At 39.6% G+C, this 144179-nt stretch overlaps 1 protein-coding gene across 22 annotated transcripts; it reads left to right on the top strand.

The window, feature by feature from the left end:
- The first annotated feature begins 35618 nt into the window (after positions 1-35618).
- Positions 35619-118901, top strand: EYA1 (EYA transcriptional coactivator and phosphatase 1). 22 transcript variants are annotated; one of them, XM_083623305.1, is made up of 20 exons: positions 37115-37919; positions 38026-38064; positions 43201-43250; positions 44738-44865; positions 46168-46230; positions 61409-61486; positions 63153-63222; positions 63523-63665; positions 67389-67526; positions 73714-73796; positions 74185-74371; positions 75699-75838; positions 76428-76511; positions 82840-82929; positions 104064-104122; positions 104315-104475; positions 104653-104767; positions 106107-106228; positions 108250-108350; positions 115692-118901. In XM_083623305.1, exons 4-20 carry the CDS (start codon positions 44742-44744, stop codon positions 115770-115772), a joined length of 1839 nt encoding a protein of 612 aa, XP_083479431.1. In that variant the 5' UTR covers positions 37115-37919; positions 38026-38064; positions 43201-43250; positions 44738-44741; the 3' UTR covers positions 115773-118901. The 22 variants fall into 22 exon arrangements, with proteins under 22 accessions (XP_083479437.1, XP_083479435.1, XP_083479438.1 ...); XM_083623322.1 differs by having other exon boundaries at positions 75696-75838; XM_083623303.1 differs by lacking the exons at positions 37115-37919; positions 38026-38064 and adding an exon at positions 35793-35811 and having other exon boundaries at positions 75696-75838.
- The last annotated feature ends 25278 nt before the right edge of the window (positions 118902-144179 follow it).

The raw sequence follows: 144179 nt of genomic DNA, 5'->3' as shown, positions 1-144179 counted from the left end.
TTATGAGGATAAAACTGATTTACTTATTTATGTCCTGTTCTGTGGAAGCTTGAGTCATGGGCCAGGAGTCAGCTTCACCTGCTGAACAGCAGCCTGAAGGGGGAGAAGGTGGAGTGACCCGACCTGCAGCTGATCAGTCTTCAAGGACACAGAGGAAAAGGCGCTGATGACAACCAGCTGGCTTCAGCCTTCTTAAGCAGAGCTTCCAGCAGCAATCAGATGCTGGTAACAACATTTGTGGTTGCTGGTTCTACCTTGCTGCTTCCTGCTTGTCTTGATCCGCTGATCATCGGATTCCCTGGCCCCTGGATCATCTGCCCCCACGAATGCCTCCTGGTGAGTCAGCTGAACAGCATAACAAATGAATTAAAGCAAAACCAATTAGTTAAAAAAATAAAATGCAATTAAAATACAAATTCAAACTCAGTTCAAGGTTACAATGATGTCACTCTCAAAATTCAACACAAATCTTTTTCTTAGGTGTTCTTTCCATGGTCAACCCTGCCATATGAGGCTGCCATATGAGCACAATATTAGCCTCCTGCTCATGTTCCCAGCAACTGGTATTCAGAGGCATACAACATCTGATACTGGGAAAAAAATATAGTATCTCTGTGTTGATGGAACAGCATTCCTATTGAGATTCTACAGGTGACTGCTATCTGTACTTCAAAAAAAGGACTTCCGGAGGCGGCGCGAAACAGCAATGGCGGTCCTCTTCAGTTGTTGAAGAGGGGCTCCGCGGAAAAGGGTCGTGCGCTGCGGCACAGCGACGACCCGTTCAGGAAAACCACGGGTAGAGTGAGCCCGTGGCCGTGGGATTCGGCGGGCACCAGGAGCGACCTCGGAAACGCAGAAGGGACCCCGTAAGGGGCTCCGGAACGTGGAGGGGGTAGCGGTGCTGTGAATCCATCGCTCTTTCCGCGGAAGTGAAGCCGCGCGGCTGCTGCTGATGAGCGCTGACCTTTCTTCTTTGAACATTTGATCGGAAACAACAAACTCGTGAGTAAGAAATTTGAGGCTTTATTTGGACTTTAAATTGATGAATTTCGGCTGAAAACGGGAGACGCTAAAAAGGAAGTCAGTCTTCCGTCCCTGTTTAAAGTACTGAGCAAAGTTTTCTTTTAAAGCGGAAGCGTTGAAAAGAGTTTAAAAGAAGTTGGAATTTACCCTGCAAGTTTGAATTTGACTGATTAAAAATAAAGGGAAAGTCAAAACTGTATTATAAATGGACTGAGACTGTGCTATACCTCTCCTTATTTTGTGGATTACAAAGTTATGAGCCCCAGCACACGGGCTGCCTGGATACAAAGTAACATCAGACTGTGGCAATTGTGTATAGAGACATAAAGTTACTTGGGCTACTTTACAGCTACTAAAAAGGAACTGTTGTTTACACCTTCGCAAAGAACTTTCATTATCTGCAGTGTATTGGAATTTACTATATATGGGATTTAAATGGCGGAAAATCTTCTATCCTTCTTCCTAACTTTTGGGGAGCTCCCCCTGCTGGATTGTGGAATATAAATCTCTGAGAACTGCTGGTTGTTTTGGAAATTCTTTTGCCTGGATGATTACTTTTCCCATGGGATTTACAATTTGACCTTGAAACCTAGACAGCTGTGGAATGAGTGTGGCAGGAAAAACAAGGGCTGCCAAGAAAGCAAAACAAACTGAGCTATTGCAATCAACTTTGCCTGTGCAGCCACGTAGATCATCTGTTCCAACAGTGATTCTGCCAGAAGGACAATTTAAACAGCCAGCTTTGGAGGATATGGCTGCAGGAGGGTTAGACCCTATTTCTAAAGAAATTTTGGAACAACTGGCAGCATTAAATAAGAAAGCCGACGAACAAGCGGCTAAATTTGACCAGGTTACAGCAACAATTAATAAGTTGACAGACCAAGTTGCTCAAAATACACAGGCGATAGGAAATTTCGAAAAGACTATATCAGAGAATCGAAAATTAGCTGAAGACGCAAATACGAAAGCAGACCAAAATAAAAAAAGGATTGAGGAATTAAGAGGGGAAGTAAGACCACTGAGCAGACAGGTTACTGAACAACAGGCCTATCTGTCTATGGCGGAGCTGAAAAACCGGGAGAGTAATCTTAGGATCAGAAACATCCCAGAACTAGAAAAGGAAGATTTGGCCGGCTTTTTGACAGCAGAAATATCCAAGTTCTGGGGTCTGGCAGAAGAGAAAGACTTCAAAATCGTCACCGCTTTTAGATTGGGAAGAGTGGCCAAGAAAGACAAACCAAGGGATTGCTTGATCATATTGAGATACAAGCAAGAAAAAGATAACATACTTGGCCTACATTTTAAAAACCCATTGGTGATACAGGGGAAGACAGCAGAAATCTTCAGAGACATACCAAAACAACTGTTGGATTTAAGAACTATATATAAGGACCTGGCAAGATTATTAAGAAACAACACAATCCCCTACAGGTGGGAATTTCCCCAAGGACTATCTTTTAATTTGAAAGGGAAGAAGGTGAGAATCAGAACAGCAGAAGAGCAAGAAAAATTCCTAAACGACTACGGGGAGGACCTTCGAAAAGGGACAGCAGGTACCTGGCCACCCCCCACGCCAGACACAAAAGATCCACCTCCAGACATAGACGATAAGGGAGACAATCCCACTGGTTAACAAGTGGATCCAGGATGTCTCTGCAGCTTTTTAGTTGGAATATTCATGGTGCAAATTCCCCTGAAAAAAGGAAAAGGATTTTCCATATTTTGAGGAAAGAACAACTAGACGTCATTTGTCTCCAGGAAACCCACGTGACTAGGCTCCACAGAAGAGTGCTAATAAACAAGCGACTAGGCCAAGAATTTATTTCATCAGCTAAAGAAAAGAAAAGGGGAGTCGTGATATATGCAAAGGAGAGCCTAGCACCAAAATTTGTGTTTAAAGATGAACAAGGAAGAATTTTGGCGATTGAGATACAATCACAAGGACAAAAATTTTTGATAATTGGAATTTATGCACCAAATGAGGGGAAATCTGAATTTTATGGGAAGCTGCATGAGACAATGCTGGACCACATGGACTATAACAACATCATTCTGATGGGAGATATGAATGGGGTTGTCTCCACACACATGGATAAGTCACAAAACCAAAATGTGACTAAAGATGGCAGACTACCAAAGACCTTTTTTGAACTCACAGACAATATGGATTTGATTGACATTTGGAGGACAAAGAACCCCTTAGGTAGAGAGGGAACATTCTTTTCTGAAGCCCACCTATCCTGGACAAGAATCGACCAAATCTGGATATCTGGAGGACTGGCACCTAAGACCAAAAAAGTAGAGATCTGCCCTAAAACTTGCTCCGACCATAACCCCTTGAAAATGGACTTGAGACTTACACCAGCTGGATCCTTCAGATGGAGAATGAATGACGCATTGTTTAGAGACCAGGAGATAGTGAAGAAGGCCCAAAAGACGATGAAAGACTACTTCGAATTGAATTTGAACACGTCGGTGGAAAAAAAAACAATCTGGGACGCAAGTAAAGCTGTCATGAGAGGGTTTCTGATACAGCAGAATTCTATTAAGAAAAAACTCTGGAATGGTAAAAAGGACAAGATTTTGGAAAGGATAAAAGACGGAGAGAAAAAGTTGAGACTAAATCCAAAATCAAAAGAAGTTTTGAGAGAAATAAAATTCCATCAAGCACAATATGCTAAATTGATAAACCAAGAAGTTGAATGGAAAATTAAACAGATGAAACAAAGATCATTTGAATCCGCAAATAAATGTGGGAAGCTGCTTTCATGGCAGCTGAAAAAGAGACAAAAACTGAACTTTGTTACCAATCTAGAGGTTGAAGGAGAATGTATTCAGAAACCAGAGGAAATTAGAAAGTGTTTCCAGAGATATTTTAAAAAATTGTTTTCCCAAGGACCCCAAGTGGAGACTGAAATAAATAATTTTTTAAAAAGCTATGGCCTACAAAAATTAACACAAGATAAACAAACTGACCTGAACTATAAAATAACCCAACAGGAAATCGAAAATGCCATTCAGCACATGCAACTAGGCAAATCTCCGGGCCCAGATGGACTTACCTCCAAATACTATAAGACATTAAAGGAATACCTGACCCAGCCATTGATGGAGGTATGCAACCAAATCATGGAAGGGAAGGGGGCACCAGAATCGTGGAAAGAGGCATTCATCACTTTGATACCAAAACTGGAATCTGAAAAGACTCAACTTAAGAATTACCGTCCCATCTCACTCCTAAATGTGGATTACAAGATTTTTGCTGACATTTTGGCAAATAGATTGAAAAAAGTGTTAAATGGAGTTATTCATAAAGACCAAGCAGGCTTTCTCCCTGGTAGGCATCTGTCAGACAATACTAGGAACATCGTCGATGTTCTGGAACTTCTACAGACAAATTTGAATACGAAAGCAGTATTGATATTTGTGGACGCGGAGAAGGCCTTTGACAATATATCTTGGAAATTTATGAAGAAGAATTTGGAAGGGATGGGAGTGGGAAGGGCGTTCCAAAATGGTATAGATACAATATATTCAGAACAAAAGGCTAAATTGATAGTAAACAATGTGGTGACAGAAGAGTTTAAAATTGAAAAGGGAACACGACAGGGGTGCCCCCTATCACCCTTGCTATTTATTTCTGTCCTGGAGGTTTTGCTAAATTTGATTAGGAAGGATCAGCGGGTGGAAGGAATACAGGTCGGAGGAAAACAATATAAACTGAAGGCCTTTGCAGATGACTTGGTTTTGACATTACAGGAGCCGGTGTCCAGTACAAAAAGAGTATTGGAACTAATTTCTGAGTTTGGTCGGGTGGCGGGATTTAAGTTAAACAAACAAAAAACTAAGGTCTTGGCAAAAAACTTGACATCTTTAGAAATAGATGGGTTTCAGAGGGAAACAGAACTAAATGTTGTTAACAAAGTGAAATACCTGGGGGTTAACTTGACTGGGAAAAATTTGAATCTGTTTAAAGACAACTATGAAAAATGTTGGTCTGAAATCAAAAAGGATCTAGAAATCTGGTCAAGATTGAAACTTTCCTTGTTGGGAAGAATTGCAGCAGTAAAGATGAATGTATTGCCAAAAATGCTGTTTCTGTTTCAGACCCTACAGATCGTGGACAGAGTGGAATGCTTTGGAAAGTGGCAGAGGGACATTATGAAGTTTGTCTGGCAGGGCAAAAAGCCCCGAATAAAATTTAAAATATTAACAGATGCAAAGGAAAGAGGGGGTTTTGCCCTGCCGGACTTAAGGTTGTACTATGAAGCTGCATCCCTCTGCTGGCTGAAAGATTGGTTTTTGCTAGAAAATACTGATGTCCTAGATCTGGAAGGGTTCAATAATACTTTTGGGTGGCATGCATATTTGTGGTACGACAAGGTAAAGTCTCATAAGTTGTTTAAAAACCATATTGTAAGGAAATCTCTGTTTTCTGTCTGGACTAAATACAAAGACTTATTCGAAAATAAGACTCCGAGGTGGTTATCACCGATGGAGGCTAAAGCCATAAAAATACTTAATATGGGGGGTGGCTGGGCAAAATACTGTGAAATAATAGAAAGAGTGGGTGACACTTGGAAGTTGCAGAGCTTCGAAAAATTGAAAGGGAAGGTGCGAGACTGGTTTCATTATGCCCAAATTTTAGAGATTTTTAAAAAAGATAAAAAAATTGGTTTCCAGGTGGAAAAATCAAAATTAGAACTAGAATTGCTTGAACCTAAGACGAAAGTGCTTTCAAGAATGTACAACTTGTTGCTTAAATGGAATACTCAAGATGAGACAGTCAAATCAGCCATGATAAAATGGGCTCAAGATATTGGATACAACATTATGTTTGAGGACTGGGAAAGGTTATGGACCACCGGTTTGAAATTTACGGCATGTAGTGCCTTAAAGGAAAATATTATGAAAATGATGTACAGGTGGTACATGACCCCAGTCAAACTTGCAAAGATATATCATTTGTCTGATAATAAATGTTGGAAATGTAAGGAGGCTGAAGGAACCTTTTACCACCTCTGGTGGACATGCCCGAGGGTGAAGGCCTTCTGGGAATTGATTTATAACGAGTTGAAAAAGGTATTTAAGTATACCTTTCATAAGAAACCAGAGGCCTTCCTCTTGGGCATTGTGGGCCAGAGGATACCCAAGAAAGATAGAACCTTCTTTTTATATGCAACGACCGCAGCAAGAATTCTCATAGCTAAATACTGGAAGGCACAGGAGCTACCCACACTGGAAGAATGGCACACACAACTGATGGACTATATGCAACTAGCCGAAATGACTGGCAGAATCCGAGACCTGGGAGAAGAGGCTGTGGAAGAGGACTGGAAAAAATTTAAGGACTATTTACAAAAACATTATAAGATATATGAATGTTAAAAATTTGCTAAGGTTTGAGGTAAATAGGCTTCAGTATTGAAATTCGGAGACGATAGAAACAAAGTTAATGATTGAGAAAGTTTTAATTTCAGAGTGAATAACTAGACGAAAATACAAAAACACAGGAAACAAGGTACTAATTTGCTGTTTACATTTATTATAAAGAATGCAGGGATGGAGGGGATGGGGAAGTCCAGTGGATGATGGAAAAAGATGTTGAAAGATGAATTTTTTCTTGTTTAATCTCATTTTTTCCTGTAAAACTGCTTTTGTTGTGTTATTGATGATGGATTCAGATTCTGGAAAAAAAGCAATAAAAAATATTTTAAAAAAAAAAAAAAAACAAAAAAAGAAGAAGACATTTTGGTGTCAACATGTTTTCCCACATGGATTAAAAGGTCTCTGCCTTAGGTGTTCATTTTGTATTGTTTTGAAAACTATCTTTAGTTGTTTTTTTGTGCTGTTTGTAAATTGCATTGAGGCACATGTAGAAGGCAATTCATAAATTAAATCAGTATAATTTCTAATAGCCATTGATATCATTATCTTCCATAGAATTCTTCAACATACTTTTAAAAGTATCCAAGTTGACAGCTATCATTACATCTTGTGGTGGCAAAATCCATAATTTAACTGTATGCCGTGGGAATAGGTACTTCCTTTTGTATGTTTTGAACTTCTTGCCATTTAATTTCACTGGTTTCATTTAGTTCACACTGAAGAAGAAGAGTTTGGATTTGATATCCCGTTTTATCACTATCCGAAGGAGTCTCAAAGCGGCTAACATTCTCCTTTCCCTTCCTCCCCCACAACAAACACTCTGTGAGGTGAGTGGGGCTGAAAGACTTCAGAGAAGTGTGACTAGTCCAAGATCACCCAGCAGCTGCATGTGGAGGAGCGGGGAAGCGAAACTGGTTCACCAGATTACAAGTCCACCACTCTTAACCACTACACCACAGTGTAGAATAGGGCTGGTTTTGCAATACTTTTTTTGGCATTTGGGAGGAACGGGTGGCATTTGGGAGGTTTTTAAAAGCTTTTTTAAACAACAACAACAACAAGCATTTCTGCATTTCTTATACCAACAATTGTCCTTGGTTGTCCCTAATAATAATAATAAGCCATACGCAGGTAAGAAATATAGGAGTAGCAGGCATTGACTTTTACAATGCTTGCTTGATAATTACATATTACTATTTCTCCCCCATTATCTGTAAATTTGCATGCTATAGGTAGCACAGTTTAGCTTCTGGAAACTTGGAATTACAAGCGAGCTCCTCAGTGATAACCAGGGTTTCGATTATAGCCTAATATAGGTATGAAGGGGCAATGCAGCTGCTACAAATGTTTGTGGACAAAAACCTTTGCAGACTTATTTGCAAGGCTGCCTGAAGGTAGTAATTTAACTTGGAATAGTCACAATCTATTGACCCCCACAATTCAATGGCAAGTCATGACACTGTTCTGTGAAGAAAGAACTTGTGGGGCACATTGCAGGGCTTTCTCTGTGGTGACTCTAGTCGAGCTTTGGAATCCACTTCTCTAATCCATGGAAGCTCTCTGTAATGTAGTTCTGCTGCAAAGTGATACTGAGGCACCTAGAATCTGGTGTGGAGAAACTATTTTGTTGTTGTTGTTATTGTATCTTATTGTTTGTTTCCGAACCCTAGAACCCATTCTGCATGACTCTGTATGTTTTTGTGGCAGAAAGACAGAAAGTATTTTTCGCTCTATAACACGCACCTGACCATAACACACACATAGTTTTTAGAGGAGGAAAACAAGAAAAAAAATATTCTAAACGAAACAGTGGATGTATGATTTTTGTGGTTCATGCTGTGGCCACAGACATGTGATCTGACGGTGAGTTTGGGGTAGCCCAATGCAAAAATCCTGAGGATCCATGTGGATCCGTGCTTTGTAACCACGTTTTTGCACCACTGCGGCCCCAGGCAACAGTGGGTGTGTGATTTTTTTGGTGCAAGATGTAGCCATGGACATGCTATGTGATCTGATGGTGAGTTTGGGATGACCCAGTGCAAAAATCCTGAGGATCCATGTGGATCCGTGCTTTGTAACCACGTTTTAAGTGGGGAGGGAAGGAAAAGCACTCAAGGGACAAGGAGCACACATGGGGTGTGTGGAGAAGGATGCTGCTAATAATGCAGAAGAGGGGTATAAGAGGAGAAGGCTCCTCTCCTCTCCCACTTTGCTCCTTTAAAGAAAGCAGGCTCTGCTTCTCTCCCTCCTCCCCGGCTCGCTGAAAAACTTTGCTGCTATTTAGCCAGCTGAGTGGGGAGGAGAGAGGGACAGAGAGCCTGCTTGCTTTAAAGGAGCCAACCGGACAGGAGCCGCTTACAATCGTGTAAGCGGCTCCTCTCCTCTCCTGCTTTGCTCCTTTAAAGCAAGCAGGCTTTCTGTCCCTCTCTCCTTCCCCACTCAGCGGCTCTTCTCCCGCTTTGCTGTTTCAAAGTGAGCCACGGAGGAGGGAAGGAAGGGGAACCATGGATCCTCTGCTCAGGACTGCAGCAGATCCCCCCGCCATCCATAGGCATTCGCTCCATAACACGCACAGACATTTCCCCTTACTTTCTAGGAGGAAAAAAGTGAGTGTTATGGAGCAAAAAATATGGTATTCATATAAATAAAAGAATGTGCTTTTAACCTAGGGACAAAGAGAAAACAGGCATTCATATAGTTATTCCATTAAACCACAAAGGGAAAAGCTGAGTAGACTTTACTAATTGTTGAATAACTTGCCAATTATATTTTTTACTGAAGTTGGATGGCCTTTTTCTTCATTAGTATGAATTACCTTGAAGGCAACATTTTTCAATCAATGCTGATTTGCATGTAATTTGTCAGGAGGGAAGGAAAGCAAAATAACTTTATTTAAAGATTTCCCTTTGTTTTAAGTGTCATTAGCAGTTCTGACTAATCAGATTTTTACAATCTCATCAGGCGCTTTTAGAATATATCTATGAACTCATCTGGAAGGATGCATTTATTCCTGAGTGTCCTGTATTGCATTACAGCACAGTAACGAGTCAGACTGCTACAGATGTTTATGTGAAATGCAATTAACACTCTGCCAATTTACTTTTTATAGGGACACAATCAATTTTTATTCATTTTAGAACCAGAATGCTTTCTTTTATTGTGTGTGGCCTCTGCTCTGATTATACAGCTAAACAAATTATTTCTCCGTTTGTTGTAAATGGCAATGTTTAGTCAGTAGGGTGCCATATTATAAATGGATCACATAAATCAAGTGCTGAATATAACTTTTCTGACAGGGGCCCATGAAATTATTCTGATTTTTGTTTTCACTTTTTCTATTCATAAAGTACATACTGTACTAGTAAATGCAGCTTCCTTTGATAAGTGGATTAATCTACGTGATATTTATGTGGATTGATTAGTATTTAAAGGGTTGGGGAGAAAATGATAGCTTTTATATGTGCTTGTTTATATATGAAGCCCTCAATGGACCCAGCAGCAGCTATTTCTATGGACTACAGTTCGTACTGGCCTTGGCCGATTAGCAATTCTCTTTTTCAATTGCTTCTTAAACCATATTTAAAGCCAACACATTCACAGTGCAATCCTACTCAAAAGAAGAAGAAGAAGAAGAAGAAGAAGAAGAAGAAGAAGAAGAAGAAGAAGAAGAAGAAATTTTTATTTATATCCCGTCCTCCCCAGCTGAAGCCGGGCTCGGGGCGGCTAACATCAATAGAACAGTACAACAGTACAACACAACACAACACTCTAAAATCATTCATTATAAATTAATTAAAATCAAACCAATGGCAACCATTGGGCCAGAGCTCCGCGAAGGTTGCCAAAGGAGGGAGTCAGGCTGTGCCCTGGCCAAAGGCCTGGTGGAACAGCTCTGTCTTGCAGGCCCTGCGGAAAGATGTCAAGTCCCGCAGGGCCCTAGTCTCTTGTGACAGAGCGTTCCACCAGATCGGAGCCACAGCCGAAAAAGCCCTGGCTCTAGTTGAGGCCAGCCTAACCTCTCTGTGGCCTTAAGAGAGGTTGCTCCCTGGCAGTGGGTACAGGAACGTAGCCTGAAGATATTCACTGAAGTCAGATATATATCTCTAGCTGGCCAAACAACTACACATGCAAACAGGTGTGGGGAAAGCAGACAGAGATTTTCTCCATCTCCCATAATATTAGAACTTGGAGCCATCCAGTGACGCTGAAAGGTGTGATTATTGCTAATTGACAGAAATTGGAAAGATTTCTTCACAAAGGGCATAGTTAAATTTTGGAGTTCTCTACAAGTAGATACAGTGATGGCCACCAGTTTGGCAGGAAGGAATACCTGGGGTTTTGCTGGCTGTGCCACTAGGGCTGCTGGAGCAGGAACGACCAAGCATTGTCGTTCGTGTCAGATGTGGGGTTGTATGCTTGGGTGAGGGGCTCTCTGAGTGTGGGGCAGCAGCACAGCCCTGATTGGTTGCCCTAGATGACATTTCCAAGGTTGTTGTGGTCGCCTCTCATGGTCTCAGTCCATGTTTGTATTTTCTACTTGTGTGTTTTCCCCTTCCGTTCCTGGGCTGCACTCACATTGGAATTGGCAGTCATTCCACCAGCATAGCAGCAGTGCATGTTGGGTTCCTGTGTAATGTGAGTATGGTATTGCTCTGTAATACTAATAACTCTGGAGCAAGCTTAGAGTTTTGTTCGCCCTCCTGCAGGCAGCCGTGAAGGCCTCTGGTTTCACCTCTTAAATTTATTAGTATTCAGCTTCACTGAAACCTACATGAATAATTGAGGAAAATAAACACCCCTAGGAAGTACAAAAAGATGTACAGAGGAAACGGCTCTAAAATTTGTTAGGAAATCTGATGAGAATTTTCTTTATAGTTTCTGCTAGGGAAATGCATCATAGTGTCTGAGATGTTTTAAATTCATGTGCTCATGTTGCTAAAATGTTAGAAGGGCAGAGACTCTCGTGAAAAAGAGCCATACCTGCAACTCATTGGAAGCTTTCATGACCAAGTTGAATGCATCTAAAATGGAAAGCATATGGTGTTTGTTAAGTTTAATGGCTAGTCTTTCCCTCAGATTAAGGTAATTTTTATTAGGATACAGAATAAGAGCAATATAGGTGGTTGTGCAAGAGGAACTTGTGCACAAGAAAGCTTCTATTTTGGATTACCTTTAAATGGGATCTTTCCAGTTTGCAGCCATGTAAACAAATAACTTCATCACACCATGTTTTCATCCTCTGTATAGGCCAAGGTTTTGGCATGTAAGAAAGCTGTGTTTGTATTTGATGTGGATGGATGATTGATTATTTAATTTATATACTGCTTAATAGGGACGCGGGTGGCTCTGTGGGTTAAACCACAGAGCCTAGGACTTGCCGATCAGAAGGTTGGCGGTTCGAATCCCTGCAACGGAGTGAGCTCCCGTTGCTCGGTCCCTGCTCCTGCCAACCTACCAGTTCGAAAGCACGTCAAAGTGCAAGTAGATAAATAGGTACCGCTCTGGTGGGAAGGTAAACGGCGTTTCCGTTCGCTGCTCTGGTTTGCCAGAAGCAGCTTAGTCATGCTGGCCACATGACCCGGAAGCTGTACGCTGGCTCCCTCGGCCAATAAAGCGAGATGAGCGCTGCAACCCCAGAGTCGTCCATGACTGGACCTAATGGTCAGGGGTCCCTTTACCTTTATACTGCTTAATACAGTTAAAATATCTCTAAGCAGTGTACAGAAAACTGAAGCAACAACAGACAACTTAAACATATTACAAAAATATGAAGAAACCAGAGGCCTTTCTCCTGGGTGTAGTCGGCCAATTGGTGACAAAGAAGGATAGAACTTTCTTTATGTATGCAACAACAACAGCAAGAATACTTATTGCAAAGTATTGGAAGACACAAGAGCTACCCACCCTGGAAGAGTGGCAGATGAAGGTGATGGATTATATGGAATTGGCGGAAATGACTGGCAGAATCCGTGACCTGGGAGAAGAGTTGGTGGAAGAAGACTGGAAGAAATTTAAAGACTATCTTCAGAAACACTGTAAAATTAATGAATGCTAAAATGATGTTGGATTGAAAATAAGTGGCATTAGCAACAAAGTTAATAAGAATATGCAAAAATGAATTGATAAATGGATGAAAATATAGAGTTATAATATGTTAAGATATAGAGTTAAGATAAACGAAAGAGGGTAAGGATTTGCTGACTTGATTATTTAAATGGGAATACAAAAAGGGGAGGTGTGAGGAGGCCAAGGAAATAAGATAACGAGTTAGGGTTACAAAAACGGATTTGTTTTTATTTTCCTTTTCTTATTTTATGTATTTTTCTATGTTTCCTTTATTGTATTTCTTTCTTTTTATATGATCTTTTAAATTCATGTCTTTGTAAAACTCCAATAAATATCTTTTAAAAAAATAAATAAATAAACATATTACAAAAATACATATAGAAATGTTACATTAATACAAATTTAGTAATATATATGAATAAATACCAGTTCATTTTCCTTCTGACACACCCTGTGTTTGCTCAGAACCAGAAATGTCAGGTATTGGTTGCCCATGATCCATGTAGTGTAGTGGTTAGAGTGGGGAACATGTCCTGGGAGACCAGGGTTCAAATCTCTCTTCAGCCATGAAACACACTGGGTGACCTTGGGGCAGTCACTGCCTCTCAGCCTAACCTACTCACGGGGCTGTTGTGGGGATTAAATGAGGGGAGGAAGAACCATGTCTGCCACCTTGAGCTCATTGGAGAAAAAGGTTGACTGATTGCACTTCTATTCCATTGGATCTGAAAATGCCATTAAACGAAACACTGCAGCTTTACTTATTTTTTGTAGCGTTCGCATTTTTAAGTAAAATACAATTGGCACTAATTTTGCTACTAATAATTTATATATTGTCATCTTTGCACGTGGTACTACTATGCAGACTGGTTAGGCTCCTATCCCCAAGGAGCATACGATCCAAAAGCAGACCCAAAAGAAACAACAGAGGAAGGAGAAAGTGGGGAAAGAACCATAGTATGGGGTCATTTTAATTATGTGTACAGTGGTACCTCGGGTTAAAAATTTAATTCGTTCTGGAGGTCTGTTCTTAACCTGAAACTGTTCTTAACCTGAAGCACTACTTTAGCTAATGGGGCCTCCCGCTGCCGCTGCACCGCCATCCTGAAGCAAAGTTCTTAACCCGAGGTACTATTTTTGGGTTAGCGGAGTCTGTAACCTGAAGCGTCTGTAACCTGAGGTACCACTGTACTTATCTTACAATAAAGTTTGGTGACAAGGAGAATGTCAACACTGGATGGGCTGGAAGAAAATAGGGGATTTGGTCACACAGAAGCATGATGGAAGTCTGTTCTGGGCATTAGGGGCAGCAAGAGAGAGAGCAGTGGAGTCATTTCTGAGAGCAGGAGGCTTGAGGATGATGGAGCTGGATGGGAGAAAGTCACAGATATGGGTGTGTTGGTAAGAGCAATGAGATAGGGTAAGGCAATGAGAGGTTTTGGGGATATCTGATATTTGTGCATGATCCAGAAATGGAAAAGAAGCCAGTCTTGGGATTTCAGGACAGTTGATACATGGAGTGGCAAGAGAGATGGATAGCTATTATTATTATTATTATTATTATTATTATTATTATTATTATTATTAGCGCAGTCTCCAACTAAATTGTTATACTAAAGCAACAACTTTTTGTGGTGCAGTGTAACTTCCATACCTTCCCCTCTCCCCACATGCCCCATAAATCTGCTCTGGAGGCTCCCCCCAACTGTTCTGAGCAAATTTAGAAGGAACATGGGGAATCCTGTGGTGAGAAGATAGAGTACAAGTTACATTGTGCATGTATAATCCATGTATAGACCACTTTATATTTTTAAAAAACAAACATTAAGCAATTTACAAGGTAAAAAGCTAAAACGCAAATAAATCATATATATATATATAATCAGATATATAATCAGATAAATAAAGCAGAGATATAATCAGATAAAATAATGAGAATACAACCAAAATGTTAAAATCTATAAAAATGGCAGCTTAAAAAATAAAATAAAAACCATACATTCAGGATTAAAATCATTTATATTTTCCTCAGCATGATATATGATAAGGTTTAAAATTTAAAAAAATTAAACTTATCTTAATATTTTCATCTCAATAGTGATTTTAAAAGCTGGCTCTTGTCAGGCAAATGAAACAAAAACAGCACCAATTGCCCCCCAATTCACTGACTTTATATGTGGTTCCTAAAAACTGTTGCAGTAAAAACAACAACAACAAACTCTTCCAGGTTTACTCTGCCTTCATTCATATATTAATTCTAGTTACATGACACTTATAAAATAGTCAGTTACCAAAATAATAAAATAAAAGGGGGGGGGGAGAGAAGAACCTATAATTTTGAAATAAAATATAAACCAATCAAAGTTAGATGTAGGAGTTGCCATGTGTATTTGATGTGGTAAAAGGGGTAATTTTTATATAGATATGTGCAAACCACCATTCAGCCATCTGGCAGCATAAATATCAAGGTGATCATATGCCTAATTGGCTGCCAAACCTGAATGTTTAAAGGACCTGGCAGGAATTAATGCAAAGGAAAGTGAATACAAACATGAGGAGAGGTAATTTTGCCAGGAAAGGTTCTTTGTTCTGTGCTTACCTCCCACACCACAATTCTTTTTATCTCATACATCTTTTATTCTCCTTCTTTTAGCTCTTCATGTGTGGAACTGTGGGTTATAAAACAAAAGTTCCCAGTTGTAATTATGATCCATTTTATTGGCCATACCTTGTTCCAGATATGCTTGTCCACAATGCCGTTTGTTCTATCACATGCTAGTTTAGGAGAGGGATTCCCCACAATCAAGAAACCTCTGGAGATGAAAGTAGTGGAGTGAAATGAAAGGTGCTCATTTAAATACAAATGCCAAATTATGTGACTACATACTTTTCCTTTAGCACTGATTTAGGCCAGAATCCTAAATCACCACTTACCTGGGAACAAGCACCATTTATTTCTATGGGACCTACTTCTGATTAGATGTGGTTAGGATTGTACTGTTAGTCCTGGAATTTAGATTAATATCCTATGCCTGTTTACATGGGAATAGGCCCCACTGATCTCATGTGATTTACTTCTTCTCATCCTGTATATACCACTGTATATACCACTGTATATACATACAGTTGTACCTCGGGTTAAGTACTTAATTCATTCTGGAGGTCCGTTCTTAACCTGAAACTGTTCTTAACCTGAAGTACCACTTTAGCTAATGGGGCCTCCTGCTGCCACCGTGCCGCCAGAGCATGATTTCTGTTCTTATCCTGAAGCAAAGTTCTTAACCCGAGGTACTATTTCTGGGTTAGCGGAGTCTGTAACCTGAAGCGTATGTAACCCGAGGTACCACTGTATATACAATGGCTTGCAAAACTGTAAGTTATCATAGAGAATACTTTCTCAGAGGTAGTTTGATATTACATCAGGTCCAGCAATGTTCCTAAAGAGCCGGGGGCATTAAAGTTGAATGGAGAATGTAAAAGCCAAAGATTATATTGGCCATTTCAAACAATTTTATATAGAAGTTTTGGGATCTTGTTTCATCTGCTTTAAATAGTTAGATCCCTAATTATAATGCATGGATCTCTACCAGCGCCTGGCCCACACATGCTGCATGCTTGCTTAGTTACCATTACTAAGATTAGGGATTTCATTACATCTTTATCAGCTCTCAAATCACCTGCAGAGGATATGGTGCACCTAGAAATATTTAAACACTTTTCTGATTGGCAGACCCCAATGTTGAGTTAACCGGAAGTCCCCAGTATGGCACCCATGGACACCACAGTGCCCCAGTCAGGCTTCCTGAGCTACCTTAAAAATAGAATTTTGGGGGGTTGTTTGTTTCTGCTGGGTGGCTTCTTTTATGGTCTGCATTTAATTTGTCTGTGGGAGTGTAAGTGTTTTGCCTCTTTTTGGAAGGGTTCTGAGCATTGCCAGTTTTTCATTAAAATCTCTCCCCCCCCCCCACTCATGTGTACACACACACACACACACCCCTTAGATTTCCACATTTCTTCCTGAGCATATGAGGAAGAGTAATAGAACAGAAGGGGTCTAGGGTTATCATCTATAGTGGTGAGCCAGAAATAGGGAGCAGGAAAGGAAGCTGGAAAAGCTAGCAGGAGAGGTCATTGTACAAGTAGAGTCAGAAGAACTATGTAAGAGAAAACAGGAGAGACCACAGTTTATATAAAACAAAATGAGTGGAGTCCCGTAATGAGGGGGGGCAATGGAACCCTTCAAGTAAATTCTCCACCAGGGGATGCTCTGAGTACAGGGGATCACGTGGGGTTCTGAGGACCCCTGACACCAGGAGCCAGAATGGAGTATGGTATACCTTGTTGAAGAGTCGTGTGAATGAAATAAAGCTTCATCCCAAATTTTATCATGCAGAAGAAGGCTTTCTAAATGATCCTGCTTTAAAATACTTTGGAGCAAGGCAGTGGTCCAGATTTTACATGGGGCAAAAGGAAGAGGCTGGGATGATTCCCAGATTAGGAAATTGGAATTTTTATAGAGAGTTCTGCATGTGTATATTTTGTTATGTGTGAAGCCACCCCATCTATGCATTAAAGTGGACAGAATACACCTGAGTATGAATGAGATCTTTGTCCATCTTGAAGCTGCAATTGGATCAGAGAAAATGTGTCCTTTGGCAAATTAGATGCATGAAAATGGACAAATATGAAGCCAGTCGGAGATTTGGATCACATTGCTAAAACAGTTTCATAGTAAACTGGCATAATTTGTCTAAATAGAGTGCAAAAAGAATGACATACCAGCCTGGTTCAATAGGCTAAGCCAAACCTTGGCCTAGAGAACATGAGGTTTCTCAGACAAGTGCACAGCCCCCTTGCTCTTCACTGGTCGTTTTTGCTACTGTACCACACTAAGGTAAGCCAAGCTTTGTCTTGGCATGTCATCTGAACTAGGGCTCCTAGTGAGCTCACTCCTCATTGACCAAGTCCCAAACCAGCTGTAAGATCCTCTCCAGGAGCCTGCATCATGCTCACATGGTCACACTGGCCAGGCCAATGTGTGATAGCTCCTTCTGTATTATAAAGGAGAATGTATAGAGATGCATAAATTCGAAACATCTTCCAGGAAAGCTAAGGAGCAGCAGTTATAGTTCATTGTTGGGTATTAAAGAGATACATTTCCAAAAACTCTATTTATAAGTGCTGTTTTCGTGCAAAAGCCATTAACTTATTTTTGTTTGTTCCTTTAGCCTGTGGTCTCTTCTCTTGAACCTTTATTTGAAACACACCCTAACTGTAGCATAATATTTTTGTTATATATTCTTCAGATATAAACCACTGTTTTCATTAGCAAAGAAACTTTATGGTTGCATCTGCTGTCATGCTACTTAGAAATTAATTTATCCCAGATAACTTCCTTTTCCTTTTATTAACGTCTTGTATCTTGATCACTGTTGTTCGTAGAATAACATTTAGCCCCAACTTCAGACGCACAATTTGCCATTCATATTAATTCATAACTGATCACCTATAAATAAGATAACTACTTAGTCTGCATGGATTGAGCATCCTAGGGTAGCTAAGTGCTCCTGGAGACGAAGCCCCAAACTCTGCTCGCCGAAAAAGCTTGTTAATGGGTCCCACATGACAGAGCTATCAATTTTTTAGTATCGTATATACATGTTGTATCCATTATAACTTTCAGTTAGACCTAACTGTCCAGTAGCTTGCAAGGTTTTGCTTTTATTTTCACTCTGACATGCAGACAAAATTTAATAATGTGATAATGTAGCAAAAGTATGCCTCTGAAAAAAGGAAGGACGAACATGTGACAGTAAGAATATGGCTATCTTACAAGAGAGCTGAAAAGTCTCTCCCCCCCCCCCCCATTGAACATTACTCAGTTTGTTTAAATGTGCTTTGTAAGCAATGATAACTTGTCATTTTATCATTGATCTGTCCTTTCTTCTATCTCGGAGGGATTCATTAAATAATGCATGCACCCCTGTGAATTACCCTTCTTCACTCTAGCATCCCTAGACCATTAGCCAAATATAGCAACACCAGCATCTTTCAACCCCTAGAAACCCTTTGGCTTTCATTTAATTAAATTATCCCATTATGAAAACTCTTATAATGAGATTAAATTTAATTATTTATTAGACACTTATTTGCACTAGGGAGCCTATCAATTATGCATGGTTGTGCTAAACATTTTTCAATCCATCACCTTTTCTTTTCATAGAAGGTGCAATTTATTAAGTGCATTTGAAGTACCATGACAATAGATATACAGCAAAAGGATGCAGGTCGTTGTCGTACAATTTAGAGCAAATTACATAGGAGAAAGGAGGGGGGAATTAATTTTCTCCCATATTTACAATGTTTTCTGATCCATGTATGAATGATATCATAGAGCAGCAGGGTTCTTTTTCCCCCCTTTTTTGTAAAGGTTGTATAATAAACTTTAGCCTTTCATATACTGCAACATCAGTGGGCCAATGAGCAAATTAAAACTCCAGTTGGGCCACACTTTTCTACACTGCAGCCATGTTGATTACAATCGAAGCTCCTTTGTAACAGGCTGCAGTCTAAGTTTAGATGTCTATGGTAGGGGAAAGGGAAATCTAGACATTGCAAAAGAAACTGCAGTGGAGAAGCATTTATTCAGTGTGTTGGGAAAGCCTTATGATTTGAGAATATGTCTTACATGACTATGGAATCAGCTGCATATGACGTCACACTCAATGAATGTGCAGGACAAAGCAGATGTAGCTGGTTCTCACACTGGGCAGCGGCTAGAACTGTAGCACTAAGAGCCCAACATGCTGTGAAGAGAGAAGTATGTAAATCTTCCAAAAAGGGAAGGAAGCAGAAATGCATCTTCCTTGTGGACATGGAAAAGAAGTCATTGGTCCCAGTGCAATCCAGACCTTCCCTTTTATCGGACCTTGTCAATACCCAATTAATTATTTAGCTGCCGTTCTGTGTTGCTGGAGGCAGGATTTCAAGAGAGCTTGTAATCTTAAAATACATTGTCACCATTAGGTGACCTGCTTTTTCACTTCTACCAGTGGTTTCTGCATAGGAGAACAGTAGCGCGTGACAGGGGAAAGTTGCAGTATAAATGAAAGTTGCAATATGCGTGTTGCTACGAAACATAAGTAAAAAAAGCTTGTTGCTTAACTACTTGGCTGAGAGGGTTAGTTGCATCATTAAGTCCACACTATGTTTAACCTGCTCTAAATCAACATATGCAAACAAAATTAATGAACAAAATACATGCTGAAAATAAACTCAAAGGCATAGCAAACAGAAGTCTTAGAGAAAAGAATTTGAATATGCTAATCAATGCACATTTTTTCCAACTCTGAAAATGTCTTGGTTTGTCAGTAAGAATATCTTGTTTTCTTCAGAGAACATGTGGAAGCAGACTTATGTATGCAGAGTTCATGTTGTTGTGTATGGTGTCTGAATGTGCCTTTGCACCTGCATTCCAGGGCTCATCCTGAGTCCCACTGAAGTGGCTGGATGCCTCTTTTATATAAAGGTAAAATGTGCAGCCCCATCCAGTGTTGCTACTAGAGCTAATTTGTCCATGTCTATGCTGTAGCACCCAGAGAGAGATGGGGCAAGCAATTGGACAGAGGCTCCTGTGCCCATTTTCTCTGAAGGTGGCACTGTGTGATACCCAGAGTGGGTGAAGTAGGAGCTGTTGCTACCTTCTCTTGCTTCCTCGCATCTCTCATCAACTACCAGAAATGGCAAGACTTGCAGCAGGAACTACAGGGGAACTTCCAGGAGAATTTCTGTTTGTCGGTGCCCTTGTCCACTGCGCCCGCTAGGATCCTTTACAGCTGTGTTTTTCAGGCTGTGTACACACCACAGACATTTAAGGAACATCCTCCTGAGAACTGTACTTTACTCTTCACAGAGCTATAATTCCCAGCACCCTCAACAAACTACAGTTCCCAGTGTTCTTTTTTGGGAGGGAGGGCATGCATGCAACCTCGAACTATCAGCTGGGACCCGCCAATGGGCCACTTTCAGGTGAGTCTCAAGTGCCACAGCCTGCACAGTGTCTCCTCCTTTGGCTGCCTTACCCACTAGCTGTGCCATAGTCGTTTGGTTGGGACAATGCCAGCGCCAGCAACTCTTTGCATGCTGAGTAAAAGTGTCTGAGAAACATAGGAGTTGGGCGGGGTGGGGGGGGGAAGGAAGGCTGCCCCTTTCTGAAGTAAAAAGAGGCAATGTTGGGAAGAAATCAAATAAAAAGATTAGCATTTACTTTTTATTTATTAATAACAGAAATAGAAAGGGAAGATTATGAGATAGGATATTGCTTGTCACAAGGAAAACGCAGTGGCAAATAATGTAGCATTTTCAAAACAAATAGATTAGTGTTGGTGCCTGCAAGCTGATTATACCAAACTCTGCCTCCACCTGCCACCATTTTGTGACTGGTGGGCCTATGTAATTTTCAGCTAAGTGGGCCTTGTGGTTAGAAAGTTTGAGAGCCCCTTTTTACTATCTCCGTTGTAAGGCAAGGGAATGGAGGAAGGATGGCTATTTACTGTTTTCTGTCTGATTGCCTCTTCTCACTAGCAACAGCTGCTGATCAGCTGCTTTTCCTCCAAGTGAAAAGTGGTAATGTTAAGCATCCTTTTAAAAAAGAAAGAAGTGTGCTTAATGTGCAGCTTGACCCTGACATTGGCCAAAGGGTATCTTCCTGTAGCTTTTCAAATGTGCATATTAAGAAGCAATATGCACAGATGTATGGACACATCTATAATGGGCACAGACTCATATGGCAGGATAGAGTGGTGTGGAGCCAAAGGTTCAAACTTACTCTTGAGAATTTTGACCGAATTTTCATTCCAAGGTCAAAAAAAGCAAGACAGTGTCAGAATTAGCTAAAACAGCATCAATCATTTAGAAACCTATTCAGAGAGCTACTTACCAGTAAGGTGATATGTCTCTGCAAAATGCAATTCTTTGCCTTACATTTTGCATTCATTCATCTGGATGCTGCGTGTATCTAATCCCTTTGCTTTTTAAAATTAAATTGTTTACTTTAAAAAGAAAACAGCTTTTCTGTGCATAATTTCCATTGAGGGAACTTTATTACCCTCCATTGGCTTTTCTCCACTCACTGCTTCCTGGTCTCAGAAAAAGGTAGCTATCAGGTGCTATGATCCCAAATAGGTGTTCTAAAAATTATTGGGAAATTTGAGGGTGCCTCAGTTTTATATAACATGTAAAATATCAATTTATCAATGACATGCACTAGTATATTTAAGCATAGTTAGGTGTTGAGGGTTATATCCATGTGGATATTATTCCATTTGTTCCAAATGGATTTATTACTAGGAGATCATATTGGTTGGGATTCAACACACAAAAATAAATAACATGGATCCAATTCCTCTCCCCCACCCCACCCTGTGCTAGTATGAAGGGTCTAGCTGCACATACCCAGTTACAATGCCCTTGTCGAAGCCATTTTACAAAATGCAAGATTGCATCAGCCATATCTTCTCTGGGATTTGACTCAATGCCAGCACACTGTATGTGTTCTTCAGCATCAGGAAGACCGGCCTGAAAGAGCAAGATTCATAGCCTGCTTCTCTGTCCCCTCTCTCTTTTTGAAAATAATACTGATCCTATGAGGTCTGGGCATTTGAGATGTGCAAACATTTCAGGACTCATGGAAAACTGAACTGAATAGGACCCATTTCTAGTCATTCTTAAATGAATGACAAGTAGAACAAATGGGTAAATATGGCAAATGTTAGATCCCAGACGCAAGGAGCCCTGGGATGTGTTGTTCTCCAGATTTCTGATGTTAAGGACTCTGATGCTCAGGACATTTCCCAGAGTCCCTGAAAAATGTTGATTTTGCAGCATTTGGAGCACCAGAGGGAAGGGAATGAGCAAAAGTCTTGCAAAGAACAATGAAGGTGCATCTGGAGGCTATCTGGAGATGCTGAAGTATGATGCTCCGAGTCAGGATGGAATCCCCTTTATAAAGTCTTGCTAAGTCACAGTTAAGGTGAGGGGTCTGAGCTGTCTGCAGGACTTCTCTAGTGTTGAGTCATACAACCCCCAGTGGCAGCAGCATCCCTTTTAGCCTGGGAGCTCTCCTAGGTCCTAGAGAGTTCAGTCTATGCTACTATATTATGCACACCATACATTTAAAATGCATTTAAAGCACACATACACCCAAGAATCCTGGCAACTGTAGTTCATCCGTCACAGAGCCACAACACCCAGCATCCTTAACAAATTGGTTTCCAAGATTTGGGGTGGAGGATGTATGGAAGCCTTAATCTAACTTCTGTTTCTTGATGCCTGGTGCTGAATCACACCAGTGTCTCACAGGCTCTCTACCTGGTCAGTTTAAAAAATAGACAAGTTAAGAGGACAGGGAGGAAATATTGTCTCATTGCTGTGAAAAAGAAACATTTCAAATCAGTTAGGGTTGCTGTGTCTGCTGAAAATGGGATCTCCCATCCCTAGCTGTAGGGGAATTAGCAGAAATAGGCTCCATCCTGTGTTCATTGAGCTGGAGTCTGTGCTTGATTGCATTCCCTGCTGTGGATGGAAGGGCAATTCAGGATCCAACCCTTAGCTTATCTGCTTGACTCAAAATGGACGATGATGGCCAAGCCATTATGGCGAGCAGCTACACATGAACACTTCACCGATTAATTTTTACAGGCATCTGCGTAGCATTCTGTGCATGCATGATGGGTCTATTGTAACACACCCACACCTTCACTCTGTTTTGAGCAGATGAGTTAAAAAAAGCACCACGTTAACAGGATGCAAGTTTATTCCTTACATTATTTATGCAAAACAAGTGGCAAGATGCCCAAGGCTTTATAACAATACCTCATTAGTTACAATCAATGTAAGCACCTCTGTATTGCTTGCAATTATGAATCCTGTTACTTTATGATCTGCTCAAAATATCTCTAAATAATACAGTAGAAGCATAAGTATCTGTTGTTTATTCTTGGTTTCTTTCAGTAGCATATTATAGTAATTACTCAATTCCCCAACTAAAGTGAAAATATAATCTTAATTTTGCTTGTTTTACGGACTGAAGATCTAATTCAGGATAATTTAAGCATTTGTGCTTTTGACCGAGTACCAGTGTACAGTTTGTATATAGGGTATACCTTTTGCAACTTTTTTGTCAGAGTAGCATTGGACACTTTCTAAGTTTAGACTATATGCTAGTTGAAAAGGAAAATGTTTGTGTTAGCTACAATTATTAAAAGATAATTTGTTGGATAATTAACCAGTTCCCACTTTTAATCACTTTTAACTGTTTTTCCGAGAGAATCTCTGTTAAAGTAAAATGCTGATATCAAACCAGCTGAGTTTTGTTTGTCTTCAGTGTGACTAAATTAGAACTGTGCTCCAAAAATGAAACAATTGATGACTCAGCTGATCTAAAACCATTGGATTTCATCTACTGATTGCCACTTGCTCTGCATCAGATCCCATCGGCCCATGGGGAGAAATAATTTTCAGAAAATGCTGACTGATAATGCACAGAGGCGTGTAGCAGATGACTCAATGATCCCAAACATTCAGGATTATTTACTTAATTTCTTTATTTTCAAGCTGTCTAGACCACCATTCTGACCGAAATTATGCAAGGCAGTTTACAATAACGTGAAATCAATAACAATAAAAATCAAGACATATGACCACAATATATAAAGCATCACTCTCAAATGACCAAAACGATAACGCAGCACCTGCCAATAAACCCATACCTGTCACAGTCAAAATATGAAAAAGGGTGGTGGAATAAAAATGTTCATTGCATGCCAAAAGCTATAAGTGAGCTGGCCTAGCAGGCCTCCTGGGAGGGACAGTTTCAAAGCAACAATAGCATCATGGAAGAAATCTTGCTTTTTGCTTGATCCTAAAAAGGTCTTGCCCAGCAGATTGTCAGTACCTCAGGTGCTCACAAAGCAGAAGATATTCAAGGTTTGCTTGTTCAGGTCATTTAATGGCAAAGTGAAAAACCAGTGCGGCCGAACAGGAATGTAAGTATGTTGGAAGCTGCCAAATAGTGGTCCATCTTGCTCAGTATTGTTTACCCTGACTGACACACAATCTCGAGGGTTTCAGACAGCAGTCTTACCCATCCCTTCCTGCAGATGCCGATTATTCAGCATGTGACCTTCTGCATGCTCTATTACTGAGGACCAAACTAGGTTGGTGTTAAATATGTCTTTGCACAGGGAGTTGGACTAGATGACCCAACTCTACAATTCTATGATTTAATGTGCACATTTGTATTTTAAAAATTAAATATAAATTGCTGTGGGGTGATAATTATCAGCATTATAGCAGGTACTGCAGTCCTGACAACAAGTGCTTCTTCACTGCTGCTGCTATTTGCATTGGGTGGAAGCCCTGCACTGGCACTAATATTTAAGTAAGTGGGATGTAACTGCTGCTGTTGAATTATGGGAAGGGGGGTGAAGGAAGGAAGGCCCCAATTTTATTTTGTGATACCTGTCCTAGCAGCTGCTTTTAACAGGGACAAAGTGGGAGGTGATTTGGCTAAAGTTGGGGATATCAGATGGTCCGACTCGTGGATTTCATTAAGAGCCCAGTGACATTTCCCCAATAATTCAAAAACCTTTTTTTTACACACACCCCCCATACATACATAAAATCAAATACAAAAGTTAACCATGTTGAATTAATAGCTTGCATATATATATATTTACCCATCTCCAAAGATACTATATTTGAAAATAGCAAAGAGGTGAGGTTTTCATTCTGCAGCCTTCCCAGTAGCCTATGCTTCCTGAAAGCCTCATGACGTCCACTGCTGGGCTTTCCTGTAAGCATGGGAAGCCAGGGGGCCTCTCTACCTGTGTTTCAGATGGCCCTCTGTTAGTGCTGTTGTTGAGAGTGCTTTTCACTGTTAAGGAAATCATTGCAGAAAGTGTTTTTGCCTTTCTTTAAAGGTAAGAGGGAAGTGTTGGCAGGCTGCTAGCTGCAAGAGCCTGGGAGGCACTTAGCTCCAGTATTGACTATGGTTTATTTTGCAATAAAAGCAAGGAAGCTGCTGGATGCCTGCCTGGTGGAAATTGGTCACCTCGACTGAGATGATGTTGCAATTGACATGCACAGGACCTCAGGCAATGAAACCCTGTCAAGCCAGTATTACAATAGGGCATCGCTCCAGAGAGGAGGCCGGTCTAAATTTAATTTAATCATGCTAACTAAAGAGTGCATAACACTACTGGCCTCCACAAAAGAAAACTCTGCAGGGTGGGGACCCCATCCTGCCAATAAGTGCATAGTTACACCGTGCTGCAAGAAAGGCTGCCCAGGAATTACACCTCCCTATAGCAAATCAATTTTGGAATTCGCTTCAGAGATTTTGTTTAGGGCAGTATATAAACACCAGGCTTCGCAGCCAAATTCTTCAGTTTGCTGCTTGAAACCACTCATACTGAAATCACTTTATTTCAGCATGGAACTAGGGGACTGATTCCATTCTCTTCTGCAGCTTTTCCTCTACTACCTCCAGTTTTCTGCCTGCCTGGATCCCTAGTTGTTGGTGGTCCTTGTTGGTGGTAAAGAGTCCTTTTAAGGGCTCCCTTTCAGTTGCTGCATCTCTGGATCCTAGCTTGCTGAAGCAGAAATCTTTGCTCCTTGTTATCAGGCATCACTGTACTTCCCTTTCGCACCTACTAAAAACAATTTTGTTTTGCCAAGTCTATCCAGATATGTAGAATGTTGACGTCCTACACGTTCCTTATGAAGAGTGGCGTCAACTCTCTTTGTCTTATTCTTCTCCCTTCTCCCTGTTGCTGTCCTATGCCTTCAGCTTGACTGAATATGGTGTATGCTTCCATTCAAAGAGCAACAGGGGTCTGTTCAACCTGGCACATCCCCACTCCAAGACAAAACTGTGGTGGGTTCTTATCTGAGAGATGATGTTTGCAGATGACGCAGCCTTGACAGCGCACTCCAAGGAAGCTCTACAGAGACTCGTGGCCAAGCCGGCATGGAGTTCGGGCTCACCATCAGCCTGACAAAGAGCAATGTCCTAGGTCAAGACATCACCAGCACTCCACACATCAGCATTGGTGACTGCTCTCTGAGTAGCTCATTCTTTAAAAAAACACACCATTGCCTTACACAGACCACTTGTTACTCACCCATCTTTCTCCTATGCCTTGTGTACGCCCTGTGTATTTGTTTGCTTCTTGTGTGTGCATGTTAATGTAGTCCTAGTTAAATTTACCTAATCCTCTCAGTCCAAGGAAGTGTGTGTGTACACACACATATAGTTGCCTCATTAAACATGTGGGTGGAATTCAATGCAGTGCTAAGTGGGGTAGACGTGAGTAGAACAATTATTACTGCAGCGTACACAAGAACAGGGACGTGGGTGGTGCTGTGGGTTAAACCACAGAGCCTAGGACTTGCCGATCAGAAGGTTGGCGGTTCGAATCCCTGCAACAAGGTGAGCTCCTGCCAACCTAGCAGTTTGAAAGCACGTCAAAGTGCAAGTAGATAAATAGGTACCGCTCCGGTGGGAAGGTAAACGGCATTTCCGTGCGCTGCTTTGGTTCGCCAGAAGCAACTTATTCATGCTGGCCACATGACCCGGAAGCTGTACACCCTTGGCCAATAAAGTGAGATGAGCGCCGCAACCCCAGAGTCGGCCATGACTGGACCTAATGGTCAGGGGTCCCTTTACCTTTACACAAGAACACTGGATAGCAAATCAGATCATTGGTCCCTCTAATTCAGTATTGCCTAAACCAGGCACCCCCAAACTTGGCCCTCCTGCTGTTTTGGGACTACAACTCCCATCATCCCTAGCTAACAGGACCAGTGGTCAGGGATGATGGGAGCTGTAGTCCAAAAACAGCTGGAGGGCCAAGTTTGGGTGTGCCTGGCCTAAACTGACTTGCTGTGGGTCTCCAGGATTTCAGGTGGAGACATGCCCAATCCTACCTGGAGATGACAGGGATTGAACCTGCAACATTTTGCATACAGAGCATGTGCTCTGCCACTGACACACAGCTCCTCTCCCTTGTAGTCCACACTGAGACATGCTGGCTGGTCTAAAGTCAGCCATTGTGTTGCATAATCAAATGGAGATTTGAAAGCAGGTCTCCCTGGATTTAGCACACTACACGAAACTGTGGTTCTTCAACATTTTCACTAGTACTAGCATGCATTTTGGCATAGGGCCCCATGCTACTGTAAACTAGAAAAACATGGGCTTTAAACAAAGTGAGTAAATACTGTATTAGAAACTGGGCTAAATTATCCCCTTAATATTGCTGAATGAGTATTGTGCTGTATGAAGCAAAGTTATCGAAAGTTTCACTTTTTAATCCATAACTTTAAGTTCTGTTTAGTTTGCCCCCGCCTAGGAGTTTCTGTTTGGAAATGAATTCATATCTCACTGGCCAAGAAAAGAAAGTGAACAGCCTTCCGATTAGGCCTCAGCTAATTGGAGCTCTATAGATCAGCCAGCAGGGGATGACATGATAGCAGCACTGCTATTATCCTTCTCCTTGCTTCTGTGATTTGTTTTCCTGAGGTAACTTGAATCCTAGACAGTCTCTATCAGCACAGTTAACAGCTTTTATTTTACAAATACTGGAGGAAATGTCATTTCCAGTTGTAGTTTGTCGTTTTATTTAGTCTTGTTCATCTAAACTAATAACCTGCAAGAGAATAAAACTCCATTCTTCAAGGCAGAATCCCTGATTTTTATATGATACTTCCTGAAACTGGTTTTATAGAAACATAAAAACAATTCACATTGATTATAAGAAAGGACATGCCATTTAGAATTCTTAAATGGACCCATTTGCAAACAAAATTAAGACACTCATATTTGGCAAAATAATAATCATTTCCATATAATTTATTTCATATTCTGTCATATAAACTTATTGTGTTGGCAAAATGGCTGGGGATATGACTGAAGCAAAAGAAGTGGGAATATAATTGAAGGTCAGTATAAATATACAAATAACCCCCCCCCTGAAATTCATGTCACCTCGTTCTCAACTGCAAAACAAATTTCCAGGTAAATTTTGTTCTGTTTGTTGTGCCTGAAAAAAACAGTTTCTCATAACAGGGTTAAATCTTTATTTATTTCTATATAATCCAAAATGGCTGGGGTTATTAGAAGGATATATTAATAGAACTGTCTCTTGAGTGCTTATTTATTATTTTGTCTAATTTTTAGTACCATGAAAGTATGGTACTAAATAAGATCTTAACCTTTGTTTACATTTGAGCTGGAAAAGGTACCTCTTTTAAGTATTTGATAAAACAAACCAAAGCTGTTGCTTTTATTACCAAATAACACACAGTCCAGTTTCCTCACCTCCTAGAGCACTAAAGTAAAATTCAGTGGCATTAGGCTACTTGATCTCTTGCAACCGTAAGTTAAGGAAAGGTTTTTTCCCTTCTCTATTTTTTTAATATAAATGTTTGTGTGTGTGTAATATGTATGTATATGTATAAATGTACTGTGTACAGGTTGTATACTTACTGACATTGCTTAATATAAGCCTCAAGAATGCAAATACTCCTCAGTGTGTTTCCAATAGCAATGTGATTGTAGTGTTCTGTGGATTAAGTTACCAGCCCTTTGAATTCTGACCTTCAGTCTAAAACAGCTTTAGAGGTTACTCTTTTTCCGATTTGTGAGACTGAAGAAAAAGAGCTAATGCTGCTGGAACGAAGGAGGAGGGGTAAAACTTTGAAGCTGCTGGATTCCTCCACCCCTACCATTGTTCTCCAATTATAACTCGTTAGATTTTTTTTCATTATTATTAAAAAATTTAAAGGAGAAATTTCATCCACTGTGCAATCATTACACTTTAACTCTGAGATCAAATCCTGCTTGCATTGACTTTGGTTGGAATTTTGACATTGTATTCAATGGCAAACTAATGGATCTCTGGTAAATACAATTAAAATAATATTACGTATATGATATGAAGTATTGAAGTGAGTGACTACGGTTAATTGGAGTTAACCAATTAATAGGTGGGGGGAAGTATACAGCAAGTGATCCATCTAACTATACTTTTAATACATACAGATATCCTTCTTTGTCATTTACAGTTGACACTTCTACAAGATGGTGTTGTTCATCCACCCCAAAACAAACAATAACCAGGCATGAACCATCCAAACTGAAATGATTGGTTGCAATAGCAGCAAATTAAGCATGTGCTTTTCTCCACCATGTGCTGCAATACAGACTACATTGAAAGATCAATGACATTGCTGCATTGGATCTGGGTTGTGTGGTTGTGCATCTCCCACCCCCACCCCCCAAGCCCCACAATTTGATTCAGAGCCTGATTCAGCTATTTATACCAGCCCTAACTCGGGCAATCAGGATCCAGCCTGACCTGACACACAGATCCAAACCACAGTGGAGGAAAAAACAAATCAGCTGAAATGCCATTGACTTGGAATGGGAAACCAAAACAGCCATAACTTTCTTTGTTTTTAACATTGGTGCATGGACTTGGGATATACGGTTGCCCCTCAAGAAGGGGTTAATCCTGACAAATTTCAAAATGGGTAGTTCCAGGTGTGTGTGTGTGTGTGTGTGTGTGTGTGTGTATTCAAAAATAAAAATAAAAAATACACTCAATGTATGTATTATTGCATTGCATGTGTGCTGCTTGTGCACTGACTGTGTACAACATAGGTAGGCAAACTAAGGCCCGGGGGGCTGGATCAGGCCCAATCGCCTTCTAAATCTGGCCCATGGACGGTCTGGGAATCAGGGTGTTTTTACATGAGTAGAATGTGTCCTTTCATTTAACATGCATCTCTGGGTTATTTGTGGGGCATAGGAATTCGTTCATTTTTTTCCTTCCAAAATATAGTCCGGCCCCCCACAAGGTCTGAGGGACAGTGGACCGGCCCCCTGCTGAAAAAGTTTGCTGGCCCCTGGTGTACAATGTACTCACAAGACTTACACACACAAAAGTACTAACAAACGGGAGGACGGAAACAAGAGAATGGGCCTTTTCTGCAGTGGCTCCCCATTTGTGGAATGCTTTCCCCAGGAAGGTTTGGCTGGTGCCTTCATTATAGACCTTTTAGGCTCCAGGAGAAAATGTCCCTCTTTAACCAGGCCTTTGGCTGATTGACACCTAAAAGACAGAACTTATTGAAAGAGAGATGCTGCATTCTGACACCACCATCCTTCTGTCCAAGCACTGTGATTGGAGAGTATTTGGTGAGATTCTAGGCCTGGTTTGTAAGCTAGAGCTGTCCAGCTTTCCTTCCTCTCCCCACCCAGCATTCTTCTTATATGGCGTGCTTAATAATTACAGCAGTGGAGACTGTCTAGCTTTAGAGATACTAATATTTAGTTTCAGACTGGCACAAATTGTTACAAATTTATTCGGGCACATGCAACCCACTCTGTGGTGTTTTGTAGCTGTGTCAATCTGATCCAAATTTGGCACAAATCTGTACAAATTGGCTGGTTCAGTTTGTATTTGGACAAATTGGTTGCACAGCCTTAAATTGCCTCCAGGGAAGAGTATTGTAAGCAACACTCTTGGAAATAATAATTAATGAAATGTATGCCATGGGCGACAATGTACTTTTCTGAAATAGCTGCCTAACCCTTTCCTTGGTGAAAAAAGAAAATACTTTAGGCCACCAAGTACAATTCAGTCCAAGTTAGACACTTAAAAATACAATTGACTTTAATGACAGTTATGCATTTGCTTAACACTCTCTTAAATTAATGACTGAATTCTAGAAAAGCCTGTATTACAGTATAATTTTGTGCGGGTTTACTCAGAAGTAAGCCTCATTAAGTTAAATGGGACTTACTTCCAGGTAAGTGTATATAGGATTGCAGCCTTAAAAGTACTTAGCCTTGGCTGCACTACACACATTGCTAATTTTTATTCAATTTTACAAAGAAAAATAATCTGTTTTATTGTTGATTTCAAAGTAATTTTTAAAAGGCTAGCTAACATTTCATAACCACATGCATGCAAAACTTCTGTTTTTATAGTTTTGGTGAAGGCCAAGGAGCCAATAAAGTATTGGAATAGATCTGATTATTCTAGGAAGTATAATTCAATCTGTTGTTTTTCACACAATTAAATGTATTTGGAAGCATATACCCATAATAATTATGATCTAGTCACAAAGCGTGCTTATTATCTGTGTTGAGTGCTTTATTAAAATGAATAACCAAATTACCGTCAACTCATGTAGCAAATGATTATTATATTATGTTTTCCCCCTCTCATATTGAGAATGCATTAAAATGTTAATATAAATCATTATCAACAGTGTTTTGTATGGAGCCTATAATGTTCCTGATCTGTTTTCATCTTGGTCTTACAGTTATTTAAGTAGTATACAATGCTTGGTTCAGGAGCTTTAGACCCTAGTGGAACTATGCAAACGAATAAAGTTACTTAACTGAATCTGTGTGTTCTGAACTGGATTTTATTGTTCATTATTAAGTGACTTCCACGGTGACACAAACATTGTGTTTGAGAGAACTAGTGCTTTTAAAGCTAATAAAAGATGTTTTACTTGATGGAATTACAATGGCGTGACACAGACAATACCTACAGACTCCAAGAGCATTGTTTTGGTATCGGGTCACATTATAGTGAACATACAATGACATTGCCATGCCTTCTCAAACTCAAAACTCTACTGCAGACAGTGGCTTGCACATTTTATCACTAAATCCCAGTGAGCCTTTTCCAATAACTAGAGTTCCTTGTCCCCCTTTTCCTCAAGTGTAAGTAAAGAGCTGTCAGTTGCCAGAGATCTTGCTATTATTACAAGCATAGAGCCAGGTAGAAGGGTCTAAAAAGAAGGAAACAATAGATCTACTACATGGACTGTTGGTGTATTTTTAGATTCCTGGGGAAAGACCCAAGGAAAGCCACAAACTGCTGCCCAAAATTCATGAAAGGCCATCTTTCCCCATATGAACTTTCCTATTATAATTTTCCTTGGAGGCCCTTCTTCAGGTCTCACTGTCTATTAGAGGAAATATGGGTGGTGAAACTTGTCTTTTGTGATGCCCAGGTTATAGAATTGTTTCCCAAGAAGATTCATCTGACGCAAAGCCTCATTTTTAGAGGTTTTAATGGATGCAACCCACTCTGAAAGTCTTTTGACTAAAAAGTAGGTTGTCAAGAATTCTAAATTAATTAATTAATATAAAGCCAGGGCTGGGCATCTGTGGCTCTCTAGGTGTTGCTGGATTAAAGCTGCCACCATCCTTGACCATTTGCCATGCTGGCTGCAGCTGATAGGAGTTACAGTCCACAGGTTCCCTAGCCATGACTTCTAACACCAAAAACCAATGTTTTTTTGGTGAAGCACACAGTCTCCTGTATTACATTGATTAGGAGAGGGTGAGAAGTTGCAAATGAAGATGAGAGCCACTTTCTCGACCAATCAAGGTGCATCCAAAATCTGATGCAGAGCTACTGCTTTTGCTTCCTTTTGTTAACTGCATTGGCATATGTGCAATTATGGTTCCATACCCATGATCTGCCTTGGTGGATCAAGATTAGTAATTTAGGAACAGAGAGTAAAGATTCAAACATCAAAACTATGGGTTCATAGAATCATAGTTGTAGCCAACATTATTCATATTCCGAATGAGATTACTCATGACTACTAATTTCAGTGGGTCTACTCTGAGTATGATTCAAACACACACATTCTGACATGTATTTCTGACTAGGAGAGTCAAGATCCATTATGCACAGTGGAGTTTCAAAAGCAGTTTTTTGATACAGCTTTGAGGGCTTCTGTTCAAAGATTTAAAAAATTGGAATATCACACTGGGAATGTGCAATCTTTTGAAGGTGTTTAAATCAGCTCCTTAAGATGAGTGGGAGGGAAGTAATTTGTAACATTTGCATACTGCAAGATTTGCATTCCAGTATATAGTTACCAGATTCTGTTAAACAAGGACTATTTATGAAGTAAATTGCTCTTTAAGGATTTCAGAGATGGCAGGATATAATTTGAAGATGCCTTAAGCAAATGTATTGCCTTCGTTTCACCTTTTGCAAGTGATGCAAAATGCTGCTAAATATCAAACTCTTCGGCTTTCGAAATTCATTTGCTGAGATTTGCAGGAGAGGACCAACTTCTGTGTCTGTTGGGTGGGAAGGACATACAACAGGGCCTTCTTGGTTGTGGGGCCTGCTCTATGCTTTCCTTTCCTAGAGGAGCCTGCTAGAGTTCTTCCCTGTAGATTTTTAAGAGTCAGGTGAAAACTTCTAGTTCAAACCAGCAGTTGGCATGTGATTTGAATTTTAAAAAACTTTTTCTCTGCTATATTTATTGATTAATGTTATTTTACTATGTCTTATGAGTTATTGTGAACTGCTTTGGAAATTTCTGAATTGGAGGGTGGTTTAAAAAAAATTGACACCATTTGACTTTTTTATTGCTTTATTGTATTTTGTATTTTTTTAACAAAACAAAACAAAACCCCAGCTATGTCTCCTCAGGAGGAGTCTTCTCCAGTAACATGTCTGAAAATTTATTAGACAAATAAATAGTAAGCATATCAGTGGGATTTTAGAATGCTTTTTTCAGACTTCTCAAGCTTAAAAGGCATAGAAAGAAATAATTTCCATTGATATTAGTAGAAGAGCATGTCCTTGCTTGGGATCACAGGCTATAAAGTTTCAGGATCATTGTCCAACACCTTGATCTCAAATGCATGTGTTGGATTAAGTCCTACTGATATTAATATAATTTAGTGCCAGATAAGTTGCATGCAAGAACTGTGAATTGGAGAGGGTTGATTGGACCTTGGTGACATTAAGAGCAGAAACAATGTATGAAAATCAACACACTTCCCTATGCAGAACCCAGGAATCTGCTCATATAAAGTCAAGAAGGGCGCTTCAGATAATATAAATAAGGCTCATAGTGAAATCAAACAGAGCTTATTTTACCCTTGCTGAAAAATTGGCCTCCAATAGCAAATCTGTGGTTTGTAAATTACATTTAAAAAGGAATGCTTATGCTGAAACAGGTATTTTTTCAGATTCTACTGGCATTTTGTCAAATAATTATATACAAATAGTCAGATCAGGAGTTTAACACAGACCTACAAAGCTATGATCCTTTATATCTCTACTCACTGTATGAAGTATGAATGAATGCTTTACTAAAGGATTATTAAAATGTTCACCAATGAATCTCTTGCAAATCCAAGGTAGATTAGTCTTTCCAGACTTGAATATATCTATCTGGTACATAAAATTAGCTACTTGTCTGTCAACCACTGTAAATACATATTTGAGTATAAATGATTTTGACATTGGATACATTCAGACTGAATTCATCGTGTAACCTTCAAATGATTTCAACACAAAATTTAAGCATGGAAAGCAATTGCTTTAGTATCTATTGTAAAACTTATGAAAGAGCAATTTGATACATGACTACTCAGAAGTAAGCCCCACTGAGTTCAATAAAACTTACTCCCATGTAAGTGTATGTAGGCTTGTAGCCTTAATGTAGTTAATAAAACTGTATCTTTGGCGGGGGCGGGGGGGGGGAGAGACTGGGTTAGTATTGTATTTGTATAGTAGAAATATATCAGGGTTGGTACATTGCCTCACTTTTTTATTCTTTGCATATTTGCAAAATTATTTCCAGCAGTTGTGTGTTTCTGGGGAAGAAAGCAAGGTTTAATAGGTATCTACATACAATGTGTACCAACTTTTCTAATGTTTTCATTTTAACAGTGTGCTGGAGAAACAAATTTATGCTGATAAACATCAATAACATATTCTTTTAACAGATTGCTTAGAATGAAAATAAAGCCCAAAGCAATGGCTATTCCTTGTGTCACAGTAAGTATAAGGATTTCATTTTAGTAAAATCTTGCCTAATAAAATTAAAATATTGCAAATAAATCTATTTCTAGTGCAGTTTAATGAACCATTATAAAGAACACTTTGAGTATGACGTTTAAGCGATATAAAGAAGGCAAGCATCTCTGTTTATACTGGCTCCATTAACAGATCCAGTAGAAATATGTGGATTTTGACCTTAACCTTCCATATATGGTAGGTGTCTATCCCATGATTTTTTATTTTTTTGCCAGCGCTAAGCAAATGGAGACCCTTGGTGTATCAGCTTAAGACTGTTAGGCACAACTTTTTTGCTTGGTGGAAAGTTTTATTGATAGATTTTCTTCAGAATGTGTATCAGCTGGACATTGCAGCCAGAAGGTATTTTCTATTTATGAGAGTTGTTTTCAATCACAAAGTTTGTTAATGGAAGGTAAGGCTATACTCAATATATGATAACAGAGTCTGAAACAAAATTATGAATGTGAGTCGGAAACCAGCTAGGGCATTTGAACTTGAATAAGTAAGTTATGTGTACAATTCACAGTGTTTATCTCCTTGTGAGAAAATTATTTGTATTGTGGAGGAGGCTGTGCTTATTTATAAATGTATATCTTATGGTGAGATTGGTTTAAATAGCTCAGGATAACTCTGTTATTGTGGGTGGGGGGCACTGCTTCTCTGGTGATGTGTAGTTCGATTTTTTGAAGAACGGTAATTGTATTAAAATATCATTCTTTTTAAAAAGACATCAGTTACCAAAAATATTCCCACTAGATTCTTTCCTAGCTTGAGTTTTTATGTACACAAAGGACAGATAAAAACACAATTAATGTAAAAAGACACTGTGCACCACCAAGTATGAATAAGGATGAGGTGCAATTGCTCTAAAAATGAAATCCAAGTCGAAGTGTGTTTAAATGATTCATTTTGCCCACCATCATTTGTATCTGCACATTATGAACTGTTGAAAGGTTTGTGGTTATCGTGTCAGATTGCTTGATGTTGGCACAGGGCAGGGTTTAGTGTAGGTTAAATATTTCTGAACTGACTTTTTATGTGGATATTTTTGCCCCTTTCCTTACGCAGCAGAGGACGAATCTGCTACGCGCGCCCAAGTCAAGTTCAGACGTGAATGTTGCGTGATATTATTATTATTATTTTTGTAAAGAGTGGACTCGATCGTCCCCTTCCTTATGGAGCTTCTCCCGGCTGGATCCCGCGTTTTGTCGTCCGCTTCGGGCTTCTCGTAAGAAACCTCACTTAAAAGAAACTGCCCCGTTCAGAGGGGCTTAAATCCGCCCCCCCGCCAATATCCCCCAAGGCTCTCGGCTGAGAAAAGCTAATTATGCTCTCTCTTGCTCGGAAGGTGGAGAACTGGCTTTCCCGTGCCTCTTCTCCGAAGCTATAAATGGTTTGGTGGTGATGGTGCCTCAGAAGCAGCAGCAAAGAGAGAGAGAGGGAGAGAGAGAGAGAGCGAGAAATCCCGCGCGCTTCTTGACAGGGCGCGCTCGGGCCGCATTCTTCCCCCACAGCTGTTTATTCACATACCGCGGGATCCTTCATTTGCATACCCAAACTGCTCGCCAGCAAAGGTTTGCCTCTGAGGCAAGCCAGCCCAGGGCTCTCTCGGTTCGATTGTGTTAGCATTTATTTATTTTTTAAGGACAAGAGAATAGCTGTGGTTTGCATTACAAATAAACAAAAGGGGGAGAAGGAGGGGGAGAAGGAGAGAGAGAGACAGACAGAGAGAGAGAGAGAGAGAGAGAGAGAAGCCTCGAGGCAGACCTACAAGACTGGGCAAAAAAATAAAATATAAAACCACCTATATGGAGAGGGGGAAGAGATGAAGATTGGGCTGCCGCTCCTTTGTCTGCTCAGCCTCCCCACAGATAATATCTCCGGCCGCCTTCGCTGAGGAGCCGAGCGGGAGAGAGAGAGAGCGCGCGCGCCGCGGCTCCTTCCCGAAGCGGCGTTTGAGCGGGAATTTCGGAGCGGCGGCGGCGTCCTCCTCAGAGCTGGGTGCTGCCGCTGCCGGAGACGGGCCCCTCGGTGCCACTTCCGACTTTAAGCCTTCCTGGGAAAGCCCTCGGTGGCTGTTTTCAATTTCTTCGCCGAAGACACAGCGCCCTCCCTCAGCTCCGCTCCCCACAGCCACCCCACCTCTCTCTCCCTCACACACACACTCGCTTGGCAGGCACAGCCCGCGGCGGCAGCAGCAACAGCAACAGAAGTCAGTCAGTCCAGTCAGCCTCTCGCTCGCTCCTCAGCCACCCTCTGCTCTCAACTCGGATTTTTCCCTCCAAGACTGAGCTGCGCTTCTGGTCGAGGGGGAACTTAAAAAATAAAATAAAAAGTAAAAACTTTTTTTTTTTTTAAAGCCCAAACCAGGCTGTAGAGAGAGCGAGCTTTTCACCTAGGAATTTTAAAAAAACAACAACCAAAACAAAACTATGTGAGCAACGGTTGGTTGGGCTTTAAGTTAAGCGCCAGCGTGAAGGCAGCCCATAATACTTGGTGGATGCAGCAAAGCCGTTCACTGTAAGTACGAACCCGGCTGTTTCAAAAACTGCATGGATTTGACAACAGCTGCCCCATCTTGCAAAACAGGGAGAGGACACTTTTTTGTTTTTGTTTTTGCTTTCAGACGAAAAGCACCTTCGTCCGTGGCCTGTTTGCAAAACAAGTTTGTACTTTTCCAAGAATCTCAGTAATCTTCCACGCCTGGATCTCCTGCACGTTTCTCTCTCTCTCTCTCTCTCTCTCTCTCTCTCTCTCTCTCTCTCTCTCTCCCCCCCCCCCAATTCCCACCTCTAATTAATATCTAATATACGTCACTTTTTGCAGTTAATTGTGTTTCCCGGTTCGCTTCGTAGCCTCCCCACAAATCAGATGCTACGTGTCTCTCAGCTCTTTATTTGTGTTCAATTTGCGTTTTGTGCCTTGTGTTTGGGTTTTCTAAAGTGTTCGAGCGTCACTGAAAATAAAGAACACAATGCTGAGTGATCATATATATATTCCATGAATTTTATAGACCTGGCTAAAAGGCACAAGAATTCAGAAGAACAGAGAAAGGGGGACATATGGCAGAGACTGACAGCTCTTGCCGAAGCAGGAAATCCTGCTTAATATGTTTAAATGCTGGCAAAGCTCTGCTGAACCTTAAAGGAGGGCTTTATCAAAATGGCAAAATAAACAGCTCCCTGACAATATTATATATGACGTTAGGTACTGCTGGAAACTCAACACTTCAAATTAGGAAACGACCTCTTTAAAGCCCAAGCATACTTTACATCATGTTTATGAATCTCCTTACTCACGAAATTTATAAGAATGTTTTTCTTGAAGCTGTTTTATGAACGTCAAAATATTCTTTAAAAAAACCCAAGAACAACAACCAGCCATCAAATTATATAAAATTACCCTCGAGCCCAAATTTTAGGTGCACTTTAATGGGGAGGGTGAGTGCAGAAGTCACTTTTAAAGCCGATAATAAATGTAAGTTTATCTTTTAATGAAAGGAAAGTCCAGATGGTCAGCTTTAGGGATAATTTTTTTAGATCATCAGAATGGTGTGTGTGTGTGTGACTGTTTTGTTTTATTTTTTGTCTCTCTTCCCCCTCCCCTTCATGCATACTTTCTGGAGTCTGCATTTTAAGGTTTTTTGGAGGTTTCTTTCTACAGTACTAGCCTCAAGAGAATTATGGATTTCATAAATGCATGACGCTGCGTGTGTATAAAATACATATTAATGGAATTTTGGCATTACCTGAGGTTCAGCTTTATTGCTTAATGACCAATCTTTAGCTTTAGGAAGCTGAAAACCCAGCACAGTGACAGATTTTTTTTAAAAAAACAAGCCATTGTTTCAGTTGTGGTGGTCGCAGCAGGGGTTAACACAGATCCAAATGAGAGGGAACAAATGAGTGGGGTTTTGTTGAATGTTTAATAGTAACTAAAAAGTTGTTACACAAAGTGCAACATACAATGCAATGCTGGGCATGTTTACTTGGAAGTAAGTACCATTGTGTACAAAATAATAGACTTTAAGATTGCAGCTTCAAAGTTACATTTTTGTTGTTTCAGAAGCATTGTCACAGCGACATATGTCTTCTGTTTTTAAATTTCAGTGATATGTCAAAATTTCAGATGTATTTAGGGAGATTATCATTATAATATTCTGTTTGGGGGATTGATGCACTAATTTAATCTAGTTTTAATAATATGGTTACATTTTTTAAAGCACATGGTTTAAAAAAGTGCATTTAAATACTTTAGCATTTGGAGGTAGCCCTTATTGAAGATTGGCAGGGTTTTGTAAAATACTGAAGTTAAGAATTGTGGTTTTCTTCATTTTTTTTATTTCCATTTTTGTCAATGTTTTATGTTGAAGACGTTAACTTTGCGGGGAAAAATGCAGTTTCAGATATAAAAAAATATGATTAGAAAGTTCCCATTGTCTTTACAATTTCTGGTTTAGATCACAACTGTGGTTGAAAGTAAGTTACTAACTCACATGTGAGCTATATTTGTTTGAATAAGCATAGCATTTTTTACTTTGATTTTTTTCTTTCAGCTGGAAGAAATGTTCTAAATTATAGTCATTTTATAAGAATTGCTTCTAGCAAGTGAAAAAAGTCTGGAAAACCAATAATTTAGACAAGTACCTACATTTTATTTGTTCTGTGGTGCTGAGATTTAGAATCCCTTCCCATTTACAGTTTACTTTTCACAGAACATTATTAACTTTTTGGCTTCATACATGATTTTCTGTCAGATGCTTTTGATTTGTAATTTACCAAAGTATAATAAACAGTGCAAAAGTCATGAATTTTCTCCTGCATCTTGAGCTCTGTGGTAGGGAAAATGTGATAAAATGTGTACCTTAAGTCTTGTTTGATGATCTCTCAAAGCAAGTTTGCCTTCTGGAAATAATTTCTGGGGTTGAAGAGCATGGTATTAACAGATTTAATGTGGCTATTCAGTGGATTGGTGGAGTACTATGTGAGGTTTAACAAAATGAGAGCGACAAATTGAACATCAACAAAACCTACATCTGTGAAGAATTATAAATTTAATTAGAAAAAACCCAAAATTAAAAGATCTCATTAACTAATCAGAATTAGACGTTACTGCTTTAAGATACTTAAGTGTCATTTTGGTGTTATTTAAGATGCTAGTAGCTTTGCCATCACAATCCTTTCTTTTTCATTTTAGAAATACTAAGAGGCAATGTTAGTCAAACATTTTTTAGCCTTTTAAAGCCACTTCCTAAGTAGTAATCATGTGATTTTTCATAAGGAACAATAAGTTTTATTTAAAATATTGTTGGCCTGATGTCCCTGCGCATGGCATTTGCTCATTGTAGCAATTCTCCCTCCCATTTTTAAAGTATTCTTTCTTGAGTAGATTTTAATTATTGCTGTAATCTTCCTACTTGTGTAATAATTAATGAGCCATAGAAGACCATATACTTTGTTGGTAAGGCTGTATTAGATGACAGTAGATGCAGACATATTAAAGTAGCAGTAACGGTGAAACGCTATTCATACATATGTTGCTTTCCAAAAACTGGGCATCCTAAGTGCAGTTACTTACTGCACTGTAATTTCACATCCTGCAAAAAAACCTGAAAGCATGTAAAGTGTAGCATTTTGTAAATTGTAACTAATTTCACCAACATCTGTGTCTAATTGTTGTCTGCATTTGCATTCTTGAGAGTAGATTTATTTTTCCTGTACCACTATGTGGATTCACTTGACCAATCTAAGTAAGGATTAGTAGTTTTAAAGTTATTTTGATTAAAGAATCATTTTTAAATACCATAACACACAACACATGGTTTAAATAATCCTTAATAGGAAAAGGACTGTAACTGAAGTATGACGAATGAAAATGAAGGTCTTGGATATGAACTCTCACAGCTTACAGAATCTTAAAAAGATATGCTAATATCTGCAGCATATGAGATATATATATATACACACTAGTAGTTATTTAAAGACAGAGGTAATAGAATATTTTCAGAACAATTTTTGTTCATTGTCTGTAATTGACAAATTATATTCTACAACATCAGCAAAATAATATACAAAACATTAATACATATTACTAGAAGTTCAATTAAAATTATTATATTTAAATGGCCCTCCATACTGTTAATAAGAGATAACTGTAAAGTATGCATCATTCCCTCCTATAATTTATTAAAGGTGTACAGAAGTACAAGGAGAGAACATATCCTGAAGCCATTCCACCGCAGTGTCTAGGGTTAAGAGTAAAAAGTTTCCATCTTACACTTGGGTCCTTTGTATTTTCCTTTTTAAAAAAATGTCTTAGCTGTTGCAAATACACATTTCATACTCCAGTTTGATTTGGTTTGCTATGGTCTATTAAAAAGCACACTATGCAGCATTTTAAATACCTTTGGTGGGGGGAGAGTTACAGTTTTCCTATCTGTGTTAGTACATGCTTTTTGCTATTGTGTGTAACATTATATGTTGTCTGGCTGCTTATACGAGTGGTGTACTCCTGCTAAAGTAGTAATTTTGTCTGTGATTAAAAATAACAAAAACTAGAGGCACACAAGTGAGATTTTCCTGGATGACTTTTATGGCACTTAAAATGCCTCATCTTGCTTGTCTTTGTTCTGTGATCATGTAAGAGATGTCAGTTCAGGTTGGGTGGAATTCTGAATTCAGACATTTAGACAATGTATGTCCTTGCTGGGGAAGTTTTGTTTGTGCTTTCAAGCCAGCAGCCAGTCTTCACCTGGGCTTTATCACCTGCTGGCAGTTGTTAGTGGCTTTTTTGGCGGGTGTGTGTGTGTGTGAGTGTGGAAACTGGTATCAAAGGCTATTCATTTAAACACAACCTTACACATTTTTTAATAAGATGCAGCAGCACTGCACTAAACCAGTGAGGGTCTAGATTTCAAACATTATTGAATCTCTCGCCCACCCTAGTCCAAAGAGTGTACATTCACAGAGAATGCAAAAGAGCAATTCATGACCACGGAGTTCATTTTAGAAATATATTTTTGCGTACTGCTCATATTCATTCATTCTGAAGTGTATGCTCTTCTTTTTTAGTTTAACTTGATTGTGGGGAGAGGTGCAGATAAGAGGAAGGGGAATTTCTGGCCTAGATAAACATAAACATTCTGGAACTTTCAGTCAAATTATAGGAGCATAGCATTGCATTTGACTTTAAATCCTTCAGCGTCAGTTTGCAGTCTTCAAAGTTGGCTGGAAACTGGACTTGCAAACTTAAATGACGGAGTGGAAGGAGGAGGGAGGGATGAAAACTAACATGATAAGGATAAGAGACTGTCAAGAGTTAAAGGAGTGGGAGGGTGCTGTGTTTCAGCCAGTGATAACAAAAACTGAAAGATCTTCAGAGGATGCTGGGGGAAAGCATTAGGGAGCTTCTTCCCTTTGCTAGATATATTTTCTCTGTTAATAGCTACCTTACCCAGGCACCTCTTCCTAAACTACCTTAGCAAGACTGCTTTGCATGTTGATTGGGGGAGGGGAAATCCAGTGTGCAGCTGTCATAGGCCAGTGATGAATCACTATCCCGTCATTTGGCTGCCTTCCCCATGACATGGGCAAGGGGGGGGGGGATAGACCTGCTGGAGGAAACAACAGTTGAGGCTTCAATTTAAAGACAATATGTCTTTCACTGCAGCAGTAACCCCCTCCTTCTCTTTTGGTTAAAAGACAGCATTACCATCCCCAGGAAGATTTCTTTGTTTAGTTAGATTAAGACCTGACATGAACGTAGAATAACAGAGGCTTCTATTTGTGTCCCTGGTTTGCAGGTGCAAAAATCCCAAACCAGTTCAGATGTTGCTGTTTCATCCATTTGCAGGTAAGGATAAGATCAAAGTGGCCTTTCTGTAGGGGAAAAAACTACTTAGAATGAAGTTATTTTACTCCATGTGAAAGACATATGAATGATATTTGATTGTTGTTCATTTTAAACTGGAGAATATTGTTTCACTGCTTTGAGAAGTAATTTAAATATGCACTTTTAAATGAAGGTTCTACTCAGCACTAAAATGTTTTATAATTCATGTATACACTTCTGTGTATTTTAAAATTGTTTGGATTTGGTCATGAAAGTAACACCAGTAGTCTAGCATTTAAAAGGACTCCAACTGGTAATTTTTAAATGGAGCATTATTAGTGAGAAAATTTGTAGTGTGAAAGCAATATAACTGTGGAAAGTAAAATACATAATTATGTTAGAAAATGTGCAATGGAATTCTGTGCACACTTGCTTGGTAGTAAATTCCACTGAGTTGAGTGGGGTTTACTCTTAAGGAGGTGCACAGCTTTGCAACCAAAGTTAAACTGACTTGGTGGACTTCAAGTATACTGTGCAAACTTTTCCTGATAATATTTAATCCAAAAATATTACGAAAGCAAAATTTGCTAGCATATTGTAAACTTTGGGCTTAATGCAAACTGATACTTCATTACATAGAAATGAATCAAGTGTTCCAAAACTTTCTTCATGCCGAAGGGCCCTTATTCTAGAGTACATTATTTGAACATTGCCCCTTAACTATATTAGGCAGATCTTCTATTCAGTATAAATCTAATGGAAGTTGAGTATTATAAAAGCTATTATGATCAGGAATCGTAAGCACAGTTAAGATACAAGAGAGGCAATATATTCTATAAAATATTGACAATTTGCACTGATTCTGTTCTTGTTTCACTTTAAGTGACACTTCAAGTACTGCAAAGTGCTAAGGCATACTAATGCCTGTATGGATTCACTGTATATTGGCCTTATCCCTTTTCAATTGGGCACGCTTTATGTAATCCACAAAGCAAACAAGAGAGCAGACATAATAATGTTTTAATGCTGCATTTGTTTCAACGGAAACAGAAGAACAATTAAGTAGTTTGCCAGAGTAAACACATACATCAGGAATATCTCATTCCTTGTCAGTTGAGCGTAGGTTCAACTATTGCTTCAAGTGTTTTATTTGGTTTGGAGGCCCATTAAATCGTAATTGGGTGGTAAATTATATGCAAGCGAACAGTGTGACTGTATTGCACTTGGGATGTACTTTTCAATGCATTTTAATTTTTGTCTCTAATTTTGTGCTTTATAAAAATGTGTAGACAAGCAGGTATAAATGTATTTTAAATCTGTTAAGGATTGTGTATTATACAGAGCCATTATGAAATGAGTGTATGAAACAACTCAAAAATGTAAGGCAAACTAAGAAAGTAATAATGTATATGAAATAGTAAAATCAATGGTGGGGCATGGGTTGTACTTCCACAGTCAGATCTGAAAGCAGTAGTCAATTTTTCTACTCACTTTTTTTTTTTTTTAAGGTCTATGGAAATGCAGGATCTAGCCAGCCCTCATAGTCGACTAAGTGGTAGTAGTGAATCTCCCAATGGTCCAAAACTTGATAATTCTCACATAAATAATAATTCCATGACACCCAATGGCACAGAAGGTGAGTTGTTGGTGGGGGTTTTTGTGATATGATGGGATTACTTTAGACCTCAGTTTTCACTGAGATGGTAAATGTGTGTCTGGACTATGCCACTTCGGACTAAAGGTGGGGGCTTTCATGACAGAATACTCCTTCATACAAAACAGTCTTCTGCACATAGACAAAGCAGCATGTCAGGGAAAGTATCCTTCAGCTTCCTGTCAGCTAGCTTTCTATCTGGTGGATTTTACTATTATTTTGGATGGAGGAGCTCCCATCTGGAAACTGAAATGGTAGAGCCTTTACACACTAGTTTACCACCTCAGATTACCAGGCCTTACTTTTCTATTAGATATGAAATACTGTATAACTAGATAACATTCCAATGGTTATTCATGGGCACTTACTGAAGTTTGACTATAGCAATGACAGTGATGTGAAACATCTATCAAATGAGTTATCCATTTACCCACCATTCCCATGCCCTTTACCCAAAACATTTTTTTGGTCTGAGTTCTAACTGAAGACTATTTGGGTTATCAGATTATACTTTTAGCCTCCATTCCCTCTAAATCTAATGGAGCTGCAATGTATTTTGTCAGATAGACCATTTTTGTCCCCTTTCTCTAAATTAAAATAATGCAAATTTGTATCTTTAGGATTGCAACCTTAGTCAATATTAATGACTGACCACTGCCTTTTGGATAAAGACATCTGATTGAGGATGTAGTCATAGCATACTTACCTGTGAATAAAGATCTTTAAACACAGAGACTTGATTCCAGACATGCAGAGGACTGTGCTGTTTATCTTTTTGTGTGTGCGCATACACCACTGACTTCTGATTTTAAAATTGGAATGTAAGCATACTGTTTTATCTTAACAAAATCCAGAAAACTTTTCCTGTTGATAAACACACTTACATCGAAGTTAAGTTTTAATGTGATGGTTCCAAGTAAAGAGAAAAATGGTGCACTGGTAAGGAGAAAAAGAACTCCTTTAATAGGACCAACCAATTTGTGAAATTGTGATTTCCACAGAAGTCTTTATCAGGCAAGGTATCCCCCAGAGCAAGGGATAGTGGGTGCATGAGGAAATGAGGAAAAATAAAAAGGAGTACAAAAATTAGTCTGGATGTTGAATCAAGGTTATATTTTAGAGATTGTAGACTGCAGGAACACAGCCTGAAGCACTGCCCTTTAATTAATTAGTTAACAATTTTAAAAAGAAATGGAAAACTTCTGTACATTTTTGTACGTATTCTTTTGGGACATGTGTGGAAAAGGTACTAGCTTTTTCATTTTCTTTGCAATTTTCCTTTAGGTGACATGACTCTGCTCAGCACTGCAGACTGGTTGTTAAATACTAATACACAGACCACTGCAGGTTTGTGTAGTAACGGTGAATGTACAGTTATTAGCATGCGTTTTAAGGTTTGCAAAATATTAAAAGGTTCTGACTGATTGTATCTAATCAAAACTGGAAATGCTGTGGTTTGCCCTCATTGATAAATAAGCAAAGTCATAACCCTTTATATGATTTTCATAGGTAAACTCCCTTGAACACTACAGCTTCCAATTTGGCATGCATAGGGTTAGGGTATAAATATAGTTTTCAAGCAAAATGTTAGCACAAAACCCAATTTCTAAATCAGTTGCTGTGAGGCGGGATAGGACTTTGCTTCACAATTACTTATATAGTAACTAAGGAATACACGAGAGCTGTTTTATTTCCTTAAAATGAATTTGATGTTTTTTGTGTTGGGATGTATTACTTACCCTTGTCCCTATTTGTTTTCCTTTTGTTTATCTGTTGGGGGTAGAGGACAGACAGTTGGATAGTAATAGTAACTTGGAGGTGGGCAAGAGAGTATAAACTATTAAAAGGAAATATTACTTTAAATAAAAGTATTTTGAAAAATCATAGGATTGATGGAGATGCTGTTAGTGTTTGGTTTCCACGTGCTTCTCTTGAAATTAATGTACATAATGTGTAATCTGCTTGTTTGCTGCATGTGAGATAGAAAGATGTCACTGAATAGTCAGGTGGTCAACGTCTGATGGTAGAATGGATCAGATTCTAATGTGAACTCTGATGTCACTCCTATGGCAATCTTAATCCTCTTACAGTATGTGTTTTAAATTAATTCTGAAGTAAAGTTAAGTTTTATGTCATTATAGACAGGTCAAGCTGCTTTCACTGATTTTTTTTAAAAATGTACTAAATAAAACAGCTCTGTCCAAACCCCATATTCTTTAATTCCTTTCAAATGTGCTGCAGGAGGATGTGGTTGATAGATATCTATCTGTTAGTAGCTAATATTTTTCACTTCACACTTAGTGGTTAACCTTTTACGGCAAGAAATTGGGATGTAGATGGGTGCCAGTGGTCTGGTATAATCAAAGTTTAGTGCTGATTCCTGCAGCATTAGTTCAAGAATGAACTAAATTATAGAAACTCCTTGTTGCAGTATGTGGAAAATGTTACTTTCTTAACATGATCCTCAACATATTTCTGCAGAAGGGCATCAGGATGTGAAAGTATTTACTTCAGCATTAAGTATAGTTGCGACTGAAGTTTATTCATTTAGTTGTTTAACAGAGACTTAGCCATTCTTGCAATAAATCAGTTATAGAAATAGTTGTATGCCACATCTAATGGGCCATAAATTCATGTTAGGAATATACGAAATTTTAGTTTTCATCTCTCTCAAGCCTTGCTCTGAGCCAAGTTGGAAAACAGTAGCTTATACCTGATACAGGGGGAAATAATAATTGGTAGTTGGTGGAACTGCATAAGTGCTTCCCAAGAAATAACTTTTGTGGATAATGAATGCGAACAGAATTTACCAATACAAGATGGGATGTCATGATTGGCACAAAAAGCCTTGATTGTTCAACCAGATAGTGGGCATTCCGGCAACAGTCTATCAATATAGAACTACCTAGTGCAAGATGTGAATACTGAAGGGAATAAGCAAATTTGAGTTTAAATCAAACTGCTAATGGCATGAAGTGCTATTTTAGGATGTAAGTAGCCATGATTCTCAGAATAAGAAAGGAGAACCATTTTCTCAATTGCTTTCTAGACCACAGCTAGCAAACATAGTACACTCAATACATGTTGGACTACAATGCCCATCAGCCCTTACCAGCTTGTATCTGATAAAAAAAATGTATGCTACATTCACTTCGCAGTTAAGCTTAGGTGTGTACATTTGAGACAGGAGTTGCATATGCATAGACGAGAGTTTCATGAATTGGAGTTAGGAGGGTGGAGATGCATGGAAACAAAACAGGTAATGCACATTGGTTGAAAATATCCTTGCCTCCTCTCTGGTGTGTACAGCAATGTGCAAGTGTGACTTGAAATTTGAAATGTGACTTAAGCAAATATGATGTTTAAGCAGAGGTTGGATGGCCATCTGTTATGGATGCTTTAGCTGAGATTCCATCATTGCAGGGGGTTGCGCTAGACGACCTTTGTGGTCCCTTCCAACTCTGCGATTCTATAATTCTATGAAACACAATTAGGAAGAACAACCTCACTGAATGATGGGTGTTGTAGTCCATAATGTCTGCAGTGCACCTGGTCTGCTATACCTGCTACAGAATATGTATATTCTTTTGCATATATATACTGTGCTAATGTTGTCAGTTGGTTTTAATACTGTGGTAGACTAGCTGATATTAAAAGTTCTGTTTGGCTTGTTTTAATAGAAAATGGATAACTGTATGTGGCTGTTGTATGTGCTGTTATGGAATGTGTTGAGTATGTGATTTAGATTTACTTGTGTACTGCTTCATTGTAATTACTTCTTTTTTTGTATGCCTGCTTATGTAGTGTTATTGTGAGAAATATTGTGCAATGTTGTATTGGACATAGATACCTTTTACAGGAAAGGTACACTGCACTCGTTAGCCCAATATCCCCTTGAGCAATAGGTACAGCTCACAAGATGAATCCATTTTGTGAAAGGGATCCTGCTGTAGGGCAGGCAGCTTGGACTTGATAACCCACTGAACTTTAGAACCTAACACACACAATATATTATTCTGATGCCAGCAGATCTTTTGGGGAGTGGCTGTGTGTAGGTGGGTGCTTTATGAGAATTAATGTATTTTAGGTGGTAGAATACTAACACCCTGGCAATAAATGCAGTGGGTGAAATCCAAGAGCTATGGGGGCAGTTTCTATGCATTCTAAGTTGCAGCTTCTGAGTTTACCTGCCTATTGAATCAGTTTATGATACTCAAAACACTTTTTATGGAAGTCAGGGACTTTTTGGGGTGGCCTCTGATGCAATATGTGCTTGGAAGAGGAGACAACAAGTATTTGATCTTTATATCTTTTCACATCCCACATTGGGACAGCTGACCTAAAAGCCATTTTTGCAACAAACTCTGGCAATACATGTGGGAAAGTTGTTCTTTAGATCTGAAAGGAATATGGTTTGCATTTTCTGAATGAGTCATTTTATAGGCAAGACATATCTCAAGTTTTATGTTTCATTTATTGGACTGAAGGTGCAAGGTGTTAGATTCTACTGTGTATCTTAAGGAAAGAGGAAGGATAGCATTTGTTTTTATTGCAGGAATTAGGCTTTTTGTAATATTGTTTTAAAAACAATAAAACAGCTTATTAAACATGTGTATGATACATCTTTCTTTCCCCCTTTTTCTAATTGAAAGAGCAATCCACTGCAGTGTTTGCACAAACTGTCCACAGTTAAATCATATAGCAATATCTTGTTCTTTGAAAGCATTACTTGTGAAGGTGCATCTATTTTATTGTATTTTTACACTGTCATGACATTTTATACAGGAATTCATAAAAAAGAATACCTGTTGCTATATAATATCTGGAAAAGATACAGAGATATAAATGGGGGGATCAGAATTGTTACCTCCTTTAAAACCTAAGGCATTTTAGGAAGATATACATTTTTTTCTCAGAATGGATCAAGGAAAAGTTATATATGTCGCCACTGTTCATTGATACCAAAGTTCTTGATACCACACCCCTTGAAAATTGGTTAGACAAATAGTTTAAGAACCCTTAAATTCTTAATTTGTGGAATTAATTTCTGCATTCTCAGAGTGTGTGCAGATATAAACAATGAGCATACAAACCTTTATGGCAAAGTTACTCAAGAATTTTCAGCTTGGGCTCTGATTTCAAAACTTACTCTTCTTTTGGAGCCCACACTCTACATAAATAATATTTTACGCAGATGAGCATACAGACACCTTTGCATGCAATCACAGCACTGTCATTATGGAAAAGCTAGAATGAGATTTTGTATCTCTTGTTCCACTCCTAGTAACATGTGCAGCAATTTAACAGGAGATGCTGTATGTTCAAATATCAGAACCCTCATTTTCAAATCACAATGGGATGGTGAGGAAGGTGCTGTCACCTCACAAATCCAGTGTTGATCAATAAGGGTCCTTGCCAGGTCCTAGAAAGGAAGAAAGGCAGAGCCTACTAAAGGTCCTATCCTTCCCTATAACTTGGTCCATTCTCACACTGAATGGGCTTTGACCTATAAATATTGAAAATAGAATAATAATAAAATATAAGGCTGGATTCAGCTACCCTGTTCCACTAGTAGAAGCCAGTTCGAGGACCCCTGCTAGTGTAAAGGGGCTTCCTGTTCTTCCCCCCTACGACTCTCACCCCCCCCAAAAAAAATCCACTCGACCAAGGTACAAGGGACAGAGGGGAAGTCATTTCATCAAGCAAGCAGAAATGACAGAACAATTTCTTCATTGCTCTGTTGAATTCCACCCACATACTTTAATATATGCTTATTGCAATGGTTTTATGTGGACTTTTAAAGTGTTATCTAACATGGGGCATTTGAATGAGGTAATTGAAAATTCTAATAAATAAATTAAGAGTGCTATGAATGTCCAAGAAAAATAATATGTTCACTGAATATCACATACACACACATTCTGGCTCAGTATTATTATTATTTTAATACATGCTAGTGCGAAGTTGTCCATTATCAAACCTTACAGTATAAGAAGGAATGGAAAATTATGGAGTATTCATGGACAGGAAGAAATTTCAGATGAAATTTAGGGATACTTTGTGCTGTTTGGAGGCTGAGCCTGCTCTGACGTACTGTCACTGCATGCAACAGGGAGAATGCAACAGGGCATGCAAAAGGAAGATGCTTAATTGTGATGGGTGACAAAAACGTCTTCCAGTTTTTCAGTATATTTTTGTTTAAACTTCAATGAGTCAAACAAATTTAACAATTAATGTTAAATTTTAGTAAAACAACAGCAAAAGACTAAGGGTGGTGTCCAGTGTTAGTCATACTCAGAGTAGACTCAGTAAATCAATAACTGGCCCACTGAGTATGACTAATGTTGGATACCAGCCCAACAATTTTATTGTGGCTAAATGTTTGCGGGTCAGAATCCTTTTCATTGTATCTGAATTCATTAGGCTTAATAGTACCACAAAATTTCTTGCTATTTTTGATACAGCCAACTAACATAGCTGTTCCTGAAGTTTATTTTCAGTGAATATCATCAATAGTAAATCTATTCGGAAAATTGAATAAAGACAATAAATATGAGATTTAGGTCTGCAATTGTATTTCTTTTAGTAGTAATCTCCATAAATGCAAAGATCTATCTGCATAAACTGTTCATTGTGCATACGACTACAATGCATTTGTGCTGTCAGATATCGTAGTACTTCAGTGGTCTGTGGGTCTCCTCAGATTTATGTGGTCATACATGCAGCCAATTTACTGCTGCGTCAGCCACTGTTAGTTCAGCATTACTGTAATGAAAATAATAAGGGAGTAATGCAGCAATGTATTCTGAAGTAGCAAAAAAACCCACTTGTGCCTGTATAAAGCTGTAGGAAGAATGGGATCATCATAGGCTATGTTTGTAATCCACAAGCCTTTCATGCTGAGTGGTCCTGTTGTGGTTAGACATAGTACTACATAATAAGTATTTGGGTTGATATGCATTTAGAAACCTTAACTCATTTATTTTGAGTAACCTTGTCATGTCATACTAATGGATGATGCATGCAGCCTCCATCAGACACCTAAGCATTTTCACCAGCATTCCATGTGGAGCTGTTATGTATAGTGAAGGCAGGGGTCTTGCTTTATCTTAAATTATTTCCAACTGAGAGCTGGCATTAGGAACATCTCATCAGTACTCACTGGCCTTCAAGTTGCACTGATTTAAAACAAGAGGGATTACTATGAAATCCTATACATGCCACTCAGAAGTAAGTCCTATTGAATCCAATATGGATTACTCCCGGGTAAGCAGGTATAGAATGACATCTTTAAATAAACAAAATGAACTATTTAATAATTTACTTAAATCAAGTTGTTCAGTAAGTTACTCATGTATTTTCTGAACAAGAGCTTATAGTAAATGGCTGATGAAACAAAACATATTTAGTTGGATCACTGGGATCACTGGGGAGTGGAGGCTTTAAGGCCTTCTAATGATCCTGATGCAGCCAAGATCACTGTCTGCAATGGCAAAAGCAAAATGAAAACAGTGGCATGGATAGTTCTGGGATTTCTGGAGGGAGGTACACTACCCTGTAATTTTGCATTAGTAGCATGGGGACAGTAATCTTTTGATCACTGGGATCTCCTTTATATATTCCCACTCACCCACTCCAGTCTGTGGGACTAGCACTGTTACAGGTGCCATATAATGCTTGTTCTTCAGTTGTAAGAAATCAATCTTTTAGTGTGGTTCCCTGCTGTATAGAGGAACTCCCCGCCTGTAGACATATGGCAGGTGCCTGCTTAAAACCTTTTTGTTTAGGCAAGCTAATCTAGAAGGTACTTAGGTTTTAATCTGTTTTTAGTTGATTGTTGATTATAATCAGTGTTTGAATTTTTTAATACCTGTTTTTAACTGTCTTTTTGTTGATATTTTAAATGTTTTGTTTTGTAAACTGCTTCGAGGTTTTATTACAATCAAGCAGCTTAAATCACCATCCTAATGCTTATTATCAGTATGGAAAGTGATTATTTTTCTTTGCCATCCAATTGCTGCCCAATGAGCTGGAGGGAGTTAATAGGGCTCCCCGGGAACTTGGCAGGCTGTACAAAGAACAGCCAAGAGCTGCTTGCAGCCTATGGGTTACTGTGTGTTTTATCTTACTACTGTTGTTGTTGTTTAGTCGTTTAGTCATGTCCGACTCTTCGTGACCCCGTGGACCAGAGCACGCCAGGCACACCTGTCTTCCACTGCCTCCCGCAGCCTGGTCAAACTCATGTTGGTAGCTTCGAGAACACTGTCCAACCATCTCGTCCTCTGTAGTCCCCTTCTCCTTGTGCCCTCCATCTTTCCCAACATCAGGGACTTTTCCAGGGAGTCTTCTCTTCTCATGAGGTGGCCAAAGAATTGGAGCCTAAGCTTCAGAATCTGTCCTTCCAGTGAGCACTCAGAGCTGATATCCTTCAGAATGAATAATAATAATAATAATAATAATGATGATGATGATGATGATGATAATAATAATACTTTATTATTTATACCCCACCCATCTGGCTGGGTTTCCCCAGCCACTCTGGCGGCTTCCAACCGAATATTAAAAACAATGTAGCATCAAACAAATAATAATAATTTGATTTTCTTGCAGTCCATGGGACTCTCAAGAGCCTCCTCCAAGACCATAATTCAAATGCATCAATTCTTCGGCAATCAGCCTTCTTTATAGTCCAGCTCTCACTTCCATACATCACTACTGGGAAAACCATAGCTTTAACTTTACAGACCTTTGTTGGCAAGGTGATGTCTCTGCTTTTTAAGATGGTGTCTAGGTTTGTCATTGCTTTTCTTCCAAGAAGCAGGCGTCTTTTAATTTCGTGACTGCTGTTACCATCTGCAGTGATAATGGAGCCGAAGAAAGTAAAATCTCTCACTGCCTCCATTTCTTCCCCTTCTATTTGCCAGGAGGTGATGGGACCAGTGGCCAAGATCTTAGTTTTTTTGATGTTGAGCTTCAGGCCATATTTTGTGCTCTCTTCTTTTACCCTCATTAAAAGGTTTTTTAATTCCTCCTCACTTTCTGCCATCAAAGTTGTGCCATCTGCATGTCTGAGGTTGTTATTTTTCTTCCTGCAGTTTTAATTCCGGCTTGGGATTCATCCATTCCAGCCTTTCGGATGATGAATTCTGCATATAAGTTAAATAAGCACGGAAACAATATACAGCCTTGTCATACTCCTTTCCCAATTTTGAACCAAACAGTTGTTCTTTATCCAGTTCTATCTGTAGCTTCTTGTCCCACATAGAGATTTCTCAGGAGACAGATGAGGTGATCAGGCACTCCCATTTCTCCCATTTTACTAGGAACATCTAAAACTGCTAGTCATGACACTTCCATTTGCAGTAAAATACAAGGATACTGAGCAAGAACACTTATTATTTTTGTTGTTTGTTGCTTGTTACCTGGATGTCTGCAAGCGACTTACAGCATTTACTTGGGGAAAGGCTGTGCCTGAATAGAGATGAATGACTTCTTCCACCACCACCAGATCATGTCAGGTTGGCTCAAAAATAGGTGAAAAATCAGGAAAAAGCTTATGTCTGATCTAATCTGATTTCAGAAATAAGCCGGCCTCCCTCCCTGAAACTCTCCTCTCTCTCATGGATTCTTTCTCCCTCCCATCCTCTGATCCCACAAATTCATTCTCTCCCTCTCTTCAACCCCACTTATCAGTCATGGTGATTGTCTGGTGAAAAGAAATTGCATATAATTTAATTTATCACTGAACAGCAAAAAAAAGTGTAGGCTATTAAGGGCAAAAGTGTAGGCAATTAAGGGGACCTATCTGCTGAGCTGGTGGGGAAGGTTTATTTTTTAGAGGTTTGGGGGGATGGAAATATAATTATGTGATACAGCACAGACTTTGTATGCAGAACCGTGGTAGGACTGGCATCTCCAGATAGGGCTGGAAAAGATTCTTGTCAAAGCCCCCAGAGAGGTTATGCCAGTCATTGTAGACCATACAAAGTCAATGGCCTGACTTTGTAAAAAGCAGCAACTTACTATATACTGTATAAGTCAACTGAAGGTATTGGTCTCAATATCATTTGAAATGGCTATCTCATGGGTGTTCCTGTTTTATTGTGGATGTACAGCATTCTTCAATGTGTTCTTGGCACAATAATAGTGGTGAATTTATTCCACTTTAGTTTCTTTTGAGGTGCTTTCACAATGCTATCATATTATTGCTGTTTGGAGTGGCTATAGCACAAAAAAGTGGGACTGAAATAACGAAAAACATTTGTGGTACATAAAGTTAAAGGATTCCAGTAGGAAGTTAGTAATGAAATCAGGCTTGCGTGTAACTGCCCCAATAGCATCATGAGCATGGCTTATCATGATGCGTGATAAAAAGGACATCTGGAGGGGCCCTGGGTGGTTGTTTTTCTCATGGAAGGTGGATAGGAAGAGATATCTAGAATTTGACACACTTGCAACCCTTTCTCATGGCATAGCCTTGGTCTCCTTTTCTGCTCACTTTCCTCAAATGCAATGGCACACAGCAGGAAGAAGGATGTGTGTATTTCTCCTCCTATATTCCCATATTTCCAGTTCTCTCTTCCCCACTGCCCCAGCTCCACTCACTAGCCTCCACCCTTCTTTCAAAAGGAAGTATAATCAGGCTTCTTTGTCAACATGAACCATGAGAATCTGTTTTAATTGGTAGTGCTTTTGGATAACCGAGGGCAAATGAGACATGGTACTAGATGTGTCATTAGCAATTATGTGTGTGCTTGTGTGTTTAAGTTAATAGGTACATGTGGGCCCAGTTTTCATTGGGACCACAGTGTGTGGAGTGCAATTTGGCCAAAAATGCTATCTAAGCTGCTCTTAGGAAGGAAAGTTCCCATTGTCAAAGGGAAACTTTCATTGATTTCACAGCAGGAAGAAAAAGTTAACCCTTATCTCCCCATGCACAGCTGCTGTGATGAAAATAATATACACACCTGCTGTTTAAGGTTGTTGTTTTTTCCTTAAGGGGGTGTGCTAATGATGTGTATAGCCATTAGTCATCTAATTTGGTCCTAATATCTGCTAAGAACCAAGTTCAGATGTTATTTCTGAAAACCTAATTATGGATGTATGCACATGGGGCATATTCATGAATGGAGAGAAAGCATGTGCACAGCTTGAGCTGCTTTGAAGGTTTTTACTGCAGCTAGATCACTAAAAAGAATTGGCAAGCTATTTTCCATTTAAAACAAGTCTGCTTGCTCAGATGGGTACACTGCAACAATCAGTGCTGATGTGCTCCATGTCATGCCTTTCAGCTAAATCTACTATTTTCTGTTCACCTACATGGGCAAATGATTTGGGGTGGTCCAATGTGTTTTCCTTGAAGTGTCATTGTATGTAGCAGAACTTGCATGTCATTCTTTTGAAACTGAAGCACCTTGTTGTCTTCAGTGTTCCTAAATGCTTAACTTCAGAGCATACGGTGGCTGGAGAACTCCTTTTTCATGCTGATGGGCATGAACACTAGGACACTGAATACATGTGCAATATTGTATCAACCCCTGAGAACTATAGTTTGGTTAAACCTGGCATGACTCAACCCCACAGCACCATCCATGGCAGAGAGATCCTCCTGTAAGCGAACACATTTGAGAACAGGGACTTCTTGATTAGTGAAAGTAAAATAGATGATCTCCACCTGCTAGGCTTCTTTTCATGCTCCATAAATTTAGAGGAGGAACCTCCTCATCCCGCCCAATTTCTCTTCTACCTGCATTTTCCATGGATCAGGGTAGGGAATTTTCAACCTTTGTGACAACTGTGATTAAGCAGTATAGCTAAATAAAAATAAATAAATAAATAATGAGATGCTCAGTATAGTAATTTACCTGAGCATTGGAACTCTAAAAACATCTGCACATCTCAGTCTCATCATGGCCATGCTTTTCCTGCGGTTCTGCAAATTGTATTCCAGTGGAAAATAGAGGGCACACTTTGTTATCAGAAGCTGTAATAGTTCTGCATTTTATGACTGAATCTAATGGGTGATTAAGATTATAGGAATATAATAGGAGAAATAATTCTTCTGTATGTTACCTAGAAAAGAAACATATGTTAAATGTTATTTACCTATCATTTAAAATTAGGTCAATTTTGCCGTAGTAGTCTTTCAGTAATCAATTTTGGGGTTTATTGTAAAGATTGGCTAAATGGCTAATGCATTTTGAAGTTTGAATTTGTACTTTTCTTCCAAAAGCCCATGACCTATTTCTTCCCAAAGCTTTGACCTATAGTGGTGCGTCAACAGCACACAAAATATGAGTGATATACTAACTGCTGTAGGAAGGACGGGATGGAACTCATAGGGCCAAGAGCAGGGGGAAATTCTTCAGAGAAGTATGAGAATATAAATATGGTTTTGGAAGAAGAAACAATTGGCAGTACAGGAAAAATGTATTCAAGGCTGGACCGAATTCCAGCATTGCTTGAGTAGAGTTTCAGCTTACTTGGATAGTGTGGTTTCTAAAATGTGGTAGAAGTGGTTTTAAGCACATTCACTGCATTCTGAGGCATTTGTTTGAGAAAAGAGGGTGTATGTCAAAACTCTTCTTTTCCACACTTAAAATATCTATTTGTTTTTAAGCTTGGAGCTCCTTCGGGAGTGTATTTTACTGCCAGGTTTTGGGGACCCTCCAAAACTCTTACACCTGCAATAGGTTACAATGCAGAATTGCTTATCTGCACTTTGGCAATGTTTTAATATAATGTGTGGGTATGGAGCAATCTGAGAAGGCGAAGCCCTTACAGCATAGCTGCTGTGTATGCCCTGCTGAGTGCTATTTTCTTCCTGATGGCCTTGGTGGTCTTTTGCGCATCAGGCCTTATGAAAAAATTAGGACAAACTGACTGTATGAAAACCCAGTTTCATCTTTGCAGACTGTAGTGTGCAAACTTCTAGTATCATTCCCAGTAGTCGTGCAGTGTTTCCCAAATGTGGGTCTCCAGCTGTTTTTGGACTACAACTCCTATCATCCCGAACTATCAGGACCAGGGATCAAGGATGATGGGAATTGAAGTCCAAAAACAGCTGGAGATCCAAGTTTGGGAAACACTGAGAATGCATGATTTGAAGTCTCACACCTTTCCCACTCCACTGTGTCAGAAATATCCAGTTAACAGGTGATGTGAATGGGTTAATGTATCACAGGTGCTTCAGGTCTAAAGGGCTGGGATCATATAATGTGTGGCATAAAGTTGAAGGTTTAAATTATTATCCCCATTGGCCTGGTTTTCTCAGTTCTCACTAGCATTGCATAACACACTCAGCCAATAGAAACACAAACTTTTACCCACAAGGGAAGCTTTAAATTAGGAAAACCTCTTTGGATATTGGTTGAGGAGAGGTGCTAGTGTGGTATAGTGATAATTAAAAGTGTTTTCAAGTTGGCTTTAGGATTTTTGTACTATTTGTAACCAAATGAAATAAAATAGTCTGCCAGCTATAATACCTGGCTATGTATGAACTTTGTCATGGTTGCTTTTTGAACTGCTCGTCCTTCCAACCTGGTGCAGTTTGGGCTAATAGTACCAACTGCCCCTGTAGGGGTGTGGGACCCATTATTATGGTCTGTCCCCGGAGACTTGTGGACCGCAATGGATTCCTGTGAAATTTTCTGGTGAATAGAACTGGCAATCCTGCAGAAGACCTTATTTTGTTATGGAATGACAAGATGCAGAAGGTTGTAGATATGATAGATCTTGAGCATTCTCTCCAACACTGTGGAGCATATTCAGCTCCCTGGTATACTGGGGAGCTGCATGTGATGAAAAAGACCAGGCGATGGCTAGAGTGCAGGTGGTGGAAGTCCCACTGCAAAGATAACCAAACATGTGAGAACACCCTATTGTGCTTACTGAATGGGGGTGAAAACAACGAAGAAGACCTACATCATTGATTCCACTGGGTCCTCTAAAAGTCAGCAAGCGGAACTAGTGAATATGTGGTTCATGGGCTATTGACACCCATATTGGTGGATGGAGCCCAGGGTACCTCAGAGACCCTTTGTGACCTGCCTGAGGACAGTGCCATTCGTCTCCATAGCATGTGAGATGCCAATACTCCATCAAGCCATGTTTAGTGGGAGCAGTTTCAGTTTTTGCAGCCTGATTGAAGCTAGCTAGGGAAACATGGCTGGGTGGGTTCAGTGTGTGATGTATGCAACTTCATGATAGGGTGGTGCTAGCCACTGTGGAGGTGATTGTGTGGTCATTCATGGGGGGGGAACACCCGGTACCCAGTGGTATTTTACAACTACCCAGTTTTTAATACCCTTTTTGGACAAGAAACATGAGAGGGTTGACCCATTACAATCTGTCTTCAGACCCAGGTTCAGAACTGGGCATTCCTTGGTCACCCTACTGGATGACCTCTCTCAGGAGAGAGACAGGAGGAGTGTGATGTTGTTGCTGTTCCTCCTGGACTGTCATGAATCCTGGGAAGATGGAGCCTTGGTGGGTGAGTGACTCCCAGGTCAGAGTAGTTGATACGTTGCCTGTCCTAGATGAGGTTGTGCTCTCACTGAAGAAGCAGGCGCCTATATAGTTTGGGGATGTTCCTGGATCCAGCTCTGTCACTGGGGGTGCAGGTGTCCTCAGTGGCTAGGAATGCCTTTTACCAACTTTAATTGGTAAGACAGCTATGGACATTCTTGGATCAAGATTGGCTTGACCACGGTTGTGCATGCATTGGGAACCTTACAGTTTGATTACTGTAATGCCTTCTGCTGGTGCAACCCTTGGGGTTAGTCTGGAAGCTGCTTGCAGGATTTGCACTGGCAGCCGATCTACTACTCGGCCAACTTCAAGGTGTTGATTGCTAACATAAGGCTCAATACAGCTCAGGACCCAGGTTACTTGAGAAACTTCCTTATTGCTTATAAACCCTGTATGTCGCTGTAGTCTGTGGGAGATTTCCTCCTGCAAGTTCCGAAAATCTGAGAAGCCTGTTCCACAGTAACTGAGAGCAAGGCTTTCAGTGTCACTGCCCCTGTTCTGTGGAATAGCATTCCTTACAAAATATGACAGACACCACCCACTATCTGCACTTTCCAAAACAATTGAAGACATGTTTGTTCCCATAGGCTTTCACAGCTGGATAAATTTTACTACAAGTGTCTGTTTCGTTGTATTTTAGTTTTGTTTTAAATGCATTTGCTGTTTTTGTGTTTTTAATTATCTCAAGTGTAAATGGTTTTATAATGTCTAGAAGATTATTAATAAATCAGTATTAATAATGATCATTCTAATTTATCAAGTGCCTGTAAATTTCTGATTCCATAAATAAATTCATGTTTTACTTTATTATAAGGGCTTTAGTTTACTCATGAGCCGTACTAACCCACACTCAGCTTATGCTAATCAAATTCTGGGAATCCTCTCTAGTTACAGGGCATTGCTTATGCCCCACACTCTTCCCAGATTTGCTCCAGAGAGTTGGGGGGAATCCCTGCAACAGCTAATTAAGCCCAATCTTCCACTCCTGTTGCAAGACCAACTATGCATCCGCCACTATCCTAGTTAAGAAACATAAGGTAGACTACAGTTGCAAGGGGCACTGTGGTTGCATGTAAAATGATACAGATTTAATACCTGTGATCTCCAGGTAGGACTGGGGGAAACTGTCTGAAACTAGGAGAGCTCCTGCTAATGTGTACAATAGTCTTGCTCAGTGCAAGGCAGCTTCCTTTGAAATGTACAAAACTTGGAATATTAAAGATACCTGTAAATGTATAGTTTAGCAGAATGTAAAATAACTAAGAGTACTGCAGTGTCTGTGTGTTTGTTACTGTATCATGAAATGTCCTGAAAGTTAGAAAGATTAGGTGTAAAAAGTTAGAATAAAGTACAGGCGGCGACCATTTTGCACTACCTACATGCAGGTCGTTTTGGAACCAGAAGAGGACAGAATGGGGGGGCAGGGCAGAATGGGGGTGAATTGGGGTTATGCATGCTCCGCCTACACCAGGAACAGAACCCCTGTGCAAAATGGTCGCCGCCTGTGCACTAAATTATATAATTGGTTTAGTAACAGCAGAATTCTGTTCCCATCTACCCAAGTTCAATTGGACTTGCTCCCAAGTAAATGCTGTAGGATTGCAGCCTAATATTGTACTGACCTGACAGTAACTTTTTGGCATTATGTAGATCACCTCAGAGACTTGCTAGAAAGGCAATAAACAATTCTGTTGTAATGGTTTTTACTCATTTCGGACAGATGTACATATTTTTGTGTCTAATATGTTTATAGAAAATAAATGTACAAAATAAGCTTTGTGTTTCTTAGAATTAGTGCTGCATTAGTATATATGAACATAAGCAATTAGTGTACGAGTGTGTTGCACGTATGCATGAGTGTTTGTGCACAAGTATGAAATTCTGTGCATGTCTACTCAGAAGTAAGCCCCACTGAGTTCAGTTTTACTGACTGTCAGGGAAATTTGCCTGGATTGCAGTCATAGTGAACATAAAACACACTTTATTTATATTTTAGTTAAAACAGAGCCAATGAGCAGCAGTGAGATTGCTACTACAACAGCAGACGGGTCTTTAGACAGTTTTTCAGGATCAGGTAAGGAAGCATTTGCCATGTGTAAATATGATACCCATATATGTTTCAGATATTTAATTAGGAAATTGTTTCTGAGTAAAGACAACCATACATTCTGTGGATTTTCATGTGTGTATTCCCCTTATTGGCAGCAGTTGCCACTTATTAGCTGCCAAGTCTATTTTGAAATTAATAGTGAAATTCTATACACGTCTACTCAGAAGTAAGTTCTGCTGAGTCCAATGGGGCTCCAGTTCCAGGTGAGTCTAGCAGCCTCAGTTTGGTCTAGCAATATTTTCTTCTTAGCTGAAATACAGAGCTGTTACTGGTGACATTTACTGGGCACCCTTTAGTCTCAGTGTAGTCCAAGCCCACATTTTAGTTGGCATATGTAAAGCAGATAGCTTTGCCTCAAAAAATCTAAGTTTGTGTGAAGACAAAAGTTTATCAGCTGTGGTGAGAACCTATTTTTTTAAGTGCAAAGCTGTCCCGGTTATTGCAGCAGGAGGTAACAGTCAATCTGCACTGTTCATAGCCAGCTACTGCTGCAAACTTAACACTGCCCCAATCTTGACAAAGAAAAAGAAATGTATATTTGAACAGTGAAGGTGCTTCAGCAGTTTTACTGCTGAAAAAAATGGGTTGCATTCCATGTTAGTCCTACTCAGAGTAGATCTATTAAATTAATGGACATGAGTAAATTAGGCCTTTAATTTTAGTGAGTCTTTTCTGAGGAGCACTTAGCTGGATGCTGCCCACTATGCCTGCCTTCAATACTTTTTGAAGGCCAACCAAAATGTCACAAAATATTATGCAAAGTTTCAAGTTTGATATGTCAGTTTTACAATCTCAGTATTGGTACACTGTCATTTTTTTCCCAAGATTCTAGCTGAGAAAATCCAACAAGGAATGCTTCCTTTTTGGTTCTATAGCAGCGTGAATGTCTTCAGCCATCACTGTGCTTGAAAACATGCTTTGCGATGAAAAGGTTTTGAGTCTGATCGGTAGCATATCTAGGTTGAATGGGGAAGTCCCTTGTCTGTAAAGCTACGGCTAGTCAGTGCAGATAATACTAAGTTGGATGGACTAGTGGTCTGACTCTGTGTAAAGCAGCTTCATAAGTCACACACAGTCATTGGAAGGAATAAATAATAAAACACTGAAGAGGAATTGCTCTCTTATTGGCATTTGTTTCATTCCTCACTACCATGTGCTAAATAGCTGTTTTCAGTAGTGGCTATAGTTCTTGGGAAGGAAAAATGGAAGTATGATTGTGGGTTTGAAGAATATCTGACTCACTAAAATGCCACCCTTGTATAAAAATGCTGACATTTTACAGCATTTAAATTTAAGAACCATGCATGGAGTAATTCATTTAATTCAAGTGCAAAATTGTGAGAAAAGTGGAGAGTTAATTAAATGGCTAGAAATATGACAGGGTGTGTTAAAAAGGCCTTAAAGTGTGACATATTTTTAAAACGGTCCCTTAAGAGCAATTGCAAAAGCCTAATTTGCAATAAAGATGTTGAGAATTGTTGTGCTAGCCTGGATCTAGTAAAGTATTACTTGGCGCTGTTTTAATTTTATTAAACTTCATTAAATTTCTAAAGTTCCTTTAACAGAAATAATATTTAGGTTAGATGTGTGTGTTTACACTTCCATGTGCTTTCTTTTCTCCTCCGTACAGCAATTGGAAGCAGTGGCTTCAGCCCAAGACAAACTCACCAGTTTTCCCCACCACAGATATACCCGTCCAAGTAAGATGTCTGTTACGTTTAAAAAAAAGAAAAAGAAAAAAAGTGGAGTTAAACCTCATTTATAATTATAATTGAATCCATCTGCAAAATCATAATTGAAATCAGTTTACCCTTGAGAGAGGTTGTACTTTAGAATAACTACAAATGTATCTTTAGACGTAGAAAATTGTTTAATTAATTAATTTGTTTTGCACAGTGGCCAAGGAATTTACATTCTGTCATGCAGCTTAACCAAAACGTTTGCATGTTTCTATCTAATACAAAGGCTTTCCTGTTTTCTGTCATTTTTGCAACGAACAGCAGACCATACCCGCATATTCTTCCTACTCCTTCACAAACGATGGCTGCATATGGGCAGACGCAGTTTACCACAGGGATGCAACAAGCCACAGGTTATTCAACGTACCCACAGCCTGGTCAGCCCTATGGAATCCCATCATATGGTGAGTAAAGTTTTTGGGGAGATGGTGACAAACAGTTGTGTATTGGGCTGTGAAGTCGCTTTGCTGATGAGTGCAGCGTTACTTAGTGACAGAATACCACATTTTAGTAGCTTAAGTACAAGTATGTTGCAAAACCACTGAGGCCTGAAAAGAAGTAGAGCATTGTTCCATGATTTTGGAATCACACTCCTCAGTATTTAGCAGCATCTTAACTTTCACATCCCCATGTCTCCCACTTTCTTGCTATGCGCTATTTCCAACTAATGTCCTTGCAGAAACACAAGAGTTTTTGATCCAGAGGGAAGTATCTGCTAGTAGAAGAGGGGAGGTTATTTTTTAAAAATTCGTTGTCCCATCAGCAGTCCCCAGTGTCCCACAAAAATCTGTTCTGGAGGATATGCAAACCCAGTAGAATGGATTTTCAGCATGCTCCTGAAAATTTCCCCCTCCCCCTCTGTTGTCAGATGCCTCCAATGGAGTAACAGAGCAAGGAGGGTCATTTGGTTCCTAGTCTGTGGGTATATGTTGCTATATTAGGTACTTGAATGTCCTATGACAAGAACCAAGTTATATCTATGGTTTGTGTAAAAAACAGAAAGATCAGTGCACATTTTCTTTATGGAGCATTAAGAATGTTAAAGACGCTCCCAGCATGCATGGTGCATGTAGACGCCCTTGCTGCATTTTACTTATTAAAGTATTTCTTATGAAATATAGAAAGAATAATTCAACCAAACTTAAGTCCCATTAACATCAGGTGCCCTTTTAAATGTGTTGTGGGTTGCGGGGTGGTATTGGTTTGTTTTTGTTCCCGTTTTATTATATATTTTGTGTTTTTTATCTTGTATTTTTGTGTTATGAACCGCCCTGGAATCTACAGATGAAGGACGGTATACTACTACTACTACTACTACTAGATTTCCAAGGCAGCTATTAAACATACCCAATAAAAGCAACCCACAATTTTATTTAAAACAACCGTTAATAAACCAAGAAGTACTCAACAATTGAAACAGGAGCCAAAGAACATCATAATAATATATCCAAAAGTACTGCCTCATATAAAAAGGCTTTACACTTTCTCTCCCTATATGTTGACTGAGAAGGGCACTGGCTCATCTCAACTGGAAGCACGTTGCCCTAAAAGTTTTGGTGATCCCCACTGTTGAGCTCACCATTGAGGACTTCTGAACTATACTATCTCCCTATATAACGGAAAATAAGTCCACTGGGGTTTATTCTCTAATAAAGTGTGACCAGGATTGCCATCTTAACCAACAAATTAAATTGACTGAAACTCGGGAAATAATGGGTTATGTTTTCTTTAACTGGCATTTACAAATTCATTTCTTTTGTATTTGCTTAAATCTAGCAAATATAATCTTGTGACCTGTTTTAAACTTCATCTTAGTAAAGTGACTATCAGGATTATACTTTCAAGTCTATTTTTAAATGAAAGTAAAAATTAAAACTTTGGCCACTTGTAGTTTATTCCTGTAGTGTTAGAACTGATTTTTTTAAAATACATTTTTTTTAAATAATTGAAATTTATTCTTAAACTGTTAGAATAGGAAAATTGATCACAATGCAGTTTGGTTATTTGTTGCTACTTTGTTATGTTAAAACAGTTTACATTCCTGTTTTAGGGTTTATATCCTTTTTTTGTAATATTGCCAGTTGGTCTGTTTTTGTGTTTCTTTCCCCCCTTTTTTCTGAACAGCAAAATTTTAAAAACTCCTTTTGATATATTTATATATGCTTGATAACGATTCAGTATGGTGTAATACATCACAAATATAGCTGTAATAACAAATCAGAACTGAATTTTTAATTGAACACTGATTAATTTACTCTGTGGAACGCTTTTATGGAACACTCTGGCAAAGGCTTTTTATTATATTGTACAATGAGAGAATGGAGAAATAATGTTTGTAACAGAGCTTGGTTGGTGGAGATGATTGCCACCGACAGCTGGTTGCTAAGACTTTCTTGGCTCTAATGCTTCAGCAAAACTGTTAAAAAGACTTAAAAATGCAGATTTCCCCCATTGCAGGATGGTTTTCAGTTACTGCTTCTTTATCAGACATGCTGTTGGAAGTTTATTATTTATTTGAATTAGGTTAAATACACATATTAACATACATATATTCATGCATCAGCATAATTCCCATCACTACCATCATACCATTCACGAGTTTTCCCTCTTAATGCAGAGAAGAGGTTTAAAAGAGTTAGGATTGCTTTTTCACAATATAGCTGCCACGTGGGGAATGAAATTTTCCTCCCCAGCTGCTTGCAATGTTATCATGACACTTGCTTCTCCTTTTCAATGCACCCTTGAGAGTGGATGATTTGCAGTGGAAAAATAATTGAGGGTTTTTAAAAAGGAGAAGCAGCTTACACACCAATACATGGTCTACATTCAGCTTTGTCATATCTAAAATTGCAAGTGCATAATCCACATGGTGATTTTATTTTGTATGCCAAATCACCAGATTAGCTCCAACAGATTTGTTGGTCTTCCTGTCACCACCTGCATGCGTCTTGCCTCACTTCAGAAACCCGGGTCTGAGCTTCAGTTGCATTGCCGAATGTCACTGATTCTCTGCAGCAGTCAAAGCTTACCTGTACAGCTGGGCTGCAGGCAATACCCTTTTCCAACACAACATAAAATAATGGCCTATTATGGTGTGGATGCAAACCAGAGGTGCCAATGCATATGGCAGGCTGCAAAATGTTATTTTTGTCTCTATCTGTTTATCAGGCTAAATACATTCTATTTTTCTGGATTGTATTTATTTAATGAAATCATTTTCAGGGTTGTAGATGTTTGAATTTTGATGAAATTCAATAAGAAAAGAAATAAAAAAGACTATATAATGTTACTCCAGTCTGAAGAGACATCTCAAAGGTGTGGGATCTGTATCGTTTACATGGCAAAAAGGCTGTATCCCTTTTGCAGTTAATAATGGATATGTGCCTATAGGCCCAAGCAATAATTTAAAAAGCGATAATTTTCCCACTCTCAGCCCTGTTTTAAAATGTCTAGGAAAAATCTTAAAACTATTGAGTTGTAAAAGGTGCTTACTGTATGTGTTAACGTTGGCCCCTGGTAACTAAACCAACTAAAGCGTTGGGACCCAGGTGGTGGAAATCCTGTATAGGCAGTTGCCCAGTTACCATGAATTCATATACAGGATTGCACTGTAAAACTTGTCAACTTTGGTAGCTAAGAAAGTTTTAACTCACACGCTGGACTTTGTAAATATGAAATTCCCTATTGATATTCTGACCCTCTTTAATTATTAAGCTCTTGCATGTAAAAAGCTATAGAAGAAAGAAATACTTATATTAATAAAACAAGTTTTCTAATGTCTTTCTGAATGAGCAGAAAACAAAAAATGTATAATAGTATCAAATGTGCTTTAAACATCTATAATTTCACAATTTTAAGCTAAAACTGTCACTTTTCCTTCATACAGCCCACCATTTCTAAACTGATAATGTAACGGTTGCTAAATAGGTGAATCTACAGTATGCTCATGTGAGATTTAAATTAAACAAGAATTTAAATTAGAAAGGTTGTGTCAGTTCAGACAGTGCAGCTTAACTAGATTATGGGTTGGTGTCCTTTTGCATACTTACATGAATACTTGTGTGATTTTATTTAATGCCCTCTGTTAAAATATGAACAACTAGCTTTGCTATCACTAACTGATTTAGGTGCATTGTGGGCAGGCATCAAGACAGAAGGCGGATTATCACAAACACAGTCACCTGGACAGACAGGCTTTCTGAGCTATGGTGCAAGTTTTAGCACTCCCCAGCCAGGACAGGCTCCATACAGTTACCAGATGCAAGGTCTGTATAAAGTAATTAGAATTCGTTTGCTTTTCACATGTTGTTCTGGTTTTGTGGGTTTCTAAAAAAAATAATAATAATTGAAAATGCAGGTAGCCAAATGAAGATGATAGCAGTGTATATAATGTGCAAAACTAGATAGATTTTAAATGCAATTTTGCATTGTTGATAATAAATTAGCATTTTTAATTCAAACCCAAGTTTTAAAGGTTTCATCAACATAAGCATTTTAAACATGGCTATTTTATTATGTGATTCCAACATTACAATGACCTTTATTGTAAAATTCCATTTCTTGCAGCATAGTTCTCAGCTGTGATAGAAAACAGAGCAGTGTGAAAAATGGTGTCAAGAATACAAATATAAACTGACATAATTTCATCCCTTAGGTGTGTTTTCTTTGTCTGTAAATTTAAGATGACATTCCCTACAAGTTAACTTGTCAGAATTATTTAGGTAATGTTGGCAGTATAATTTGGAAGTTCTATAAGTATTAGATGCTATCAGTTGTGGTTTCTTCCCCAAAGTAATTTAAATGTTTACTTGATGTTATACATAATGCCTAATATATTGTATATTTCTTTGTGTTGGTACTTATGGAATCCAGTTCTCCTTAGGAATAGAGAAAAGGATTCAAAACTAACCAGAAACATGATCTCTAATTTTAGACTGGGTCAGTGGGAGCTATGCATGTTGAATCCCTTGGAAACCTTAGAACAGATGTTATGAAGCAGAGAAGCCTTAATGTCTTAACTGTATCAGACTTCGTTGATGCAGAATAGCTTTTAGGATGTATTGATCTAGTCCTTAGCCAGTAAGCAAAGGAAACATTTACCTTTAGAACTGACAGCAAACTTAGAATGGCAGAGGTGATGATCTGACATAAGGTCTAGATTAAGACACATTACCACCAAGTTTTCAACAGAAAGAATAAGATTTCTTTCAACTGATTATTATTATTTTTTAAAAAAATTGGAATTATGTCTGAGTCACATCTTCTTTTGTAGGATCTGGCAGCTGCTTCAGCCTCATTTTTAAATGTTCCTTAATTTCGTCTTCTTCTTCTTTTGGAATAGTGGCCTTATCATATAACAATTCAAATATGGTTAGCAGCAACATTGCTGAGAGCAAAAGCAGCAGAATCAGGGCCGTGATTCCTGCATCCTACATTTTTCATATTCTAAATGCACAAGCACTTTTGCATCCTTCTGAGTTTTCACAAATCACCAAAGAGCGATTTTCACAGAGGTTCAAAGGGTTCAAAGATGTGCCTTATCTTCTCCTAATTAGTATAAGTTGAGGACTATAGGGAAGTTGCATATGTTGGTAGCTGTAGTAAAATAGTTTGAAAATGGCATTTGCTTCTTTCTTATCCATGAATACTGATTTGTACAATCTGAAATGGTACAGTGGGTCTCACTTCTGCATAGGATTGATAATTCTAATCTGAGGTTGTGATGGTGAAAACTGAAATAGCTTTCTTTATTGTGGATAAGTTAATGCAAAACACTTTTGCTCCGGCTTTGCCCATCCTTGGTTTTAGCTCCGCCTGTTGCTGGCATGCAGCCTTGGTCTTAAGTATGGAAAGCTAGCTCTGGACCCTGTAATGTATATTCTGTTTTTATTTTGTTTTTTAATGTTACAGTTTTGTTGTCCTAAAAAAATTAATGGGTGTCAAACCCTCAGTAAGTTAGGGACTTCCCCTGCATGTGGCTCCAATGGGTTGAGCACAAAAGACCAATAGTGAGTCTAAAAGTTTTGAAGGTGGTTTCTGCATGCGCTGTAGAGGGAAGTGAGGGGCAGGTGGGGCTCACCAACCTGGGAACGTAGCCCATCTAGGAGAAGGAGAACTCTGTACCAAAACCTCCACTGCCTTGCGGGATACCTTCGGGAGAAGAAAAGGCCAAGGAGTAAACCCTAACAGGAGTCCCTGAGACGGTTGGATGGTGCCTTGTACACCTCTTTCTGGCAGCTTCTGCAGCCACGCTCGTGCCAAATGTATTGCTCTGCTTTCCTTTGGACCTCATCAGCAAAGCCGAGAGAGAGGTTTTGTGAGGATATCCATACACACTGCTCAGGTTTGCATCCTGGGGAGGTCACTTTGGTGCTTATAACACAGCAGTTTGACTTCACCCCCAGAGGTGCCCTCCATTTTATCTCAAGACAGATGGATGCCAACAAAAACACTGAAAGAACTTCCCATTTATTCTTACTCTCTGCTTCCTGTTTTTAACCAGTTGCTGTTTTTAACAAACAAAAAGACTTCTGTTCTTATCCCATGACTGCTAAGCTTACTCAGGAGTCTTTGGTGGGGTATTTTGTCAAAAGTGTTCTGAAATTCTTACATGCACAGTGTTGTGGTCCTAGCATTACTCACAAGCCAATTGTTTCAACATGATTACTTATTTATAAAATGTACTTTTAATTTGCAAAGGTGCAAAAATGATTTTTGTATAATTTTATAGTTCATAGGGTTAGATGGTGGCGCACACTCTTTTTTGTTGATCTGCATATCATCTGATACAATAGCACTGTGCATTTGTGGCATGACATACCTTATTAAAATGTGGCAAACTTTAAAGAATGTTTTAAGTACTCCTAAGCTGATGTCCTTGGGTGGTCTACGTAGCAGTTTTCAGAAACCTGTTTCACATTTGTTATGGTCTGTGAGACCCTACTTGCTCTCCATAGGAGTCAGTAATGGCATAAGATGAAAGAAATGTTTGTTGTAATATGCTGGCCTAGGTGCAATAACAGTTTTCATTGGCTCTTGTGAACTTTCTGCCAATATGCAAGAAAGGCAAGTTTACAATCCTAAGCATGTTTACTTAGCCGTAAGTCCCAATAAGTTCAGTTGGGCTTACCCCCAAGTAAGTAGACACAGGATTGCCGCTTAAGTGTTATTTTAGATGTTAGATATTTTTCTTGCATTTCTGTGAAATTTATACATTAATAGATTCTATATAGGAGTACTTCTATGTACATATCCAATTAATCACAAACAATAAAATGTTTATTCTTAAGAAATGTTGCATAAAGTGGTTACTTGGTCAGCATGATCCCACTCATGTTTACTTCGGAGTAGGGATATGGATATCTATTAGACCTCTTTGCTGAGCAACATTCGACAATTATTTTAATCACTGTCCCGAAATAATGTCCTAAATGCTTAGGCACTGATCTATTTTTATTTTCCATATTAATATAAAGGTGAATGTTTTTACTAAAAGCAAGTAATGTGTATTTGAAAAATTGGGAATTGAAACCCCTTCTTCCTGCTATTGAAATATCTCTTTGTTCTACTAAAATGTTAACGTGTGTCTGTTTTTTCATATACAACTAGTCCTGATTTCTCCAAAGGCAGTGGGTTGGATCCTGAGAACTGCAAGCAGAAGAAAGCTCACAGAAGGGGATTTTCCCCACTGCAGTCTTCTGCACTCCCTGCTCAAAAGCAATCTGTCCTGAGGGTTGCAGGATCATTCAGAACAGGGTGAGATTGAACATGAGAGGACTGCTGTGGAAGGGGTGAATTGACACCTTCTGTGAGCCCACTATTCATTAATTCTCTCTTTCTGTTAATTTTCATTTGCTCATCCTGTTCTGTTCTGGAGGGTCCCCAACCACAAGGACCAGCTTTTTCGGGCAGGGTGGAGGGGGCCACTGGGAGGAAGTTTGTAAAGTCCCCTTCTGCCAGCTTGTTTCTGCTTATGGTTGTCAGGATCCAACCTGATGTCTTGAGGTATCCATAGTAAGTGTCTGTATAACTGGATGGCTCATGAGCAAGTGTATAAATAACTTTTTATTGTTTTCTCTACGGCATTTAGAGAGAACACTAGTTAATGTAGACTAGTTTAGCTAAAGGATTACCATGTAAGTTGTTTATGCGGTAAATCTCATACTTCATCTAAGGCACCTCCCGCAATATGGAGCCCATTATATGGTATTTACAAAATTAAGGAAGGAACATTTCTAATATACTGTGTAGTTTAGATTTCCTTTTTAGACTTTTCAAAGTGAGGATCACTTTTTACAAAATCATTTAATTACAATCCTATGGAAGGGCCAAAAGGCAGTGCTATTTTGGTGCCGAAACTCACCATGAATGCCTCCCCTGTTCTATTATAACGGCGATGGTGCCCACCTGAGAGGTGCCGGCTGCAAAAAAGCCCTACCAAAAGAGATCTCTATCCTAGGAAGTGGCTGGGATCTGAAGGATCCCTCTACCACACTCCAGCTTGTGTGTGTGTGTGTGTGTGTGTGTGTGTGTGTGTGTGTGTCTTAGATACAGTTCCAAGCATATCTTAACGTCATTCTCTCAGATATATTTGGACCATTGTTCCTCTCCTTGGTTCTCCTTTTGGTACCTTAGTTATTAGCTATTCTGTAATCATGATAAATTAAAAAGGCAGATTATGAGGGTGCTTTGCTACTTCAGTGCCTCCTGGAAATTGCAGCTTTTTGTATTCCCCATTCCCTCTCCCCTCCTCCGTACACTTTCACTATTAAGTGTCCATATGTTCACATTTGCTTTTGGGCCTAAAAGGAGGTTGCTGCCCTTTTAGAAATTCAGCTTTGTAGATAAAGGCACTAAAACCAGAGTGCCCATCTGTCCATTTTGGGCAGCTAAGGTTGAGAGAGTATTGCTGTGTCCAGGCACATTTAGACTATGGCCTTTCTACTTGAAATGTCATATAATAATTCTTGTAGTGTCAGGGGCAACAGTAACTTCTCAAGGAAAGAGAAAACTGCTGCCTAAGGCTGTATACTCAAGAACATTTAATGAACTATAATTATCTGTGCCATTATTGAGAAGCCCATAAGGTTCATAGATTGTGGTGAAAACTTCTTTTGTGTTTCTATAGCATGGAAAAAAACATTATAGCAATAATAAAAGGTTTCATTTTTAAGGACTACAAAGTATAAGTCTTGTTAACAGCAATAGAAGTTTGGAGTTCCCAGTATCTTTCAGGATATGTGTCATTTCCTCCCCCCCCCAAAAAAAACCAAAAACACAATGTGACATTGAGACATATTTTAATAATATTTATTTATAAACAAATAAATCAGTGGGGTTTCCAAGTAATTTTTTTAGTACCACAATATATATGTAGTTTTGTACTGATTTGAAACTTACAAGGCTACATAAGCAGAATAACTACATAAGCAGATATTGCTCTGGATTACTATTTAAGACAGTAGGGGGAGATCTCATATTTGAATGCTTATCCAAATAAAAAGCTTCCTCCACATATTTCCAAGGAGTAGCTGTGTTCGTCTGTTTCAGTAAAATCAGATAACATTAACCTATTTATTATGACATGGACTAGAGTTTACTTCATCAGTGCTTGACGAGTTATCCGGATACACATAGTTTGGGAGGGGGTATAGTAAACAGGTGGGGGGGATGAAATATAGAATGTACAGGAGGTGATAATTATGTCATTAATAAGGGTCAGTCACAAAACATGATAACAGACAGCCTGGAAATTGATAAGCCAGTAAAAATAGATGGTCACCTCCCTTGAACAAAATAACTTCAAACAGAGACCACAATGTGAAATGAATTACACACACACACACACACACACACACACACACGTGTGTATGTGTATCCATAACACCTTAGCCTTCTTGTGAAGTAAACTCTAGTCTATGAAATTTTATGCCATAATAAATGTTAGTTTTCAAGTGCCACCAGACCCTCTTGTTGCTTTTTCTCTTCACATAGAAAATCAGCATGTTAGTTTTCACTATTTTCAATAGTGGAGGGAGTCTTTTATATGAGGAAGCATTCTTAACATAGGAACCTTCCACCTGTAGTTTGAAGTGGCACTTCCCTGAAAGTGACACATAGTGAAAACTGTGCCATTGATTCTACTGATTAAGCTTTGCTCTTATGTTATACCTAACATAATAGAATGAAGCAAAGTGATTTTGACTTCTGATTCTACTCTTAATACATTCCATTTGAATAACTTTTTAGCTTTCACACAATCTAGAACCCTGGAAGTAATGATTTATCATTCATCATTCACAGTATAGTCTTGCCTATGACACAGGAGATTACTTATTATACCAGCATATGAAAAATTCTGTTTTATCGCTGTTGATTTGTTGTGTTGTTCTTTTTAGAGACATTGTATTGACTATTTATATAAACTTTCTTCCTTCTTTTGTTCTGTTTCAGGAAGCAGTTTCACTACATCATCTGGAATATATGCTGGAAACAATTCACTTACAAATTCTACGGGATTTAACAGTTCGCAACAGGTAAATATATGAAAATTATTAAATGACAGGGTGCCAAAAGTGTGTTTTGAGAAGGATAATACAACTCATATCTGTAATTCTACACAAAACCTTGAAGTTCTTTAGAATTTTGAGGCTTACCTTAGTGTTACTTGTAACAGCCCATCTTTATTGCCTTAAAAAAAATATCAGGATAATATTTAGACCCAATTCTGATATAGTTTTTTCTAAAATTCAATTTCCTATTTATGCAAAATAAATAATGTTTGTGATTTCCTACTCTGCAAAATCCAAGATGGCAGAGAAATTGAGGCATCTGTTTCCACTTCCACTTTGGAACACACACCAAAAAGTAAGCAGCATGTTGATGGGAAAGTCTCTAATACAGCCTTTTTCTCAACTCTGGCAGGAGTATCCTTCTTACCCCAGCTTTGGCCAAGGTCAATACGCACAGTATTATAACAGTTCTCCATATCCTTCGCATTATATGACAAGTAGCAACACCAGTCCAACAACCCCTTCTTCCAATGCTACATACCAGCTTCAAGAACCACCATCTGGCATCACAAGTCAAGCAGTTGCAGATCCTACAGCAGGTAATTGCATAGATTTGATTGTACCTATAGGCAACAATTTGGTACTTGAAATGTATTTTTAGAAGAATTCTGAATGTATGGTGGCACTTATTAAGAAAGGACTGGCTCAGCAAGGGGAAAGTGGACAGCAGTGAGTTTTTAAATACAGGTTTTTTATAGTTACCACCTCAAATAATTTATAAGCACCAGCATTAAAAAGTAAAAACAAAGATTACAAGATGTGTTATAGTCTTTTCAGATGTTGAGCTCATTACTCAAACTTTAGTTAATATTTGCCATCATGACTATCCCAGTGTTCATGACTGGTAGGTGGGGTAAGCATGACACACCATGGCTTCTCTGGTGGCACTGCTGCTAGTGGTGGCTCCACTGCAGCAAGAACCCGAAGTGTTGCCAAGGTGGGTCTGAAACTACCATCCATGGTAGCTGGTGGGAAGTCCTGAAATGGGATGTTTCAGGGGTATCCACAGCTCTGCAGATCCCCCAAAGAACTTCTGGTTTTAGGGCATCTTAATTGGACCAGCCTGGAACAGGCACAGCCAAAAAAGGATGTGTAAGAACTTGCTTAGGATTAGGATTGCTTAGTCCAGCTGCAACCCTGCGTACATTTACTTGGAGTAGACGCCACGGAACGCAGTGGGACTTCTGAGTTGGATTGCACTGAAAAGCTTGACTGCAAGTTGCAAGTCCATATTTAGCTATAATAATCCCCAGATGTTCCAGTCATCACTAAGCATCAATCCAGAGGGCTTAGGGAGGATGGTGGCCGTTGGATGATAGTCACTGGGAGAAGCTTCAGCAGTGAGTTTTATCCCACCCCATTTGACTCTCTTTGCCCCATAATATTTATCAGAGATGCTGGTGCCCTACTTCCTCCACACTCCAAAATTTAAGCTGAAAGTTCTCCACAGAAGACATAGTTTTAAACTAATTCTAAACTATCTTTAAACTAATTTCAAGAGCAAAGAATGTGAGAGAGCAAAGAACAAAGTTTACAGGAATCAGTGAGCTTTTAGGTTAACTTTGGCCGGCTTATGTTCTATGAATTCTTGGAAGCTGGAGGATGTTTTGTTTTTTAAGAAATAACCCCTCCAAGTATTGGAAAGGAGAATTTTCAGTTGACTTCATTGTTGTATATATTTGGGTTAGGAAGAATTCTGACTTCCAGGAATTAGTGTACCACTAGTAACATAAATACATATGGTAATCTATTACAAAAGTACACCAAAACTTTGTGTGGCCATTTCAGTGCATCATACTTAAAGAGAAACTAAATCAAAGAACTACAACTAAACTAAAATATAAGCATTTTTTTCTTCTGAAGCAGAGTACAGTACAATCCACAGCCCAGCAACACCGATCAAAGATTCTGATGCAGAAAGGTTGCGTCGCAGCTCAGATGGCAAATCACGTGGTCGAGGCAGAAGGAATAATAATCCTTCACCACCGCCTGACTCCGACCTAGAGGTATTGTATATGAAGTAGCTATTTTATTTATTTATCTCTTCAGAAGCATTGGGGCAAATTACAGCATACTAGGCTAAGAGATGCATAAAACCAAATTCCAGCACATGAAAATCCTCAAAAGCAAAGCAAAATTATAAACTCCAGCTAAAAACAATTCCACTCCTACCCAGTCTTATATTTTGACCTTTCTCACAAGGGAGTTTCCATCCCCTTCAAAATTACTCACCCCTAGATTGTGTCCTCTGCTTGCTGAGAGGAAATAGCTACCCAGGGCATCACTGCAACACTTCTACTGCTTCCTGCTGGAAGGGCGCCTCCCTAAATCTACTGCAGGGATAGGAAACCAGTCACCCTCCCAATGTTAATTCTTAGTAGAAAAGTATGTCGTTAATGTGGAGATGTTACATTACTTTATTGACGTTGTTCTGAAATGTATGGGTTTCTCTAAAATAGTAAGAAAGGATAGCTTTGTTATAGCACAACATTTAAAATAGTTTGTTCACGTGTACATCCATTGATCTAAGCTTTTTTTCCTGTTCTAATTATCAACTTTACAGAGGGACCCATTGATTTGGTTATCTTTTTACAGAGAGTATTCATTTGGGATTTGGATGAGACAATCATCATTTTCCATTCCTTGCTTACAGGATCCTATGCTAACAGATATGGGAGAGTAAGTACCATGACAGTCAATGTCTATATGTGTTTATGCAGAAAGAATCTATAGTATGGTGTGGTAGTGAAGTAAAAAGTCAAGTAGGAGAACTGTCTAATGGTTCCCATCCAGGTTTTCAGTGCTGGTGGCACAAAAACAAAATTAGTAGTATACAAGATTGTCAGATCATAAATTGCTTTGATCTAATTATCAGTGTAATCCCATGCTTGTTTCCTCAGGAGTAAGTCCCACTACTTATTTCCCAGTCAGTAAGGTTTTATCCTACAGTTATTTGACCTTGTTTATAAATTAGAAGTGAGGAATTAGATAATTATATTTTATTAACGAACAAACCAACCAATATTTGCATGATTTGAATATCAGCCACTGGGGAACAACAGCAGAAGATGGCTATTGCACTCATATCCTTCTTGATTGCTTCCCATAGGTATCTGTTTGGTCACTGTCAGAAACACCATGCTGGACTAGTTAGGCTTTTGGCCTTAATTTGCAGAGTTACCCTTAAGATTCTTATTACTGTCTCTGGGAGCTTCCCAGCTGAGCATTCATGCTATTACGTTCACACAGAGGTTATAAGACATCATCAGCACTTGGTTGCTATCCTGCAATTTCCAGTTTAATTTCCCATCACCTTTTTAATTGGCCTTTCTGCAGTTGGATAAATGATGGGCTATTTGCACTAGAAAGTGTGGATTAACCACATTTGTTGGATTAACCACATAAATGACTGAATGCAAGGGCCCTATGACATAAGAAGTCTCATATCATGCAGGAAGATCATATTCTATGGCTCTTCCCATTACATTAGTCCAGTTTTCAACCTATGAAGCTGCCTTATACTGAGCCAGACCAGTGGTCTGTCTAGCTCAGTATCATCCAAACTGACTGGATGCGGCTCTCTGGGGTTTCAGGCAGGACTCATTCCTACATATAGATGCCATGGACCGAACCTGAGACATTCTGCATGCAAACAGAGCCTCTATCACTGAGCTATAGTGCTTCCCCTGTTCTCCAAGGATTGACACTGGTATGGGAACAGCTGCAGTATGGTTTCCTCCCACATAGTCTAGGACTTTTCACAGTATCCCAATGCACCAGAATGAGTAGTGCTGCAGCTGCTACCACAGTGCCAGACCCAACTATCACCCTCTCCTAATATTCTAAAATTCTTCCCTTGAATAGCATTACTGCCCCGTAATTCCCCTACTGGACTTTGGGATGTGAGGAAGTCTTTCCCACCCCAATTAAATTGATAATATACTAGTAAAGAAATGAATGTGTTGCCCCTATTACTTACGTTGAGTGAAAGCAAAGAACTATGTATTAGATTATGAAAGGGAGTTTGCTATGGCAGATGTCCAAAAAAAAGAGTGCTTGCACTGTATGACTCAGTGTAAAAAAATATTTTAATTGAAAAAAAGGCACTGAAATTGCCTCCAATACTTTAAGATAGATCAAGCACTTTAATCTATAGAGAACTGAATAAATAACTTTTGATGTATGTATGTCAAAGCTATCCTGCTATTAAATAAATGGGCTCATGTGTATATCTCTGACATGCTTCAGAATGATGATGTGATAAAGCACTGCACGCTACCCTTAAAACATTAGTCAACGTAATCTCTTTTTCTCTTGTTCTTAGTATGAAGTGCTGTTTTTACAAAGGCTAGATAAATGTTTAGGAGCACAATCAAACTTTTCAGTGTTTGCTGGAGGAGTTTTTTTCTTTCTCATCAAAAGGGTGGTGTACGTTTTTTGTATATTGTTTTGCCCTCAGTGCAATCCTGATCTCCCTTTATGTTGATGTCTGGGGTGCTGGTGATGAGGATATTGTGTAGTCTTCCATTTGGTGGCTTCCATTTGCTACCAGTTGGAGAGGCTCTACTGTAGCTGCCATATTTGGTGGTTTTCTTATCAGTGGAACTCTCCAAAATAAGGTGGGATGCTGGCAGCTTGGGATCCCCTAAAGGGCTTGATCCTAGATCTTCTCTGCTATTCCAGTTATATAATGAAAACTGGCGGCAGGAGCCAGGGGGCACTTCAATGCCCTGGCTGGTTCGATGCAGCAAGTTTTGGGATTTGGCAGTCAGTCCTCTACTCTACCTTGTTGCTCCCTGGCCAGATTGCTGTGCTGCATGAGTTTCTCATACTATAAGCAACTTTAGTGTGTTAGAGTGAAATTTGATTCATCCCTGAATGAAAGAAGCAACAGCAAACAAAACCTCATGTGCTCATTAGAATGCAGCTCAGAGCAAAAAGGAATTGGCCAATTCAGGACAACAACTTTTTGCTCAGAAGTGTCATGAATGTGCATTGTACAGTTTGCCCAAAATCGGGTGTTCATTTTAAAAGAAATGCTAGGGTTACAGCCACCAGTGAATGCAACATTAGTGAACAGGGCTCCCCAGGTGTACACTGTGCAAGTGTATTAATACTGAACATGTACAAAGTGGCATTTGATTTAAATAAGAGGCTGGCCACATGTAACCTTGCATGAGTGATTTGCATTTATATACCCAGCATCACATTTAAATCAGGTGCGATCCCTGCGACAGGGTGAGCTCCCGTTGCTTGGTGCCTGCTCCTGCCAACCTAGCAGTTCAAAAACACGTCAAAGTGCAAGTAGATAAATAGGTACCACTCCGGTGGGAAGGTAAATGGCGTTTCCATGTGCTGCTCTGGTTCGCCAGAAGCAGCTTAGTCATGCTGGCCACATGACCCAGAAACTGTACGCCGGCTCCCTCGGCCAATAAAGCGAGATGAGCACCGCAACCCCAGAGTCGGTCATGACTGGACCTAATGGTCAGGGGTCCCTTTATTGCTGTTAGAGCTCTGTTTCAATGAGAGGAAGAAAAGAAGCAAAGCAACGAAGTTACAGTGACAAGTCAAGGGGGGAGGGGTAGTAATTTTGGCACTGATCAAAATTACCATTTTATCTTCTTCAGTAATTCTGCCATAGTAATTCTGCCATAGTAATTCTGCCATACCTATTGTGATGTGTTGTTTTGTTTTTTGTTTAAAATGATTTTTTTTACTTTTTCTTTTTGTACCCCTTAAAACTTTAATAAATATTATTTTAAAAAAGAAGAAGAAGAAGTCCAGGTTTGATGCATTATATTTTTAGACCTTTTAAGATGGATCTAAATAGCTCACTTTAAAAAAAAAAAAGATAGCGTTATAACAAATATATCTGACAAACTGATGTGTTCGTAACAAAAAAAATAACACTGATGTTGTGGATGCTAGTCATGGGGTGATCATGAGATTCACATTTCACATTTCTCACACCAATCATGATGGCAATAGATGTGGCTGGAGGGGATGTGTGTGCATTTTCTCATTAACAAAATACTGCCATCTGAGCGCAGGGCAAAAGCAATTTCTCTGCAATATAAGTATTATCTTAAATAAAGATGTTTAGATTTCATTCAAAAAAATGACCAGCAGCTGTGCTAAAAAAGAAAGTGTGGAAGTGCTGGATATATTCTTCAAATGTTTACAAAGAGAGATGCCTTCTGCAGATTTGTGTCTCTAATCAAATCACCTCTTGCAGCGTTAGCAGCTGGCATGCACCACAAAGTGGTCAATGCCAAGTGCTTCATGAATGATTATTTGAAACTATTTTAAAAAATCAATTGCTGCATAACATGAAAGACGCTAAGAAAAGTTGTAACATTAAATGGTTCAGATGTAACATCAAACCATGGTTTGATACTATATGAATGAGCAATTTTGGTTTGTCCACTCTCCACTTTTCCCATTTCACTGCCAGATCCTAGTGTTAAATCCTGATTTGAAGGACAACAAAAACCATAGTTAGCTAGTTCAGATGAAAGGAGGTAGGGAATTGCCATGTGCAAGGGTAGAAAAGGAGGAAGAGTGCTAACCCAAGGCTCCTTGATAACTCATTCAGGTACCTCCAAATAATGGTTTAACATTATGTCTGAACCACCTTAATGGTATTTGAATTTTTGCAATCCTGATCAGAAAAGTTATTTTCTCTAGGGGGCGGGGAAGCCTACCTGATTTAATTCTAAGAGATCCTTATGTGTGCTTTAATGTTCTGTGAAGAGGGGAGGGAAAACAAAAACCCTCTTTCACAGAAGTCTTCAATTGTGGCTTTCCAGCTTAACTGGAAAATAAGCCAAGACACGTACAATAAGTGAACTTTCCTGTTTTTCAACTACTTCTTACCCACAGAACAAAGGAAGTGAACATTTTAAAATCACATACTGATAGTTTTTGTACCCTGACTTCCATGTTCAAGAAAAGAATATGTGGTCTGTCACACTGGTATTTCCCCTTTTAAACTGAACATTCACCTGAGATTTGCACCTTTATACCTTATTAGACAGTCACATTGAACTACAAATCCTAATAAACTTACAATGGATGGTAGTTTTCCTTAACTTTCAGTTCCCAGTAATTATTTGGAAATTAATGGTTCTGAATAGCAAAATAGGACTTGGGTTGTAGTATTTGATTACACCAACCAAGTACACCAACCAACAAGTACACTATTGTACTTGTGTTAAGTGTACACAGGGATTTCAAGCACAAGACTTTTTCTTTTTAAAAAAATCTTTATCCTGTAGATTGCTTGAGTCAGTGCAGTTTAGTTTGGGAATCTAGGAGAGCAGTGAGAAATTTATTTCTATAGATTCTTGGTAGTGTCAAAACAACAACAACAAAAAAGGATTTTGCAATATTGCTGTTCCAGAGACTCTAGGTAGGAAAGTGAGGTTATTCATAATCATAGGATTCTGCTCTGTGATGCAGGAGAAAAGGGTATAAGCTAATCAAAGAAATGTAGTCCTGGAAATAGTAGTTAAAATTGGAACGAGAAACCAGACTGGAATGTATATTATATAATATAGGAACATGCTTAATACTGAGTCAGTTCATTTGATCCATCTTCCTCCATATTGTCTACACTGGCTAACAGTAGGTCTCCAGGAATTCATACTCAAGTCTTTTCAGACCCTGAAGCTTTTTCATTCAAAGCATATGCTCTAGCTCTGATCTATTACCCTTTCCTTTGAGATATAGAATAGATATAGATACATACACATACACATACATATATTATAAATAAATTATGTTTATAAATTTTGTCCTGTTCTTAGCATTGTTCTTTGCCCCCACTTGGATGGGCAGCCATGTTAGGTTTAGAGATTTCAAACCTCATTTTTCTTTATGAATATATTCAGAGTAGCAAAATTACCTAAACACAGCAGAACATTAAGTACAAAATAGTTGTATTTTGTTGTTTTAATGAATTTAAAGCATTTATGTTGAAACACTCTGGGAAGTTATTGCCAGACGAATGATTGATTAATGTGGGAGATATCTATCCCAATCTAGTTTATTTATTAGCTTTTTTTAAAATTTATAACCCATTCTTTCAAAATTATGTTTTCATGTTCCTGACCTTGAAAAATAATTTTGTTAAATTGCATGCCCTATGTATATACTAGGGCCCTGTTGCAATTCATAGATTAATAATGTATATTAAACACACACATCTGTATTGTATTTGTAAACCACAATGCTGAGCACATTCTGATTTTATTAGATCAGTAAGAAGTAACTTGTTATGGTAATGTCTGTAGAGCAATTAAAGTGTGTTGTACATGAATAAAAAACCCCCTATAGATTTCTTCTCCATATGGGTGGGCTATAGCTGAATGATTAGTATTTTATTAGAGTCCTTAAATCTATTGTGTAGTATTTCGGGAGGAGTCCATAGATCTATTTCAGAATATATGTGGAAGGTTCTGGTTCAGTTCCTAGTATTTTTCCAGAATTGAGCTCATGTAGCAGAGCTGAGGAAACTCTCCTGAGGACCTATGAAACAAAGGTTTGCCAAAGTATAAGGAAGCTTCGTATTTCTATTCAATTAGACTACAGTGACCTCCAACCCCCCCCAAAAAAACCCCTCATGCATAGGATCTTTCCTGACCCACCTTTTTAGCAAATCACTTCATACCCCTCCACACCATGTAGCCCAAACTGCTCCAGTCCACAATATCCCACATCCTAACTACTGCAGCAACAACAACAGTACTTCATTGGAGCACCTTTGGGCTCAGACCTAGGATGGCAGACTCTGGAGGAACAGGAGGAGGGGGAATGGGAGTAGGAAGCTGGATCAAAGAAGCCCTTCCCTCCCTCTGAACACATCTGGCTTCAATGTATAAATAACCTAAATAAATAAATGCAGAATCTGGGCTCATAACAGACTGGTTTGGGTGGCAGAGAACTGTAGAATTCTAGGCTTCCTTTCTATACATTACCGACTATAATTGTTATTTTTTTCTTTGAGGACCCCCCTACTTCTGTTTCCTTGGGACTGAGGATGGAGGAGATGATTTTCAACTTGGCAGACACACATCTATTCTTTAATGATTTAGAAGTAAGTAATTATAGTTCTATCAAGACAAAATTTACTATTAGTTTCTTTTTATAGGCTTGTAGAGGGAAATCATAGCTGGCGCAAGGGAGGAAAATAACACTGGATCCACAATGTCACTTCTGCTTCATACCAGCCTTGGCAGAAAATGAGGAGGGCTCCTCCTCACTTTTCACTCCAAGCTGGTGTAGCTGACAGGCCCAAAGATCAGACCCTTCAGGGGATCTGGACAGTTTGAGGTCTGCTCCTGACCTGGTGGTTCGCTACCCATGAAAAATCCAATTTCTGGGCTTTCCACTTGCTAGTGATGGCAGTAGAATTATTGGCTGTAGCTTTCCACTCACCTGGATGCAGCTGGAGCCTCCCCAATGCAGCAGAGCCCTACCCTTGGTGACACCTATGTGCCATCCTAGCCCTACACACACCAGCCATCAACATAGGAGTGAGGGTTGTTTTGACCTCTCAGAAATGCTTATTTGCTTGAATATGGCAGGGGTACTCCAATTCACATCAACTCGAACCAGCGTAGCCAGTGGTCAGGGTTGATAGGAGCTGTAGGCCTGCAACATCTTGAAAACAGTATGTTGGATAATCTGGAAATATGCTGCCCAAGGGCTGCATGAATATATTTGCTCACACAAAATATCAGTTGTAATATGTTACACTTCCACATTTAGTAGCTGAAAACGTTGTTTGAAGTGTTGATGGCTATATCTTATTCAGTTATTATAATTTTGATCAAAGTACGCAAGTTCAAAATTGTTTATGCAGACAATTGAATATTAAACCTTGCTGCCTTCTTAATGATCATTAGGTGTATGTCTCTTTCTCAACTGCAACCCACTGGGAGGAAGTCTGTCTTTTAACCCAAGGAAAATCATTAATGTTGAATGATTGGTAGACTCAGCTGCTTATTAAAACGGTGTTTCTGCATAGGACTAGGGCTGAGCGATGTTGGGTCTTGAACATTGCCGTATATTGCTGGTGAAGCTGCCGCCGCTTGAGTCCCTCTGCCTCCATCTCCCAGCTAGTTTGTTTCTCCCTCTGTCCCGCTGGGCACTGGAGGCAGAGGAATTCAAGAACAGTGACGGTTTCACCAGTGATATACCGCTGAATGAAGTTGTCATTGTGGTATGCCCCCATGTACCAGTCCTGGGCGATATATTGATATATTGCCCAGGCCTACATAGAGCTTGTTCCACTTCTTTTCATTAGTCATGCAAGTCTTGTGGGAAGACCAATTCATAGACATTCGTAGTTGATTGTGGTGGTTGTTTTCAGCTTGTCAGTAGACCTTTCCATGTGAGTAATGAAATGTGACCAGAGAACTAGCTGAATACAGCAGCAGGGACCTCTGTGATCAGAAGGATCTCAGCAGTAGAACTATTACATGAACTGGAAAAAGAAAAAGAGAAATGGGAAGCCATTTCAGTCGTCGATGCTGTTACTTTTGTATCCATCTTTTTGGAACTTTCTGCATAGACTTCCAGTAAAGTGCTTGCCTGTGCTTACAATGGGAAAGGCAATTTCTGTTGTTATTATCATAAAAAGAAAAGAATATATTAAAACAGTCAAGTTTTGCTCCCATCATAATAAAGACAGCTGTTTATTTAAAATCCAACCATTAAACAAGCTTGTGGCAGGGCTGCCAACAGGCATTAATCATCACGTTGTTGTTTTGTTAGAATTTATAAATGTATGTTATTCCAGACAGGCAAAAGAATCCAAAAGATTCAAATACAACTTTTGCTGATCAAAGTTAATTGGCAGCAATTGGCCTTTAAATATTTCCTGATGTTTCCTTTTCTAAAAAATCAAGCAAAATACACCTTATTTAATAGATGAGCCAATATCATTTGAAAAATGCTAGTGTGTGAGGAACCTTAAATGTGGTTTCTCAAACATCTGTCCTATATTTTGATTTCTTTTCATCTGCAAAGAAACTACTCACAGATGAACTGGCAACTTAAGAATGTAATAAAATTATTTAAATGTGCTTTATTTTTTCTTTCATTCCTTAGTGAAGTATTTATTTCTTCACATTTAAAATGCAAGAATTCATGCATTTGCAAGTGTTTTCAATAATGCAATTTAATGTTAAAGACATTTATTGTTTTGGTATTGAATGACATGTATTGGATTGTTATTCTTCCAAAAAAGAAAATAACAAGGGTCCTTACTTTCCAAGGCTGTATATGTATTTTTGGTTGCATTCAATTTTATGCAAGCTATAAAAAATAGTATCATATCCTAAGCCTACATCCAATAGTTTATAGTGTTTTCTTTTGTTTTACCCAACCATAAATCTACATGTATACATATGTAGGGCCTTGTAACTTCTTGCAACTACAATTGATGTCAATAGAAGTTAACTTTAAGTTTAGTGGTTATGACAAAATGCTGGCAACGTTAACGGAGAATTTTGGAATTTACTTCTTATGCCACACAGGGCTTGTGAGCTGAGTTTCCTGAGCAGCATCTTCTCAACTCACACTGTAAACTACTTTTGAAACATGGTGACATTTCAAAAGCAGTTTCAGTCAGTCCATTTCAGCATGTGAATTTGTGATCACATTGTACATTCCTAAAAATATTATGTGCAGTTCTATTGCTGCACCTCAAAAAGGATGTTGAACCCAGTATATTGATGTGGAGTGCAGGAAAGTTTCTCCTGCAAGTTCCAAGGATCACCCATGCTTTTCAGAGCAGGATTTTTAGTGTGGCTTCCCTTATTCTGTAGAATAGCATTCCTGTTGAGATACAACAGGTTTCCATTATCTGCAAGTGGGAACTTTTGTTCTGACAGGCTTTTCTGGCTGGATAAATGGGTCTTTAGCACAAATTTCGACTTGTTAGGGTTTTAGTCTTGTTTTACATGCATTTGCTATTTATGTGTTTTTAACTGTTTTTAATTGTCTTATGTGTAAATCACCTTGAGACGGTTGTTTAGAAGCTGATTAAGAAATCAATGGTGGTGATTAAGAATGATTATGGCAGTGGTAGTGATGATGCTGTTTTCAGTGGCAGTCCCTTGTTTTCATAATATGTGGCTGTGCCTTTAGTAAATTATTCCACTAATGCTGTAATTTTTTTATGTTAGTTGTGGCCCTGCAGTATTGTGGTAGAGTGGACATTTATATTCTAGATAATAGTTTTGGAATAGAAACTTTAAAAAGACCAACTGCACAGTAATTCTCTGAACTATACATTTTCTTTTAACTCCCTAAAGGACAGAAAACAACATTCTTTTAGAAAACGTGGAAGATTTTAATGTGCACTGCACTGCAAAACCTCACAATAGGTTTCAGGAGGGGGGAGTTTCTAGAAAAGGAATACTAATAGTTACACCTCATGTGATCATTATAAATAGTTGAATAGACAATGTGACCGTGTTTGAGAAGTATTTGGTCCTTATGAAAAGTATGTGCAGATGTTTTGAACGTGAAAACATTTTTTCTGCTTACAAGATTACCTGTGTTTCCGGCTTCTTGCTGGGTTATGACAACACTCTTTATTAGAGTATTTTGGCACATCTGGTCTCAGGCAGAACCAGGAAGTGTAGAGGCATGAAAAAAAATGAAAAACAATGGCAGGGAAGTTATCTGAGCCTTTCAAACCCCTTAAACAGGTTTGTTTCCACTCTGCATTGAGTTCTAGGGAAAGCTTTGTGTCACTTTTGATTTAATCACCACTGGATGAACCTTCCTTTAGTTCAGTTTAGTGATGGATTTAACTGTGTGTCCTCCCTGCTCCCTGCCACCCACTGTTCTACTCTGGAGACAGACCAGTTGTAAGGTCATATAAGTTTCTTTCTTTATAGATCAAAGTAGACACTGAGCAACAATGAATAAACACCCCGGCTGCTGGGGTGTTTTCAGCATCAGCTTATTAGGCTGCCTGAAAACACTGAATTATGTATGGGCTAGCAATACAATATATCTGACCTTTTGGTTTGTCAACTGTATTGTGTAAGAGCAGCATCCATATACATACAAGTTGGCTTCAGCTAGGAGAATTTGTTGCCTGCACTGGTCATTTCTCACTGGTCTGGCATGACCTGAAATGCTTCCTTGCAACTAATTCTTCCCCCCCTGCAATGTTTTTCGTTTTCCCCTAACCCACCCTTCCTGCCTGCCTTCCCTCTCACCTGGTATGTTGTAAACTCTGTTTTTAACTTGAGGGAGCTTCACAGATGGCTTGTTATGTGGCCTGGGGGTTTGCGGAGATAGCATTTAGGATAAAAGCAAACCTCTTGGGCATAAACACCAACACTCTCAGTTAGTGACAATGAATTTATATGAATAGATGTTTTCTTAATTTTTTAATTTTCTCTCTCAGGATGTCTACACCTCTGGAATAATATCCTAAACAGTGTGATCATGGTGCATTAGTAGGAATACAATTTTCACTCTTTTCATCTATATGGTGTGTTTGTTATATCTTAGGCTTTCCGCCATCAGAAAAAATAACACTGAGTACTGAGCTTTGCATTTTGGAGTATGATGGAGCAGACAGATCTGTACAATCTCTTGGCAGCAGCGAGGCATTTTCTAGTGCAGCTGCTGAGAAGCACAGATCACGTCCACCAAATTCAAATACTTTCTCATGTGTATAGTTTTCCTTTTGCATAATATGACTCTACCTCTCAAAACAACTTACTAACCCACCTGTCTTCATACCCATATTATACATTTTCCATGATACTCATTTCCCAACACGCTGAGCATTCTGTTGTAAACACCAGTGCTATTCCATGTTCCTGTTTAGCTGAGTTTCTAATTAACCAGATAAGGTGTCATTTACAAACCATTTAACACCAAGTGTACTTGAAAGTAAGCCCCATTGTTTTCAGTGGGATTTGCTTCCAAGTGGTGCTGTGGGTTAAACCACAGAGCCTAGGACTTGCCGATCAGAAGGTCGGCGGTTCGAATCCCCGCAACTGGGTGAGTTCCCATTGCTCCATTGTCCCTGCTCCTGCCAACCTAGCAGTTCGAAAGCACAAAGTGCAAGTAGATAAATAGGTACCGCTCCAGCGGGAAGGTAAATGGCGTTTCCGTGTGCTGCTCTGGTTTGCCAGAAGCAGCTTAGTCATGCTGGCTACATGACCCGGAAGCTGTACTCCGGCTCCCTTGGCCAATAAAGCGAGATGAGCGCCACAACCCCAGAGTCAGCCACAACTGGACCTAGTGGTCAGGGTTCCCTTTTTCAGGGTTCCCAGAAAACCTTTAAGTTTTCTGAGAACAGCGGTCTTCAGCCATTTGACAAATCTGATTGCTCAGTAGTGGTTTACACTGCTACTTTGTAAACATTTTGTCTTGGTAATGCTATAACCAGTAGATAAGTTTGAGGAGTTTGTTTTTTTTCTATAAAGGAATAAAATTTACTATTTCATTGTGCAAATTTTATGAAATTAATCAAATAAATAAATGATATAGACATAACAATATAACTGTATTTTGTTCCTTTCTACACACATAAACACCTACATCCACACTGAATTTATACTTACTCATGCCTGCTAACATACCTATACTGTGCACATTTTTGATGGGGTAATTGAGCTAGGTGATTTAGATGTGGCAGAGATATACAAAGCAAAAAAGAAAAGAAAAAAAACTGCAATCCTAAATTCACTTATTAGAAAGTAAGCCCCATTAGACAAAGTCAAGCTTGCTTTGGAGAAAACATGCATATGACACTATAAGTTTCTTATTCCAAGCAAACCTTATTGGAAGTAAATCCTATTTAAATCATTACAACTTGTGAAACAACTTAGCTAGGCTCAGTCTGTAGGATACATACTAGATATTTATTTTTTATGTTATTGATATACTGCTTTTTAACAAAATATTTTCAAAGTAGTTTGTCAGTCTGTGTAAAATAGTTGCTTGGAGTTCCACATGATGTCCACATAACAAATGCTAGAAATTTAGGCTTTTTATTTACAGATATGTTTTGATAATTTAATTTGAAAATAAATATTTTTTTTAGCTCTGTACCTCAGTTACTTTTTAAAAATATGTGAAAACAGACACTGAAAGGAACAAAAAAGTACAAATTTCAAGGCTTCTTACACATGACATTTTATTCTAGAATCAATGGAGACTGTGCTTGTTGTTTTTCTATGTATCAAAGAATTGTAGAGTTGGAAAGGACAACGAGGGTCATCTAGTCCAACCACTTGCAATGCAGAAATCCCTGCTAATGCATCCATGACAAATGACCATCCAACCTCTGTTTTAAAAATCTCCAAGGAAAAAGAGTTCATCATCTTTTAAAGAAGTCTGTTCCACAGTCGAACAACTCTTACCATTAGAAAGTTCTTACTGATTGTTAGTTGGAATCTCCAGCTATATTCTGGCCAAGGCAGAACAGAGCAGAACTCTTACTTCATTTGATCAGTATACTGTACTTCTGTTGATGCAGCCTAGACTAGCATTAGCTTCTTTCTTTCTCCTTTTCATGTGTACTACTGGCAAGCCAGGTATTCGGGTCATCTTGAATCCCAGTTCTGTCTTCTGTGGCATCTGCAAACTGCACAAACATCCCCTCAATTCTTTCATCCAAGTCATTTAGAAAGACATTGAACAACAGCAGGCCCAGAACAGAACCCTGTGGCACCCCACTTGCCACTTTTTTCTAGGATGATAAGGAACCAATTGTGAGCACTCTTTGGGTTTGACCAGTCAACCAGCAACAAATCCATCTGACAGTTACCTCGTCCAGCCCACATTTTACTAGTTTCTCTGCAAGAATATCATAGAGTACTTTGTCAAAGGTCTTACTGAAATCAAGATACACTATGTCCACATCATTCCCCTCATCCACCAAGCTTCTAGCTCTATCAAAAGAGAGAGAGAGAGAGAGAGAGAGATTCATCTGGCATGACTTGTTTTTGAGATTTGTTTTTATTTTATTTTTTGCTGCAAACAGGCAGCCCAAGTTGCCAAATGGTACTAACAATGAAGAGTTTTATAGTGATACCTCGGGTTAAGTACTTAATTCGTTCTGGAGGTCTGTTCTTAATCTGAAACTGTTCTTAACCTGAAGCACCACTTTAGCTAATGGGGCTTCCTGCTGCCGCCGCGCCGCCAGAGCATGATTTCTGTTCTCATCCTGAAGCAAAGTTCTTAACCCAAGGTACTATTTCTGGGTTAGCAGAGTCTGTAACCTGAAGTGTATGTAACCTGAAGCGTATGTAACCTGAGGTACCACTGTGTTAACTTAAATGACTAAAATACCAGAGTTCATTTGATAGTGTATTTTCAGTCATTGTGGTTGCAGAAAGAAGCTTGAAAACTTTATTCCCCATTCTTGCCCACAGAAAAATTCTAAACCCTGGCCATAGAGCCGTGGAGCAATCGCTGAATTCCAAGAAAGGAGGAGATAATTTTGTCCTTTTGCTGTACCATCATCCTGCTCTGAAAGGTCCTGTTTTGTGGATTTTCCACAGGCTGTCACTGGTGGGAGAACCATTGGCAGTAGCTTCCTTATGGATGCAGTGGGGACTTTTGCAGTGGCAGACTTTTGCAGTGGCAGAGGCTAAGGGAGCCTGAAAGAGGGTTGCTCCTGCCTTAATCCTAGTCCTTTGTAGCAGCTCAGATAAGAGATTGGGATTGCACTGCAAGTATCACTACCTGAAGTGCATTGAGCAGGGGGTGGAGAGAAAACAAAACTGTGTCCACAGACATATCCTAACTTAAGTCCAGAACCCAACAAAAGGGAAGAGCTGTTATTAAAACAAAAACAGAGTGAAAAGTGCACAGTTCAAGCAGATGAACTGTTCAGCAGCTACAGCTGCTGAATTTTATAGTCTTCATACTTGGAATTGGAAGCTAAATGAGGAGCAGCAAGAATTCGAGAGGATTAAAAGCAAACATGAGATAGGTGTGTGTTTGTGGGAAGGAAGCAAGTGAGGGGGTGGAACAGTCATTACATGTGTTTTGCAGTGACTGTAAGAGGAAGAAGTTCTGGAGGCTGAAGTGTTCTGCATTACAGAGTAGTTGGGACCTACTACTAGAGAAGTAGAGTAGTAAACCCTGGAGTGTGGCTAGCTACTGCAACATTCCATGCTTAGACTGAAAACTGTTCTGGATTGGGCCAAAAGGTCTACCTGCTACATTATCCTGTTTCTATCTTGTAACCTTGCTTGTTAAACAAACCATCTTAAACTTATTTGCACTTTTCTAAACTGTGGTATACATTCTAGCTGAATTTTAAACAGGGAGTCGCATCATTACTTTGTGTTGTTGTTCAATTCTAGTTTCATCTGTAAATAACACTATTCTGGTTTAGTTGTGATTCAGTAACTGGCAGGCCTGCAGGAACTAGCTGGTTCAGTCTGCAGGAAAAAATAAAGGTTTATACCTGTCAGGGAACTGACATCGGAGCCAGAGGCGGAGGCAAGGCTCCCAAGCGATGCTGGAGAAGGGCCCAGCAGGGAGAGAGGCAGCTCATCTGCTGGGGAAGGAAATCAGTGTAACACCAGGGATAAAGGGGGGCAGATGGGGGAATCGGCGAGGGGGCTCCAGGACTCCTCGCCGGAGACCAGCGGGGAGAGCACGGGTCCTCCGCTACCCACACCCACCCTGCGCAGAAGACTTCCGCGCAAGGAAAGTAGGCGTAGACTTGGCGTCAAAGAACTTCTTTGCTGGAAGAAGTTTAAGAAACGCCCACTGACGGATTCTGCTAGTGACTGAACAGCCACGAAGTGAATGGCTGTCCAGACAGAAAAGGTTTAACCAGGCAACCTAGCCCAGAGTGGCGGTAACTTACGCACGAGCAACCCCTAAAACCATTACAATACCATTTCTTAGTTCAGATTCAGTTTGACATAATGCCCCAAGTTTGTTAAATAAATGTGTCTCCCCTCACTCTCCTTTTTAACTTTACCTCTCATTTTTGACAAGTGTACTCTTTGAAATTTAATATGACCATATTGGACTCTCCGGGCAACCTTCCATTTCTATATATGTTATGAAAGAATGGGAAATGTTAGGCTATTAGGTATTTAAGTGGGAGAGAGTTATTTGCAAAGTTGTCTGAAAACAATAAAGAGGAGTGGTATAATTCAGGCTTCCAGAATGAGCTTTAGATCCAGGGCCCCCAGAGTCTTCTTCTGTTTCAGGAGTACTACAATAAAACCTCTATGTGAGTTTCATTTAGTTCAGTGATTATTTTGTTCAGTCAGAAAACCTAGAAAGAGAATGACAAGAAAGAGAATTCATCCCATGTCTTATCAATCAGGCTTACTTGCTGTAGTCTATAAGTATGGGCTAAAAGAATTTAAAACCAATTAAGACAGCAAGTCTATGTACGCTATGGCCTTGACAGAATGTGTTAGCTGAATACCGCTTGGGGTTTTTTTTAATTAAGAAAAGGGTTACTAACCAAAATCTGTTGTTCTAATACATACATATTTTAGTGCTGGTTCTGATAATTCCTGGAAGGATAATTTCAGAAGGTCATGAGGTGAGATAAGCATGTTGTTACCTATTGACACCCAGAGAGTTTTATCTTGTTTCTCTATGATGATTAACATATACATGAAACTGCTGGAGGAAATAATCCAAGAATTTGTAATGTGGCATCCCACGCTATCCTTTCTATTGTCATTTCAGGGAAGATGTAGAGGTGCTGAACTGGTGTTGGATGCTGGTAATAGATGGGATGGGAGCAAATAAATTAAAGCTTAATGCAGACAAGACAAAGGTGGTTAATTGAACAGCTGATCTAGTGATATGAGTACACTTCTTCTCAATGCACATGCTTGCTGTCTGGTAGTGCCTCTGGATCCAACTCTGAACCTAGATGACCTTTGTTGAGCTTAGGTTAGTATGCACACTAGAGGAAACAAATCTGGCATGGTGTCAGACGATTTCTTCACATCACAATTTGACTACCACAAAGTGTTGTACATGGAACTGCCTTTGAAAGGTGTCTAGAAACCTCTTTAGGTATGCAGTGCTGCACCCAGCCTGCTGATTGGAACTGGTTATCAAGAACATACGACTTCCTTTTTACAACAGCTTTACTTGGTTTTAATTCATTTTTAAGCCCAATCCACAAGGCTGAGTGTGACCTTTCAACCTTTTAACAGCTTTGGAACTGAGATAACTGAAGGATCATCCTCCGCTATACAAGACTGCTTGCCCATTCAGATTAAGACCTTCTGCAGAGGTTTTCTTTCACGTCCAACCAGCATCTGAACTGTGTTTCATTGGAATGTTGAAGAGGGCCTTTCTGTGACTTGTCCTAAATTCTGGCATTTCCTACCAAGGAATACCCATATCACCCACTCTTTGATCATCTTCCACTTCTGTGCAAACTGGTTCCTCTCCCCTTTTTTTGGCAGGCATTTGACTTGATCTAATCACTTCTGTTTTCCTTTCTCTTTTTTAAATCAGATAATCTTGTTATTGTAGTTGTTTTATTATATTGTCAATTACCTAGAGCATTTTTAAACGTAAAAGTGGTGTTAAGATTTTTTAATTAATAAATATAATCAGTAGGTGAGATGTAAAATGAGTTAGAAACTTATTGAAATCCTAAAATATTTGGTTTATCATACTTTCCTTTGTCTTATTTTTATATGGAATTTTTCAGTAAAGTGAATACTTCTTAACATAGCCTGGAAAAAAATTAATAAAACAAACAAATACAGCCAATTTAATTAGATTATGTAGAGTGCATAATCACAAAATGTGATGAAAATCATAGATTTCCTATTTTCCCTTTGAAATGCCTTTGAGACCTGACTCTATGGAACTTCCTACCATAGTGTATAATGAAGTTCTCAGATAGATGCCACTGTTAAGGAATGCTGCATTAACTATTTCCAGAGAAGTAGCAGTGTTCCCCCCCCAAAAAAGAAAAACAGCAGTCTTGCAGCACCTTAAAGAGTAAGACATTCAATATGGCATAAGCTTCCACAAAAGTTTATGCCATAATACATTTGTTAGTCTTTAAGATGTCGCAAGACTCTTTGTTGTTTTTGCATCGTCTATAAAACCTTTAACTTTTGCCACTAAACAACCCCTCCTTCTGTAAGAGAAACCCAGTGGTTTGGTTCCTAAAGACAAGTTTTTACACACACACACACACACACACACACACACACACACTGGTATGTTAAAGGAATTATTTACATAAAGAAATAATGTGTTGCTTTTCAGATGGCAGAATAAGATTGCTTAAGTGTACAGTTCTGAATTAATCAGGGTTCAATACATTTAGTTACAGTGCCTGGTATTTAAAAGTCTTCTCAAGCCAAATAAGCTCTCAGTAGCCTATCCCTCTGGCCAGATTTCTCTGACTTTCACTCTAGTCAATTGCTTACAACTAGGAACAGATGCTGTACAATAGTTCTTTCTGCTGCTTTTGACTTCTACGATAGTCCAGATGCTTCATGGACTGCTTGCTGAAATTCACCCTTTGGTCAGACCTCTGCTTGAAGCCATCTGGTGATGGGCTCTGCTGCCTACCTGAAGCTTCACCACAACTTCACACCACAGGTTCTTGCTCTCTCCAGCCACCAGCTCTGGTCTCAGATTGCCAGCCTTAGGTTTTTCCCAAATCCAAGTTCTATATTCTCCCAGTGAACAACTGACTGACTGTGTATTGCCTTTTGTTCTCCTGGTCCCCCTCCCGTCCCATCAGAACCTCCTCTGAGCAATCACATTCTTGCCCCGACAGGGCTCTCACCTATTGGTCTTTTAGTGACCAATCACTGATTCTTTACAGACCTTTTTACACCAATCAAAGTTACTGACCCCTTCAGCCAATACAGTTGCTTTTTATCATCCACCTGGTCCATATATGAACAAGTGGCTTCTCACACTAGCTGTTTTCAGACTGTTACCTTGAAATATCCTTTACCTTTGCAACTGTTACTAAGGTATCCACAACTGTCTTATGCCCAAATTAAAGTAGCAGAGACAGGCTTCTGGGTTAATTGGTTACAGTATAACTCAGAAGTTTTTCACATATATAACATAACATTACGCAATGTAAACATATTCAAATATATTCTTTAAGCTGTAATTACTTTCTCTTACTAGTTCAGCAAAATGATACTATAAAATGGGTTCCATACTGAATATAATATTTCAAGTTCTGCATGATCCCTAACAACTTTTATGTGACAGTTTCTAGAGGGGTAGGTAGATGAGCTTGTCCATTAATAAATTGTCCTGAAAACAAGCCTTGATAAGAACAACCAGTTGGTCACTGGTTCTTTATGGCTAACCAGTTGCCCAGAAGACTCCACAAGCATAACCTGAGCACAACAAGGCTCTCCCCATATGCTGTTCCCAGAAACTGGCATTCAAAGGCATTCTGCCTCCAGCAGTATAACATAGCCACTGTGTCACTGATAACCTGCACAAATTTGTCTGATCCTCTATTAAAGCCATCCAAGTTGGTGGCCTTGACTAATTTTGTAGTTTATCTAGGTGCTGTCCTGATTCTTCTAACATACAGCTTCATTGGATATCCCCAGATTCTAGTATTGTGAGAGAGGGAGAAAAACATTTCTCTATAATCTTCTCTTTTTTTGACTGATAAATCTGCTGAATTCTTCCAATGGGAAATTATTGATTGCTCTTTCTGCTGTGAAAGAGTGCACAAGAAATTTTTTTGTACAGTGTAATCTGTAAATCTGTCAGGAAAATGCCCATGGCCATACCAGTTTGTTCAGAAAAAGGAACGTTGATATGGTGTTTGTTGTCCAATGAAGAATACTGTTAGTTCAGACAATGAAAAGTAGCAGATCTTTTGGTCATTATTATGCGAGGAGTGCTTCCTCTCGTGGATGGAGTGAGAGTAAAACAGGGAGAATAGCTGCTTTCTACAGTTGCTTATGTTAAATTTTATTCGTTCACTCTCTCCCATCCTCACCTAAATTTAAATTAAATTCTGCATGTATTCAGTTTGCAAAGGAAAATCCTGCCTTTTACTACATAAAAAGTCAGGCCTTTTCATGTAATTTAATTTTTGTCTTAGCCTTTCATTAACAGGCATTGTAGTATGAATGTAAATTGTGTAGGTTCATTACACTGAATTTAACTGGAAGTATTTTGAAACTCTTCAAGGTCAGTTTTAATTCCTTGACTGTTAATCCACAAATTGTCAGACGGAATGAAATGGATTTCAAGAGCTCTCTTTGTTCTCTATATCTTGTGCCTGTCCCACAGGTAATCTGCACCTTTCTTCCTACCCTTTGCACAGAATAATTATTGTGGGAAAGTTGAGGAAATGTCCAGGTCACAAAGTGCAGACCAGACAGGGATGACAGGTTCTGCCAATTGAGGGCTAGTATTGAGAACCTGCGAACTGTAGTCTCTCCTTTTTCACATGGATTTATGTTGTATGTTAACAGGAATTTTGTGATGATGGGTTAGGCAGAAGCACTTAAGCTTCTATTGTCAGTAACTAACAGGAAGTCAGCAGTGGTCCCGAATAGAGACGAAGGAGGTACAATTAAAAATAATTTTCCAGTTATTTTGGAATGGCTTTTGCACATAAAAAGGCCTATTTCTGCAAATAGATGCTGCATAAGCACTAATAAGAACTAGAGATTTAAATGCAAAATAAGTCAATTTTAGCTACCTTATTTTACTTTTTTCTAATTGGTTTTGCTAAACAGATGTCAAAAAAGGTTTGTTTATTAATGAAATTTGCTATCCGGTTATAAATTAAAATAATCCTGAGGAGGAGTGCAGTACCTGTGAAACTCAATAAAATTATACATTCCAGTTATCAATAACAAAGCAGGTGTGATCACACATACACCATCAAATAACCATTTACAAAATGCAGCGACTGCCTGATAAGTAAGTCCTCAGTTGGTTCACTACTTCCATCCTTCCTAATAAATAACATCTTTTGTTACGGCACTACATCCAACACCACTAAATGCACTCTACAATTTCCAACTAACTCGTACTCAAAGTAGACCAACTGAAATTAATGGACACATGACAGGTTAGTAATTAGTTCAATATAGTTCCCTCTCATAAAACAACTGCATTTTATATGTAATGCCCTATCCCACATGCCAGATGGCAAGTGAGCACTGATGGGGAGTTGCTCCAAGGTCCTAACCATGTTGCTGTCTACAGCATTTAAAAATGTTGTCATAAACATTCCAGCACTGGCTTCTCTGGGGAGGGAAGTGCAGAACCAGAAGGGAAATTAACCAGCAGGTTTTCCAAACAGTTACTTTTTATGGCAGACAGAATGGGAAAAGGAGGCAATACCCTTAAGGCTCTTCATTGGCACATCCTCCAAGGATATTCATTTCTTTATGTAAATTAATACCTATATATTAACAAATTACCTTGGGCATGGAGGTGGTGGTTTCACTCATTACATGAGAGGAGGAAGAAGAGAAGGAGATTGTGAGCCAATGATAAGTAGGCACTGAACAAAATGGCAATGGATGCCCTAAGGAAAAGATATTATATTGCCAGATACAAGAAATGGAGGAGGAACAACCCCCTCACATCTCCATGCTTGGAAGCACAAACACAATGACGGTATCAGGATTGGGTCCACTACACAGGTAATAAGTGCACATTCATTCATGGATCATAGTGAAAGCCCCACTCCAACAACTCTGATAGGGCTCTGAAACATGTGCAATAAGTCCCTTGTTTTCCTTGGGCAAGCAGGGAATATTCTTCACATGCTTTGAAATTCTCCATGTGCAGATGGGATCCTTTCCTTCATAGTTTTGTGTAGGAATTCCCTGCAGGTGCAGGGCTTTGATACTTGGATATTCCATGAATGGGCTTTAAAATTAAGTGCTTCATCAAAGACAAATGTTATACTGAAACATGTAGACAGTTCAAACAGTTCCAAAATAAAGTTGTTTGCGTTTTGTGATTATGATTATTTATGGGGCCACATTTGTATACCTATAACTGTCCTGAGGCGTTCACCATCTAAAAGTTGACAGTAGTGAAATAAAAAACAGAGAGGGCCGGAGAGGAAGAGAAGGAGAAGGGATAAATGTTTAAGCACATGCTTAAGTGTTGTTTCAGTTAGGAATGTCAAGGTGCACAAGTTTCTTGAAGTTTGTGCTTTCTTTGATCTAATAAATTGCAGCATATGAAGAGGCAAGTAAAGGGAAGAATATTGTTGGAACAAACATGCTGTATTTTTCTTTTCAACAAAATAAATGCACGCACATACAAATATAGGTTTGAACCTTCAACGGCTTGTTCTCACACATATTTGGACCAATTTTCTCTACTGTTCGTTCAGTAGGGAAAAAAGTGAAGCAGTGGGGATAATTGCATAATGACAGATACAAGGGGAACAGAGAATCCACTGATCATTTCCTGTGAGTTGGCCAACATCCAGCCAGTCTCAAAGGACACCCTGATGTAAAGGCAAAAGGAAAAGAGCTAGCTCTGAAGGAGTTTTGTTTTGTTTTTTTTCTCAGCTCATTTTACTTTGTAAAGCAAATCACTGAAACAATTAGTTGACAGCATGGTGTTAGTTTTCTCACGGTAAATTAGGAAGATTAAGCAAACATGGAAGTGTATTTTAGCTGTAATCAGCAGGTTTGGAACTCTGGCCTGTAATGCTTTCACATTCTCAGAGGATATATTTATAAAGTTATTCATATTGTCCCTTTTCATTATGTGCAAACTTGTCCAAAGCCTTTACACACACTGCTCGTTGAGGCTATGAATGACTTGATTTTACTTTTTTAATTTTTGAAGTATAAAAGTGGAGCCGTTACATCATTGCAGCTGACATGCTTTTGGCAAAGTTAAGAGCCATTGTTACAGGTTTTTTTCCCTTTGATTTTACTACAGTATACTGAATAATAAAATGTATTTTATGTTATCATGTCACTTGTGCACCTTGAAAAATGACAAAAAGAACCAAAATAATGTAATTATAGGCAAAAATAGCCTCAGTTTAATGTTTGCGTACAGACTCATGTCCAGGTACCAACTTGCCACCTGCCTGAAAGTGTTTATTTCAATTGGTTGAAAGCAAGAGTTGGGAAATGTAATTGTCTGATCTGTCCAATGAAAAGTTATTCACTGAGTTGTGTGAATCATGTGAGCATGTGAAAAAGTGGTTTGTTAATGTGGTAGGGCTTGTGCTTAGTCTGTGATGGAGGAAAGATATTTTGCATATTACCGGAGGCAACTGTTCTTTTCATTATTACATCCTAAGATCCTGCTCTGAGTCCATAGATAGATAGATAGATAGATAGGTAGAAAGATAGATAGATAGATGATAGATAGATAGATAGATAGATAGATAGATGATAGATAGATGATAGACGTGTGTAAAACATAATTTACCATTTCAACTAAAACGTTTTCAAGGCAACATCAATAAATAGATACAATTGATGGATTTAAAATACAACTTCTGTTGTCTTAGTTTCTTGTTCTAGTTAAAAAGCTAAATCATTTGTGGTATATATTGTTGTTGTTGTTGTTGTTGTTGTTGTTACTATTCATTTTATTTCGATACCACTTTATATTTTTAAGAAAAAAAATCTCAAAGTAATTTACAACTTACATTCAAGTTCAAGTTTATTATTAGATTTGTGAGGTCCATGCCTTTACACAAAATACCATAAAACATTATTAAAAGATGGACAATAAAATTATAAAAATAAGCTAAAATTCATGCCATGCTATCCCAGCAAGGAAACTACCCAAAAAACCTCGCCATTCAGGAAAAAAGATACAGCAACAGGTTAGGAGAGCAATGGGAGGGACCTCACCATTTCCTCCAGGAACCATACCCTAGTTTTCACAACTTACATTGAAACATCAAATAAAACAATTCAGAATAAAACACCACAGAAGGAAGTAAGATATAAAGTATACATTCAAAGCAACATAGTATTTTAGCTTCCTGTTAATTACCTTAAAAATTTCAAAATATAACATTACAAAGGGGGTCAACAACAGAATGCACATTTAACGCAGCAAAGTTAACAAAAAAATCTTCAACATTTCAAAAGAGAACATTACTAAGGGAACTCAATATAAACTGTACATTTAAAACAGCATACTTAATAAGAAATTAAAAACTACTGTAAGCATTGTTCAACTATTCTACTTAAAATCAGTTCATAGATAAAGAATCTTCAAAAAAAATTGCATGGATTGGAAGACATGTAAGTTGTACATACAAATCAGAGACAATTGTATTTCTTGTGGAAATTTCATAGAGATTTAAATGTTTGTATTTAAAACTAAATGCTTTTTTTTTTTTTACATTATTACAATGTTGTGACCTGTTACAATTATAAATAAAGCACATATATTATTTGTATATATCTATGCAGGATACATATCTTAAAACCTCATTTGTTATCCATTGCAGTTCTTCCTTGTTTATTTTCTGTGAGCCTTTGAAGTTGTTAGTACATCAGAATTTTCAGAAGTGTAGCAATGAAGAGAAGAGATTGACAGGCTGTCAGTCATTCCACTGAAGTTCATTTGACTCAAATCCCAATTGTCCCAATTCAGCAAATTAAAGCTTTCAGAAGTTAAGTCTTGTAAACCTGTTGACACTTAATTATACCTAACCTACACTGAACAATGCTTTGAATGCTTCCTTCTTAGATCAAAAATCCCCAAAAGGCAAAAACAAACACAGGATGTTTAGAGAATAGACACAATAGATTCATTAAGAATTAGAAGGTAATTGGATTCTATCAGCTGAATTTGCTGTTTAATTTTTTCCCCATCTCTCCCAGCAGTTAAAGAATTTTTCTCTTTAGAAAACCTGGGATTTACCTCTAGATTTTATATCTTTGCAGGGCCATTTAAAATAGAACCCGGCAGCCTTTTATCTTTTGTTTACCTTTCTCCCCCTTCATCCACTGAGCTGGTCATGGTGCCTCTTTTCATTTTCTCCACTTCTCTTTCATTCCTTTCTTGGTGTTACCTCTCTCCATCTTTTCTGACTGTTTTTGTTCTGAATTGCTTTTCCTACTGTTCCTCAATATTCTTCCCTCTCTCCTATCCAGAACATTCCACTTCTAATCTGTCCCACTTGTCTTTTTCCTACTCAATGCCTGAAAAAGTATCAAATATATATATTTTTTAATTTTAAAAAGTGTCACTTTCCCAAAGTGGCAAATGTTGGGAGATGTTACTGCCTAGTTGTGTGGATTATTGCCACACTTTAGAAAATGCATTTTATCTTTATGCGATTGTTCAGAGGCTATAGTGTTGCAAGAGGACCTAGAAGATCAGTCCCAGCAAAAAAAATAATAATTCATAGGCTGTCATAAGCAAGCCAATAGTAATTCATTCCAGTGATTGAAAAGGGAATCATTATGACTACCTTGTTTCAGATTGTAAGCCTATATAATTTAAGGATTCTGATTGTACTTCAGAGTTTGAATAATGGTAATAGTAATAGTGAATAATTGGATTCTGAATGCCTTGGTACTTGGACGTTTTGGCTCCCAAACACCACGAACCCGGAAGTCAGTGTTCCAATTTGCGAACGTTCTTTGGAACCCGAACATCCGACAGGGCTTCCGCAGCTTCCAAAGTCGTGCTTTGGTTTTTGAACATTTTGGAAGTAACAGACTTCCAGAACACATTTCGTTCGACTTCCAAGGTAAAATTGTAATAATAATAATCCTATTATCCCTAGGTAGTCATATATTTTTTAATCCTCTTAGCTAGATGTGACAGTTGGTTAGTGGAGTAGAGAAGAGAATGGCAACTAACAGGACATGTCACACTCAGATCCTGACTCCCCCTGGAGACCCCATCATGGAAGAGCTGCGGGTTCCAAGTGAAGGGAAGCAGCTTTGGCTCTAACCTGATATTTTGCTTATGTTCCAGATTCTCTTAACCCCTTTGTAGGTATACTATTATTCCTTTTCACCAGGCAGCTAAAAACTGTGAAACAGATGGGAGCAGCTCTGCTCTTGTTAACTCTTGCCTTTCCTTCAGCTTACCCAGAGTTTTTATAAATCATATTGCATTATTGTCCTTTCTGTTTCCCTGCCGTTATTTTGCTTTGATGCCGTGAAGAACTATTCTGCTTGCAAACATGTATGTAAAAATAATGAGTAACCAAACTCCATACATGTATGTGTGTACATGCATGCACATATATATGTAGGTGTGCACACAGGTAAAGTTATTCAAGATATGTTAATTGGTTCTCCTCAGACTGGTGCACATTAATTTTATTGCTGCTGCAAATGCCTGCCTCAAATAAAATCTTGGTTCAGCACAGTGTTGATGGCATATATAATTTGCCATTAGCAATGGATTTTCTGTGCTTCCCTTTATGCATTGCTCCTGATTTTCATATTTAGAATAAATTTGGTAAGACAGTTTTAATGTTAATACAGTGGTACCTCGGGTTAAGTACTTAATTCGTTCCGGAGGTCCGTTCTTAACCTGAAACTTCTTAATCTGAAGCACCACTTTAGCTAATGGGGCCTCCTGCTGCTGCCACGCCGCCGGAGTCCGATTTCTGTTCTTATCCTGAAGCAAAGTTCTTAACCTGAAGCACTATTTCTGGGTTAGCAGTCTGTAACCTGAAGTGTATGTAACCTGAAGCGTATGTAACCCGAGGTACCACTGTAAGGATAAATTCAGAGAGTTGTAAAAACAACTTATATATGAAAAATGTTTGCCATTCAATTAATCTTTTTTCAACCATTATTTTACTGCAGTGTAAACCTAACTCTGTGCTGCTGGCAGTATGCATTTTAAACTTCCAGCAAACTTGCATTGAACAGTAATATTTAATGCTTCCAGCTTCTCTGCATGCTCCCCCTAACACACACACACACATTGGTGCCAGTGCTGTGTTCCACTGTTCTGTGCTATATTCTCAAAAGGCAATCTGTGTTCAAAAGACTCAGACTCATGGCCATCATGTGAGGCCACATAGACTTCCCCCCCCCTTTTTTCTTATCTGAGGTTGTTGACCTCAGGAGAGGAGAAGAAGGTTATGAGGTCAAAGTCTTTTCCTCCTTGGAGCTCACTGCTTGCTGGGAGAGGGTTGGCTGGAAAATAGATGTTTTAGAACAGGGGTTAAGGGTCATGATTTTAATTCTGTTAGGGAACAGCTGTTTTGAATTTCTTTCCACTTCTATCTCCCCTCCCTCCCTCCCAAGTCCAGAGAGAGAGAGAGAGAGAGAGAGAGAGAGAGAGAGAGAGAGAGAGAGAAATTTGTTCAGAGGGAACCAGCAACACAAAAATACGTGGCTCCAATGTATTAGTTCTTTTTAAAAAAGGACCATCTTTGCTATTGGCCTTCACTTCTTTAAGAGAGGTCACAGACAATTGTTTAAATATCTGAGAAACAGAGCTTAGGTTCAAATGAAAGTGCTATTTTGGAAGGTGTTTTATTTACTCATCAAGTGCCAAATGCTACGTAGCAACTGATGTTTTCCTGCCCAACATTGAAGCAAATGGAATGCACTCATGTGGCAATTTTCAGGCAGATAAACCTACATATAAAGGTGTGGGGCTTAATTTGTGTGCAGAGGTTGCAAGGAAGGAAAGAGTTACTTTGTAGATTTTAAAAGTGTTCCTGCAGCACTCTGGATTTGCTAATTCCTTGTTTTAAGAAGAGATTGGGTAGCCAGGAGAAAGAAGCTCACAATTCTCAAGTGAATGGAAAACAAGTAACAGATTTTTTTTTGGTCTGCAGTATTCTGAAACATTGGCCTCAGGCTGTGTTGGTGTGTGGCTCAACAGCAATCAGAGGTCATAATTTCATTGGTGGTTAGCATCAGCTTTAATTTTTCTAATATGTTACATTTACCAAAATGTCTGGTTTTAGTTATGCACATACATTGCCTGAAACAGCTTTGAGTAGATTGAAGTCTGAAGGTACCTGAAAGGCTATAAGAACATGTACAGAACTAAACATGGTAATTGTTTCAACTACACTCCTTTTTAAATATGCAAATATTTTCCACCAATTCCACTGAAGAATAACATCTAAAAATAGAGCATGCTTGTTACAATACAGCAACATAAAAAGTAAATTAATTTGTTGGTTTTGCAGGTTTGCTTGTTTTTTAAAAAATCCTCTGGCACAAATATTTTTTTGTATTGTAATTGTCAAATGAAAGTAAACATAGTGGCAACCTTCTTTCATTATAGGAATGTGACCAAGTTCATATCGATGATGTTTCATCAGATGACAATGGCCAGGACTTAAGGTAAATCCATAATGATTTATATAAGAAGGCGACTAAAAAGGAAATACTGAAATAAATAATAATAATTTTTGTACAGTTGTTCCTTTGGATCTTTTTGCAACTCAACTAAATTGCCCATGTAATGTTCAGTTGTTCTTGGTCTGGAATAGTCTGATTATTGTTATTTTTTTTAATTTCTTGCAACTAAATCAGCACCTATAACTTCGGAACAGATGGCTTCCCTGCAGCAGCTACCAGCGCTAATTTATGCTTAGCAACGGGTGTGCGTGGAGGAGTGGACTGGATGAGAAAACTGGCCTTTCGATACAGACGAGTAAAAGAAATCTACAACACCTACAAAAATAATGTTGGAGGCAAGTGCCCGTCATACTGCATGCTGCTTAATAGTCTCATTGCTTTCTGAACCTTTTTCAACATGGCTGTGTTTACTCAGCTACTTAGAGCTGCACACTTTATAGATCTGTAAGATGTGGTAAGTGATCTTAGCTGAAATGCAAACACTACAGTGCTTGCTCCTTTCCTCCCTGCAGGTCTTCTGGGTCCAGCAAAGAGAGAAGCATGGTTGCAGCTTAGAGCAGAAATTGAAGCTCTTACAGATTCTTGGTTAACACTTGCACTAAAAGCACTCACACTAATTCACTCTAGGTAAGTGGGTTCAAGCTGGGGCAGCAACACATAGTAACATGAAATATAAATTAGGGCATTTCCGCTAATGACACCATGTATCTTTACCACTAATATACATTCCCCCCCCCCCATAAAGCTTGTGCTTGTAATTAGCAGGGAGCTGCTCTTTTAATCCCAATTGTAGCTCCCTGGAATATGGAAATTAAATTGGAATGATCTGGTGGGTTTCTATCTTTGTATAGTGATGTTGTCCTAAAAGTGCATATTCAGAGTTTCACTTTTGCCTTTCAACAACATAGTATTTGTTCTGCAATAGGGAGGTGATTGTAGTGCAGCCTTTGGCTCTCTGGAAGTGTTTGGACTACAACTCCAATCACTCTTGACTAGGGGTAGGCAACCTAAGGCCCGTGGGCCGGATCCTGCCCAATCACCTTCTCAATCCGGCCCGCGGACGGTCCAGGAATCAGCATATTTTTACATGAGTAGAATGCGCCCTTTTATTTAAAATGCATCTCTGGGTTATTTGTGGAGCCTGCCTAGTGTTTTTACATGAGCAGAATGTGTTCTTTTATTTAAAGTGCATCTCTGGGTTATTTGTGGGGCATAGGAATTCGTACATATATTTTTTTTCCAAAATATAGTCCGGCCCACCACATGGTCTGAGGAACGGTGGACTGGCCCACGGCTGAAAAAGGTTGCTGACCCCTGCTATTGGCCGTGTAGGTTGAAGCTGATGCAAGACATAGTTCAGCAACATTTAGGCCAAAGATTCCCCACTCGTGGCGTAGCAGGAGTGTCTGCAGCAAGGGAGAGAGCAGACAGGCAGATAGGGATGAAAGGGGCAGTTTGTTATTTGGCTGCTAACTTGGGAACAATTACTGCTTGCCCCAGGCAAAAAGACAACAAAATTGCACCTCTGACTCTATATAAGTGTGATTTCACAAACCATTCCTTGGCATATCTTTGCCAGTGGAAATGTCCTGCAGGTAGAGGTGGTACATATGGTGGAGGAGGATCTGGATTTCTGCTGGCATAGCACAGCTTCCACTGAATCCTTTAGCCAGCAGATTTTCAGTGTAGGATTGTGCCCTTAGTCTTGTTAATATAGCAGCACCTGTCTATGCTGCTCTGCCAGTGCAGCGTCCCAGCACTGACATGCTTCATCAGAAGAGCAACAGCTTCAACAACAACAGGTGTACTATATAAATGCTGTTCCTCTGCCTGTGGACGTTTTCTAACTATGGTTCAGTCTGTCTCTCCTACCTTTCCCTTTCCCGGTTTTAAACGAGGATAGTAATATGCTTGTAAAATGGCAGTCTTTGTTTGGTTTATGAAAGATACTTTCCCTTTCTTCTAGGACAAATTGTGTGAATATTCTAGTGACGACTACTCAGCTTATTCCAGCTCTTGCAAAAGTCTTGCTATATGGCTTAGGTGTAGTATTTCCAATAGAAAATATTTACAGTGCAACTAAAATAGGTGAGTTATTTTTACAACAAACAAAGCCTATTTGCTTGAAGCTATAATTTCAAATGAGATGGCACAATGATTGAGATAGAAGTGTCTCTTTACTAATACAGAAACACATGCTTTGTTTACACATGCAACAGACTTGTGCATCTTTCAGAATTTCCTGGGGCTCTGATTATTAAACTAAGTCTTAATAACAAGAAACATTGATTAAGTTAATTTTGAAAATCTCATTAAGTCTGCCCTATTAATCCATCTGCCACTCATTTTGTGATGTGTGCTTCTAATCTATCTCTGCTCATAGTTCAATGCTTAAGGAGAACCTTATAAACAATTCCACATTCTACTTGTTTATTTAACTGTACAGTACATTATTCCACTAAAATACTAAGTCAAAAGGAGACTCTGGAACTGCTTCTCATGAGCTATTTTTATATATAGGCCAGTATCCAAAGAGCTACCTTAGGAGTGCCCAAGAACTTGTTTACACCCACTGAGATTGTTGATTCCCCCCCCCCCTTTGAAAGCTGATTTGCCATACCAGAAACTGCCCTGTGAATCCTCCTTTAAAAAATGGAACTTTCCCCTGTGGCTTTGGGAGCTACTATTAAAGGAACATAATTCTGAAATATCATGTAGTTCTTTTGATACTAATCATTGTGTATAGACAGAGATATCATCATTCTGGGCGATGTCCTTAAAATATTATTCATTTTTATAGTGTTTTTTTGTGTACAAAGTTCTTCACCTTTCTGATTTTAGGAACGCAGGAAGCCGCCTTATGCTGAGTCTATTGGTCTCTCTAAGAGCTCAGTATTGTCTACACTGACTGGCAGGCACTGGCAGGGGTTTCAGACAGGGGACATTATGAGCCCTTCTTGGAGGTGCCAGGGATTGAACCTGAAACCTTCTGCATGCAAAGCAGATGCTCTGCCACTGAACTTTCTCTACAACAATCCTGTGAAGAAAGTTAGGTTGACAGAGATGCACTTATATCCAGTCACTGCTCAGTCTCTACCTAGAAACATAAGCTTGGATCCAGAGTTCCTATGAATGAGTTCTGCTCACAGGATGCTCCTGCTGAAGGAAGGGGGTGAGGTGATTTATCACCAAGTTCTCCTTCCCCTGTAGTGTCATGTGTCTCCTGAAAAACTGTTTTGTAAGGTTGGGAGTTCCTCTAGATCAGCATGAGAGGTGGTACAGAGGGTCCAGTGGGAATTGGCAAAAACTGCCTTCACATCCCTTCCTTCAGAGATAGCTTTCACTAGATCTCAGTCCTTTCTGTGAATAGAAGGAGCCTTTCTGTTTGATGAAGGAGCACTCTGGTTCCAACTAATTATCTTCAAAGCTATGTGTGCAATTACCCTTCCTTATTCCATTCATAGAGTCATAGAATTGAAGAGTTGGAAGGGACCATGAGAGTCATCTAGTTTAACACCCTGCAATGTAAGGATCTTTTTGCCCAAAGTGGGGCTTGAACTCATGACCCTCAGAATAAGATTCTCATGCTCTGCTGTTTCATTTCACTTCATTTTGCCCCTGGGTGCACCTATACTAGCCATTTCATATTCACATACATACACAAGTTCTCTTCTCAAAACCATGAGCTCTGGGTTTTTTTAATTCAATAATTCTGAATATTTACATGGGTGCACACCAGTAACTTTGATAGCGTATGCAGAAATAGTAGACTTGTCATGCCACTGAGTCCCTTCCCTGAAAGAAATTGTCAACGTGAGAAATAGGGACCTTAGTGAATATCCATGGTGAATTGGTGGATTTGACCAGCATTGGCTTAAAATACCAGAAAAGTAAGAAGGCAGGGAAGGGAAATAAGTTGAAGTGTAGGCTACATCAGAGCCTTGTGATATTTTCAGTGACCATTCATGCAAAAAAAATAAGCTAATGCCAGGATAGGGTTATTGGTATAATATAAAATGTTTTTAGCTGCACTAGTTAGTTTCTTAAAGTAAAATGCAACATGGTTTCGGTTACACCACCTCTGGTGGTTTATGCTTTTTTGTTTTTAGGAAAAGAAAGCTGTTTTGAGCGCATAATTCAAAGATTTGGAAGAAAAGTAGTATATGTTGTTATAGGAGATGGTGTGGAAGAAGAACAAGGATCAAAGAAGGTAATAAGTCAAGGTTTACATTTCTACAGCAATGTTCCTTTGAATTGCAGGTTCTAAGCATCTCATTAATACACAATCTTTGCTGCTGGAGGTAATCATGTAGAGACTGGGCAGTCATCTGTTGCGGTGGCTGTAGCTCTGGATTTCATGCTCATGGATTTTATTAGTTTTCCTGTGTTATACAGAACTGTGGTTTTTAGGTTGATATGCCCCCATGTTTCATTCATACCAATGGGCATGATGTGACACAACAGCTGATGTTATAGACATTTTGCCACCCTTTTTTAGCATGTGAGCTTCAGTTCACCCATGGAAACTAGGTAAGAACTGTATTCTGGAATACCGCCCTAAATTTCATCACATGAGCAGTGGTGCTGTGATCCATGAAAATCATGGGGAAATTACTGTACAAAACTCTCATGATTTTCTGGGTTAGCAGGATTGCAATCTGTTTTTTTCCTGGAAGCAATTAACATGGAAATGAGTGCTTAGATTCCTCTGGATTTCCAGTAGTGCCTTTTACATTGTGTGAAAGATCAAATAAATCCTGAAGATTAACAGATAAGAAAATTTCAGGGAAAGGAGGGGAGTGTTATCTGAACACCATGTGCATTTGGGCCATATAAATGACTTACATTTATTAAGCCTTCTTGCCTAAATGAATTACATTTTTAAACTAATATCTAAAAGTAAGAGAAATATCTACATTTTGATTCATTTTTATATCCTGTATCAGGGGTGGGGAAGTTTTGGTTTTCCAAATGTTGGTAGACTCTGACTCACACCAGTGCAAGCCAGCATGGCCAATTGTTAGGGACAATGGAAGTTCAGTAGCATCCAGAGGTCCCCCACCCTTATTTTTTATGAATAGTACTGAATTCCATGTGCTGGTGATTAAAATGTCCTTTGCCAAAAGAACTGTGCACTTATATCAGTGCCTAATCTAAATAAGCAGTTTCTGGAAGTTTCCTTCACAAAACTTTTACATTTGTGGAATGGACAGATAGTACAAAACATCCTCCGGAGGCATTCCTTTCATGTGTTCTTTGTTGCCGGAAGGAATTTCCAGTTTAGGACAGAAGGAAGCATCTAGATTTTCTCCTGGCAAAGCAACAGTGAATTCAATGGGATTATATTAACAAGGAATTTTGTAACTATATGTATTTGTGCCTAAGAAAAACATCTTCCTGTGTCTACATCCATTCAGATTCTTATCTCACCTCAAAAATACTACTTTTCAAGCTCCCCGTGGCTATATTTATATGCCTTTAACTTAAAGGTCTCAATTGTGGCTTTGCCCCAAGCCCAGAATAATAAAGGACACCCTGTGGTTCTGTTAGTCCCATATCTGCCAGCAGGGAGATTTTCCTCCAATTTTTCCTGTTCTTTTGGGGAGAGAACAAACTGTGCTGGCTCTCTGCCCACCACAGCAAATGCACTTTCTCTGTTTTGTTGACCTAAGCTGGCACAGAGTTGCAGGGAGAGGCGAGCTGGAGCCAGTGCTGCACCCTTTTTAACACATCTATGGCACACCACTGCAGTTATATAACCAAAGAACTTCATGCTTCCTTTCTAACGTAGACCGAGCTTTCAGAATAGTTAAATAGCCGAAACTAAAATAAAAAAGAGAAATTGACTTTTGAAGTGAGCTGCTTTTCCATACTATGCAAACTAATTTCACACAGTCCCAGTTGTTCCTTGGTTCAAGTGGTCAAACCAGTTTCCCATCCCAACCACCAGCTGTCAGTCAAGTAAACGAAGCAGCTATCTCCCAAAAGCCAGCTCCTCCTCCACTGGCTATGTCTAGTTCCTTCGCTGGCTATGTCTCATCAACCATTGCCTAATGCCAGCTCAGATTTGATGCTGAAAACACTCAGTTCACCTTTAGGTATTCCTTCGTGAGGGAGTAAGTGAACTGGAAAAGTGGTGATGGTGTGACACACAGTTATTCTCAAGCATTCAAAATTGTCAGTATATAAGACTGACAAATGCCATTGTACATTTTTTTTAAAAAAAATTATTTAGAGAGTTTAATGTGTAACACCAGAAAACACATTTTCCCTGTGTGAGTTGCTGCCTGGCCAACCAATCAAATACTCTATTCCAGATCTGTTTCTGATGACAGTGGCTTGTCTGTGCAGTTTATTAAGATGGTGTCAGAAAACAGTTTACCATCTAAAAACGTACAGATGTTACAGACAACAGGGGAACAACTGGCACTAGGGATAATAGCAGCATTGATGGACTGGAAACTGATGTGGTTCTACAGAAACAAGCTAAAGGGCAGAAAACTACAAGAAGGAAGCTGCTAGAGGGAATGACTTGTGGTTTCAGTTGTCTCTGTACTAATGCACAGAGCATGGGAAACAAGCAATACAAATTTGAGGTAATACAGGGTGGTAAATAATAGGCATTACTAATATGTGTTACTGAAACAGGGTGGGATAAGGCTCATGACTAGAATGTAGAAATTGAGAGGTATAACCTGTTCATAGGAATAGAACAAATGGGAAGGGTGGAGGAGGAGCATTATATGTAAAGGATGTGTACATCTATCGGGGGAATGCTGTGGATGTAGTGTGTCTTGATTTCAGTAAGGCTTTTGACAAAGTATTTTTGCAAGGAAGCTGGTAAAATATGGGCTGGACCAAGCAACTTTTAGGTGGACAAAACTATAAAATCAGTTGCTTGAGGAACTGATGTTTTTTTTCATATATTACCATGTATAACAAAAATTATTATACATGTTGTAGTGTGTTGAAAAAACTAGATGTACATAACAGAGAGCCCGTTTTTTTGCAATCTTAAACCAAACCTGTCAGAAAAAGAGAATGTGCATCCTTTCAAATGCACCATTTTTAAGGCATCCCTTTTGATTGATTAAAAGAAATATGTTTCACTCAGGATGCAACACACTCTTATATTTCACTTGTAGTGAATAAGTCATGGCATTGTCACCTTTCCATAAGCTGTTATTTCCTGCAGACTCATTTTATAAGACAATTAAAATATTCAGACTAAGCAGTAATATAAAATGGGGAAAACGTATCTGGACTAGTTCATAGAACAGCTGATGCAGGTGGGATTATGAGGAGTTCGGGATACGATGCATAGAGTTCACTGTCTTTGTATTTGCCTCCTAGGAGAGAGATTGTTGTGCTAGGAAATCCCTACACATAAATGCTATTAAAATTACATATAGAACCTAGCAGTAGATGTTTACTGGAATATTTGGTCATTAACCTAAACCATTCCCAAATTGCAGTCTTCAGCTTCTTCATTTGCAAACAGATTCAAATACATTTGGGCTCAGGTTCTTTTTATGAGTTTGCAGTAATATAAAATTAGTAATTGCCACAGGGGGGATATGGGACAACTTGGAGCATGTTTACTTTTCAAATAGCAAAGTGTGCAAAAAGTATTGAGCTTTGTTCTATGTAGAACAGTAAGAAAAGAGGATCACTGTGTAAACTACTAACAATCAGTGAATCAGTAAGTTTATGCCACGTTCTGTGGCTGTTGTTACATTGTTGTCTGTTGGTTCGCTCCGAGTTTTTGCTTAGGACTTGAAACAGAGATGTGTTGGGGCACAGCTGAGACCACTTTTGTGGTTTTTCCACACTAGAATATGTTGATTTTACATTTGTTTTCTGAAAGCAACACTGTAATGAATTCAGCTAATGTTCATACACAAGGTACTGACATGCGCTGGTTTGAAATCAGCACAGACTGTGCTTTCTACAAGAGAGGTTGCATTAACAAAGTGGCAGGTGAGAGACAGGGGTAAAGCACCCAAACTCAAATGCACCCCACTGCTGCTTCTCTGCTGAAAAATCACCCCTTCTTGATATCACAGTTTTGTTACATGTGTTTCTGTGCGATGTGTAGCTAGACCATAAGGCAACTTCTAAATCAGCTAGACAAAAATCATAGCTGTGGATTGACATGATAGCTAAATGGATGCTGTCCAAGCATGCTGTGTCTCTCAATTGCAGGTAGGTGGGACAGAAGATACTGCAACAGCTGTTACCTTCATGCCCTGATTTCAAACTTCCCAGAGGCATCTGGCTAGCTGCAGTTGTTGACTAGATGTACCCAGCAAAGCCTTGTTTTGTCCTTAGACTCTTAAACAGGAGCCAGCCTTGGAGTACTGACAAATATGGCTGGAGAATGAAGTGGATTAACTTGGGCAATTTCCCCCCTCCTGCTGTCACTCAGGGCTTATGCTGGGCTGCTTCATCTTTCCCTTTCTGACCACAACCTAGGTTCCCAAGTAGAGTAGCTTGAGCCCAAGCCCTGGGTGAGCCAAAGGACAGCAAAAAGGCGTTGGGAGGAGGAAACTCAGCCCTAACCAGTCCATTCCTTTCTTTGCCAGAAATCTCCATATCTCTCTTAGACAAACTCCGACTTCCTACTATTGATACAAGAGCTGCAGGAATGCCTAGTAGATAAAATCAGGGTTTGCCCCATTTATGCCATATAGATTGCCTCTTTCTCTGGTCTTGCTCACAAGCCAAACCATGCCTTAGCATGAACATGCAATAAGATTAAGCCTGCTTCACCCCTCCCCAATTGCTTTGCTGCTAAACCCTGCTGAGCCATGCCATAACCTTGCTTAGTGTGTCATCCAAACACAGGCTTGTGATTTAACTCTAACTACATGCTGTAATAAAGATTCATTCTTGGTTTACAGATTGTGGCTAGTCTGGAGAAAGCCAACCCATAAACTTAGGTGTGGATGACACCCTAAGCCAAGCCACGGTTTTGCTTGGTGCAACACAGCAGCAAAATGACCACGGAGAAGCAAAGTTGCCACAGCTTTCTCTCCAGGAGCACACGCGCTTGCACTTAAGTCATGGTTTGCCGCAATGTGGCATGCAAGCCAGGCTCTCATATTATAGCAGCTTAAGATTTAAAAAAAGGATTCAGCTATTTGTTGCATACTCTAAAATGAACTGTGCACATCTAAAATAATAGAATCCAAAACATACTTCACTTCCTTTACATTTTAAATGTCAAATATTTTCCCATGGGATAGCTTGAATGTTTTCTCTCTGAAAGGTTATGGCTATCTTTTCTTATTATTTGTATAAAATATTTCACTGACATCAAAAGTCCTGCTTTTATAGCTTTAGGGTAGTATGGTTTCCCAATCACATTTTCACCCCTTGTGAATGATATTTGTGTATTTCCCTTCCCCCACCCCAGTTGTTCATATCTTTGGTTTATTCAGGTGTCTTGCAAACACACTTGTAAGTCCAGATTCAAATTTTCCTTTTATTTAACTAGTAGAATGAAACGTAAACATTCATCTTTAAGATATTTCATTTGGGAAATTTGTTACAATGTCAACATGAACAATGCTAGTATAATACGAATCACTGGGAGAAGGTTAGCCAGAAAATGATTTGGGCAACACAGTGATACATTTTGATTCTTTGCTTTAATAACCTGTTTAATTCACTTGCCAGAAAGTTTTAAACAAGCATGTTTTGGCAGCAAACAATACACTATTAAATGTGTTGTCACCAAATGCTGCATCATTTTGGGATATGTGTCTTGTGGACAAAGAAAAGATTTTCTCTATCTCCGTAGGTTTCCAGTTTAAGAAACTAGCTTTCTTTCTTTCCTTCTAAGAAAAAGCAGTTCAGATTTGCTTCTTTAATGAGGCTGTTCAGCTATGTATTTTAGTACAGATTTTAAAGGATTGCTGTGCTGAAGAAATATCAATTATGAAACAGGAAGAATTATATACTTAGGAAACCTCTGAAGTCATAACCACACTTAACAGGGATAAGCACTATTGAATTTCATAGGACTTACTTCCAAGTAGACATGGTTAGGAATGCAGCCTTTAACCTGGGTTTCAAGGACAGCTTATGGATTTCCATATGAACAGTGGGGTCTTTCCAGTCCACCTTTCTACTGCATACCTATCTTAACCTCTGAAAATCTGTTCTTGGTGGTTAGGAGAACCCTCTGAAATGGAATTCCAGCATGATGCAAAGGAGTGCAATTTGAAATGAAAACTGGCATTGTGCTACTAATGCACCACACCCATGAGTCGCAGCACTTCATGCTTTTGCAGTGCTGTTTGGATTCCTGCTATTACTTTTTTATGTTGGGTAGCCAACATGGGAGCCACCAGAAGTTGCTGGGGTCCAAATCCCAACATCTCCAGCCAGCAAAGCCAATGGTCAGGGATGATGGGAGTTGGAGTCTGAAAACATCTGGACGGCGCTATGTTGGCTATTAATATGTTGTGTTTTGTAAAGCTCCCCTTCTGTAGGTCTTTAAACACCATATCATATGTAGGTGCACCAAAACAAACTAGGTTGTATGTCTCTGTTGACAAAAACCTCTTTAATCCAGTGTAGAATTTCTGAGTGGAACAGGGAGGGAAGGAAGGAAGGTGACTTTTGCATATTCATTCCCTCCTCCCATGTAGCCCCATCATGGTCCCCATCGGTTCCCTTGGAGGACCTTATGGACAATTTGGCAGGTGATGCAAATGACTGCAGTGAGAGGATGAATCAGCGAAAATAGCTTCCTCCTCATTCTACTGAATTAAAAAATCTTCCATTCGTGGAGGGACACCATTGGATACAACCCAGTAAACTTAGTTTCCTTTGCCAAGTAACCATCAACAGCCCTGATTTAATCTACCCAATGTTTGTTGCATTCTTTCAGAGAAAAAACTAGGATGTCTGACCACAAAGCCACTGCCAGCTATCAAATTAGTCTCAGAGAACATTAGTATGGAGCAAGAATACATAATGCAGCTTAGTATGTCTTTGAAACCGAGGAATATTTTATCACACTTCTTCCCAATATGATCTCATAAGTACATTTCTCACCACACTGTTAAGTCATCCCATTCTTTCCTTGGGTATTAGCAGAAAGAGGCTACCTGTGTGGAGGGGCTGATGCTGCCGACTTTGGCCCTATGTCTTGTCTTGTACTACAGCTTTTACCTTCTGGCCACAGGGGGCACCTGGCTCCAGCTGTACACTTGTAGCTCAACAGCTAGAATTCTTAATAGAGAATTTGGGTCTGCATTTGTAGTAAACACTGTGTAGAAAAAAAGAAAGGGCAGCTAAGCACTGTGGTTTTTTGCATCCGCTTTATATGGTCTGTTTCAATATGTCCTGCCTCTATAAACATCCTAATGTTTTGCTTCTGAATCTTATGAAGTATTTTTAATGTTGAATCGATACATTTTTGCAGCCATTCTCGCATTTTCATCTGCCTGCTTTCCAATACGAAATGGGCCAAGCACAGCTATACTTGCAAAATAACATATAGTTTTGCGTCCTTACATTGTGTTTTTATTTTTCACAGCATGCCATGCCATTCTGGAGGATCACAAGTCACTCTGACCTTATGGCCCTTCATCATGCCTTGGAACTGGAGTACTTATAGTAGCACTTTGTAACCCCAGAACTTCCCTTGCGCCCATGGACAGTGTGCCTGCAACTTGTGTCATTGCTGGGCTACAGAAATTTGTGATTTCATCATGTTGATGTACAGCTGCAACTGGTCTCAACCTTTGCCCTAGCAGTAAATGGAGGAGCATGTCTCTCGTCTTCAGAAACAGCTGTTGATTCTAGTACTGTGAATCTAATGAAAACAAGCCATGATGAGAATGTTTAACAGTGTGTCCTTATCACATTCACCACATTGAAACGTTCATACCTGTGAAGAGACTGGGAAGTGCTTTGTGGTTTCTAGATTCTTCATTGTGGCGCACATACACCTTCTTAAATACAACAAACTTGATTGCACAACAAAAGACTGAGCTTTTTCTTTTCTTTTTAAGAATCCCATGCATACATTTCTTGAAAAGGTTTACTTTCCCCCACCCCCACCCCTCTTTCTCTCTCCCTCTTTTAGTTTCTCAGATCCAGGGTACTCTGTAAATCTTTACTTATTTATGAACAGACTCTGTTTTGGCACCATCACCTAAATGTGGAAATGTATGATAAATGAAAGGCTGTAATGAGTGTTTGCCTTCTGATAACAAATTGATTTTGAATTTTAGCACATTGCAAAGTAGTTTAAAGTATGTCTAATTTAAGCAAATAGGTACATCACTGAGACAATCGTGTACAGGAAGAATGTTTTGGTGTAAATTTGTAATGAATGGATGACATTTTACATATTGTTTAGGCAAATACTATTGAAAGGTAGTAATGGCTTTTTGGTGAAATATGAGGCAGTGTATGCACAAACTATTGTGCTGTGCCTTATGAAAGTATTGTGTATAAATATGTAGATAATTGATTTTTTTTTTTTAGATCAATTTGTCAAGACCAAAAGCATGGATGTCAAGTGTCAATAAGGAATCACTTTTTATTCTTTCTGTTCTTTCTTCTGGTTTTTTCATTGGCAAATCTATAATATCTAAACATACCTCCCCTACTTGCACCATGCCCATCATGGGCTTCTTGTTTACATTTTGTACTTGCCTATAAGTGCAAAATATATGGGCCTCACATCAGGTTAGAATGGTTTACGTGTTTAAATTGCCAGTTTTCTTGACAAAATACCTATGTTTGATGAAGGCTTGATCTGGCTCTGTTTCAGTGTGTTTTGCCAAAAGAAGCAGCAATTTAAATACACATGTGTACTTTCAACTGATGTCATTTTTTGCTCAGGTATTATACCTGAGTACAAATGGTATAGTCTTGAAGTGATCTCTTTTGTTTAATTGGCTTTACTGCTAAACACTGAATGTGGGAGAAGTAAATAATTTATCTGTTGATTCCCCATCCCCAAAAAAGGTAGAGGACTGGGTTTTTTAAAAGTATGTCATGTAACATATCTTGACTTATAGAAAAATTGGAACAAAGTGTTCATGCACTGAAAAACTAAAACTGAATGCAACCACTTTATTTTCAAGTGCAAAGGGAGAGGTCTTTCTGAGATCTAGTGAGTACATACTAAATTAACTATGGCTCATAAGAAACTTATTGCCGTCTCAGTCCCTTTCTTCTCAAAAAAGTAATAATTTTTGCTTGAATATTTAAAATGCTTTAAACCTTACACAGATCTGTTGAAAAACGGGCAGAATGTAATGACAGTTCTAGTTTCACAATGAGCAGCTGTCAAGCAAACTGATGTAACACTGTGATAACCTAGTAAAATATCAGGTGGATGGGGCATAGCATGGCTGTGAGTGTTGGTTTGCATTAGCTGTTGAAACAGTTCATGCCCCCAGCCTCCCCTACCTTTATTGTGAGAGTACCCCCCGCCCCCCCCCAAAAAATGTGGCTTACAGTAAGTATTGAAATTATTATGCAGCTCAAAAATAAGCAAACACTGATTTTGTAAAACCTTCAAACTTTGAGTGTGAGAATTTTGGCACACAATTCTTTTACCTTTAGGCCCACAATATGAAATTAGAAACTGGCAAATGTCTGGTGCATCCTTAATTTTAACCAGGAACCAGATTTTTCTATTGGTCCATTGCCGGCAATGGGCATAGTAAAAATAGTCATTGCCAATTTTGTTAAGACTGTTTGTAACTAGCTTCTATTACATTTGAACTGTTCCCATCTTCTGTAACATATGAAGATCATGAACAATCTAGTCACTTTCTTTAAATATTATCAGTGTGATTCTCTTTAACCATGGTTAACATCCTCTTCCCTCCCCAGAGAGAATTCCTCCCTCCTGCTGGTAACTGGGGTAAAGGAATACATTAGCATCAATGTCATTATGGTTAGGGGTAACCAGTTTCCTCAGTTGGGTTTACTGGGCTGCAATCCTACACTCTTACCAGGGAGTAAGCCCAATTGAACCCAGTGGGATTTATTTCTGAGTACATGCACAGGATTCTATTAAGGTGGCAATGTGAGATTTGCAGATCAGAGGGTTGGGAGAAGGGAGTACCTGATCCTGCAACCTGCCCCTAATCTTGTAAATGTGGTTAAGGGAAGGCCTTTGATACAGCTGCATGTGTTTAAATGGCTCCCCCCCCTTTTTTTTTTGCCTAAACCTTGGTACTTTTTTTTCATTGGTGTCTTTGTTAGACTTCAGCAGCAGTTATTTTAGTCCTTTCTTAAAGTTCTTGTTGTTTTTTGCAACATAAACCAGCTTTTAAGCCAGCTACAAGCAAACATAGTAACTGTGAGGTAAACACCCTATTTTTGTCGAAGATGCATACTGCTGCTACACTTTATAATTATGTTATGGATTGTTTCAAATTGTTTGATTTTAAATATGCCCCCCCCCCAGCCTTCAATAACTTTATGTACCAAGAGCAATCCAATTCAGGGACTACTCACAGTCTGTAAAGTTTAGCACATATACACAAATCTTTTAATGACAGGGGCTGTAATTAGTTTTTTCCCCTTTTTTTGCTTTAAGCAAAATAGAGATGAACTTTCCTCCCTTTGTTTCAATTTTTTGTAGTCAACATGCTGACTAAAAAAAAGTTTGTCTGGGCCTTATTGTACAAAAAGTGTGTTGTGTCCACAACTGTGTACAGAAATTTTCCTTCCTTCATTTTGTGTTTAAATTAATAAAATTGATTTGTGACATATTAAAGAGTTTTATCTTGGATGTATTTGATTTCTCCCATCCCTTAATACATATTTGTTCAGACTACTGCTTACAGTTGCCAGAGATTTGCACCTGGATGTAGGAAAGAAAATTCAAGTTCAAACATCCACTTATTTTTTAAGTTAAGCTACACCCTATCGGCATAAGCTTTTCTTGTAAGGAAAAATATGCTGCTCTTGAGTTCCCTGGCTGAAATTTAGGTTACAATATTAACAAAGAAAAAATACGTTCTCATAATTCAGTCCCCAAAAGAATTGTGTGCTTCAAAATTGTTTTATTTCAACTTCCCTTGGAGTTACAAAGGCCAACCCAAGCATTTGCTGTGAGTCTCTTGGCAAAGTTGCACAATATTCATATAGAAAAGGGCCTGTTGAGGGCTAAGCTAGTCTCCTTAGAGTAGGAGATTTGATCAGGGCCTCAGCAAAAGAACTTAAGTGGTGGGCGGCAGGACTCATGAGAGAAGGTGTTCCCTGAGATAATCAGGACCCAAGTCATTTAGGACTTTAAATGAAAAAGATGGCATTTGAACTGAGCCTGGAAACAGTCAGTGCAGATGCTCAAAGCAGGTAGTAACTCTGTACTGATAGCAGAGTATATAACCCAAATTGTGGGGAGGAGGGTTGGTAGTAGTTCATTTTGAAAGGCCACACACACACACACACACACACACACACACGGTTTTTTGCTCATTTTAAAAAGCTAGTTTCACTTCTGTTTGTTTAAAAAGAATAAAGATCATTGCTGGATCCATATTGGGAATATATGAAACAAAATGACAATATAAGCACTGACAGGTTGGTTTGAGAGTTTAGCCGATGTTATACGTACCAAGTAATCAGAAACGGAACCCCAGACCACAAATCAGAAAGCAATGCAAATGCCTACAAGACTACATACACCAATTCAAAACAAATGCCTGCAAGGTTTCAACCACAACAGGAGATAGCATGACATCAGCCCAAGGCAAGACTTCCATCAGTGGAACAGGCAGATCATCCTGCTCTCTGTTGTCCAGCGAGTTCTTCTTTGAAGCTGCACCTTCAGTTGACACAACTGGACCTAATTGTGTCAGGTGTTCACATTCGCTTACCTTCTCACCCCCCCCTTTTTTATCACCCTCCTCCCCTTATGCTAGAATTTTCCATTCCCTGTCCTTGCAAAAATTGACTAGTGACCCCACAGGACGTTTGCAGGGGGTTTTTTTAGCTGATGCCTATACTGTGAGATATACCCACACAAAACGTATTTGTGCTTACACAAAGTGCCTAGGTGTAAGAAGTTCCCTTAAGATCCAAAGGCATGATGTTTAACCTATTTTTCTAATGCCCCTCACCATCGAGCTTGAATATCCCCTCATTGTTTTCTTGACCCTTCCCTTGTATACACATTACTACCTCTTTGTTACCTTTCAAATCCTGCCAGCTCTGCATATCTCTGGTCCCAACTTTTTAGCATCCAGTCCAGGCATGATCTGCATATTCCAACCATCTGTATATTTTTGTTAGCTGCAAGCGTTAAGTATAAATGTCACACTGATTCAGAGCAAATACTTTGCTCATGTCAGGGCAGTTTGACCAGGATAGAGGTATGTGTGTATAGAACAGGAAATTAAAAGTGATGTGATTTGGCTCAGGTGTCTCAAAATGAGATAAATATTTTATTTTAGCCCATAAAATATTTTCAGTACACAGCACCATGAAATTCAAAGAAGCAAATAAAACATTCTCATAAGAAGCATGCATACATCAAATTAATGGTTTATGCATACAACCAGGGATTGGTCATTTATGACAGTTTTTGGAAATTGAACAGGAGACAGATATGCTTATATACTCCATCTCTTCTGCTTTAGGCATAATAGGTAATGGTTGTGACCAAAATAGTAAAGGGTAATAAATTGCCATGTAGGATTCTCATAGTCTAAGGCTACCTTCTTCAATTAGTCCTCCCATATATGCTACAGTGGCTCTATGGGATAGGCCTCCTAACAACAGATGGAGTGGGAGCCTTTCTAGTAGGGCTGAATTTCAACCAGTCCAATAAGTCATATGGTTTTTCTCCATAGCAACTCATGGGAGAGGCCTTGTTGCTGAGTGATGTAGAGAACAGGAAAATGGAAGAAATACCTCCATGAGGTCCAATATAAAATATGTAGGGGACAGGAAAGAGTGTGTGGCTTTGAGATTTTGAGGAGGGAATTTTTTGAGGAGGGGATTTTTTAAATCTGACAACCCAACCAGATGGGAGGGGTATAAATAATAAAATTATTATTACTATTATTACTAAATTGCTTGAAGTTTTCAGCATGAGGCCTGTGCCCCATTAACCCCAGTGGATCAACCCACACTGGTACCAACCTCCTGGAATTGAGGATGAACTTCACTGTCATTGATCTGGTCTTCACAACGTATTGGGTTGGGAAGCATCCAGTTTTGGGGAAGATGGTTATCATACCATTGCCATGGCCAATTCCCTGGTGAGGCTTGGATTGGCTGTGGCTGATCCCTCTCTCTCCCCTGCCAGTGGGATGGGGGACCTATTAATATGGTCCAGCTCAGGAGGTATTCCTGACTGCTCTTGGGGAGCTTCCAATGATTTGGCTGGCACACCTGTTGATGCCTTAGTCTTGTTGTGTTATGTCAAGATGAGGAGGGCTCATCTACCCCCGCTCTCCGATCTGGTGCAAGTTCTTGGTACATTGAGGAGTTCAAACTATGAAACAGGTTAGAGGCACATGTGGTGCAAACCCAGCAGTGAATGCAACTCAACAAAGGTTAGAGGAAGGGGGATTAAGAAATAATAATATTAATAATAATAGTTTTTATTTCCATGTTGACCAAAATGCCTTTACAATGAATGCCAAGATGTGCCACTTCCACTCTGGAGCACTTATGGTCCCCAATATCTGTTTTCCTTTCACTTGGTATTGCACCATGGTGCTATGCTGCTGTTGGCAATAGCTACAAAGCCATAACCCACCAGAATGCCTATATTACACAAATCCAATTGAAAACACACGTAAACATAATAGGCAGTATAGTAACAACTGCAAAGTTATTTACTAGAACTACTTCTCAAAAATGAGATACCACTTCTCATAATGTCACAATCAAACTTGTGACATAATATAATAAAAATGTAACTTTTCGGTTGACCACCAAGTCCAGTATGTACAAAATACAAGTCCTATACAGTGGTACCTCGGGTTACATATGCTTCAGGTTACATACGCTTCAGGTTACAGACTCCGCTAACCCAAAAATATTACCTCGAGTTAAGAACTTTGCTTCAGGATGAGAACAGAAATCGTGCTCTGGCGGCAGCAGGAGGCCCTGTTAGTTAAAGTGGTGCTTCAGGTTAAGAATAGTTTCAGGTTAAGAACAGACCTTCAGAATGAATTAAGTACTTAACCCGAGGTACCACTGTATAGTCAGTGCCATAGTACATTGTTTTCTAATTTCTTCATCTCTCTTGTATTTTTCTGTCTGATGTATTCCTTAGAAGAGTGGCATGAAATAATCTTCTAAGTGTCCAATAAAGATGATTGGGTTGGCAGAAAAAAGAAACTGGCACTGATGGATGCTGGCACAGGCAGCCAAGACAGGGATTCCTGGATATTCCCCTGTTTCGCCTGAAGGGGCTTCATCAGCTGTGCATAGTTATATAAACATAGACACTTTGTAGTATGATAGCTACATAAATTCCAAAGTAGCATTGTTATGTACTGAGTTGAATAGAATCCAAACTGCAGCAGTCTGATTGGTCCTAGAACAATAGGATCCAAAAGGCAGCAGTCTGATTGGTCCTAGAACAATAGGATTCAGAATGCAGCAGTCTGATTGGTCCTAGAACAATGCAGCAGTATGATTGGTTGGCAGGAACCACCCAATCATGCTCCAGATAGAAGTGAATCCACAACTTGATTGGCTTACAGTAGAATTCCGGAATTAGCCAATCATGTGCAGCCCATTGTGTAAATAATGTATATAAAGCAGATACTTTGAGGGGACATTCATTCATTCCTCCTCACCACTATGAGCTGAATAAAGAGCATGAAATCACTTTGCGACTCTGAGTATATTTCAAGCATACAAGGATATAAAGAATGTACATACCGGTACTATATGTAACAGCTACATGAAGCTTATTTGTAATGAATTCTCAGTCGTGGTGAACCAGTAAGTCTGAGTATTATATAAGAGGGGACCACTGACTAAGGCAACATATACGGCCTATTACGTTTACGTGTGTTTTCAATAGCTACAAAGCAGCACCGACTCACAGCACTGGACAGCTAGCGTGCTTTGGGTCAACTCATGGTGCCACATTTGTGTCACTGCTTTGGTAAGTTGGGTCCCATCCTAGCACAGTCATTCACAGTAGACTACTAGGCTACACAATGAGCTTTTAAAAAAGAAGTCTTGTTAACACAATGTTAAGGCATTATTTCAAATAAAACTTACATTTCTATAAAGGTACCACTAATCAGTTTGTCATCTGGATTTAAAAACCATGTGCTCAGGAGGATTATCACCAGGAAGCTGGAGGCTTACAAATTCCATGTCCTTGTACTCTTTAGAAAGAATACCACAAGCATGCAATGGAAAGCCACAGTCTAAGAATTAAGGCTGTGTGTCATGTTGAATAGTCTCTTTTTTGCCAGCATGTTTTGAGCATTACTCGTATAGTTAAAGAAAAGCCTGACCAGAGACAATTTTAGAGCTCAAAATCATGCCAGATACACAAGTTTTAAAGCTTAGACTCCATACTGAGACAGATGAAAGAGTATTTAAGCAGCTTTGGAAAATATCCAGAGTTAAAGATTTTCCTATACGTTTCAGGTACTTCATTCAACTGCATCTAGAATGGAGCAAAATATATTATTGTGTGATTGAAGTATTAAATTCCTATTGTATCAAATACCAGTGCTGTGACATTGGAACATTGGAACTCATTAAGAGGTTAAAGTGAGAGGCTATGTTTGCAGACCCTCCAAGCGTTCCTATTTTCCAGGGACATCCCTGATTTAGAGAAGCCGTCTCGGTTTCTGATTTGATCCCAGGATGTCCAGCTTTTCCTTAGCATGTCCCTATTTTCATTAGAGAAATGTTGGGAGGGTATGGAGTTATCTGATCCCCAAGCTGTCTTAAGGCAACCCTGTATAGGGAAGTTTTGTTTAATGTTTAATGTTTTATTATGTTTTTATATATGTTGGGAGCTGCCCAGAGTGGCTGGGGCAACCCAGTGAGATATGTGGGGTATAAATAGTAAAATTATCATTATGGAATGGGACGTCCTTATTTTCATCAGAGAAATGTAGGAGGGTATGTGTTTGAAACACCAAAGGCGAATTTTATAGTGTGAAACCATTTAATAGTCAAGATTCTTCTTGTTCAGGTAAGCACTTGTGCTGTTGCACAGGAGAAAAGACAAAATGAAACACAATTCTCCAGTAAAACAGTTTGCAAAACATCTGAAACCGAATAAAGCAACAATTGATTTGATGGTTTCGTCTAATTATGTTGTAGCGTCAAATGAAAATATTTGAACTCAGGCTTAAACATGGACCTTTATGTGAAACATGCTCATTATATGACAGCCTGCTTTCTCCGGGACTCCTGTAGATACGATACACGGTTCTTCAGTGAGGCAAAGTGTGCAAAGACCCTCAACTGACTAAGGATATTGAACAACTATCATCCTGGTACATGTGCCTGCAGTGGGTCTTGAACAGCTGAGGGATGTCAGAGAAGCATTTGGTTAGGCATCACAACCTGACTCTGACCAGAGGAAGTAACTACAGGATAAGTAGCCACACCTGCCAAAAGTGCCGATAAAAACTGTGCTCTTCCATCAAAGGCTCTAGGAGAGCTGTCACTGCTGTGTATAACTGCCTTCATCTTTCTTTCCCTCCGCCGTTGTTTCACCCTACCCTTATGTTCACAGGAACCAGGTTTTAGTAGCATTAACTATATACTTGATTCCTTTCAAGCAAGAGTAATTTGGAAGAGAGCAGATTGATTTATATGAATTCATCTCTCTGCAGACTTATTGTGTAGCCCTGGGTGACTTTCTGGGTTGCATCCAAACTAATAAAGGAGGCCCATTAAAATTAATGGTCCTATGTTAGTCATATCCCTTAATTTCAATTGGTCTACTCTGACTAATGTTGGAGACAACCCACTGTGATCATTCAGTCACCATCTGTAAAATGGGAATAATGGCACCCTACTTTAGAGGGGTGCTGAGACAGCAAACAATAAAACTTTTAATTTTTCTGTATATAAATTACTTGGAAAAATTATAGCTTTGTTGGAAAGCTTGAAGTCTCTGTGTCAAGCTTGAACACACAGAGTAGCTAAAAACTTTACTCCCTTGCTGTTGAAAAACTACCTTGCTCACTTAAAAACATTATGTATTTCTCTCCTGTTTTAGGGACTCCTGTTTCAATAGTAGACCTGTGCATTGTGCCTTTGGAATGATTACCTTGATCTGTGTTATCATTCAAGTCCCCATCTGAAAACATCATTAATTTAAATAGAGATTGAAATAAAATTCCATTCATGCTTAACTCTCCAATGTGGTTTTGAAAAACCTTTCTTCTTTAGCCAGTCTTATGTTACATACTAGATGGTCTTTGCTTTGACCACCTCATAAAAAAGACTCATAAATACTTTTCATGTGTTACCTAAACTAGCGGTACTCCCTAGGGCACAGCGCCCTTTAAAAACATGTATATTTCTTTGGCATTTCTAAGCCAGTAGCAGAGGTAAAGATATGTTTTAACACAGGAAAACCATGCTCTGATACAACAACCAGATCACACTTTGTTTCTACTCTTTGTTGGCAAGAATAAAAGGTGTGTATGAATATACATATGGAAACACACACCACACACATATATAATTTGATACTGCCATATAGATTTGTTGATATCTAGATCTATTGTTTATTTACGGAGGGTTGCACTCAAATACTATGTGTCCATGTGCCACATTACTGACATATACCTTCTTTTGAGGCTCTCCAAGATGCAAAAAGCTTTTTGCAATGCAGGTACACTCACTCACCTCAACAAATTCTTTCCTTCAGCACTGACCCTTCTTGTTTTTGCAGCAAGTTAGAAATCTTATATGGAGAGCATAAATGGAAAGCTCTCTTGTATGCCATGGGCAGCAGAAAATGTTGGTGTTAGTTGATGTTTTGCATTTTACATGATGGTATACAGAAAATATGCTATCTGGTTCGGCATTGTTATATAAGCTGGTTTATATATATTTCTGTTATTGAGTTACTGAGGATTGGATCCCAAGGTGCACAGTGGAAGAGACTTGGATCCAGCAGAGCGTTTGCCAAATGAAAGGGAGCTTCAATGGCAAGGGGAAGCTGAGTGCCCCCTTTTCTGTTCACCTCTGAATCCATCCACACAAAGCATCTCATAGCAATTAAATTAAAATATAATACAATTAATGTTCAGTACCTAATGCTGCTTCAGGTGTTCCAATCTGGAAGCATGATGAAATGTAGCTGCTGCCTCATTTTTCCAAAGTTCAGTTTCCCACATTTCTTCATCAATTTGCAGAAATTCACAAATATCTGTCAGTACTTCATGGCATATTTCTCCCAATACACACATATTTGCAAGCAAATTTCCATGATATCGTTGGTAATTTTTCACTATTGTGTGCATTTAAACCCTACTTTCCCTGAATATAAGCATTTTGTACACACATTTTGTTTGGAAACCTGCATTACAAAATTCAGAGAAGTGAAAATTTCAAAGGATAGATGCATTTTGGTTTTTGGTTTTTTAAAAAGTACAAATTAGGCAGGTTTGCAGTAAAATGAGAAACAAACCACAAATTTCCCTCCATCCTAGTTGTAATTAACATTCTAATGAGCAAAATCCTATGGAGGTTTACTCAGAACAAATACCATTGGCTTCAATGGGTCTTTTTTCCTCTTACTGCAGTAGTTATCTGTTATAGCCTAATTAAGAAAAAACCTGTCAGAAAAGGGGAGCACTGCTTTCTTTTGAGTGCTATATACATGCATTATGTTATACACATGAACCTGGAAGGGATGAGTGGGATTCTGCAAATGTATTGTAGCTAAGGAAGGGAAGAACATGACACCTAAGTAGTGACATATTAGCATGTTTTGTTGCTTTAAAGATGTCTTCCCCAGCAACCATAAATTCACTCAGCATTGGGCACCAAGTTTTCTAGGGTCTTCATATCTCAAGTACAATAAATGTGATCTGTATTACAGTGTTTGGTAACTTTGGCAGGGAAACTGTGTCCTGCCTAAGAAGAAAACAGGATGACCTTTGTTTCAGAGTTTCATAGACTCAGGCCCATTCCAATTTGAGCTTAAGAGTGGACTATGATTCCCATCAGTCCCAGCTAACAATGCTTATGGCCAGGGATGATGGGAATTGTAGTCCGGCAACAACTGGAGGGCCACAGGTTCCCCACCCCTGGTGTAATCTATTAGCTGAAAACGGCATTCTCCACCACACTGACAAACTCATATGTATACAAAGTGTATACATAGAGGTGTAGGTTGGGGTGGAATTTGCCACTGAAACCCTGTACCAGCAACATCACCCTGTGAGTTCTGTCTACTCAGGCAGGAGCAGTGAAATAACTGGTGATGCTCAGATACTCCCTACCAAGCATAGTTTTTTTCCCTACTTAGTAAAGGCAGCCGCGCATCTCCAACCCACTCTAAAGAATCATACAAAGAATCTAGCGCTCTATTAATGGCTACTTTTATGAAGCTATTAAAACCCAAGAGAAAGGCTGCATGAACTGATGTACCCCATAAAGAGACAGCTGATGTTTTATTTAATGTGATAATTAAAACTTTTACAAGACGCTCCCCAGGCCTGTACTATAATAGCCGAGTTTCAGCTGAATGCCCGAAGCAACAGGTTTAGTAAGTGTCCAGGAGATGAATTTTTAATATATCCAATAAAAGTTTAAACAGATTTAAACGTAGAATCGTTCTTCATAATCTTCTGAGCCCAAAGGGTTCATGGTACAACAGAAGTTTATCCATTTGTATGCCAATACTACAAAAGGCTTGTCTGCACAGGCTGGAAACCTGTGCCATGTCCTATTAATTAAATAAATACTTCAGTTTATATAGCTGTACATCTCTTCCCAACACCCACCCCTTGAAATTACTTTGTGCACATTCACTTTTAGACCTGACACTCTGACCCTGTCCCAGTTATGTCCCTCTATTATTTAACCCAAATGAGAACATCATTAACTCATGACTTGGTACCTTCTTCGGTACCTGCAAATATCTCCTGCACTTTCCTTGGCTAACAGTTTTCCCTCAAAAGACAAGCTGAAAAGCAGTTTTTAGGTGGGGCTGTATTTCTGCAAGCGTACAACTATCTTCTTTTGTGCCAGAAGCAACAGAACTCACACATAGGAGGAGCTATGTGACACAGATCTGTGCCAAAAGTTAAATAACAGTGAGTTGTTTATAAATGATGCAGACAAAGAACTAGAGAAGGGGAGGGAGATGACATTTCAGGGACTTGAGCTCCATCTTTCCCTGCATATTGGACAGGGAACACAGGATCAGGGCATATCTTGCGCTATTGTAACCCACTAGTGTACAAAACATTATTGACATAAAACCACAGAATCGAATGAACAAAGACATTACCACACCAGATGAAATGAATTTAACTTGTTGTGACACCGTGCATGGGAAGAAGGTGGCACAGCCTAAGCTGGTAATTTGAGATGAATCTCTTCCATAGTTCTAGCTGGTTTTTTCTTAACTATGCCTGGAAACCAGCACTGATCATACGAGGGTTGGGGAACCTGGGACCTTGTAGACGTTGTCAACCTACAGTTCCTGTCGCCCTTGAGCGTTGGCTGTCCTGGCTGGGGGCTAATGGAGGTGGAGTCCAACACCTTCTGGAGGCCTCCTGGGTTCCCCATCCCTGCAGTGAAGGGACTTGTTCATCTCTACCCTTTTGTGAAGATCTCCAAACCCCATGCACATTAATAGGCAAACAAAATGGCCCTAGTTATTCTAGTGGTGACAGCTTTAGGATTAGACAGATTTACTGAGGATAGGGCTGTGTCTGAATAACCGTTGCTACGAGTCACAAATGGGGCGAGTGCATTATATAACCAGTTTGTGGGTTTCCCACAGGCATCTGGTAGGCCACTGCGGGAACAGGAGGTTGTGCTAGATGGGCGTTTGGTCTGATCCAGCAGGGCTTTATGTTTCTTGTGAATGGAGGTGGCACATTAATTGTTACTAGCACATAATGCTCTTTTGAAACTTGACCTCAGCCCAATAGTCTGACTCATTATTCCTTTTTAATTTCCAGCATGATTAAGTGGCTTTGTACAGAGGTGGAGGGGGTAATCTTCTGTTGCTTCATTGCCAAAATTTGTTTAAGGATTAAGCAACCTAATAATTTAAATCAGTTTTTTCCCAGCTCAGGCTTGGCCTCTTGTCACCACCCACATCTGCATGGAATAGTGGATCTTGATTGGAGCCAGGATCCACCAGAGCTTACTCCTGTCAACCCACATTCCACGCAAATGCTCAGCTCTGAAATCTGCAAAGCAGAGAGGCTCTCTGAGCATGCGCCAGGGCGTCTTTCCTCCTACATGTGTAACTAAATCCCATCTGGGGTTACAGCAAAGCCTGTCAGGTCAGATTGTATAACTTCCAGACAATCTTAAATTCTTTTGCTCTGGAAATCAGGCACTGCAGAGTGTGTGATTGCTGTTTTCCTCCCTCCATAGTATTAACTAAAATAAAAGGCAGCATGACTGGTGGAAATTGCATTGGTGAAGCTTTTCATGGCGTGTAGATAAAGTTCGCATCCACACCATACATTTAAAGCATGTGGCTTTCCCCAAGGAATACTAGGAACTGAAGTTTACCCCCTCACAGAGCTACAATTTCCAGCACAAACTACAATTCCCTCGATTCTTTGGGGAAAGCACTGAGGATGATCAACATCACAGTAGGCAAAGACCCTTTCCTCCTCTGCTTCAATTCTGATGAAAATAGCGCCTTTGACGTTGATATCTGCAATGAGAGGGAAGTCCTTATCAGCCCCACCGACAACTGCTAGCTGCATTTTTTTAAGGTGCACATTAAATGCAAAGCTGTATTTAACATCATGTCTAGTTGGATCATAGGAGAATGAGCATTTTAAAATTCTGCCTGATCAGAATACTATTTGGTCCCATTCACCATTTCACATGGACTAGGAGAGGCCGTGTTCCATGACAGATGTGAAGACTGCTTGAAATGTTCCATCCCCGATTCCCCACTTTTTTCTTCAGCATTCCTCTGCTAGGCAAGTTTGTCTCACTTTTATTTATATATATATATATATATATATATATATATATATATATATATATACATATATATATATATACACACACACAGTGGTAGCCAATTCTATACCCTCTAGGTGTTAAAATCTCAGCCAGCATAGTCTATGGACAGGAATTCTGGGAGAAAAATCCACATCTTCTGTACACATCTCTTTGATAAAGGTACCAAAATGAACAGTGATGCTTATCTTTATTCAGACTTGCTTCCTATTTCCAGAGCCTTGGTATTCTCCCCACTTCTGTCATAAGAACATAAGAAGCACTTACTGGATGGTCCATTTAGTCCAATGCCCTGTCCTCACATTGGCTGACCAGATGCCCATGGGAAACTTGCAAGCAGGATTTGAGAACAAGAGCACTCTCTCCTTACGTGGTTTCCTGCAGCTCATGGTCAGAAGCACTGCTGCCAACCATCGATAGTTCTCCATGTCCACACTCTGCACCTTCCATTTATTTTTTTACTTTGAAATTGCCACAGCCCTCTTCTGGGAGCCAGCATGGTGTAGTGGTTAAGAGTGGTGTGTTCGTAATCTAGTGAACCGGGTTCTTGTCTCCTCTCCTCCACATACAGCTGCTGGGTGACCTTGGGCTAGTCACACTTCTCTGACGTCTCTCAGCCTCACTCACCTCACCTAGTGTTTGTTGTTGGGGAGGAAGAGAAAGGAGATTGTTGGCCACTTTGAGACTCCTTAAGGGGAGTGAAAGGTGGGGTATCAAGTCCAAACTCTTCTTATACTTTCCAAGCACTTCCACTCTTTTCCTTACTTTCAAGAATATTTTAATGGACATTTGTGTATCAAGAAAAGAAATTTATAACCTGATTGCTTGCTAATGTGAAATGATGTTCGTCTTCTCTTTCCAGAGCTAGCTGATTTGCTCACTGAATGGCTTTTTACTAGAAGATGATAGGTGTCTGGAACCGTGACCAGGAGCATTCCTGTTATAGGCAAATATGTTACATAACAACATTTGTTGCAGGTCTCATTTGTACCTCCTAGGCCTGCATTTGAGCTTTTTCCTCTTCTGGTTAGACTATAAGTTTACTGTGCTGTGCGCAGGCACACACAAACACACGCTGATCCTTTTAGCCTGGGCTTTGTTGGTTTGTGAAGGTACACGACTTGAGGCAATGTTCCTGAAAGAGTTCTGGGAACCATGATAAATGAAAGCAATTAGTCCCTCTAATGTCAGATGCCCCATTCTTTGTGTAAATCACAAGGTAGTCTCTTGGTTTCAAGAACAGTAAATCACAGAGAAGGCATCACACCACCCTGTGAACAGCAATTTTATGGGTGCTGTTCAAAACAAACAACGTATCAGGAGAAGGGACTGTGTTTTGCATTGCCACTAATAGACTCCTTTAGTCAAATTTTCTAGTAGCAAAACTTGTGTTTCGTCAAGCAAAAGGGCCCAGTTCCAGATACTCTGCAATGCTGATTGTCATTTTTATGCCTTAAACACATTTTGTTATTTAACGGAGCATTAAAGTGGTCATTGACAATAGATTAGGTATCATATGTTTGCTCACATAAGTGGGGCAATTAACACATATTAGTAGGGCAGTTAATGGACAGTTTTCTTATTTAGCAGTTTTATTCAACAGTATATATGATATTATGCAAATGCTATCAAACATTTCTAGGATGGAGTAAGCCCAGCTTTCCCTCAAGTTTGAATAAGCCAGCCTAACACTTCATCCACACAGTATGATAAGAATTGTCAGATGTCAAGGAAATAAACAACTATCTGACTTTCAGAAGACGTCTGAAGGCAGCCCTGTTTAGGGAAGTTTTTAATGTTTGATGTTGATACTTTTTTATTAATGTTATTGGTGTTCTGTTGGGAGCCACCCAGAGTGGCTGGGGAAACCCAGCCAGATGGGCGGGGTATAAATAAATATATTATTATTATTATTATTATTATTATTATTATTATTATTATTATTACTATTAACTAGCCTGCCTATCCATAAGTAGTGGGAATGTAACTAGTGGGACTATACCTCCTGGAATATTCAACAATAAGAGGAAGAAGAATGGGGAAGAAGTAAGGTGAGCAGAAGAATGAATGACAGATATGTAAAGGAAAGTGTCAAAAACAAGCTGAAGTAACATAATCTACGTTGGGTGAAAGATTCCAGGGGGTGGACTAAATTATCCTCATGGTCCCTTCCAACTTAATGATTCTATGCTTCTACCTTGTAAAATAATCTACCTTGGGGTAACTGCATTTTGAGATACAATTTGCAAACAGGTTCTAATTCATTTTCACAGTCATGGCATGAGAAATTGAACTGATGTTTTGTTATACAGTACATGAATTGATTGTGATAAAGCAAAGGCTGAATGTGGGAGGCATGTGGCCCAAACAACTATATGTAGATGATCACTGCACATGATTTGAATATCTGCACAGGACTTGCATCTTGCCATGCCTGGTGGCCTGGAACCTCGAGTTGCCAATGCTAACATCTCAGTTGGCTCAGCACGTTTTAATTTTCTTTGGTGTTGGCACTTTCAAAAGCAGGATGCAGGGCAGAGTCACATCCTTCAGATTTATAGCTGGATTAAATCAAAACAAAACATTCTCAACATTCCACTGTGCTCAACATGGTCCCAATTCAGCATGCTGTATTATTAAAAGGGGATTTGCAAAGCAACTGATGGTATAAGACAAATCTCTTAAGTAATCAGGGAACATGGAGAGAACCATCTACTTTATATCAAATGACAAAAAGAGAAGTGCAGTTGGTTTTTCTGCATATTTAAATTCTGACCAAGAGTTTGGAGTACCAATTGATCACTCTGCTGAGCCAGCTGCCCCTTTTCAGTTCCTAAGCCATAAAGTTCTCACATAAAGAATGTTGTTAGTACACCTAGAGACAGCAAATCATTTTGAGGTGTTGAAGCAGGTGAAGATTTACTACAGGCAAACACAACTGTGGATTAACTAGTCCCTGAGGTGCCTGAAGCAAGAGTGGGTTTCGTTTGTTGACAATTTCATTAAAAAGGTTGCCCCATAAATATTAGAACTACCTCAGACTCATTCACAATATACATGAAGGGCTGCCCGGCAGAGAATAAAGCAGACTTGCTTTCTGTTGATTGAACTAATGGGGGGAAATTGCAACATAGCGGATTACACAGCAGATCAACACAATACATTTAAAGTGCATCCAACAAACATTTAAAGCACAGGACTTCCCCCAAAGAACCCTGGGAAGTGTAGTTTATTAAGGGTGCTGGGAACTGTGTCTCTGTGGCGAGTTTCTCTCTGAGTTTCCTCTAATCCAAGCATGACCGCACTATGAAATTGAGTTTCATTGTTGCCATAACATTTTAGGATTACATTTATTTCTCATATAGGAAAAGCATTGTTGACTAGTAATAGATGCATACAGAGTTAGTGCCATGCCTCATTCCATATTACTGAGCAGAATCCCCACTGGCTTTCAAAGAGCCCAGATTTTGCTCTCACCGTGAATCATGATAACACAATGCATTTGGTTTTCTTTTTTAAAAAATCCACATGCTCTGTTGCTATTCTTCCATTATAGCAACCTTGTCAACATGCCTTTTGCATTTTACTAATGGTGCTTGATTTCTAAAGCTACGTATGTAAAAACCACATGAGTTGGGCTGGAAAATAAAAACATAAATAAAGCCTTCTTATTTTGATATAGTCAAATCAAAACCATTTTTACAAATGACTGGCAGATGTTTGCATTTTGTTTATACTATCAGATACGCTCATTGTCAGAGTTGGTACTTTTTGGTGAATATCATTTGTTTAGACTATGGGAGATTTTAGAGAGAGAATATTTTTCTAAACTGGTCTTTTCAAAAGAAAACCCAGACTTTCTGTGTTTTCCAAGTACTGGAGAAGTCCAAATCCTTTATAGGACATTACATTTTTGTGGTGGAATAATGCCATTATAGTCAAGTGACTATACCATATATATACCATATAGTCAAGTCAAGTTATACCAGAGTTGGGGTACCTTATACACCCAGTAAGTCACTGTGGTCTGTGGGAAAGTTTCTTCTGCAAGAGCCTGGGGAAAGTGTAGGAAAGTGCAATCGCCATGACCAAGAGGTTGGCGCAACTCCTCTAGGAGGAAAGTTCACAACAGTTGAAGATTTTTTGCTTAGAGAAAAGGCGAGGGAGGTGTGCAGTATTATGCATGGTGTGATGAAAGTGGATAGAGAGAAGTGTTCTCTTTTTATCATAACACTAGAATCCGAGGCCATCCAATGAATGCTGAACGTTAGAAAACTCAGGATGGAGAAAAGGCACAGTGAATAAATAAACTATGGATTTTTCTCCCACAGGAGACGGTCATGGTCACCAACTTGGATGACTTTAAAAGAGGATTAGATAAATTCATGAAGGATAAGGCTACCAGTGGCTACTAGTCACAGTGGCTGAATACCCAATGATGTGAATCGCAAGTGGAGAGAGGGTTCTTCTGTTTAGGTCCTGCCTGCTGGCTTCCCAAAAGACCTCTGGTTGGCCACTGTGAGACCAGAATGCTGCAGGAGATGAACAGGGGATCTTCTTATGCTCTTATGAGGGGTAGAAGAAGCAGAGGTGGAAAAGACTGAAGTTTACATATTGACTTGAGCTCAATCTTTGGCTGCAGGCCTTCATTTTAATATGGAAGTCCCAACCTTCAAATTTTGGTGCACTAAAATATGCACTATGGTAAGCTAAACGGCTGTTTGGTTTGACCATATCAGGTTATCTGAAACCAGATTCTCCACAGCACTGCTCTAGCTCTGTGTCCACAGACAGGCAGTATTGATTTAAGCCTCCTTAGTCTTCAGTCCACCAATCATGCCTTTGTGAAAAGGACGTACCCAATATTGAGCAGGTGTTTTGAACCCTAACAAGTCCTTCTTTCTAAGCTCAAGTGTGTTCCCACTTCCCAGCCATTGAGTATTTCTCTGCACCAGTAGCCATAAGTCAAGCAAATGTGAACCAAACTTGACTGAGTTTTTAAAAATACACAAACTGTTGTCCCCTAGTGCTGGGTGCTGCTGGTTATATAGCAGCCGTGTGTCAAGGCAATAAGAACATAACGTAAAAAGAGCCTGCTGAATCAGGCCAATGGTCCATCTATTCCAGCATCCTGTTCTCACAGTACAACACTTCCTGTTTGCCTAGAGTGGACACAGACGGGGGATGTTGATCCAGCTAGTTGAACTTCCTGTTGCACCAGGTCTGGAGTATCCTCCCCTTGCATGTGACCAGGTAGGTGGGCGTGACCCTTGCAGACCCCCACAAAAGGTCCAGTCACGCAGCCACCTTCCTCTTCTGATGCCTTTTCTTTTCTTGGACTGCAATGCTGGCTCTCTGCCAGCAGCACAGGGACCCATCCTTACACACTGTATCTATAACTACAGGCTAAAGCCTGCCTTCAGGGATGATACTGTGAACTGAATGTGAGTAAACTTTTAATTACTTATAAGGAAGACTCTTGTGTCTTTATTCTTTTAAGAGGGAATCGAAGGGGTCTTAAAAGGAATATACTCCAATCTGGGCATGCCAGATTGGATTACTTAACTAAAGAGATTCAAACGAATCTGCAACTAGCTTCTTGCTGTGTAAAGGGGAATTAGCTCTGCTATATATAGGTAAAGGGACCCCTGACCATTAGGTCCAGTCGTGGCCGACTCTGGGGTTGCAGCGCTCATCTCGCTTTATTGGCCGAGGGAGCCGGCATACAGCTTCCAGGTCATGTGGCCAACATGACTAAGCCGCTTCTGGCAGCACACGGAAACGCTGTTTACCTTCCCGCCGGAGCGGTACCTATTTATCTACTTGCACTCTGACATGCTTTTGAACTGCTAGGTTGGCAGGAGCAGGGACCAAGCAATGGGAGCTCACTCCATCGCGGGGATTCGAACCGCCGACCTTCTGATCGGCAAGTCCTAGGCTCTGTGGTTTAACCCACAGTGCCACCCACACGCCACTAGTGTGAGTGAGGAAGGATAATATTTAATCAATATATCCTCTCCTACTATCCTTAACATTCCCACACTACCCATAAACCCATGCGAAACCCATGAGGAGGACCTGAGCACAACAGCACTCTCCATTTCTGTGGTTTCCAGCAACTGATATTCAGAAGGATATTCCTTCTGACTGTGGAGGCAGAGCATAGCCTTCATGGCTAGTAGCCACAGATAACCTTATCCTCTAGGAATTTGTCCCACCCTCTTTTTAAAGCCACCCAAGTTGGGAGTGTGGGAATGAGTTCCATGTGCTTTGTGAATTGGTGCTTTTTTTTATCTGCCCTGAAACTTACAACATTCAGCTTCCTTGGATGTCCACAAGTTCAAGAGAGGAAGAAAGACCTTTCTCTAGCCACTTTCTCTATGCCATGAGTAATTTTATAAACTTCTATCAAGCCAACTCTTACTTGCCTTTCCTCCAAACTAAAAAGTCCCAAACATTGAATTAGCAGCTCCCAGGCCTCTGTTGTCACCTCGTGACACTCTTTGAAGAGCCACCTGATTCTTTCTCCTACTTGATCGCTGTTCAGTCCAGCCTCAAAATCATATGACTGCCTCACTGTCCACTAATCCACAGCTCAGTCTATACAAGAGACGGCACTGTGTCAAAAATAGATAGCAGAACAGGTGCATTACATGAATGTGCCTATGGTCTAATGATTACAGATGACTGAAGAAAAAAAGGGAAAGCAAAGCAAGCCCAAATGCAAAGTTGAGATAAGTGGAGGATCTGTGTGCCCACATCATTTATGGGACCAAGGTGGCTTAGAATGAGTATTCCAGCTTAAGAGATAATGTAAGTGAAGGACTTAGAGAAAGTGCTAAATAAATACTATCTTAGATTATTGTATTAATACTGAGCCTTGCAACCGTTCACATAAATATGAATATATGCCATTTAGGAAAGGCAGGGAAACTTTCTCCTTCCCCTAATATTTCAGACCATATTAATTGCCCCGCAGGAACACACACACAGAGACACATACATGTCATCATCATCATTATTTTGACTTCTTGCCCATATGTCACCATCAGTGGCGGATTTACATATAAGCTAAACGAGCTTTGGTTTGGGGCCCCACTCTCGGGGGGGGGGGAATTTAAAGGAAAAAAAACCCTGGATGTACATTTCCAAAAAATAAAATAAAAAACAAATAAAATAAAACCTACATACAGCAACAGTGTTTTGTGTTGTGTAGGCTCCTATGATGTAAGTAATGGGCCCCACCTGCTCCCTAGTATATCACTGGTTTGCTCATTTCTATATATAGGGTGCCTACATTCTGCATGTGCAAATGGCTTTAGATACCCATTAGGTCCATAAATTACCATATAGCATATATTCAGCACAAAAAACAGTGACAATTTGTCGTTGACATTACCTTCAGTAGCTTAGGGCCTCATCAAACCTAAATCCGGCCCTGGGCACCATACAGGCAGGCTACAACAACGTGAAAATTCAATATTAAAATCTTTGAAAGCAATTTGCAATGAGGAACATAGAGTGGGCCCTAAAATTATATCTTTCAAGTGTCAAAGAAGTGTGTCTGCAGTATATGGTGAAAGGTGCCAAACAGATCTCTATAGGGAGGGAATTACACCTCTCAGAGGCTGTGATCCCATTAACTTCTGAGGGTGGTGGAACTACCCAGATTAAAACACCCACAAGGGTCTATAGGGATGAAGGGCATCTTTCATATACTTGGAACCTATGCCATTTTGGACTATAAACACTCATGTGAGCGCCTTGAATTGAACCCAGAAACAAAATGGCAACCAGTGCAGCTGTTTTAAAACAGAGGTTATGAGAGTTAGAAATGGAACCCTGGCTAGTTATTTGGCTGTTGCATTTTGGAACAACTGAAGTTTCCAAAACTTATTCAAGGTTCTCCTTGTGTGCGCTGTTCAACATCTGAGACTTTGCTCCATGTGCTCCTATTTAATGAAGCTTGGTGGGTATCCACAAACAACAGGGCCTATTCAGTTGTGGTGCCAGTTCTATGGAATATCCTCCCTTTGGAGGCTTGCTAGGATCCAATGCTTTGACTTTTAGGCACCAAGTTAAGACCAGCTCTTTAAACGATAGGGCATATTTGACTAGACATACTTTGTTTTCCTGTAGTTTTGTTTTGTTTTCTGTGCTTTGATTTTTTTTACTTTTAGTTGCGGTTGCTCTTAAAAATGCATTCTATTTAATCTGAGTATTGTTCAATAGCTTAGCCTTTTTCTAGTTGTAAGCCTCCTTGTTTCAGATTTAATAATTTATTCCCAAGGAATAGGTTGATGGCACATGAGGCCACCACCTTGCTGAAACCAAGTGAGTCTGGATCTTGTCAGTGTCTGAATGGAAGACCCTCTGAGGACCACACATAATGCTGTCTTGTGTTCCATGGTAGAAGAAAGGTAGGATATAAATGTAAGAAATCAAATAATAGTCGTTACAGGAAAAGCCTACTTAAGTTAGCAGCTCACAGTTTTTACGTGCGTAATGGCATTTGCTATAAATCATAGCCGAGCCAGAATGGTACGTGATACAGAATATAAATACATTTTCTTAAAAAGGGGTGGAGGAACCTGCCACTGCTTGCTTGTCCTGTGCTAGTTATTATGAGGCATAAAAAGCTAAAACAACAAACAACAACAACAAACTTTCTCAAAATCCACTCCTCACAATTTAAGCTTGAGAGAGGGTGTTAGTAGAACATCTGCCTTGTTTGCAGAAGGTCCCAGAATCAATCCCTGGTGTCTCCAGCTAGAGGAATGGTGGGACACACCAGCTGGGGACCCCCAGGGGAAGAAGGCCCAGAGCCAGGTGATTGGTGGTGGGACGATGATGAATGGTTAGAGGGAGAAGAGGGAGCAGACTGAGAGAAGGAGGTGATGGAAGCAGAAGAGGTAACAGGGTTTCCTGATCAGGAAGAGTCTAGGGCAGAGATCAGAGGCAGTAGTGGAAGCTTAAGAGTCCAGCAGGAGGCAGAGATGAGGCAGGCCTCTGAGAACAGTTGTGTCCCCACCCCCACCCCCCAGCATGTCTCCCAAAACCAGAAGAGGTATGAAGTGGTTGGAGAAAATACAGACAAGGCAACAGAGTCTCAGATTGCTTGGGAAGGACCCAGGGAAAGAGGAGACTTAGGGAAGGTGGGGACATTCAGTCCTCACAACTGCCTTACTGGGGCAAGATCTACCAGGAAGAGATGATGTGCTCACTAGGCCTACACTGTTTCGGTTCCTTTGAATGAGGAGTTAACTTCACTGATGCCGTGAGAGTTATTGTTGACCTGTTCCTGACACCTGCTCCTGACATAGGGCTAGGAAAGATTCCACTGCCAGACAGTGTGGGCAATACCAAGTGACTGATGATAAGGTAGCAGCTTATGCTCCTATGAAAATATTTAATATATTATCTTATTAAATCTCATCCTCTCCTACCCCCCAAAATCCCTCTGTCCATCTCATACACATTGAAATCTGAATGGCCCCTTGATTATTCCAGAGCTAGAGGAGCAAGTTCTTCCTGGAGTTATGCATGTCAGGTGGTTACCATAGGAGTTCTTACAACAGTATAATGGTGAAGGAAAGTGAAGTTTTGTAAATGAAACAGCTGCTTTGTTTCAGTCAAATGGCCAGGAGGGATGAAAAGCTGAAGCCGCAAACAGCGAAAAACCACAAAGACCACTGTATGTAGGAGCACACTGTATGTAGGATCCACAGCTAGCAAAAATGCTACTGTTGTCCTCTGCCAGGATAGACCTCATAGGGACAAAAGGTGCAACGTGTAATTTAGAACCGTCTTAGCCAGCTGCATGGAGTGATGTCAGTCTCTGTTGCATGTTCAACATTCATCAACCAATGGTAGGTGTACTAAATTTAAGTGTGTGTTTATGAATGTAGAACATGCAAAGTTTTATCTATGAGAGCATGATATCAGAGGGTGGAATCCAAAGTGATGCTCAGCAGAGTCCTCTATCAGCGTAAGCATTTCCTGCTTGCCTGATGGAATGATCTCCCCTCTTGCCCCCACTGCACCCAGTGGGACAGTTCTGGGGATTCTCCTGACACCCCCAAGCTGATTGGAGGGTTCAGGGGAAGAGAGGGAGAAAGACCCATTGCACTAGCAAGACTTATCATACCACCTTCCACTAGCACAACTGTTTCGTTGAATCCGACCCAGAAAGTGTAAATTGTTTTACTAATGGACACATGTTCACCTACACTTCATTTCCATTGATTTAAATGCTTTTCAGATGTATGTTGAAGAACCTGAGTTGCTTATAAGAACTCCTGTTAGGGAGGAACAATCTGTTAAGACAGAGAGTAGAAGACACCTAACTGATGTAAATTGTTTAGAATTTACAAGCATTGTTTGTTATAAATATTGTTTGTTATAAATATTTTTAGAAACAGGGCGGGGAGTAAAGAAGGAAATGCAAAAAATAAAATAAAAAATGCACACCCACCCACATGAATGAGAAACTGTGCATATAGTGATACCTGTTTGCTACATCATTTTCTTATGCTGGTTCTGATTTTTCCTTTCTTTATCTGCCTTGCTAGTGTTTCATTAATATCCAAAGCCTTTTGAGTACTCAGGACCTACAGATGATAGAAATGCACCAGCACTTGTCCCATGTATCCAGGCACTTACCCGCTATGGAATGTGCATGTAACCATAATTACAAATGCTGGAATGTCAGGCATGTGCTTGCCCACAGAACATTGTTGTATCCGTGCCAGAACAGACAGCAAATGTATCACAGCAAAGCTAAAGTACAGATAATATGAAAATGATTATCACTAGTAATTTTATACACTACTGCAGCATATCACTTTTCACTGAACTGCATGAATTCATTTTGCCTAATTTCATGCCAGGATTCAATAACACCAAGTCTGATTTTTTTTAGATCGTGAAACTCTGTGCTGTAGAAAATAAAGAATAAGAGGAATAATGGGCAAAACTCCAATCCTGATAAATAACTAGTTTGGATCAGCAATCACAGAGCTTAAAATATGCTCTGTGAAGACAGCAGACAAATGTCAAGAAGAATATCTCTTTCTCTTTCTCCCTGAGTACTTCCATATGACCTGTTTATTGAACATTCACCCTGATTTATTCACAGAGAGATTAGACAACATTGGCTATTTAATGCATTGTTTCCCGGGAGTTCAAGTGATGTTGCACCAAAGCAAGCATTATCCCCCCCCCCCTTCCCAGCGCATTTCCCCATCTCTTTCCTCATCACAAAAAGTCTGGCCTTTGGGGACAACACATCATTAGGGCTGCTGAGGCAACACCAGCTAGGCCTGCATTAAGCCTGAGCATGCAAGCCTAGGACCAGGCAATCCAGGCCAGTGGGAGGTAATGGAAGTAACTGTCTATGTGGCAAGAACGCAGTCACTCTGATTGGCCACTTTGCCCATAATGCCAAACCCTTCAAGTGTCCTGATTTTCCTGGGACATCCTGGAAATTACAGAAGCCATCCCGGCTTCTGATTTGATCCCGTTTCCCATCTCTAGCACCATCATCAAATTTGGGGAGGAGCATGAGCCGGTGCTTGCTGTGATGTCCCATGAATCAGCAGCACCAAAAGACGTGTGAGTCAGCTGGCTCCCACCAGTGGTGGAGCAAGCCGATCGGGTGCCTGAGGCGGCGCACATGCCCTGCGCCCAGGGGCGGGGCCAGCTACCTGCGGGGCAGGGCAAGCCAGGGCAGGAAGCTCCATGGGGCCTCTGAGGAGTCTGCCTACCTCCCCCCACTCAGCTACCCTACAGCTGAAGGAGAGGCAGTGGACAGACCGTTTGAGGCAGTGCGGAGCCTGCGGGCTCCCAAGCCACCACATCACTCCCAGGAGAGATGCATAGCTCGGGCGTGCTGTAGGCCCTGTGGTGAGTGCCACCTGGCATTTTGTCACCCCCCCCCCTCAGTGGTGATACCCAGGGCAGCCCGCCTCCATCGCACCCTCTTCCTCCTCTCCTGGCTCCCACGAGAGTGCCAAAAGAAAAGACGTGTGTCCTGATTTTCGTCAAAGTAATGTTGGAGGGTATACTATGTCTCACTCAGGTGAAGAACCCCTTCCTCAGAACATGGAATGGAGAGCTCTGTAGGAGACTTGCTGGCTGCCGCCTGGCAGCTGGATTAATAGATGGCTTGCCAGCTGGTTGGGGAGGCGGGGTGATGGGGAGGCCAGCTGGAAGCGGAAAATGAGCTAGGGTAGTATATAGAAGGGTTATTTGTATAGCTGTCCAAGGAGGGGAAGGCTTCAGCCAAAAGCCCTGCAGGCTGAGAATGGTAGCTCTGAGGCAAATAGCTTGCCCTTGGACCAATCTCTGCTCCTTCTCACAGAGGCTTCCCTCCCGCTTTAGGTTTCTGTGGCAGTTTAGGCCACAGAGGAACAAGTGCCTTGGTGCCAGCCATTCTGTGCACTGTGCGAGGAGGAGCTGTAGTTGGGATAGGCCGCCGTCAGGCAGCCCAGCCTGTGTGGCCATTTTTGTCAGTGGCGTGCGACAGGCCGGGCGAGCCCTCAGCTATGTGGCTTCACCTGTCGTTCTGGCTTGCAGAGCACATATGCAGGAGCAGCAGGGCTGTGACAGCTCTGAGGAAGCAGCGGCAGCTGCAAAATAGCTGAGAATGAAGGGGGAGGATTCCGTTCCATTCCCCCCCCCCCCATCCCTCTAGCAATCCCTGGCACAAAACCCACATTACAAGGCTATGCCGTGGAGCCAAGAGGTTGACCTCACACCTATTTTAGTTCATTCATTTCCCCTTATTTTATAGCCTCCAAAAGGGTTGCTTAAAATAAAAAAACAGGAGTTGTGCTCTTTTAATAGCTGCAAGGCAGGCAAAAATTCAACAGGCCAAGTTTTGCGGTGGCAAGGGGGGAGCTGTGTTTCAAAGGGTTATACTTCCATTCCATTTTCTGTTTGTCTACCCTGCTGCCCACTAATGCCAAACCCTCCAGCTAGCACACCTGCCCTGACTAGGAGTCAAATGGGTTAGTAAAGGTAAAGGGACCCCTGACCATTAGGTCCAGTCATGAATGACTCTGGGGTTGCGGCGCTCATCTCGCTTTACTGGCCGAGGGAGCCGGCGTACAGCTTCCGGGTCATGTGGCCAGCAAGACTAAGCCGCTTCTGGCGAACCAGAGCAGCGCACGGAAATGCTGTTTACCTTTCCGCTGGAGCGGTGCCTATTTATCTATTTGCACTTTGACATACTTTCGAACTGCTAGGTTGGCAGGAGCTGGGACCGAGCAACGGGAGCGCACCCTGTCGCAGGGATTCGAACCACCGACCTTCTGATTGGCAAGCCCTAGGCTTTGGGCATGGTCACTAGCGATATGTGGCACAACTCCTTCTCCTTCTATGAACACACCATTTTGTATACTTGTTACATTTTTATTCTTTTTAATATTGCTTTAGGGCAGGGGTTACCAATGTGGTGCCCGCGAAGGCTTTCTCTGGTGCCCATGGGTTCCCGTCCCTCCTCCCCTTACTAAAACTAGGCTCTCTATTGTAGCCAGTATAACAATTTGTGGTGTGTGCTTGGTGGCCGTATGTGTGTGAGAGACTCTCAAACCAGTATGTTTCTCTGGTTTTAAGTGGTCTTCATAGGCATCCTATGCTGTCTAAGGGAAGAACTGTAGAGCAGGGCTGCCTTGTCCTCCTGGCCTGTATGTCACTGCCAGCTCTGTTCCTGGATCTGCTTCCAGAGTTATCAAGGGCAAGGCAGGCAGAACTGCCACTGACAATCTCCTGTTACCTTTGAGAACTGCAACTTTTCAGAATTTGTTCTTGAGCTTGCTTTCCCCTCCTCCCTCCCACTCCTTGTGCCTTGGGTGTCATGTCTTTT

This window comes from Podarcis filfolensis (assembly GCF_964270895.1).
Source record: "Podarcis filfolensis genome assembly, chromosome: 7".
NCBI lineage: Eukaryota > Metazoa > Chordata > Lepidosauria > Squamata > Lacertidae > Podarcis > Podarcis filfolensis.
The sequence above is the reverse complement of the archived record's forward strand: the minus strand, read 5'-3'. Positions and strand labels throughout refer to the sequence as shown.

Excerpts from the sequence above, each read along its gene's own strand:
- EYA1 (XM_083623302.1), top strand. The coding sequence starts at position 36,514 with ATGTTGCGTGATATTATTATTATTATTTTTGTAAAGAGTGGACTCGAT. Across the intron at positions 104,123-104,314 it reads GACAATGGCCAGGACTTAAG|CACCTATAACTTCGGAACAG; the intron begins GTAAATCCATAA and ends CAACTAAATCAG. Across the intron at positions 104,476-104,652 it reads CTACAAAAATAATGTTGGAG|GTCTTCTGGGTCCAGCAAAG; the intron begins GCAAGTGCCCGT and ends TCCTCCCTGCAG.